The sequence below is a fragment of the Eleutherodactylus coqui genome, chromosome 2 (assembly GCF_035609145.1).
Source record: "Eleutherodactylus coqui strain aEleCoq1 chromosome 2, aEleCoq1.hap1, whole genome shotgun sequence".
Lineage (NCBI taxonomy): Eukaryota > Metazoa > Chordata > Amphibia > Anura > Eleutherodactylidae > Eleutherodactylus > Eleutherodactylus coqui.
In genome coordinates, this window is record NC_089838.1 from 50074851 (window position 1) to 50196301 (window position 121451).

The 121451-nt window shown below is 48.1% G+C and overlaps 2 protein-coding genes across 2 annotated transcripts; both read left to right on the forward strand.

Annotated features, from left to right (window-relative positions):
- The first annotated feature begins 15557 nt into the window (after positions 1–15557).
- On the forward strand, positions 15558–18531 carry LOC136611347 (E3 ubiquitin/ISG15 ligase TRIM25-like). The gene has a single exon (XM_066590872.1). It carries the CDS (start codon positions 15582–15584, stop codon positions 17310–17312), a length of 1731 nt encoding a protein of 576 aa, XP_066446969.1. The 5' UTR covers positions 15558–15581; the 3' UTR covers positions 17313–18531.
- An 11561-nt stretch (positions 18532–30092) lies between these two features.
- On the forward strand, positions 30093–98497 carry OVCH1 (ovochymase 1). The gene is made up of 27 exons (XM_066589253.1): positions 30093–30317; positions 38416–38707; positions 51523–51629; positions 51792–51889; positions 53373–53545; positions 53937–54032; positions 54292–54443; positions 55121–55313; positions 56579–56659; positions 57611–57788; positions 59097–59169; positions 59270–59465; positions 60156–60301; positions 61082–61238; positions 61320–61391; positions 61610–61837; positions 64057–64197; positions 64299–64428; positions 64955–65094; positions 65282–65419; positions 66688–66912; positions 68351–68524; positions 81859–82087; positions 83642–83799; positions 84529–84624; positions 95277–95410; positions 98339–98497. Exons 1-27 carry the CDS (start codon positions 30093–30095, stop codon positions 98495–98497), a joined length of 4191 nt encoding a protein of 1396 aa, XP_066445350.1.
- The last annotated feature ends 22954 nt before the right edge of the window (positions 98498–121451 follow it).

Below are 121451 nucleotides of genomic sequence, written 5' to 3' on the forward strand. Positions count from 1 at the left end.
TTTACCCGTGGATCAGTTATAATGTCGTGATTTATAACACCAGTACGCCCTGGTATATCAGAGAACACATCTGAGTTACGTTGTATCAATTCCCTCGACTCTTGTTGTTGGGATTTGGACAGGGACCCTGATACACACACCTCTGGGACCCCACCACGGGGGGTGCTCACTGCAGTCAGTGCTTCTCTGTCCTTCCATGGCTTGATTAGGTTTACATGGTACAACTGTTCTGGTTTCCGCCTACCTGGCTGGTATACCTTATAATTTACCTCTCCGACCTTCTCAATTATTTCATAGGGCCCTTGCCATTTTGCTAGGAATTTACTTTCTAGGGTGGGCACCAACACTAGTACCCGATCCCCAGGGTTGAAGGTTCTCACCTTGGCGGACCGGTTATATACCCGGCTTTGGGCTTCTTGAGCCTGCTGTAAATGTTCTCTAACAATGGGCATGACCGCCGCAATTCGATCTTGCATGAGGGAGATGTGTTCAATAACACTCCTGTAGGGGGTGGATTCGTGCTCCCAGGTCTCCTTAGCTACATCAAGGAGCCCTCGGGGATGTCTACCATAAACTAATTCAAATGGAGAGAACCCAGTGGAGGATTGTGGGACTTCACGGATTGAGAACATTAAATATGGCAGCAGACAGTCCCAGTCCTTCCCATCCTTATTGACTACCTTTTTTAGCATGCTTTTTAGGGTCTTATTAAATCTCTCAACCAGACCATCCGTCTGTGGATGGTACACAGACGTCCGTAAGTGCTTAATATTCAGCAGCTTACACAATTCCTTCATGACCTTTGACATAAAGGGGGTTCCTTGATCCGTCAGGATCTCTTTTGGTATGCCCGTGCGGGAGAACATGTGAAGTAGTTCCTTTGCAATATCCTTGGATGACGTATTGCGTAAAGGAACGGCTTCGGGGTAACGGGTGGCATAGTCTACAACCACTAATATATGTTGGTGACCCCGGGCAGACTTTACCAAGGGCCCAACTAGGTCCATAGCGATCCGCTCAAACGGCACCTCTATGATGGGCAAGGGCACTAAGGGGCTCCGGTAATGGGGCATAGGAGCTGTTATTTGACACTCTGGGCATGACTCACAGTAACGTTTTACATCACCATGTACCCCAGGCCAGAAAAAACGCTGAAGGATGCGTTCCTTAGTCTTTTCGCTCCCGAGATGACCTCCCAGCACATGCTTGTGCGCCAGGTCTAAGACCATCCTGCGATAAGACTGAGGTACCACCAGCTGTTCCACAACCTCCCCACGAATCTTGTCAACCTGATACAACAATTCTTGGTTGACTGCAAGGTGTGGAAACACAGTATCAGCCCCTGGGAATTGAGGCTCCCCATTTATCACTTTAACATTTTCCCCAGCTTTTACTAAGGTGGGGTCTCGGAGCTGCTCAGTTCGGAAATTGGCACGTGAGACCTCTAAGTCAGGCATAGCAACCACTTCGTCCTGTACCTCCGTCTCACCCGCCAGGACTGTTAAGGGAAAGTTATCCCCATCTTCTTGGGTCACCCCTACTGCCGGAACCGTACCCTCAGGGTCAAACGGTTCTGAACACACATCATACACATTTGCATTATCATGAACCATATTTGCAAACGACCCTCGGTGTCGCCACAAGTCCCAAAATAGGGGAAAGTCTCTCCCGAGGATCACGGTGTGCATTAGGGATTTTACGACGCCCACCTCATGGGTGGCAAGTCCACACGGAGTCTCAAGTCTTACAAGGGCAATAGGATACTCCTTGGTGTCCCCATGCACACACAACCCCCATGCGATGGCCGGTGAAGGTTGTGGGATCGACCAGGCTGGAGTGCACCAGCGTAACCAAGCTCCCTGAGTCCAGTAGAGCTGTCACCGCAAAGTCATTCACCTTTAGGTGACATAATGGTCGATCAGTCTCTGACACAGTCTCTGCAGAACATACTGGCCGTGCGAACATCGACCTCCGCCGGGCAGAGTCACAGTCCATGGGTTCCACGGTAAGTGGACAGTTGGCGGCAATATACCCGGGCTCACGACAGTGCCAACATAGTATGGGGCCCCGGTCCCCTTGGGGTTCTACCCGGGACCGGACTGTCCAGTTGGGACTCCTCTTCTGTCCCACCTGATCCCCCTCTGAGCCGCCTCCCTTTGGGACATTTTTGACACCCCTTACATACGGAACAGTCTTACCCGGTGCTCCGGCCGACTTGCTGTTCCCGGAGATGGAACGTCGAGGAGGCACGGCTTGCAGTAAGTCCTCCGAGGCTTTATACCTCTCAACGAGGCTCACAAGTTGGTCCACGTCCTGGGGACCTCCTTGTCCCACCCAGCGCTGGATTGCGGGGGGCAGCGAGCGTATAAACTTATCCAGAACCACTTTCTGTACGATCTCTGCCGGGGACGACTCCTCCAGTTGCAGCCACTTTCTCACCAGGTTGAACAGGTCGTACATCTGGGAGCGAGCTGGTAGTTTGTCCGTGAAAGTCCAGGCGTGTACTCGTCGGGCCCGCTCACCGAGGTCAAAGTAGGCCTTTTGGGCTTCTCCTGTCAGGAAAGGCGCTACTACCTCCGCCCACTGAGGCGCTGGTAATTTCTCCCTCTCGGCCACTCTCTCAAAGACCGCGAGATAGGCCTCGATGTCATCGGTGGCCGTCATCTTCTGTAGGGCCGCCTGTACCGCGGTACGGGTGGTGGGGAGCGAACCAGACGACCTCTGCACACTTTGCGCCAGGAGAGCATTAGTCTCGGCCTGAGCTCTCATGGCCTCCTCATGGATCTTTTGCTGGGTCGCCAACGCTTGCTGTTGCTGCACGTTCATTTGTACCAGCTGCTTTATCAGTTCCTCCATCTTGGCAGTATCTGATGGCTGTGCCGCTGCCGCTTTCACCTAGGACCTGGGGGTTACAGCACTCTCCCATCAATCTCAGTTGGGCGTTGCCCTTAGCAATGGTTCTCCAGCTGCTGCAGCAAAATGTCCATTAATTGGTGTATGTCTCTTTAAGACCGCTGCCCGCATCCAAACACCATATGTGAGGGATTAGCGTTTAGGATCGGTAGCAACCTGGGCATAAGCAGTCAGAGACAGTGACACTTGCGATAAAGTCTTTAGTCCAGGCTTTGCCTGGGTTTATTTCCAAGCAAACAAAGGAAAATACAGGCCTTAACATCAGGCAAACATAAAGAAAATCCTGCTCGTCCGAGCACTTAGTAAACAGGTAGCGTCCCTGTCTACACTCTGGTAACACAAATGGCTCCTGCACACAGCCAGCCAGGCCTCTCAGACCTGCAGAGGTCTCAGCTCTCTCTCAGGCCCTGTAGGTCCAGGCTTTATATGGCCTGGTACCAGCCCCACCTGGTACGTGGGAGTGACCATCCCACCCTTCGCTTTGGTCACTCCAGGAAAAGCCGGCCCGGATTATGCGGCTTGGAGCCACTTACTTACTACACCGTGTCAGTAACTTAATGTTACTGACACTATACTGCCGGCTTCCTCCACCGAGCCCAGGCTGCTCGGTGGCACGTATCTGCCCAAGCGCTCCCCAAGGCCTCATAGGAGAGCATCCTAGGCGACACATACCTGCCCTCCAGCACCTTGCCGGTCACCGTCTCACAATATATATATACCCCGAGCACACACAGGCATGTATAATCAGCTGTGTGTAGATACGTACATCCAGAGACTCCCATATATAATTTACATGCGACATTATGGCATAATATCTCTGTTAAAGTTTGGGTAAGCTACCCTCCTTTTTTCTGTTCAAACGGGACTAACTATGTTGTCTTTTGTCTTGGAGCAAATAAAATAATTTTCCTGGTAAACCAAGACCTGTCCATGTAAGTAATTTGGAAGACACAGGAGAATGGGAGGCAGGAGGAGCCTTTTCAAGTCTCTTGCTTCCTGTCCCTACAAGGTCAAGGGGCAACCGCCAGGTATGCCGTCATGATGACTCGGAAAAAAGGAATTTTCGGTAAGAAATTCTATCCTTTCTGTGGGGGCCTTTGCGAGACCGCACAGGAATGGGACATGCCGCGATTTGTTTTCCACGTGTTTTCGCGACTGTGTGCATAGGATTGCATTAATGCAATCCTTTGCAGGCGGGCACGGGCAGAAATTCTGTGGGAAATCCCGCTGCAGAATTTCCGCAAGTTTGCAGGGGGCCTATAAGTATATTTTAAAAAATTATAAGAAAAAATGCCATATTTTTTATCATCGCATCCATAAAATTCAAATCTATCAAAATAACACATTATTTATCCCTCAAGATGAATATTATCAGAAAAAAATACACAACCTCAGATTTGCGCTTTTTGGTCACCCCTTCTCCTTGAAAAAATGTAATCAAAGCAATCAAAAATTATATGTAGTTCAAAATTGTACCGATCGCAAAAACACAGGTTATCCTGCAGAAAATGAGCTCTCACACAACTCTATCGACAGATCAGCAGAAAGATTATTAATTATAATATTTTTTCTAGGGATATTTTATTAACCATTTAGTGACCACCCCATTGCTTTTTTTACGTCCTGCTTTAATGGGCTTTAATCCCCAGGGACGTAAAAACATGCTTCCCCTGGGGATTAAAGACCCATGGGCTGTGGACGTGACAGCTCCATGCTCTTGATTCCCAGAGGTAGCCGACAACCTGGAGCTGTCATGGGAGGCCGCGGTAGTGCCATCCCCCCAGTCATGCGATTGGCGCTATCCGGTAGATAGCGCTGATCGCATTAAAGTATAAAAAAGTTAAAGATTTAGCTGTCCTCATGGATCAGATCCATGAGGGCAGCTGAGTGTACTCACCCCCATACTCTGTGATGTCCTGTGACGATCTAGTCCTCCAGGACCTGACGCCAGCCTTCTGCACATGCGCGCCAGGCATCATTACGTCAGCCACATGCGCAGAAGGCCGGGAGCCCTGGCAAATTTGAAATCTCCTGGCTAGCCGGGTAGCAGGAGATGTCACTGGGGACTGCGGTGATCATGGAAAAGTGAAATGAAAGTCAGTTTCAGCTGCCCTTATGGATCAGATCCATGAGGGGAGGTGAAAATACTCACCCCCGTTCTCCGCTATGTACCATGGTGCTCTGCATCTGCTGCGGACTTCTGCGCATGTGCTGATGTGGCACGCATGCGCAGAATGCCGGAGAGCTCGACAAATTTTAAATCTCCTTGCACCCGGCTGTCAAAGATAGCCAGGTGCAGGGAGATGTCACCGAGGACCGCTGTATACGGTTCCTGGACACATGATCACGGTTATCCATAAGGGTAATCATGTAAAGTTAACAAGTGTAAAGTTTCATCTCCCCATACAGATCGTATCCATGAGGGGAGATGAAGTTACATACCTAAGGTCCCCAGATTTGTCCCATGATGGGATCTTTATCCATAAACCTATCCCACCTTCGACGCATGTGCCAGTCAGCATAATGGCGGACACATGCGCAAAAGTCAGGGATTGCCCAGGAAATTTAAAATCTCCCTGCTCCTGGCTAGCAAAGGTAGCCGAGAGCCTGGAGATGTCACAGGGGGCCACTGGTCACATGATTGCCGTTATCCAATGGATAATGGCGATCGCATAAAAGTTTAAAAAAAAAGTTGAAGTTTCATCTCACCTCACTGATGCGATCATTTAGTGTGAACAAGGTTTGAGTAAATTTGGGAGATGAGGCCTTTTGCCTCTGGGTATTTAAGGCAGTAGGATTCAAAGGGGGTAAGGGAGTATGGAGGTTTTGTGTTCTTCAGTAGGGAAGTTGACCAATTTTTAAATTGTAAATAGCGGAATATTTCTGCGGATGGTAAGTCCTTATTCTTCGGTAGGATGGGGAATGCCGTCACTCACTCTTTTGAAAATAAATGGTGTAGTTTGGTAATACCTCTATTTGTCCAATTTTGAAAAGCTGAAGGGGAGTCTTGGCCCAGCGGAAATAAGGGGTTACGTAGGAGTGGCAGGAGAGGTATTTGGGGAAAGATCAGGTTCCCTGAATTTTTAATGGAGTCCCAAACTTTAAGAGAATGTTTTATGATGGGATTAGATATAATGGGTCTATAAGTCGGGGGGATCCACAATAGAGAATCTAGTGTGAGGGGATGGATTTCCGTGGCCTCTATGGAGAGCCAAAGGGGGGCATTTATAGTGGAATGTAGGGAGGCTAACTGGGCCACCTGGGCTACCTGGTAATATTTTGTTATATGCGGAGTTCCCAAACCTCCTTGTTGCCTACGCCTATACAGAGTGGAACGTGATACTCTGGGGATTGAGTTATTCCAGATGAAGCGGAGGGTCATCTGTTGAAGTGTTTTCAAGAGATGCCCAGGAAGCTGTACCGGAAGAGCTCGAAAGAAATAGAGGAGTTTAGGAAGGAATGACATCTTCAAGGAGTTCACCCATCCTATCCATGATATATGGTATCGGTTCCAACTTTCTAGTAGTTGACATAGTTTGCGGAGGAGTGGTATATAGTTTTGTGTATACAAGAAGTCGTAGGAGTTAGTCAGGTGCACTCCCAGGTAGTCCAGTGACCCCCTCATCCATTGGAATGAGAAGTTGGATTGCAGTTGAGAGAGTGTGCATGAGGGCATGGTGAGGTTAAAGGCTTTTGATTTTGTTTTGTTAATTTTCAAGCCAGAGATCGACCCGAACCTGGACAGCTCTGCCAAGAGATTCGGGATCGTAGTGTGGGGGGATGATATTATGGCAAGGATGTCGTCTACGAACATGCTAATTTTGTGGTGAACCCCAGCAAGTTCGATTCCTCTAATATCGGGGTTATTGCGTATTTTTATGGCTAGTGGCTCTAAAGCTAAAATGAAAAGGAGTGGGGAGAGTGGGCAACCCTGCCTCGTACCCATCTGAATCGTGAAGTTAGCAGAGCAAAAGCCTTTATAGCGAACAAAGGCTTTAGGAGAATTATATAGGATTCGTAGCTAAGATAAGAATTCTGTAGGGAACTTCCAGTGTTCTAGAACTGAGAACAGGTATGACCAGCTCAGGGTATCGAAGGCTTTGTAAACATCTAGGGAAAGTAACATTGCAGGGATGCCCCTAGTTTGGCAAATGTGTGTGAGGTGCGTTATCCTACGAATCCTGTCTGGGGCTTGGCGGCCTGGAATAAAGCCTACTTGGTCTCTTCCGATAATGGATGGTAAGATTGTATTTAGTCTTGAGGCTAGGATCTTTGTGAGGAGTTTTATGTCAATATTGATTAAAGAGATAGGCCGGTAGTTTTGTTTGTCTAATGGATCTCTATCGGACTTGGGGATCATGGATATAGCTGCCCATAGTGATGTTTGTCCTACTTGTTGACCATCTCGTATTGCATTAAAATAATTTGCTAGATGGGTATGAAGAAACAGAGAGAATTTTTTGTAATAAGTGGCTGTGAAGCCATCCGGCCCCAGGTGTTTGTTCACTTTCAGTGTTTTTATCTCGTCTTTAACCTCTTCTGGAGTGATTTTTGCAGCCAAATGTTCTAAAAATGTCTCTGGGAGAGTGGAGAATGTGGTTTCTCTTAGGTATGTGTGTACCTGTTCTATTGGCATGTTTTGTGGTTGGCAGTATAGTTTTGATAGGAACTGTCTAAATTCAGTTATTATAGTCAATGGGTTTGCCGTGACTGCACCATGCTTTGTACGGAGCCGTACAAAAGGGCTTACTATAGGGTTTGCGCGTAGTCTCCGAGCTAGGGGAATTGTCGGTTTGTTGTTTAGAATATAGTATCGCTGTCTTTCCGACTGACACTTGCAGACCAACTCATTAACTCAAGCTCTCCTAGACTCTCTTTGACTAACTTTGCACCTGAACACAGACATAGACATGTAACTAGACAAATTGATACATTTCTCAGACACTAACCAGACTATTGCAAATATTAACCCTTGCTTGCCTGCAGACATTCAATACACAGGTATTATTGTATCTTGACACCATCGGAAGCTAGGGGTTTGACAGGGCTTGCATGGAGGAACGCACCTGTCACACCCCTAGCTCCCAATTGGGTCAAGCCTTGAAGGTCCTAGCAGCGTGGGGATTTACTTCATGCTGGGATGGAGGCTTACGCTCAGTATTAACCCCTACACTGAAACGAACCCTCACCCTAACCCTCCATGCCAGCCACACTGTCACCCAGCGCTGTCCCCGGAGCTTGATTGCAGTGTCCCCGCTCCCCTCCAGTCTCCACGTCCCCCTCCCTCCCTGACTCACTGTCACCCAGCGATGTGCTGGCACTGCGGCAGGTCCCCTGCTCCCTCAGTGTCCACCGCGGCTGCCCAGTGGAGGGAGGCCACCGGGGAAGGCGCTCTGCCGTCGCCGCTGCCCAGTGCAGGCAGGCCGCCGGGGAAGCTGCTCTGCCGCCGCCGGTCCCTCACTGTCCAGCGCCGCTGCCCACTGCTGGAGCAGCGAGTAAGCTAGTGACTGCCAGGACCTGAGAGGGGGTCGTGGCAGGCCTATCATGCAGCCTGTATCTTGTGACCACCCACACTTCTGGTGGCGACAAGATACAAGAATACGCAATACACATAACTCTGATGCACTCCACAATACAGATACTGACACAAGATATACATAGAACATTTATAAGTGCTAGAGGGGCCCCTATAACTCTGGGCCACTACACCTGCAGGAGATGTATATAGCAAGTGGGAGGAGCCATCTCGTTTTCCAAAGAATGGTAAAATTGGAAGAGACCTCCAAGGTCATTGGGTCCAATCCCCTGCTCAGTGCACTTAGTGTTCATCTCCAATCAGTAGTTGCTATATACCCATGGTCAAGCTGTGTCCCCCAATGAACGAAACGAGAAAAATACACTATAACAGAATTGCATTTTTTTGTCACTTCATTTCCCCCCAAAATATAATAAAAAGCGATCAAAAAGTCGTAAGTACACCTATATGGCACAGAAGTGAGCGGAGGCTGCGAAGCAAGAGGTGAGTATACTTTTCAACTGTATCCATGTCCTGAATATGAAGATACAGTTGGAAGTAGTGACACTGTCAGGGGCCTGGTTCTGCGATTGTCTCATTGCAGATGCACAGCTCCCATTAAATGTATTATATTACCAACATGGCCTGTTGCAATGTGGAGAGAGTTGCCTGCTTCTGGCTGTGTCCGCAGTGACAGCCAATGCAACAAACACCTGATTGGTGGGGGATCCCGAATGGCAGAACCCCGGTGATCAACTATTGACAAGAGATGAGCGAGCACCAAAATGCTCGGGTGCTCGTTACTCGGGACGAAATTATCGCGATGCTCGAGGGTTCGTTTCGAGTAACGAACCCCATTGAAGTCAATGGGCGACCCGAGCATTTTTGTATTTCGCCGATGCTCGCTAAGGTTTTCATTTGTGAAAATCTGGGCAATTCAAGAAAGTGATGGGACAGACACAGCAACGGATAGGGCAGGCGAGGGGCTACATGTTGGGCTGCATCTCAAGTTCCCAGGTCCCACTATTAAGCCACAATAGCGGCAAGAGTGGGCCCCCCCCCCCAACAATTTTTACTTCTGAAAAGCCCTCATTAGCAATGCATACCTTAGCTAAGCACCACACTACGTCCAACAAAGCACAATCACTGCCTGCATGACACTCCGCTGCCACTTCCCCTGGGTTACATGCTGACCAACCACCCCCCTCCCGCACGACCCAGTGTCCACAGCGCACACCAAACTGTCCCTGCCCAGCCTTCAGCTGCCCTCATGCCACGCCACACTCATGTCTATTTATAAGTGCGTCTGCCATGAGGAGGAACCGCAGGCACACACTGCAGAGGGTTGGCACGGCTAGGCAGCGACCCTCTTTAAAAGTGGCGGGGCGATAGCCCACAATGCTGTACAGAAGCAATGAGAAATCCAATCCTGTGCCACCTCCATCTGGAGCTGCACACGTGGGCATAGCAATGGGGAACCTATATGCCACACACTATTCATTCTGTCAAGGGGTCTGCATGCCCCAGTCAGACCGCGGTTTTTTTTATAAATAGTCACAGGCAGGTACAACTCCGCAATGGGAATTCCGTGTGCACCCACAGCATGGGTGGCTCCCTGGAACCCACCGGCGGTACATAAATATATCCCATTGCATTGCCCATCACAGCTGAGGTAATGTCGTGCTTAATGCAGGTGGGCTTCGGCCCACACTGCATGCCCCAGTCAGACTGGGGTTCTTTAGAAGTGGACACATGCAGTTACAACTCCGTGTGGACCCACAGCATGGGTGGGTGCCAGGAAGCCACCGGCGGTACATAAATATATCCCATTGCATTGCCCATCACAGCTGATGTAACGTCAGCTGTAATGCAGGTGGGCTAAAAATTAATTTGATTACACTGTAGGCGAGGGCCCCCAAAAATTGGTGTACCAACAGTACTAATGTACCTCAGAAAAATTGCCCATGCCCAACCAAGAGGGCAGGTGAAACCCATTAATCGCTTTGGTTAATGTGGCTTAATTGGTAACTAGGCCTGGAGGCAGCCCAGTTAAAATAAAAATTGGTTGAGGTGAAAGTTTCAACGCTTTAATGAGCATTGAAACGTATAAAAATTGTTTACAAAAATTATATGACTGAGCCTTGTGGGCCTAAGAAAAATTGCCCGTTCGGCGTGATTACGTCAGGTTTCAGAAGGAGGAGCAGGAGGAAGAGGATGAACATTATACACAGATTGATGAAGCTAAAAGGTCCACGTTTTTGATGGTGATAGAGAACAATGCTTCCATCCGCGGGTGCAGCCTACGTATTGTTTAGGTATCGCTGCTGTCCGCTGGTGGAGAAGAGAAGTCTGGGGAAATCCAGGCTTTGTTCATCTTGATGAGTGTAAGCCTGTCGGCACTGTCTGTTGACAGGTGGGTACGCTTATCTGTGATGATTCCCCCAGCCGCACTAAACACCCTCTCTGACAAGACGCTAGCCGCAGGACAAGCAAGCACCTCCAGGGCATACAGCGCGAGTTCAGGCCACGTGTCCAGCTTCGACACCCAGTAGTTGTAGGGGGCAGAGGCGTCACGGAGGACGGTCGTGCGATCGGCTACGTACTCCCTCACCATCCTTTTACAGTGCTCCTGCCGACTCAGCCTTGACTGGGGAGCGGTGACACAGTCTTGCTGGGGAGCCAGAAAGCTGTCAAAGGCCTTAGAGAGTGTTCCCCTGCCTACATGCTGCCTGATCTCTGCGCTTCCCCTGCTACCTGGCCCTCAGAACTGCGCCTTCGGCCACTAGCGCTGTCGGATGGGAATTTTACCATCAGTTTGTCCGCCAGGGTCCTGTGGTATAGCATCACTCTCGAACCCCTTTCCTCTTCGGGTATGAGAGTGGAATGGTTCTCCTTATACCGTGGGTCGAGCAGTGTGTACACCCAGTAATCCGTAGTGGCCAGAATGCGTGTAACGCGAGGGTCACGAGAAAGGCATCCTAACATGAAGTCAGCCATGTGTGCCAGGGTACCTGTACGCAACACATGGCTGTCCTCACTAGGAAGATCACTTTCAGGATCCTCCTCCTCCTCCTCCTCCTCAGGTCATACACGCTGAAAGGATGACAGGCAAGCAGCATGTGTACCCTCAGCAGTGGGCCAAGCTGTCTCTTCCCCCACCTCCTCCTCCTCCTCAACGCGCTGAGATATAGACAGGAGGGTGCTCTGACTATCCAGCGACATACTGTCTTCCCCCGGCTCTGTTTCCGAGCGCAAAGCATCTGCCTTTATGCTTTGCAGGGAACTTCTCAAGAGGCATAGCAGAGAAATGGTGACGCTAATGATTGCAGCATCGCCGCTCACCATCTGGGTAGACTCCTCAAAGTTTCCAAGGACCTGGCAGATGTCTGCCAACCAGGCCCACTCTTCTGTAAAGAATTGAGGAGGCTGACTCCCACTGCGCCGCCCATGTTGGAGTTGGTATTCCACTATAGCTCTACGCTGCTCATAGAGCCTGGCCAACATGTGGAGCATAGAGTTCCACCGTGTGGGCACGTCGCACAGCAGTCAGTGCACTGGCAGATGAAACCGATGTTGCAGGGTGCGCAGGGTGGCAGAGTCCGTGTGGGACTTGCGGAAATGTGCGCAGAGCCGGCGCACCTTTCCGAGCAGGTCTGACAAGCGTGGGTAGCTTTTCAGAAAGCGCTGAACCACCAAATTAAAGACGTGGGCCAGGCATGGCACGTGCGTGAGGCTGCCGAGCTGCAGAGCCGCCACCAGGTTACGGCCGTTGTCACACACGACCATGCCCGGTTGGAGGCTCAGCGGCGCAAGCCAGCGGTCGGTCTGCTCTGTCAGACCCTGCAGCAGTTCGTGGGCCGTGCGCCTCTTATCTCCTAAGCTGAGTAGTTTCAGCACGGCCTGCTGACGCTTGCCCACCGCTGTGCTGCCATGCCGCGCGACACCGACTGCTGGCGACTTGCTGCTGCTGACACATCTTGATTGCGAGACAGTGGTTGCGTCGTAGGAGGAGGAGGAGGGTGGTTTAGTGGAGGAAGCATACACCGCCGCAGATACCACCACTGAGCTGGGGCCCGCAATTCTGGGGGTGGGTAGGACGTGAGCGGTCCCAGGCTCTGACTCTGTCCCAGCCTCCACTAAATTTACCCAATGTGCCGTCAGGGAGATATAGTGGCCCTGCCCGCCTGTGCTTGTCCACGTGTCCGTTGTTAAGTGGACCTTGCCAGTAACCGCGTTGGTGAGGGCGCGTACAATGTTGCGGGAGATGTGGTCGTGCAGGGCTGGGACAGCACATCGGGAAAAGTAGTGGTGACTGGGAACTGAGTAGCGCGGGGATGCCGCCGCCATCATACTTTTGAAAGACTCCGTTTCCACAACCCTATACGGCAGCATCTCCAGGGTGATAAATTTGGCTATGTGCACGTTTAACGCTTGAGCGTGCGGGTGCGTGGCGGCGTACTTGCGCTTGCGCTCCAACACTTGCGCTAGCGACGGCTGGACGGTGCGCTGACAGACATTGGTGGATGGAGCCGAGGACAGCGGAGGTGAGGGTGTGGGTGCAGGCCAGGAGACGGTAGTGCCTGTGCCCTGAGAGGGGGGTTGGATCTCAGTGGCAGGTTGGGGCACAGGGGGAGAGGCAGCGGTGCAAACCGGAGGCGGTGAACGGCCTTCGTCCCACCTTTTGGGGCGCATGCTGGTGGTGGTGAGGCTGGTGGTGGTGGCTCCCCGGCTGATCTTGGCGCGACAAAGGTTGCACACCACTGTTCGTCGGTCGTCTGCACTCTCAGTGAAAAACTGCCAGACCTTTGAGCACCTCGGCCTCTGCAGGGTGGCATGGCGCGAGGGGGCGCTTTGGGAAACAGTTGGTGGATTCTTCGGTCTGGCCCTGCCTCTACCCCTGGACACCGCACTGCCTCTTGCAACCTGCCCTGCTGCTGCCCTTGCCTCCCCCTCTGAAGACCTGTCCTCAGTAGGCGTAGAAAACCAGGTGGGGTCAGTCACCTCATCGTCCTGCTGCTCTTCCTCCGAATCCTCTGTGCGCTCCTCCCTCGGACTTACTGCCCTTACTACTACCTCACTGATAGACAACTGTGTCTCATCGTCATCGTCCTCCTCACCCACTGAAAGGTCTTGAGACAGTTGCCGGAAGTCCCCAGCCTCATCCCCCGGACCCTGGGAACTTTCCAAAGGTTGGGCATCAGTCACGATAAACTCCTCTGGTGGGAGAGGAACCATTGCTGCCCAATCTGAGCAGGGGCCCGAGAACAGTTCCTGGGAGTCTGCCCGCTCCTCAGAATGTGTCATTGTAATGGAGTGAGGAGGCTGGGAGGAAGGAGGAGCAGCAGCCAGAGGATTCAGAGTTGCAGCAGTGGACAGCGCAGAACTCTGGGTGGACGATAGATTGCTGGATGCACTTTCTGCCATCCACGACAGGACCTGCTCACACTGCTCATTTTCTAATAAAGGTCTACCGCGTGGCCCCATTAATTGTGAGATGAATGTGGGGATGCCAGAAACGTGCCTCTCTCACCAGTAATGCAGAAACAGAACGCTGTAATTAAATGTACCGCTTATTGGCCTGTGGTTGGAGGCTGACTTCGCTTACGGAACGCCAGGAAATAATTTTGCGCAAGCCTGCTGTAACACTTAGCTGGCTGCATATGAATTAGGAGGACTACTACACCCAGCACAGACCCAGAACACTGAGGACAGTCACAGGCAGCCCAAATAGATTTTTGTCCCCAAATGTTTTTGCAAAGGCCCACTGCCTATATTCAATAAATATATCTCTTCTCTCTCTGCGTCACCGCTACTGGCCCTGGAGTATGTCAAATAACTGCAGACTGTTGCACTGTGGACTGGAATACAGTGGTGATTTAACAGCCAACACAGAGCCAGGAAATAATTTTGCGCAAGCCTGCTGTAACACTTAGCTGGCTGCGTATGAATTAGGAGGACTACTACACCCAGCACAGACCCAGAACACTGAGGACAGTCACAGGCAGCCCAAATAGATTTTTTTTCCCCAAATGTTTTTGCAAAGGCCCACTGCCTATATTCAATAAATATGTCTTCTGTCCCTGCCTCACAATATATGTCTTCTGTCCCTGCCTCACCAGTACTGGCCCTGCACTATGTATAATTACTGCAGGGCGCAATGCTCTGCACGGCCGATATACAAAAAAAAAAAAAGTGCAACACTGCAAAAAGCAGCCTCCACAGTACTGCACACGGTTAGATGTGGCCCTAAGAAGGACCGTTGGGGTTCTTGAAGCCTAAAATACTCCTAACACTCTCCCTATAGCAACTCCACCAAGACAGCACTTTCCCTGATCTCTGTCAGAATGCATCTGTGGCGAGCCGCGGGAGGGGCCGATTTATATACTCGGGTGACACCTGATCTCGCCAGCCACTCACTGCAGGGGGGTGGTATAGGGCTTGAACGTCGCAGGGGGAAGTTGTAATGCCTTCCCTGTCTTTCTATTGGCCAGAAAAGCGCGCTAACGTCTCAGAGATGAAAGTGAAAGTAACTCGAACATCGCGTGGTACTCGTCACGAGTAACGAGCATCTCGAACACGCTAATACTCGAACGAGTATCAAGCTCGGACGAGTACGTTCGCTCATCTCTACTATTGACCTATCCTGAGGAAATAGAGGGGATGTAATCTTTGAGGTGGAGAAGAGGTCGTCAGTCCCAAGATAGCATATAAAAGACACCAGTGTTTATACATGTGAAACGTGTATTTGTCTTGTACCTTTTGGCCTGATAAAGGCCCTGCATAGCTGAAACGTACATTGCATGTTGTACTTTGCAAGGAAAGGATGAATAAAAATAACTTTTAATCTCCTGGATGTCTCTGGTGCCTATTGTGCCTATCATGAGGATAGGTGACCAATAGTCAAGTCGCGATCAACCTCTTTAAATGTATTTTATTATTACTCCGCACTCTACATATTTCTACCCAAAAGGGACCCCACTTTAAATTTCCTCCAATGTAAGGACCTCTTTAATTCCTGTAATTCTATATAGCCTATAAAAACTATGTCGCAAGCTTGGCCTCACCCGTAATTCATTCATGAATAGGAGTCACACCTCTCTGATCTCTGAGCCTTACACACTTTTACTTTCATTTCTTCCTTCTGCTGTCAGCGATGGCGTCTGCTAATCTCAGAACGGAGCTGGAATGTTCCATCTGTCTGCACCTTTATACAGATCCTGTAACCCTGAGATGTGGACACAACTTCTGCCGGGTCTGTATTGATCAGGTCCTGAATACACAGAATGGCTCTGGAGTTTATTCCTGTCCTGAATGTAGGGAAGAGTTCCAGAAGCGGCCTGTGCTGAAGAGGAACATAACGCTGTGTAATATAGTGGAGAACTTCCTAACTACTCAGCCACATCAGAAGGAGATCACCGAGATCTTCTGCACTTACTGCATTCACTCTCTTGTACCTGCTGGTAAATCCTGTCTGATGTGTGAAGCTTCACTGTGTGATAACCACCTGAGAGTTCACAGCAAGTCGTCAGAACACGTCCTAACTGAACCCAGAACTTCAATGGAGAGCAGGAAATGTTCTCTCCATAAGAAGATCCTGGAATATTACTGCACTGAGGACGCTGCTTGTATCTGTGTGTCCTGCTGTCTGATTGGGCAACACCAGGGACATAAGATGGAGTCTCTAGATGAGGCCTCTGAGAAGAAGATGAAGAAACTGAGAAATGTTCTGCAGAAACTTACCACAAAGAGAGAGAAGACTGAGGAAAAAGTCCGTAGTCTAGAGGAACAGAGTAAAAAAACTCAAGAAAAATCATCTGAAGAAGTAGAGCGAGTCACTGCCCTGTTTATAGACATCAGGAGACGGCTGGATGACCTGGAGAAGAGGGTCCTGAGCGAGATCTCCAGGCGGGAAGAGCAGGTGTCTCTGACACTGTCTGATATGATCCAGAAGCTGGAAGTAAAGAAAGACGAGCTGTCCAGGAAGATGAGACACATTGAGGAGCTGTGTAACATGACTGATCCACTGACTGTTTTACAGGAGCCAGACACAGGTGACTTGTGTGATCCTGAGGAGGAGGAGGGAGGTGATGAGGACACAGGAGGACATAATGGAGGTGAGGAGGACACAAAGGGACCTGATGTAGGTCTTGACGCCACATGGAGACATGATGGAGGTGATTGGGGTGTGGAGCTGATCTCACATCTTTCACAGTCATTATCTGACATAATAAGATATATGAGAGATATAAATGTCACCTTCTATGTACAGGGTCCGGCAGACATATTACTGGATGAAAACACAGCTGCTAATGATATTTTTATATCAAATAATCTAAAAACTGCATCAAGGACAATAATAAACCAAAAGCGTCCGAAAACATTAGATAGATTCCAGGATTATCAGGTGATGAGCAGTAGGGGATTTTCCTCCGGACGACATTACTGGGATGTGGAGATAAGAGGCTCATGTATGTGGAGGGTGGGGATGTGTTATCCCAGCATAGACAGGAGGGGGCGTAAGTCATGCATTGGCAATAATAACCAGTCCTGGTGCTTGTGTGGAGGGCGGCAGGTATATAATAATCAGTGTTCAGTGATACATGACAGTGAAGTGATCCAGTTCCCTCATCAGATCTCCAGTGGTACTGTCAGGATCTATCTGGATTATGAGGCCGGGCGGCTGTCCTTTTATGAGCTGCGTGACCCCATCAGACACTTACACACCTTCACCGCCGCCTTCACTGAGCCCCTTCATGCTGCATTATGTGTATATAAAGGTTGTGTAAGCCTATCAGAACAGATTGGAGATACCTTCATGGGAGAGAAATTATATTCCGAACTATCAGCATCATTAGCCTGTGATGCTGTCAGTCTGGCTCATTAGGCCAGCAGCCGGACCAGGACTTGTGGCCATAATACAGACAAAAATCTGGCTGCATTAAAAGTAACCTGAATGAAACTAACCCTATATAGTGTTCCTATGCATAAGTTTTGTCACCTTGTTGCCCACTTTTTCCTAGTAACACATATGAGAAACTGGTATCACAATTCTTACATGTGGTTGCTTGTGCAGAAAACACTCCACTAAGTGTTGGAGTTAAAGTGTTGAAGTTTAAAGGAGTTTTCCAAGAATTTTCCAAACTGTCTAGAGGGCTTATGTGTAAGATAAAGAAAAAAAATTACCCTTTTAAAAATGCTGCCTCTTGGGCCAAGAAGCATCTGCAGTAGTCCTATGGTCATCATTATATGTATTCGCTGCATCCAATCACTAGCCTTAGTGTCATGTGCCAAAGCAGCGGTATATTAAAAAGGTAATTTTTTTTTTCTTTTGCAGTTATCTGCCCTCTGGCCAATTTTTAAAAATCTCAGAAAACCCCTTTACCACTTTAAAGGAGTTTTGTCATTGCTACAATAAACTTTCAAGTCACTGGATTCGGTGTAAAATAAAAATACCATATTTTATATCATACTGGTCCAGTGGAAGCATGTGACCATTGAGGCCCATCGGAGGCTGCAGTGTCATTCTCCCAAACTTCTGGAATCTTTGTGCCAAGGATATGAAGGTGCCCACTCCTGAGGCCAACGGTGATGCTACGGCTGCTGATTGGTCCCCGTGGTCGCGTACTTCTGCCAGACCGTCTATGCAGAGCCGGCGCCGAGGCTGTCTAAGCCGCTTAGTTGCGTGTTCGCGATCCGAGGAGAGGTGAAAATGATCTTTTTTTTTTTTTTTTTTTAGAGTGGCTGGAAAGCTTTTTGTACAAATGACAAAACCCCTTAAAGGGGTTGTCCCACCATGCAATTTGAATCTATATACTTCTGTATGGCCAATACAAAGCACTTTGTAATATAATGTGTGCTTTGTAAATACGTCATACAGAAGATATATACTTACCTGATCCGGTGCCCCTCCCCTATATTTACCTGTCCGTTCCCTTGGCTCTGACCATTCCAGCGGTGTCTCTTCATCCATTAGTCACACATGCGCAGTAGCTTTGGCCGGCTGGTCGGGTCCTGTGAACGCGCCTGGGGCAGGCGCATGCGCTGTCTTCTCACTCCATAGCAACGGCTTCACCTCCTGGCTCCCCGGCGGATCGTCTTCAGCTGCTGGGTATGTTACAAGGGGTGGGAAGGGGAGGGGGCAGGTGTCGACACATGTCACTGGTCGGGGAGGGGAGGGGGGCGCGCTGTCACTGGTCTGGTGGGGGGGGGGGTGGGTGTCGGCACATGTCAATGGTGTGTGGGGAGCGGGGGGTGTGGGTGTCGGCACATGCCAGTGGTGTGGGGGGAGAGGGGGGGGGGTGCAGGTGTCGGTACATGTCAGTGGTGTGGGGGAGGGGGGGTGCGGGTGTCGGCACATGTCGCTGGTCTTGGTGGGTGCTGTCACTGGGTCCTGGGTTGGGAGGCGGGGGCGGGCTGTTGCTGGTACTGCGGGTGGCGGAGAGAGGGGTTCTGTCACATAGACTTGTCGCTGTGGAGTTTGCTGTCACATAGACTTGTCGCTGTTGGGTGCTGTCACATAGACTTCTTGCGGAGGTAGTGGTGCTATCACATAGACTTGTCGCTGTTGGGTGCTGTCACATAGACTTCTTGCGGGGGTGGGGGTGCTGTCACATAGACTTGTTGCTGTTGGGTGCTGTCACATAGACTTCTTGCGGAGGTGGGGGTGCTGTCACATAGACTAGTCACCGGGGAAAGAGTAGGGGGGGTGTTGTAACAATAATTTGTTGCTGTGAGGTGGGAGGGGGGGGCTGTCATAGTAATTTATCCCAGGGTGTAATCCTGTGCAGGGAGGGGAGGAGGTGAGCTGTGTCTATTGTGAATATTGGGTCCTGGGGGGGGGGCACTGTGGGGGGGCATTTGGAGGGGGGTACTGTGGGGGGACACTGTGCAAGAGTGCACTGTGTGGGGGGGGGGGAACTGTGGTGGGGGCACTGTGGGAGGGCATTGTGGGGGGTGACACTGGAGGGGGAACTGTGATGGGGGCATTGTGGGGGGTGCACTGTGGGGGGTGACACTGTGGAGGGGCATGTGTGTGGTGGGGGCACTAAAGGGGTGTACTGTGGAGGGCACTGTGGGGGGTGGGGGTGCACTGTGTGGCGGCACTGTGGGAGGATGCACTGTGTGTGGGCACTTTGGGGGTGCATTGTGTGTGGACACTGAAGGGGGGGGCTGTGGGGGGCACTGGAGGGGGACACTGAAGAGGGGGACACTGTGTGTGGGGCAGTGTGGAGGGGGCATGTATGTGGACACTGGAGGGGGCACTGTGTGTGGGCACTGTGGGGGGGGGGGGGCGTGTGTGTGTGTGTAGGGCATGTTTGGTGCTACTTTCACTTTCAATAGCAGAGGATCGCGATCCTCTGCTATTGAAAGTACTGCTAGAGATAACGATCTCCTGCTACTGCTGTGACAGCTGTAGCAGGAGATTTCTCCATCTCCCCAGCATGTCCCCTCGTCACTGGACACTGGGACACTGTTGTCCAGTGGACAGTGCATCTCCATTATGACGCCGGTCCTCCAGTCATGTGACCGACATCATCGGGAGCGCGCACGCTGGGGAGAGAGAGGCAGCAGTGGATCATGGGAACTACCCAGCGGCGCCATCTTTGAAAAATCCTTCAGGCCAGCTTTATAAGGGGAAGAAAAGGAATAAAAAGGTGGGCGAAATATCATTTTTATGGCTAAAGCTGTAGTGTGTGATGCTTCTACTCTACAGGGCATTAATGGGAAAAAAAAATTAGTTTGGGCGGCGGGACAACCCCTTTAAGGACACGGCCTATTTTGGCCTTTAGGACACGGCCTCATTTTACAAATCTGACATCTGTCACTTTAGTGGTAATAACTTCTGAAGGATTTTACTTATCTATATGCTTCTTTTGTGACATATTGTACTTTATGTTAGTGATAAATTTCCATTTTAATTTCATTATTAATAAATAAATCCAAACTTTCCGCGTAATGCAATGGACTTCATTCTGTCAGATTGTTATTTCTCCAAGCTCTTAAGAAGTTACAAAAGCCAACAAAATAATGGTGACGTGGAGGAAAAGACCACTTGAGGCCACCTTTACAAACGCAATAAAATTGTGTGAAATTCGGCATTGCAAAGAGCACAAATATGAACCCTATTCTTTTGAATGGGGTCATACACATGAGCAATGTTTTCCCGCATGGCACCGCAATGCTATGCGGGAAACAAATTGCGACATGTTCTATCTTGTGCGTGCTCTCACATTGCACCGCCCATTGCAGGCCATGCAATGTCTCCCATTGAAAACAATGGGAGAAACTCCACCAACCTCCACCACCGCTGACAGATGGAGGTTCCCTTCATCCCTGAAGTAATGCAAGACTGTTTTGCCATGAAAATGTCTCGCATCCTTGGGGATTGCACATGGTGGGGAGCGCAATATGTGTTCGAGATTCACGGCTTGCCCATGTGAAGATAGCTTTAGTGAAGACTAAAGTCCAGCTCGGCCACAAACCTTGTCCTGCTTATTAGCACAGCGCTGAGCTCTGCAAAATGCAGGAAAATAGAACAGGACCTATTTTTTTGCATATGCATGAAATACACGCATAAAACATACTTATGAAAACAAATCCATTGAAACTAATGGGTCCTGTTCTCTATGTAAAGATCTTGTGGGTGCAAAAATGTGTACCAACATGCTTGTGTGATGCCGCCCTTAAACACAGGCCTCAGAAATGAAGGAGTGTCTTGTGGATTATAGGGCACCCTTTATTAAGACGCTTTCCAGTTACTTTTTCAAGTTTGTAGAGGTCTAAAAAGTGTAACATTGACTTGCAGGAATGCTGCCTTCCAATAGGTGGAGCGGCAGAAGTATTGTTCCATGTTTCCATTTGCATATCTCCCAGAGGAGCAAATGGATTCTTTGTATCTTGTCACCACCGGAAGCTAGGGGTTTGACAGGGCTTGCATAGAGGAACGCCAGAGTCACACCCCTAGCTCCTGATTGGTAGACATTTTTAAGATCCTGGAAGGTCCTACCAACTTTGGGATACATTTTACCGTAGCTTCGAGGTTTAGGGTTAGGGATTAGTATTGCAGTTAGACTTAGAATATTAGCTGTAAATGCTTCCATATTACCACTGTACAGTTTATAATGTAAGCCTAAGTGAAATACTAATCCCTAACCCTAATCCTGCCCTATGGTGTAGCACAGATAATGCTGTGCGGGAGAGCGGCCGAACGCCTGGGAATATAGTGTTTTACCCAAGTAGCATACACTCCGAAATTGCTGTTGTACCCCTTGCTGTAGTGCTGACATGCGGGTGGTGAGGGATACTCTGCTCCCCAGCTGCCTGTCAGCAGCGGCGCCGCTCACATGTGCAGAAGGGAGAGGAGGCAGGCCGCATCCCATCTAACAGCGAACCAAGGGAGAGTTGGAGTCGGCAGCGCAGCACATTGCAGATGGCCAGGGTGACGGAGGAGCAGTAAGCAGCACTGCACATGGACCGGGGAGACAGAACAGCAGCGAGGTGGGGGGCCCGGCCACACGGATCAGGACAGCAGATCAGCGATAGCAGCAAGGGGTGAGTGTGAGCTGCAGGGTCAAGATCACCACATTGTTAGAAGATTCCAGGACCTGAAAATGTCTACCAGTCGAGAGCAAGGGGCGTGACTGGGGCATTCCTCCATGGAAGTCCTCTCAAACCCCTAGCTTCCGGGTGGTGACAAGATACAATAATACCGCCTCAGTAATAGGTGCATCATAAGTATTGGTATTGTGCATGTGCTTTATAGGTGTATTACTGTTAGTGGTTCCACTTTGTTATCCAATGGAGTAGGAGGTAATGAAGGGGTAAATACAGATAAACCTTCTGTGATCTCCTAAGATTGTTCTCCTTCCGCTATATCCACTGCAGACTCTGAAAATGCTGCTGTAGACATGGGGCTTCAAGCTGATGAAGGGACTCCTTAGATGGCGGTTATTCATTCACCACTTGCGAGCCGCTGTCGGAAGAGGATTTCTCTTGGAGCTTCTGTTTGCTGGCGCCATCTTGGATTCCACCACCAGCAGGGAAAACCTTGTGAGCTTCTGAGGGCTGTTTTTCTTACCTCTGACCATCGCTATTTCAGTGCCAGCAAAGACAAGGAGGCAGGAGGTAAGTATTGCAGTAGTTAGTGCGGGTGTCCGCTGATATGGAGCGGACCTGTATCCTTATCACACAGCTGCCTGCTCCAAATATAAAAAACCTGCCTCCAAGGACCCCCCCACCTGCCACAGGCTGCTACAACAGAAAATACACTTCCACCCATAATCCCATGTCAATACTGTATTCCCTAAAATTTATTTAATAAACTCACTAATTCTTCATACTCTCTGAAGGGAGGGCAGACGGGACTCTTCTCACTTTCTCTTTTCTAAAATGGCGCTCCTGATCAAACATCCTACATTTACAACCTTACTCCCCTTAATTAACATATCTCCCTTTTCACCAATCCCTCTCTACCCCTATTTTTACCCCCACCCCCTTTACACATAACTGCTGCATTAACCCTTCTATCTACTCCCGATCCCTAGCCACCCTGTCATGTAGGGCCTCCCCTTAGGGCCACCTGCACCAACGATCCGGCTGTGTACTTGACATGGGTATGCTAGAGTCACATCCGCTGTAACCCATCCCAACCTAGTATTGTATAACCCCAATAATACACTGAGACCATATTAATTTTTGGATATTTTGGCCATAGTAGCCACTTTATTTAAACAAACTAACAATACATATTAACCACTTTATATAAAGATATGAGGTCCTTTAGGCCACAAAGGTCTGGTGCTTTAACACAAAAAAACGGAAGCTTGCATCCAACCATACACCACTAGCCTCAACTCCCAATAGGAGGATAGAATATCAAAAAATGATCCAGGCCACCTGGGATCCCTTTCCTGACCTTACCCAAAGCATAAGACCCAACCACATTGAAATAAAAGGGTGTGGGTGGAGTCTTAACGGTGAGGCCGCACCCACCAAACTCCCTCCACCCAATTATAAAAAACCCGCCTCCAAGGACACCCCTCCTGCCACAGCAAGCACGACTTACTACCTAAGTCTGCAGAGCACCCCACAAAAGAAGGCCCTCTCTATACCAATGTAGAGCCAATGTTCACATATCCGTCCCCACATCATTTACCGTCCCCACATCATTTAAATGGACCCTATCCTTCAACCAATAACCAACAGCTTCCCCTGCAAGTTTATATGCCTAACACTTACCATCCCATTTCGCGCTACAAGCACTGATATGTGCCTATTTATTTTTACCCTGGCCTTATAAATTTTTTCCACTGACTTTCTAGGGAGCATCTCAGACCGTATCATGACCATACCTGAAAACAACCTACTCAGCCTCAGAAAGTCATGTTGGATGTCCCTGCGCAACTCCCTTGCTGGCTGACTACCCGGATCATTACCCCCAATATGAAGAACTAAGATGTCGGGGGTTCTGTCCATCTGTCCAACTCTGCAAAACATTACCTCCAGAAGAACACTCCCCCACAACATTCCTCTGCATCCCAGCCAGCAGATAATCATATCACTCCTGAAAATGCTCAGGTGACGCCCTTCCATCGTATCTTTGCTCACTCAGCAGCCTAAAAGATAAGTGTCTGTGAATGCTGGACCGCAACCTGTTTAAAGACAAATCATGAACAACAGTCCCCACAAAATAATTTACCCCAAACTCCTATTATCCGAATACCCACCTTTTCCTATTAAATCACATAATTTAACTTGATGCAAACCCCTGAACCACCACTCTGGCCGCACATATAACCTAAATCGGCTACATTTCCACCACCCAATTTTTTGTACCACTACAGGACTTAAACCCCACTCAACAGCCTCTGTTGCCGCCCCAATCCTGAAGGAATGGGAAGAATACCCAAATTTTCCAATCCCAATACTCCCAAAACCTTATTATGCACCGCTGTAAATTGGAATCTAGAAATAAAAGATCCATCCGAATTGTGTAATAATGGACCAGGATTATCTGAAGCCCCAGACCTGTAGCCTCTAAAACACCACACTGGACACATCGCTGACCCTGGCACTTTAGCCGAAATGATTCATGTTCCACTTCCGCACTGGTCCGTTTTTGATCAAATTTCCAAAGGATCATCCACCATCGGCACATCATATCCCAATAATCCCCCCCCTCCAATTTTGTACTAGGGGACACCAACTCATTGATCCAGACAGCACCAAACAATGCCAATGACAAGGCACATTTAACTAAAACTACTTCCAAACCGTTAATACAAATGGTTTCTAATGCACTACCCAACTGTCCCACCAATGCAAAAGAAAACGGTCTACATTTATCTTTCAATCATCTCCCTCTTCTAAAACCCTTCAAGACCTGACATCCCATACCTCCTGCATTTTAAAACCAAAGGCTAAAGCTGCCATTACCCAGTTAACTTTTTCTGTAGACCAACCCCACAATAGAAGCTTTCCCATTAACAACAATACCGCCTGGGTCCTATGTTCATCCGAACTTATGTCCCCTATGTTTTTTACCCTCTGTTCCCACTTATGCCACGCAGCCTCATAAGCAGTCCACATACCCGCCGCCAGTGACGCTTGAATCAGATGACCAGCCGCACGTCAACCAGACTTCAAAGTTGAAGAGGGCACTGCCTCCCTTCCATTTCCGGCACCAGTGATCGAAAATGCTCCCACTGAAACTGAAGCAATAGAATTACCAATACCAGGGACATGTACGGCAACCACCCATACATTTAGCGAGAGACGTAACAACACCAGGGGATGCAATAAGTCTCCTACTGGAGGGGAGTGAGCTGAGACCGAATTGATAGCTTGTAGAACACCCAGATTGTCACAGTGAAATTTAACCTGTTATCCCCCCCCCCCAAAAAAAAAACCCTCCCCCCCACCCCACAAACCGTCACCGCCACCACGATCGGAAACAGCTCCAGCAGCAACAAATTTTTTACTAAACTGACTTACAGCTATTCATTAGGTCAGGGAGCCGCAACCACTGGCCTTGGAAAAATTCTCTAATTCCTGTACTACCAGTTGCATCCGTAAAAAGTTTGCAATAAAACTGTCCACCCCCTCAGATATAAACATGGACCTCCCATTATATTTATCGAGAAACGTAAGCCACACGTCTAAATTGGCCTCCAATCACCCTCGTGAGCCTAATAAAATGATGTGCCGAATTTACCCTGCTGTAGCCCGTGCCAGTTTATGGCAAAAAACATGACCCATGGGCATGATTTGACACACAAAGTTCAAATTTACCTACCGAACAACAACTGCCAATTCTGAAGGGAAATTTTATTGAAACCTAAGCCTTAATAATTCTAATTTATTCCATGACAATTGGCATTCCATGCTCACCGCAGCAATAATGATGCCTAAAAAAAAACAAACAAAAAAAACTGTGATTGATCCCAGCAAGGGAAACCAAGTAATCTTGTAGATATCATATCATTTAATGATTTAATGGCTAACAAAAATACATGATGCTATAGCGAGCTTTCAAACCACTCAGGATTCTTCATCAGGCATAATGAAATAGATCCGAAGAGGCATGAATATATGTAACCCACACACACACACACACACAAGCTGGGGTCACTCGCCTCGGGATCGCTGACCTCTCTTACATAAAAATGGTGCACCACACGTGTAGAAACTCCAGAGATGAAGATTTCTTTAGCTGGCTCCTGCCAGCCTTTACTTGTCATCACCGCAATTACAAATAACACAGTTCATATGCACCCCACCTGGGTGTGAGTCCAGGGTTGTCATCCCTGTTGGACTCTGGCCTTTGCTAGGCCGCCGGCAGCCCCTCAGCTCTGTTGCACTGGTCCTCTCTCCCCACCTGATTCTGGCAGGAACTGGCCCTTTTCTAGTTCCTGCTCCACCCCTTTGTGTTAACCCTCGCACCAGAAGTCCTGTCTGCAGCCCTCTACAGGCCCTTCTGTGTACTGCACTACTACAACACATACTTATGACAAGGCACAGGCCTAAAGAACTCAGACATGTAACCAGGATGAGTGTTTGAATGTTGTCCTTCCCTGACTCCCGAATTGTCCAGGCACGAACATCACCAACCTCATCTGATCACTCTCCAACACCTCCTCTTCTTCCAAACTGCCCCCCCCCTGCATATTGGTGTGCTCAACCGAGCTCACCGTTACACTAAACCGACGTTCATGGTGACAGGTCAGCTCCCTGACAGGATCATCGCTAGGAGAGCTGACCGTGGCCCTGCTGCAGTCCTCTGATTCGCAAGTGGTGCTGCCTCCACTCCTCCTGCGCTGACAGGCCCACTCCCTGCCCAGCACCTCACCAAGGAAGATGGTCATGACGTCATCTGCGTCACCACTCACAGTGGCCACAGGTCCCCGCGCTCCTAGGAGAACGAGGCCTATACCCCATCGTGCGACCTGGCAACCTTACAGGATTCCTCCTGGACGGTCTCTCCCCACAACCCCTAGTGCTGGGGATGGAGCGACCAGCCAGAGAGTTCTCTAAAGGGCTCCTCACTCTACAATGGGTCCTGGGCCCCTCTTCTGCTATCAAGCAAGCAGGAGGTTGGGCCCTGCGCGAGCGCCGCCCTCGCTCCTTCAACCCTAAGGTGACCAGATATCCTTATTTAGGCGGGACAGTCCCGCTTTGGGACCCTGTACCCCGCTTTCCGCTGGGACCCACAACGGGACAGAAATTTGTCCCACTTTTGGGACATTTGTCTCACATTCGGGATGTCAGGTCACCTTTAAAGTGATTATCAACCAGGGTGCCGCAGCTCCCGCCTGGTAATCATTCTGCCGCGCCGCGGCTGGATGCACACACTGCCGGGAGTGTGTGCATCCAAGATCTACCTCCTCTCAGCTCTCCTCTAGGTTCTGCTAGAGGGGAGAGGAGAGGGAAGTTGGCGGGTGTGCACACTTCCGCCGGCAGCGCTGAGAGGAGCAGTGGCACAGTGAAGACGGGGAGAGGATAAGTATATAGGTCTTAGGGGAGCACAATACTATTGGAGCTATTGTGGGGTGTCACTATCATTGCTGAGGCTACTGTGGAGGGTCACTATCATTGCTGGGGTTTCTGTGGAGGGTCACTATCATTGCTGGGGCTACTGTAGAGGGTAACTATCATTTCTGAGGCTACTGTGGAGGGTCACTATCATTGCTGGGGCTACTGTGAGGGTCACTATTATTGCTAGGGGTACTGTGAGGGTCACTATTATTGCTGGGGCTACTGTGAGGGTCACTATTATTGCTGGGGCTACTGTGAGGGTCACTATTATTGCTAGGGGTACTGTGAGGGTCACTATTATTGCTGGGGCTACTGTGAGGGTCACTATTATTGCTAGGGGTACTGGGAGGGTCACTATTATTGCTGGGGCTACTGTGGGGGTCACTATCATTGCTGGGACTACTGTGGAGGAAATCTCCACGGCTGCATGGAGCTGAAGCAGAATTTCCTCCACTAAAGTAAGTTTTCACTTTTTTGTATGCCGCAAAATGAATAATGAGGTGGCGTGGGACTGGGGGCAGGGGACGGAGGGGGGGGGGGGTGTTAACAGCGAGCTTAGGAAGGGAGGGGGTGGAGCTAGTACAGGAAGTGAGGTAGCGGGGAGAGCGGGAAGAGCAGAAGCGGCAAGGCGAGGAAGAAGAAGGACGCAGTGGAGAAGACGGACGGAGAACGACTAACAAACGAGAGCAGGAGTAAGGAAGATAGAACAGCGGGAGATCGGGTGGAAGAAGGAGCCGGTGTAGAGAAGAGAAAGGTGAAAGAATTCGGGTGGAAGACGTGCAGCCAGCGGAAGAGGGGAGAACGAAGATGGAGGACGTACGTCTGCAGATTCAAGCGGCAGTAAAACAGGACGGCACCGGATGGCGAGCTCCTGGCAAGCTGCAGGACGGCAGCGGAAGCGATGAAGCCGGCGGGACAGGAGGAACAACAGCCAGCACCTGGTGAAGACGTCGCCAGCATTATTGAAGCATCGCGGGAACGGCCGCGCCGAAGAAAACAGCCCCCAGAAAGGCTGAGTCAGAGCCAGGCGGCAAAACGTGGAGAGAGGAGAAGCAGCCACATCAGCGCAGGCCAGAAGGGGGCCGGAAGTTCCAGGGACAAGATGGCGCCGGGACCTAGGCGTACGGCGGGAACTCCAGTAGTGCAGATGCCGCGGTCACCACCAGCCGGTGGTCCGGAAGGAAGGGGTCAGCACCCCCGGCAGCCTCGCCAGGCTCCGATTCCCAGCAGCGGTGCGCGGTCAGGCGCAGGACGTCCGCGGCGGCGAGAGGTGAGCAGAGGCACAGCAGCGGAGAGGGGCAGGGGAGCGTGCGGTCAGGCCGCACGTCCTTACAACATGGCGGTGCGGCCCGCAGGAGAGCACAAGCATCTTAAAGGGTGACATTCGGAGGAAACCTGCGTGAGGATAGAGAGGGAGGAAGGGAGAGCGAGAGCACGAGGGGTAGGTTAGCCCACAGGGCCCCCCACAACCCCCTGTCCTATAGCCCAGGGAGCGACACAAGCGGGTCCAGTAGCAGTAGGGGAAGGGGCGGTGGCATGAGATCCACACAGTCAGTGTCCCTAAGCTCAGGGGCACAACAGTGCGTGGTTGGAGACCGACGGGGCAGCAGGCGGGGGAACACAATAGTTAGTACGCAGCAAAGATACGCGGTGCCACGCCCACCCCCACCCCCCCCCGCCAGCCACCCCCCCACAGAACATGGCCATACCATCTTCACACCGGTCCGGCGCGCCCACACACAAGTCACCGCCAGCCGCATCCGGCGCTCTCTGCCGTTTCTACATTAAGCCCCGCTACATAGCCCCCACAGCAGAAAGCACGTATGACTCCCCTCAGCGAGGTCAGTCACATCGCAGCAGCTCTAAACGACAAGGGCAGGGTGCTAGACGCAGGCAGAGAGAGCGAGCTAGGCGAGAGAGGCAAGACCGCGAATGGCACAAACAGTAGGAGCAGCCGGGGATAGTGCGCGGCAGTAGCAGCTATAGGGCGCGCGAATCTAGTGGGGAGGAAAGGAGCAGTGACCAAGAACGAATTTACCAACTGGAACAACAGCCACAGCGGCCGGACCCGCAGTTATCCCTTCATCATAAGGACCGGGAACGCCGCAGGTGGCAGGATCAGGCGCAGGATTGCTCAGGGCTGGAGCAGTCGGGCATATCGCAAACAGAAAGGGCAAGGAGGGCTACGCAGATGGTCGGTCGGCAGCCCGTGCACAAGCGAAACAGGAGCCGCGGGAGCGGTACAGCAAGGACATCACCCTTGGCAACGCCGGAGGTCGGTCCAGCTGGTGAGTCCACGTTTTATGAAGCTTTGAAAAATGTGATAGATCCCGCAAAGGTTGCGGAAAAAGGTGATTTGGTTTCAGCTCTGCGGTTGCTGTTGAGCAAGATTGATCCAAAAGTAGGGCTTTCAGTGTCCTGTGTGGCTCCAGTGGGTGCAGGCCCGCCTGTGGGTAGTATTGGCTCAACAGCAAGTGCAGTAGGTGATCCAACTGATTGTTTGCAATACGCGGATTCGTTGTTTTGTGGTGTAGCCCCTTTGGGGGTTGGCTTGGCCGACGATGTGGTCGAAAAAATTAAGAGTGGTGTTTATATTGATATATGGTCCTTGCTATCGGCGGACCACGTGATGATGGACAAGGAGCGGACGACTGAGCGTGGCACTGATAAGAAACCTAAGATCGTGAAAACCTTCGGGAATTGGTTACAAGCTTATCTGATCCTGGTGCATGTAACGTGTCAGCACCAGCCGTTAAAAGGTCCAGAGATGATGGTGTATTTAAACACCATCTACAGCGCGTACAGGCTGCACGGAGGTTCAGCCTGGTGGCGCTATGATGAAGACTTTAGGCGTCGGGTATCAGGCATGCTTCACATGAGCTGGGCCTCTAAGGCCACTGATGTGTGGATACAGCTGATTTTGGCGCAGCGTCCCACGAGAACTCCTTTTCCTGGGGGAGCCGCGGGGGGCACATCCCAGCCGCCCGCGGCCTCCCCAAAACCAAACGGCTCTTGTTGGCTATACAACGAGGGCCACTGCAGATTTTATGCCACATGTAAGATCAGGCAGGAATGCTCGGTGTGCGGCGGGCAGCACGCGGTGGTGCGCTGTTTCCGTAAACAAAGAACGGTGTCGGCAGTGGGTAGCGCCAGCGGGCTTGCGAACCCCAGTGAGAAGCCGCTACCTGGATCCGTGGTTAGACAAGTACCACAGGAAACAGGAGGCAAAAATCCTTAAGTCTGGTTTCTCGGAGGGCTTTAGAATTCCGTTCGTTTATCAACCAACGACCACGCTATGCCCTAACTTAAAATCGGCAAGAGACAATATTGAGTTAGTGAAAGAGAAAGTTATGAAAGAAGTGGAATTGGGCCACATGGCCGGCCCGTTCGACGATCCACCTTTTGTCCCCGCTAGGCCTGGTGCCCAAGAAGGAAACTGGTAAGTTCCGCCTGATCCTTCATTTGTCGTTCCCAAGCGGGGGATCGGTAAATGATGGCATCTCAAAAGAACAAGCAGCAGTAGCCTATACCTCGTTCGATTGCGCTGTGCGTTTGGTTAGGTCAGCGGGCAGGTTTGCCCAGCTGGCAAAAACAGACATAGAATCGGCTTTTTGCCTGCTGCCGGTTCATCCAGAATGCTTCCACTTGTTAGGATGTAGAATTGAGGATCAATTTTTCGTCGACATGTGCTTACCGATGGGATGCTCCATTTCATGCTATTTTTTCGAGTTATTCAGTTCCTTTCTTGAGTGGATGTTGAAGTATGAGATGGGTATCACATCGGTAATACACTATCTGGATGATTTTTTGTTTGTCGGTTCAGAGACCTCTGGCGTTTGCGAGTTTCTGATGAGCAATTTTCAGAGGCTCATGTGGTTAGCGGGGGTCCCGTTGAGAAGGATACATATATATCCTTGTAGGTAGAAAAGAAAACACTGGAATATATACATTTATATAGATATAGTTATGTGCCTTTCTTTTTATATGTATACTAACTTTATTCTTATATGTACTAACTCTATGAAAAACTTAATACTTCGCCTTATATCAGATATGCCAAGATGCTTTGCAAGGCCGAGAGAGATGTGTCCAGAAATTCAGAGATGATACAGAACCAGACACGAAGGCCGCGTGTACTTGGCTGTTTTCCCAGAAGCGCCATATCAAGATAACGACTGTTCAACTACGTATATAATCATCAGTGTCTCAGCCGGAAATCCGGACTTTCCATATATGGTTATGCGGTGAATTTGAGCCAATGAGCCCATCACCCATTCCTAGTGATGAGACCAAAGGGTATAAGATCCCACGTAATCTGTAATAAAGTGCGCCGTCATGTCCCCGTGTGAGGAGCTATACCAGACTTCCGTGTGTGGTGTTTTCTTCTTTACTGCCGGCAGCGGGGCATTGGGGTGGGCCTGATTGGTGCTGTACGCAAGAAATTTCCCTGACAATTGGCGCAACCAACTGGGGCGACAAAACCGGAGCCTGCAGCGCAGTCCACCCGGATCCACGCCACAGGGAAGCCGTCCTGCTGCAAACCGAGCCTGATCAACTCACAGAACTCCAGGTAAGACCGGCATATATATATGTTGTGTTTTACACTGCGAGTCTTGCAGCGGGAGGGACTATCTGTGTTTTGTGACCGGACGGGTTGGGTTAAGAGTTCTACACGGTAGTTTGTGTGGGCTTCGGGTTTGCCGTCACGGACCACTGACCGTGATATGCGCACCAATCGCTCACCCAGGAACTAGTCTGTAGTGTATTTGTACTTTGAAGTCCGTAGTGTTTTAACGATAGTGAAGGTTGTTTGTTGTATCTGCAGAATTTTTTTTCTCTTTCTTTTCATTTAGTCTCACAAGAGAAGGGACCCTCGGTTGTTTTTCCAGTATATAAGGGGCTAACAATTTGAATTTAAGAGGGATGCATTTTGTGAGACAGGCTTCATAGGAGAAGGGACTCTCGGTTGTTTTGCCTTATATATGGGGCTAACGATTTGATTTCAGAGAGATGCATTCTGTGAGGCTGGTTCCATAGGAGAAGGGACCCTCGGTTGTTTTGCCGGTATATAAGGGCCTGACAATTTGGAATTAAGAGGGATGCATTCTATGGAGCGTGTTATTATTATCATTGTTGTTCTAATATGCGTAAGACCTTATTAAAGAAGACAGAGCCCCTCAAGGGCTGCCGCTGTGCGGATCAATTGGTGGAGGAGAAACAAGAGTTCCACTGTGTAAAATGTAAGAAAACTTATGAAAATGTGTGACATCGACCCGCATGGTAGATTACAGCATGGTGTCTGGGAGGAGGTCTTTAGGACCAAGAAGCGTGCCTTGAAAGACCAAGGTTTGCTAGAAAGTGCTGGAGTGAGGAGGAGAGAGAGACAGTCAGAGAAAGTTAAGTATGTACACATTATTTGTTTAAGACAGTATCCGTAAGTGAAATGTTGGAAAGTACAGTAAGTGATCAAGAGGGTGTCGGGAGAGTGTCTATTGAAGGTTACATTGGCAGTTAGGTAGGGAGAGAAATATGGGAAACAAGCAAAGTCGAGAGGAAGGTTACAATGCATGTGATTTGTTGGCAGAGAGAGAGGAAAAGGTGTATAATACTAGATAGATAATAGATATAGATGTATGTGTATGTGTATATATGTATATATGTGTGCAAATGGTTAACTGAGCTTGCTTTTAGAGAAGGCTTGTTTACTTAAAGCTGCAGCTTGTGTCTAGCTTTCAAGGTCAAGAATTTATTTTGCAAAGGTGGGGGCTTTCAGACTTGACTCAAACTCAGGGTCACAGAAACTAAAATACTTCAGCGTTTAATATAGCATATAATAGCTTCAGTAAATAAGAAAGATAGAATGTCTCAGTCACTCAGCAAACTTTTTCACATAATTTGTCAAAAATAGCGCTCATTCACAATCTCATCTCAATAGAATCATGTACTTTATAACATTATAGCACTCACCTCAATGTTTTTCAACTGATGTATGTTTGTTTGTTACACTTTTTTTCTGTGTATCTGTATGTACTGGTACACCTTCAATAGGGGGTGACGGAGCAAACTTGAGCGCATGGATGGATGAGAGTTAGTGACCCGTGTTCGGGCTGTGGTGAGTGTGGAATGTGTGATGCAGATATTGACTAGGGATGGAGGTCCCCCCCATGCATGGGACTTTGCTTGGTTGTGGTGTGGATGCTTAGACTGTACAGCTGAAATGAAGCTGTGAAAAAAGACGCAAGCAGCCAATATCGAAGAGGTGGAGCTAGATGATGTAAAGGACGTAATGTTTCATCCCTCTTGTCCACAAGGGAGGGGGTGAGGCTCATGAGCAGCTAGTAAAAGTTTTTTTGTTTTTTTTTCCTCTCTCAAATTTGATAAGACATTGCAGGCAGGATCAGACTAATAATGAATTTGCTTAAAGGAATATCACATTTCAAATATTAGTAGATGTTTGTAGATTATTCTTCCCTGATGTAACTCATGTCTCTGTTATTGGTGCTAACATTTTACAGGGCTTATCTGCATCCATCAAATCTTTTTACAATGTTATACTACCTTGAAACCGGGTACTCTTGTTCCAATTGAGTACCCTGGTTCAAAGGGGGGGAGGAGAAGGCATACGTGATCTAGGTATTGCAAATCAGCCATTTTTAAATTTTTTGCAAGCCATTTTTAAATTTTTAAATTTTTTGCAACAAGATTCTGATCTTGTTGAAATAAAATACCAGCCTGATTGTCTAGCAGTGATGCAACAAGAAAATTTAAGTTTTAAAAAAGTTACTGAAAGCCCTTGTTAATAATGCATATTTTGAGTTGTTTTTTATAGATGGTCCCAGGGTGATTGACGACTCCACACTGGATATGTAGTGGTCACACAACAAGATGTCCTAAAAGCAGAATGCCTCCGCATGTCGCAGTACAAGAAGCGGAACTAAAAAGGCCATCACGGAGGCGTGTAGAATGGCCACAGGTAAGACGGCAAACATTTACACTGACTCACGGTATGCATTTGGCATAGCTCATGATTACGGCCCAACATGGAAGGCCAGACAGTTTTTTACCTCAGCAGGACAGCCAATTAAGAATGATGCAGCGGTGCAGAGCCTCACGGAGGCTCTACTTCTACCTGACAAAGTAGAAAGCTCACACCAATTCCTACACCAGAGAAACAAGAGGCAATGCCATCACAGACCACACAGCAAAGGCAGCGGCCCTCAAGCTGTGGAAGAAAAGAAGAAGAATTTGATAAAAACTTTGGACTTTGATAAAAACTTTGGACTTTGATAAAAACTTTGGACTTTGATAAAAACTTTGGACTTTGATATACTAAGGACTTTACAGTTATAAGCCAGCAAGGAAGAAAAGGAAAAATGGACTAAAAAGGGACGGCATATGGTGAACAGTCAACAGAACTTGCCTACCACGGTCCCTGTGCCCCATGATGGCCCAGCTGATGCACGGAAAGACGCACCTCTCAAAGCAGCAATGATGTCGATGCTTGAACAAGGACGAGTTGCTCCTGGGTTTTCTGTAGCTGCTGCATCATTTGTCCAATTTTGCATGATCTTTGCCGTAAGCAACAGGGCAGAAGTAAATTTGCCACATCACACTTGCCTAGACCACTCTACCCATTTCAGGGATTGCAAATTGGCTACACTCAGCTCCTACTTGTTGGGAAGCATGAATATGTGCTTGTTGTTGTTGATGTTTTTCAGGTCGGAGACCTACTCTGTTACCAAAGTAAATAAGCAGATAACCGCACAGAAGCTCATGAATGAGGTAATCTGCAGATACGGGGCACCGGAAGTGATTGAGTCAAACAAAGGTACACACTTCACAGGTGAAATAATGCAACACATCATGTCTGCTTTGGGTATATTCCAGGCTTTTCACACACCCTACCATCCACAGAGTTGTGGGAAAGTAGATACAAAAGACAATGGAGGAAACGGGCAAATCTTGAATTGAGTGTCTCCCATTAGTTCTTTCCCAGGGGGGTACATGCCACAGTAGCTGAGTTTGGGGAATGATTTTCTTGTTAATGTTGTCATAGGTCTCTCCAAGGAATTGTCAATAATGCATTCTGCAGTCTCTGTTTTTCTCCCAGGTCCTACAGATGAGTGTCACAATCTGAAACCAGGTGACAGGGTCTATGTAAAAAAGTTTGAGAGAGAAACCCGGTTTAAAGGTTCTTACCAGATGTTGTTCACCACCCCAAACTGCAGTCAAGCTCGAAAGAAAGTCCACTTGGATCCACACTTCTCACTGAAAAAAAACTCATGATCCTGCATATCCTTTACATGCTATGGGCAGGGTTGGGGACCTGGGCGGAAGTGGCTGTCACAGTGACATTGTGGTACAATTTCTCTAACACACACATAGCCACACACACCTTTGACTACTGTACACTAGCCCCCTGTTTCAAGGATCAGAACAAATTAATACAATCAAATGTGCAATATGAAGACTATACTAAGGGTGAGAATCTAACACCGCATCGTGCTAAGAGAGAAGTTGACGCTCCAGGTGGTAACTTTGATCCACATGTACACATTGATGCAATAGGAGTGCCAAGGGGGGTGCCAGATGAATTTAATTCTAGAGATCAGGTTAAAGCAGGTTTTGAGTCCTTATTTGCTATTGTCACTGTTAATAATAATGTAGATTGGATGAATTATATCTATTACAATCAGCAGAGGTTTGTAAACTACACCAGGGATGCTTTTGCAAGGGTTAGCGGACCAGTTAGGGCCCACTGCATCTATGGCGTTCCAAAATAGAGTGGCCCTGGATATGATTTTAGCAGAAAGAGGTGGGGTATGTAACCTCCTGTACGTGTATTATCCCTTTGATCAAAAAGAGTATGAGTAAGGGACTAGACAATGTGACACCAAAATTTCCCTTGTTTGAAAAAAGATGAAGAGCCAGTTCCGATAATGCCAACCACGTACGTTACCAGAAAAATGGAGAAATGTACTAGTACTGCGCCGCCCCGATCTCCTAAGATGAATTGTCAGTGGAATTCCCATTTGCCTAGGGATAGTGCAGAAGACCTTAGGTTCCGGCGAGGGCACACCCTGTGGGGTGTTAACTTGTACAGATAGAGGGCATGGATGCCCGGAAATGAGCCCAGGGAATCCATGGCCTCCTTCTGAGGTGAGGTAGGGATCCCCCCTCCTAGGAGTAGGGACTTACGGGCAGTGGGGAAACCCTGACGCAAGGGAGAGGCGACCGAGGAAGAGTGCAAGGTCTGGTGCTTGATCTCCGTATTAAGTTTTTAGGGGGGTTCGAGAAGGATACATATATATCCTTGTAGGTAGAAAAGAAAACACTGGAATATATACATTTATATAGATATAGTTATGTGCCTTTCTTTTTATATGTATACTAACTTTATTCTTATATGTACTAACTCTATGAAAAACTTAATACTTCGCCTTATATCAGATATGCCAAGATGCTTTGCAAGGCCGAGAGAGATGTGTCCAGAAATTCAGAGATGATACAGAACCAGACACGAAGGCCGCGTGTACTTTGCTGTTTTCCCAGAAGCGCCATATCAAGATAACGACTGTTCAACTACGTATATAATCATCAGTGTCTCAGCCGGAAATCCGGACTTTCTATATATGGTTATGCGGTGAATTTGAGCCAATGAGCCCATCACCCATTCCTAGTGATGAGACCAAAAGGTATAAGATCCCATGTAATCTGTAATAAAGTGCGCAGTCATGTCCCCGTGTGAGGAGCTATACCAGACTTCCGTGTGTGGTGTTTTCTTCTTTACCGCCGGCAGCAGGGCATTGGGGTGGGCCTGATTGGTGCTGTACGCAAGAAATTTCCCTGACACCGTTGTCCGAAGAGAAAACGACGGGCCCAGTGACATGTTTAACTTTTCTCGGGATTGAGATCGACTCAGCGGAGATGGTTTTCAGGTTGCCGTTGGAAAAAGTGGCACGGCTGCGACAAGTGGTCGGGGATGTGGCACTTTGTAAAAAAGCGATGCTGCGACAGATTCAGGTCCTGTTGGGTTTATTGAATTTTGCTTGCAGAGTGATCCGCATGGGACGGGCATTTACCAGAAGATTATCGCTGGCAACCGTGGGGATTCGTGAACCATATCATTTTGTGCGAGTGACGTCGGGGATAAAAGCAGATTTGCACATATGGAAAGTGTTTCTTCAATCATTCAACGGGCAGGTGGTATGCCCGAAGGAAGATGTGGAAGGCACTGATATCAGCTTGTTCGCGGACGTGGCCGGGTCAGGCGGTTTTGGAGTAATTTTTAACAACCATTGGTGCAGGGAACCCTGGCCAAGGGCATGGAAAGAGAGGAGGTGGACAAAAAACATCACGTTGCTGGAATTTTTCCTGGTAGTGGTGGCGATTGAAGTATGGGGATCGGAGTTACGGGATCGCAGGATCTGTTTTTGGTCGGATAACGCAGTGGTGGTGCAAACCATAAATAAACAGTCTTCGGCGTCCCCGCCGGTATTGGCTTTGTTGAGGCACGTGGTGCTAAGAGGTTTGCAAGGTAATATGTATTTACATGCAAAACATGTCCCAGGTTGTGACAACGGAGCAGCTGACGCACTCTCTCGTTTGCAGATGGAGCTGTTCAGGGAGCGGCACCCACAGGCGGATGCCGAGGGGGTACGCTGCTCGCCTTCCTTATGGAGTCTGGCAGAGGAGAGTTGCTGAAGCTGGTGGAGGCATTGGTGGCGGTTACAACGTGGAAAACTTATAATACAGTCTGGTCCGCGTGGTTAAACTTTGCTGGTGGAAGGGTGGTAGGAGTCGATAGAGCTAGGTCGGCAACGCTTGACATGTTAACGGAGCTGCGTGGGAGACGGCTATCGGTGGGAGCAGCTAAAAAACATTTAGCGGGAGTGGCTTTTCTGTTGAAGTTGCACGGGGTGCAAGACGTTACTAAAGATTTTGTGTTCCAACAGATAGTGCGTGGTTGGAAGAAAGAAAAAGTTCAAACGGATACTCGGCGACCTATTACATTTTCCTTGTTAATCAGGTTATTGGAAGTCTTGGAGGTGACATGTTCGGACGAGTTTGAGACGTTGTTGCTTAGGACGGCCTTTTTGCTGGCGTTTTTCGCTGCTTTGCGTATCGGAGAGATGATTCCGGCAAGTAAAGTGAAGCCCGGGGGTTTACGGTCTAATGATGTAATTGCCACGGAAGTGTCCATCCGGATATGCATAAGGAAATCAAAGACGGATGTTTATGGGAGAGGTGATTGGCTAACCATTAATCGATTGGGGGTAAAATGGTGCCCAGTGGAAGTGGTTGGTCAGTATAAAGCAAGGCGCTATCCTAGTGATCAGTTCTTAGTCCATGCGTCCGGGTCACCGCTTACGCGTTTTCAATTTTCGGCGGTTTTGCAGTCGGCTTTAAAAAAGTTGGGTTTGGACCCGGCCGAGTTTGGAACCCATTCCTTCAGAATTGGGGCTGCTACGACAGCGGAAGCGCACGGCATGATGGAAGAGGGTTTAAAGCGGTTGGGGAGATGGAAATCGCAAGCGTATAAATCATACATTAGGCCAGATCGAGTTGTGAAGGGATTCGCGTTTTCCGTTGGTGCTCGGTTCCTTTATAGATGTTAAGGATTTTGTTTTTCGTTCGGCAATATGGGGGTTTTTGCTATGTTTAATTTTTATTTCAGCCCCTGAGCCATGGCACGTACGGATTGTTGGCCATTTGTTCATTTATTGGGCAGAACGAAGAGCGGCCACTCGACCCATTGGAAGGAATTTGGGCTTGAGCGGTGCACTCGTTAATTGGATCGGTATACGAGGGCTGCAATGGCCCAGGATTTTACAACTCGTACTGAGAATAAGCAGGTGGACCCCCCGGAAAGTTATATTGGTCGTTCACGCCGGGGGGAACTGTGATAGACATGATGATTAGTCAGTGTAAAATGTCTATCGATTTGTACTAAACTAGACGTATTATGTGTGTTTTGTGACTTCAGCCTAATGTGGAACTCTGCTGCATAAGGAAAGAGTTAAATCACAGTGTTATGTTATTGCTTGTATTCAATACTGAGTGTTTCCCCAGTCCTTTCCCATCCCCCACATAGAAACTTCTCCATACTAACTTCTGCAACAAAGAGATACATGCGGTCAAAACTGAAAGTAATAGAACAAAGGACAAATGAGACACACAGTGGACTTCGGAGAGGGGTGGGGGATTCTATATGATCCGACAAATGAGAATCCTATATGTTACTGATGTAATCTGTTGCACGCCCATTAAAGGGCAGGTGTTATGTCTTGCAATAAAAGGGGCTGTCTGGGTGTTTCTCTCCAGAGCCATTTTGGATATGAGACTAATAACTTGTGTCTGATCTGGTCGATGATGTGTGCACACTATACAATTTGGAAGCTACAAAATACCCCCGAAACCTGCTGGAGAAAACCATAATCCAGATCAGAACGACCTCGGAAAAACAAAGATGAGTGAACTACTAGTCCTCATGAAGCAAGATATGCTTCGGTTCCGGGACTGCTTTCATGAGTGCATTTTGGTATGGCCGGACATCGTTGCCAGGAGGTGCTGGAGAGGGGCCAGAGACTCGGACGCAATAGAACGTGTGAGGAGATTGATAAACCTACGGATTTCCAGGTTTGTGCAGTCGTTGGGAGGAGTGGCAATCCGCCACTGGGAGCTGGAGGACAAGGAGAGTGGAGCATTAAGAGACGATGGTGTGCACCTCAATGAGGTGGGACTGGATACCTTTTTGTCTGGACTGCAAGATGGAGTAGAGATGGCGTTAGCTCGGGTTGGCTGGGTGGGGCGGGATGCGCCGTAGGTATACAGCCCATACAGCGTGGCCGGGAGCTTCCCATGCGGGCTACGGCTTAGAGGAAGGTTTTCAGGCCCAAAGAAGATCAGGGGCTTACGAACATCCTGTGGGCCATTGCGGTTTTTAAGGTTCTGCCGTTTACAGCATGGGAAGGTGTTAGTCAGAAGAAAGTGAAATTAAGTTAAATTGAAGGTTAATATATGTTTTAAATATGTTAATAAAGCTGTGGCCAACCCACGTTTTTACAGCAAGAAATGCGTAAGTATATATTTGTATTAGGTAAGTGAGCGTGCATGGTTAGTTTTGATGCCCCCAGTCTTGTATGCCACAAAATGAATAATGAGGCGGTGTGGGACTGGGGGCAGGGGACGGGGGGGGGGGGGGGGGGTTAACAGCTAGCTTAGGAAGGGAGGGTGTGGAGCTAGTACAGGAAGTGAGGTAGCAGGGAGAGCGGGAAGAGCAGAAGCAGCAAGGCGAGGAAGAAGAAGGGCGCAGTGGAGAAGACGCCCGCCCACCCGCCCAGTGGGGGGGGGGGAGGCAGAGAGGACTTGATGTTGGAGGAAAGGACTGTTGTTGGAAGTTGTCACAGCTTGTGAAAGAAGGCCGGGAGCTTCCCATGTGGGCTACGGCTTAGAGGAATGTTTTCAGGCCCAAGGAAGATCAGGGGCTTACGAACGTCCTGTGGGCCGTTGCGGTTTTTAAGGTTCTGCAGTTTACAGCATGGGAAGGTGTTAGTCAGAAGAAAGTGAAATTAAGTTAAATTGAAGGTTAATATATGTTTTTAATATGTTAATAAAGCTGTGGCCAACCCACGTTTTTACAGCAAGAAATGTGTAAGTATATATTTGTATTAGGTAAGTGAGCGTGCATGGTTAGTTTTGATGCCCCGAGTCTTCTTTCCACCTCCAACCTGCCGCGCTGTCACTTCTGCAGAACCTGTCTCTCTGTTCATGCTGACTTTCCTAATCACTCTTGACACTTTTTTCTCCACTTATCTCACTTTGTCTTTTCTAAAATTGTTCACCTGCTCAACCACCCTACATTTATAACCTTACTCCCCTTAATTAACATATCCACACTTTCCACCAATCCTTGTCTACTTCTATTACACACACACACACACACACACACACACACACACACACACACACACACACCATTTAGGGCCCCCTGGGCCCCCGATCCCGCCCTGTACTTTAGCGGTGTGTCTGCAGCTTTCACCCCTAACTTCATATCTGAAGATTTGTGGCAAACTTTATGCTGATACTTAAAAATAGTTTCCGTCTGCCGGGTAAACCATTACCTGAACTGATAGTAATTTAGGTCATTTACAAATCTAAGCTGCTGCTCACAAATGAGGAGGTTGGGTTCACTTTAATTTTGCTTGAGTCTTTTGTTTGGTTGGGGGGGGGGGGGGGGGGGAGTAACGCAGGATTTTTACCCATATAAAATACTGAAGGAAGTGGGGATGCTGCAGCTTCTGCAACACCTATGAGGGAGATGTTGCAGGGAATGACTCTCTACCCAGACATACGGCCGGAGTTAGGAGGGTGTAGTGTGTGGACCTGTCACGGTGGCACTTACCAACTCTTAGTCCCGGAGCGAGTTACCGCAGCAAAGGATAGGGTCAGTAGTCCTCAGGATGAGGGAGTAGTCGTAGATATCACGTTGTGACGCCACCGTTAATCTATGCGGCAGATTAATAAACACAGAGACTTGTGTATCGTACCTCGAAACCTCAGGAACGGGTGAGGCTCGGTAAAACTTTACTTGGATAAACTTGAAATAACAGGTAGTTACAGGTATCTTTCACTTGCATAAACTTACAAGCAAGAAGAAGCTCAGAGGTTGGGAGGAAACACGGGAACAATACGGCCCTATAGTCCACGTTATCTATATGTCACCTGTCCTGGATATTGGGTATACTCCGGAGGAGGTAAAAGGTAGGGGTCTCTCCACATACACTCTGGCAGACAATTATTGAAGACGGCTTAGCCTAGATGCACCCAGCACAACACCTGCGTGGGTGTCACAATTACGTACCTCTGTGTGGTGATCCTAATGGCGGACGGTCACACAGGAAAAATGATGCCTGTAGTAGTGTGAACGGGTACCTGTTACGGTGGGCCGCTCAATATAGAATTATTTGGGGTTTAATCTTACTCGTTCTCTCATGCATTTCACATGTGGTAGGGATGTCTCTCCTTCTCCTCCATACTAGACACAAGGAAATCAGAGATGTCTCCCTGTGCCCCTGCGGTTTCTCCAGCAGATTGGGGAAAGCTTCTCCTCCTTCTCCATTTTTAATGGAGGGAATCTAAAGGTGCTTCTCTGCATCATTGTGGGTCCTCCAACAGCATGGGTGGATGGAAGATCATCAACAACATTTCCCGCTCTCAGACACTCACATTTATAACCTCACTTGTCCCACATGACACAGTAGGATAGATACATTCAGCAACAGAGCTGATAGGCAATGATTTTTGGGGAGTTAACTCTTCAGACGCCGTAGCTGTGCAACACATACAGAAATTTGACATGACAGTTTTGCACAGTGCATCCACGAGACAGAACATGTATGACATTTATGGAGGGGACCAGGATGTTATTCTGGAACACTACATATCTCCGATGGAAGGTTGCAACGTATACCACTGTATAGGCATATTTCACTGACAGGAGCCCATATTAAGACCGTTATGGTGATGCTGAATCATAGGGTTCACAGGTATTAGTGTACTTTGATGCCACCAGGAAGTAGTGCTGGAGAGAGCACTGACAGCCCGGTGATGCCCTCAATACCTCAATGGCTGCACAGATGGCACTCCTGTAGGTCCTGGAAGTCCTGGAGTCTTTTTCTCCCCTCTTCTCCCGGCCAACACTTGTCCTCCCCGCTCTCCTACTGTCGGCGCCACTGCCGCTTCATCCCCGTAGTACCCGCCACTGCTGCTGATCGGCATGGTTCCCCGGCTGGCCTGAGAGTATGTTTCCTGTGCGTGGGCAGCCAGTTACTCTTTCTCCCCCCTGCCGCTGTGGGCTCCGTGCTGTCCTCCTGGAGCGTGTGCCGGCCTCCAGGCAATTACTGTTCCCTGGGACACTGGCCCTCCCTGCTGTCCTCCTCCTCCTATACTCAGCGCCCAGAGGCTGTGAGTCACTGTCCCGCCACCGCTGTGGCCTCCATGCTGTCCTCCTCCTGTAGTGTGTGGTTGGTGGCTGTCAGTCTCATTTCCCCGCCGCTGAGTGCTCCGGACTGTGCAGAGCGCTGAGATAGGAAGATTGGGTGATGCGCTGCCGGGGAAGGCGCTTAACGCTGCTGTGTTTTTCCTGTTGCCCAAAAACCCTTGGTGAAACACAGAGCGGGGGCCGAGCTGTGGGGAACCCGCTTCCACCTGTGGCTATGAGCGGCTGCCGAGGTCCCCGCTGTGTGCATGTTAAGTAATCGGAGGATTACATGCACCAGGGGACGTTTGCTGAGATTGCTGCAAAGCTCGTAGCAGCGTGTGCGTTGCCTGACATACACACGCTGCTAGGACCTTCTATAATTCTGCCTATCGGGAGCTGGAGGTGTGAGAGGGACGTTCCACCTGTCAAACCCCCAGCTTCTGGTGGTGTCAAGACACACTAATACCAGGTTCACAAACATAGGTTAAGATTCAGAAGTTTACTTACACTGGGATTTTACTCACAGGCTCCAGTCCTCCGACAAGTCTTGGCTCTGAGACAGGCATGTCACTTTCTGAGGCTCACACCTCCTAATAAATTTGGTAGCAGTCTGGCAAGTCCATCCGCCAGAATGTGAAAGATGCGCTGGTATTCAGCTGTCGAAGATTATGACTATAATTTATACCAGTAAATTATAATAAATCAGATGGGCGGCTCCTATGTAGCAAAATATCACTAGTTTATTAGAGGAACACAACTACTACTGTGCACCAAATTTACATCACTTAGGGCAAGGGTCCCCAACTCCAGTCCTCAGGGACCACGAACAGGTCATGTTTTCAGGATATCCTATGGTAAGAACACCTGTGGCAATGTCTGAGGCACTGACAATAATTACATCACCTGTGTAACACTGAGGAAATCCTGAAAACATGACCTGTTGGTGGACCCTGAGGAATGGAGTTGGGGGAACACTGACTTAGGGCATGTTCACATAGGCAGATTTGCTGTGGGTTTCCATGTGGACCCTCAGTATTTCTAAAATCTCATCCATACATACGCTGTAAAAAAAAAATCTGCACAAAAGTGGTGCGGAATTTAAATTTGCAGCATGTCAATTTTATTGTTGTTCATGCCGTGGAATCCACCTCCTCTCAATGAGGGGGTGAAAAACTACATCAAAATCTGCATCAAATGGTGTGGGTTTTAATGCTGATTTTCATCTGTGGATCTACAGCAGAATGTCTGCTGTGGACATCAGACAACAAATCCGCTCCGTGTGAACATACCCTTAGCCCTCATGTCCACGGGAAAAATAGGATTTTAAATCCGCAGCGGATCACCCACCCGTGGATACGCACCCCACAGGGATGCATTGACCACCCACGGGTAGATAAATATCCACGGATGGTCAATAAAAGTGAAGCCTATGCAAGCCGTCCGGATCCGCGGGAGACCTAAAATAAGAATAACGTACCCGCAGCAGACCGGGCAGGTCTTCTCTTCTTCACGGCTGGATCTTCTTGCTTCGGCCCAGCGGATGTGCCCGGCGCATGCGCGCGGCACGCAGTCGGCGTGCCGAGTACATCTGCCGGCCGAAGAAAGAAGATCCGGCCGTGAAGAAGAGAAGACCTTCCCGGTCCGCTGCGGGTAAGTTTATTCTTATTTATTCTTCTTTTCAGCGCTCATGTCCACGGGGCAGGAGAGACCCGCTACGGATTCTCCATGGAGAATCTGTAGCGGGCCTGATTTTCCCCGTGGACATGAGGCCTTAGAGCAACGCTCCGGGCCTGGAGAAACAAAGATGGACCCACCAGCTTCTACGCGTGCATGGTGCGCAGTGTACATTAGTTAAAAACGTTATGGGGCTCAGAGGTCAAGGAATGGGGAGTCCGAGAGGGAATGTTTTATAATCACCGGGCATACTATTCTAGCGCTGTGTTCCCCTGAAGTCCACATACCCCAATAGTATCTCTTCTCAGTCCGCTTGTTGTCCGCGCTCTCCCATCCATCTATATATATAAAGCTGAAAGCCCTCACTGACTCACTCACTCACCCACTTACTCACTCACCCACTCACTGACTGACTCACTGATGCTTGATGCTTGATAAAGACGAGTAATGGTTGAAACGTCGCTGCCTGTACCATCTATTTTTATGGAATTGGAATAAAAAGAATACTATTTTTACATCATCTCTTTGCCTGCTGCCGATCTTCTTCATTTTTCAAGTTGGTAATATATAAAGGTTGGTCCACCTTTACTGATCGGCTGTGCAGAGAATTCTTCCCCATGTTTGGGTATTGAGAGCAGTGCTGCGGGATCCTTCTTTTCATGTTACTGACTGACTCACTGACTGACTCGCCAAAAGTTCTCCAACTTCCTGATGTCGTAGAAACATGAAATTTGGCAGAAGCATAGATTATCTCCAAAATAGGAAAAGTAATTGGGTCCCAACTCGATTATTCAATTCTAGCGCAAAAGAATTAGCGTCGAAATCTAACGTACATAATCTAAATCTCTCACTTCTCAATGTCATAGAAACGTGAAATTTGGCACGAGCATTGATTATGTCATAAATAGGAAAAGCTAATGGGTCCCAACTTGATTATTCAATTCTAGCGCAAAAGAATTGGCGTCCAAATTTTACGTGCGGAATGTAATTTTCTCACTTTCCGGTGTCATAGAAACGGGAAATTTGGCACGAGCATTGATTATGTCATAAATAGGAAAAGCTAATGGGTCCCAACTCGATTATTCAATTCTATGCGCAAAAGAATTAGCGTCCAAATTTTATGCACGGAATGTAATTTTCTCACTTTCTGGTGTCATAAAAACGGGAAATTTAGCACGAGCATTGATTATGTCATAAATAGGAAAAGCTAATGGGTCCCAACTCCATTATTCAATTCTATGCGCAAAAGAATTAGCGTCCAAATTTTACGTGCGGAATGTAATTTTTTCACTTTCCGGTGTCATAGAAACGGGAAATTTGGCACCAGCATTGATTATGTCATAAATAGGGAAAGCTAATGGGTCCCAACTCCATTATTCAATTATATGCGCAAAAGAATTAGCATCCAAATTTTACGCACGGAATGTAATTTTCTCACTTTCTGGTGTCATAGAAACGGGAAATTTGGCACGAGCATTGATTATGTCATAAATAGGAAAAGCTAATGGGTCCCAACTCCATTATTCAATTCTATGCGCAAAAAAAATAGCGTCCAAATTTGACGTACAGAATGTATTTTTCTCACTTTCCGGTGTCATAGAAACGTGAAATTTGGCATGAGCATTGATTACGTCATAAATAGGAAAAGCTAATGGGTCCCAACTCGATTATTCAATTCTATGCGCAAAAGAATTGGCGTCGAAATTTTACGTACATAATCTAAATCTCTCACTTCCCAATGTCATAGAAACGTGAAATTTGGCACGAGCATTGATTATGTCATAAATAGGAAAAGTTAATGGGTCCGAACTCCATTATTCAATTCTATGCGCAAAAGAATTAGCATCCAAATTTTACGTGCGGAATGTAATTTTCTCACTTTCCAGTGTAATAGAAACGGGAAATTTGGCACGAGCATTGATTATGTCATAAATAGGGAAAGCTAATGGGTCCCAACTCCATTATTCAATTCTATGCGCAAAAGAATTAGCGTCCAAATTTTACGTACATAATCTAAATCTCTCACTTCCCGATGTCATAGAAACATGAAATTTGGCACAAGCATTGATTGTGTCATAAATATGAAAAGTTATTGGGTCCCAACTCGATTATTCAATTCTAAGTGCAAAAGAATTAGTGTCCAAATTTTATGTATGTAATCTAATTCTCTCACTTCCTGATGTCATTTTATATAAAGGAAACGTCGCATGGTTGCCTCCACGTGGTGTTTCCTGGGTAACGCAGAGAACTATGCAAAATGGTGAACATATGCTTTTCCAGTATCTCTAAAGTAACCACTACTTCATAAGATTTTCCGTGTGAACACCAGATAAACACCAGTACCAAATTAACTCGGGCGAAGCCGGGTATATCAGCTAGTCTACTATAAACACAGGGTTATTTGAAAATTATCCCCCCCCCCACGTGAAACCCACAGAACTCCCATTAGTTACACTCAGATACAGAAATCTGATATCAATGGAAACAAAAACTTAAAAAGTTTGGTTGCACAGCATCAAAAACCCGAGGTTTCAATGTGACCCCCTTTGTCACTGGACACAGGTGGAGCCTGTAGTTCCTGCCATACACATTGTAGCGGATCATGACTAACTGGTGCAATGGCTTCTGGGATGCCGCAGATCACGGTGGGCGGTAAAGGGGCATGTAGAATCTAATCACAAGGTGTAAGGTCCGGGGAACATCGTCGCCCACTTCTGACTTCATTGTGACAATGTGGGGAGGGGGAAGGGGTTGGGTGCCAATCGTGTTGGGATCTCCTGTCCCAGCTACGGCAGAAGCCATATCTGTATGGGATTGTTTCCTCATGGAATAAGGAGGGACACATTCACTGTGGGGGGTGGGGCACAGAACTGCTCCACGCAGGCAGGTGGGTTCTCCTCCCTCACATTCTGACGTTACGTTTTTTGCTTAAAAGGTGGAAGACAGCTTCATCACCAAACGCTAAAGACTCCATGAAACCATCGCTTCTGTTGGAGTTCTTATACTCTCGCAGAAAGAACATCGCCGCGCTTTGTCATCCGGTTTCACAGCTTGTAAACGTTAGACAAAACATCACAAACATTTGCGTAGAATCTCCCACAGTCTGCTTCGGGATGTCCAGTTGTCTGCTCGCTCTGACGGTGGATTTCTAAGGACTTCGTGTGCAACTCGCACGGACGCGCTCCGCTGTTTCCACGCTTATTGGTGGATAGATGAATGATTATTGCTTACAGACACAACTTTTTTCCCTAAAATTGGAGTACCACTTACAAATTGTGTGCCTGCTGGATGGAGCGTCACCAAGCTTTGTTCAAAGATCACATTGCACACTAAGGGCGCCTACCCGCTGGCGTTGCCGATTTTCGTGCGTGAAAAACGCAGCGTTTCTCATGCGTTTTCCGCACGTTTTCTGCGCCTTTTTCGCGCCTTTTTCGTGGCGTTTTTCGTTAATTTCCATTGACAATCATGGGTGCATTAACAGAAAAATAAGGAGACATATGCAACTGACAGTTCCTATGTGAAAAATTGCAACGAAACGAAAAAAACCAAACAAATGGACAAGAACACATTCTTTGCTAATTGCTCTTCAGAAAAAACGCAAACCGCAATTTAGCATCGCAGGAAAAAAAATTGCCAGTGGGTAGGCACCCTAATAACAGACTGGCAGACGTGAAAATCTAGGACACAAAAGCTCTCCTGTCTTCATTGGCAGCCATTTTGTCTTATATTCCCCAGCAGAATAACACATTTTGGGCTTCATTTAGCAAAACTGTCTACCAGTAAGACTTCCTTGTTGTCCACTGCAACCAATCACAGCGCAGCTTTCACCTTATCTCAGTAGCTTGAGAAATGAACACTGCGCTGTGATTGGTCGCTGTGGGCAACAAGGATGTCTTACCGGTAGACAGTTTTGCTAAATGAACCTTTTTTATTTTCTTTTTCCATTGATATCAGATTTCTGTATCTGAGTGTCATTAGACATCAGTTATGGGGGTCTCACATCTACAATCCCCATGTATGTATCGTCCGGCCACACCACCACCTTCTGGTGGTCATTGAGTATAACAATGTGATGCAGTTGGACGTCTCCTGTGGGATCCTTGTTTCCTCCGCTGGTTCCGCTCCTCAGTTTGGTCTCCTGCTGACGGTCTCCCTGGGCTGAGCAGCTGATTACCAGGAGGCTCGGAGGAAATGGCTCTGTGTGTCCTGCTATTACTGCTCCTGCATCTGTCCTATGCTGGGATCCTCAAACCATGTTCCTCTGGGCGGGTTTGTGCAGGTATGACCCCCACATGAAGGCCTTCCCATTTCACCTTCCCCAGTTTGGTGGTCACGAGGGAACAGTACCTGTCAGCTCCTCTGTCCCCAGTAGGAGTAGAATAAGCGGTCTCCCTCCTGGCGGGCGGCTATAGGGTAAGCTTCTATGGTACTTCTATCCAGGTGACGTATATCACTGTGTTATGTGCAGGTATCTCAGACGTTGCCCCCTCTGCACCGCCTCTCGCTAAGAGATGGACTGCAGCACAGAGAACCGGAGGTTAGTTGGTTTATATATATATCTTGTTCTGCATAATTATACTGCCAGGAGGAGGCGCAGCGGGCACATTGCCCGTCTAAGGGGCCGTGATAGATTGTGCCAAGTTGCAGCGTTACAGTCAGGGTGCATTCACACAGGAGAGTGCAATATCGGTCTGAGAAATTTGGATTAATATTGCTCATGTAAAATCGCTATGTTCACTGCGAGTGTACTGCAATTTGCAAGAAAATTGCATCACATTGCTGAACACGTATTTTTCATGCATGTATTTTCAATAGGAATAATTTTAAAAGCGCATTCGCATGAAACTTGCATGGTCATGTGAGGGCAATATAATTTTTTAAATTTTGTCATAGCCATTGAAAACAATGGGCAAGATTTCTGAGGACTTGCATAAAAATCACGTGTTCTACTTTCTATCTCGCAGGATTGCTGCAAGAGAAAAATTGCGCATGTAAATAAACCCACTGCAAGCAAAGGGGTCTATTTCAGTGTGAGTTTTGTACAGCTCACAACACACAAAACTTGCTTGTGTGAATGCACCCAAGGGGTAAGCGTGATATTGGTCCGGGTTTTACACTCTTAAACTTGTGATTCTGGGTGCGAACTTGATGCATTTTTGCTTAAAAATGCATTGCATCTATGTACTTGCGATTTATTTTGTGCGCAAGTGAAAAATTGCAAGTACTTCTAATAATGATAAAAATCGTATCTCACTCGCATGCAAATCACGCAGCATGAAAAGATTGCTCATGTTAATGTACCCCCAGGCTAGTTTTACAAGGGCGATCGCGATTTTGACAAAAAGCTGGATGCTACAGAGTGGAACTGGATTGTCTTCAGTGAAAAATCCAGGCCGTGTTTGTGTCTGGTTATGTAGTGGTGAGTGCCTCAATCCTGCCTTTGCTGTGGAGTGGCACACTGCCCCCTGCTGGTGTGATGGTCTGGGGAGGGGGGGGGGGCATCGTGTATGACAGTTGGTACCCCCTAATAGTGCTATGAAGGACAATAACAGATCAGCGATATGTTAAGGACATCCTGCAGCCACGTATGTTCCTCTCATGGCTTCCAAGAGGCAGCAGGATAATGCTCGGCCGCACAACCAGGGGGTCACAGTAGCCCCCACAACATTGATCGGTCATCAGATTTATCACCAATGAGACCATCTGGAACATCAACTTCGACAGACTACGACTTTGAAAGATCCTGTATCCAAGCTAGAGGCGGTACAACTGGATGCTAGAGCCTCCATACCCGCCCGTATCACATGTTGTATCCAAGCTAGAGGCTGTACAACAGGGTACTAGAGCCTCCATGCCTGCCCATATCACATCTTGCATCCAAGCTAGAGGTGGTACAACAGGGTACTAGAGCCTCAATGCCCCCATATTACATCTTGTATCCAAGCTAGAGACTGTACAACAGGGTACTAAATGCTCACCTGTATAACATCTTATATTCAAGCTAGAGGTAGTACAACAGGGTACTGGAGCCTCCATGCCTGCCCGTTTCACATCTTGTATCCAAGCTAGAGGCGGTACAACAGGGTACTAGAGCCGCCATGCCCGCCCGTACCACATCTTGTATCCAAGCTAGAGGAAATACATTAGGGTACTAGAGTCTCCCTACAAGGGGTCGGTTCTCCACAATAAATGATCCTTTTGTTCTGATATTGTAACCACTTATATCAATGTTACAATCACACACAGTTTTATTTCATCCGACAACTTCTAGGGAAGAAATTGGTTTCACCCATAAATGTAGTTTCACTGGGGCAATTAAAAATATAGTTGCAAAAGTTTACACGTCCTTTAAGAGGATTGTAAATGCTGACATATTTCTGATCCCTATTCTCCGTCTGGTGCTCAGGGATGAAATGCGGCATTCGGCCTCTGAGGAAACCTGAAGACTTTATAAACTCAAACTCTCGTATCATTGGGGGAATGGACACACCGATTGGTGGACAGCCTTGGACTGTAAGTGGGGCGAATTTAGTAGGCACTGTGTAACCATAATGTTGAACAACATTTAGCTTTACTAATCTTGTTTTGAAATTGTACTACACTCCAGTCACAGCCAAAGCTGCATTCAGAATAGTTTTCTGATTTAAGAAAAAAAATAAATGTTTTCTTATTCAGGTATCAATTAAATTATATAAAAGACACATCTGCGGTGGGACTGTAGTGGAGAAAAACCTGGTGGTCACTTCTGCTCACTGTGTGTATCTTACAAATGGGTACGTATCAGCTCGATGCCTAAGATCAATGCTGGGTTGAGGGGGTATAGATCATCATCCCTGATGAAAGGGGAGTTGGGCTTTGTCTCTGTTGCCCATGTGGTAGATTGTGTTAGCTGTTCTTCCTAATGAAATTGGAGAGAGGTCATCTATCATCTCCAGTGCCCATGGGTGGGAGCACCATCGTCCCTGGTGTGCCCATGAGAGGCCATCCTTCAGCCTCTTTCTATTTGGTGCACGTTCTCGCTGTTTATCGCTGTGGCCAAACTGTGAGATTTCCGCTGGAAATACGCTCTGTGAGAACCCAGCCTTAAGAATCACACACAGGTTGCCTGACTCACACACAGAGCCATAAAAAAATAAGGGCTGTAAAGTAACGTACCTGTCTGCAGACAGAAGTTCCTGTACCACTTGTAAGCAGGGATGGTATTGCAGCTTCCGGCCACCAGGGGGAGCTCATCACAGCAGACATGTACAGCAGGAACAGAACGTACAGTATGGACTTTTCCAGCCAGCAAGGGAAGTTCACAACAGCACACTCGTACAGCACAGCAGGGACAGGATAACAGCAGACTGTCTGCAGATCTACCTAATCATCTGGAGGTAGGAGACAACGGGGATGGCAGCAGGGGACAGGCCTCTTGACTTGCCTGCACACTTTACTATGCCTTACTATCGGGGGGTGCCTTATATTTGGGACTTCTGCAAATTTCAGGGGGTGCCTTATTTTCGGGGAAACACGGTAGCTGTCTCTAGTCCAGGCAACCAGAATCTTATTTCTTGGGGTTTTCTCACGATTTTAAGTGAACACATCTTATCAATTTGGGGAATACCACTGTTTGGATGTGCTGTGGCCCCTTCATTTTCTTACTCGGGGACCTTCCTTTTTTTTTTTTTTTTTTTTTGATTAAATGCTTTTTTTATTAAACATTTTTCAACTTTTTCCTTATATACTTTAAGCATATCATCCAACATTTTTGTACAAAACTGTTTCCCACCCTTTTCCCTCCCCCCCGAGGTCTCTCTCCCAACATTCAGTCCGCAGTATAAACAGTCTCTAAATTTTCACATTCTGTCTCATATTTTGACTGCGCCATAACCATTAATGAGGGTTTCCACAATAAGTGTTCATTTTAAGCTCCATGGTAATCTTCTTCTTCTGTTTTCCTTTCTTTCATCATTCTGGTACAGATAAAGTTAATCTTGCTGTATTCATATGGCAGATAGATATCTCTTTTAGTTGTTTGGTCTCTCTCTCTCCGTACTACGCATTCCCTATCTCTACATAATGTTCATTTTGATGTACTTTCATCAAATCATTGTTTTATTTGTCTTTTTCTTGCTTAATAAACCTTATTCATGGCACATACCTTCTTTTTTGGGACCTTCCTTTTTTAGTCGTCTTCTGTTATCGTTGCGGCAGCGCTGTCACCCTGTAGGTCACATTGACATCTGAATCCTCATGTATTTTTTTTTTTTCCAGTGATAAAATCCAACACTTTATGGTGGTCGCCGGAGAATATGACCAGAATAGTGAGGACCCCCAGCAGCAGGAGATCCCCGTGTCTGATGTGAGGCTGCACCCCAAGTACAAGCATAATGGGAGTATGAGTTACGACATTGCATTGGTCTATCTGCAGAGGCCGGTCATCCTGGGTGAGGGTTCTAGATGAGCAGCGACTGTGGACGGTCCATGTCTGACATTCCTTCGCTAATGTATCTCATTTCTAGTGGCTTGATCACTTGATTGCTCTGCCTCTTCCTACTTATAAGACATCCCTTACAGATATCCTCCTTTTTGCTGACCCTCTAGTAGGTGCAAGGATTGTCAGTCTTCAGCTGAGATTTGCACCCGTTGCTATAGAGCCAATAGCTGACAATGCTGTTTCTGCACAGGTTGCTGGGGATGAAAGGGGAGTTGTGTTCCTTTAAAAAAATCAAGCATGGCCGTCATCCAAATCGTATTATGTCTTCTCAATTCTGGAATTTAAATTGACTTTTCTATTAAAGTGCACTGTTCCTTTAAATTTATTCTGTACTCTCTCAGGGTCTCGAGTGCAGTGTGTCTGCTTGCCAAAGGTGGGAGATAAGGTCGAATCTGGAACCCTGTGTGTGACCAGTGGATGGGGCAGAGTTAACGAGAGTGAGTTTTAGTAGCATACATACATGAAAACCGTGCCACACCTGTCCATGGTCATGTCTGGTACTGCAGCCCAGCTCTACCGAAGTGAATGAAACTGGGCTGCAATACCACATATAACCTGTGGCCAGATGTGGCACTTTTTTTTTCGAAGAAGGCAGACGTTTTTCTAATCCTGAATAATGCCATCAATGGCGGCTCGGCTTGGTTATGTAGACAGCTGACAGGCATATTGTTGTTGACTTAGTTGTATTACCTTCAGGTGGAGAGCTCCCCAACATCCTGCAAGAGGTGAATCTTCCCATACTGGATGATGAAACCTGCAGATCTGCACTGGACTCCATGGGACTTCCCACTTTACATAAATCCATGATATGTGCTGGCTTCCCAGACGGAGGCAGAGATGCTTGTCAGGTGAACTGGGAGGGGGGGGGAGAGGCTAGCCTTGGATGGGCCAATGCCAAGACAGAGAATTTTCCACAGTGATTACGCGATCGTGAGATCCAAAGCAAGAGGGTAAATAGAGCAAGTGTGTGGGGAGTGGGGGAGTTAGACTTTTTCTTTTAATTTCGCTGCACAAAAGGGGGCACTTTACTGTGAAGGGGAAGGAGGGCACTATTACTGTGAGTGGAAGCGGGGGGCACTATTACTGTGATAGGAATACAAAGAGCATGGCTATCATAAAAGGCATGTCGCCTGACATAAAAAATTGCCATAGTGCACTACACGTACCGCAAAAATTGTCCCTCTTTTCATTGTTAAAGAGTTGGGAGGCATGTCTAAGAAGCTCTTGACTTCCTGTCTAGGTGACCACTATCTGATATGCACTGGACTACCTCTCTCTACCTCTCGCTACATTTTCCTGTTTAGTCTCCACCTACTCGGTCAGCAGGGAGCAAGAGAAAATTGTACAGGAAGTCACACCGTTTCAGGAGGAAAACAAATAAGACAAGGCGGAAATGTGCAGGGATGGGGAAGATGTTGACACAAGCTCATCATACTGAAGGGAGGGGCCTTATGTAGTAAACAGAGAAATATTGAGACAGGACCACATCATCTATGAAATTGAGTTGTGTTTTAATTTTAAACAGGGAGACTCTGGAGGACCCCTGGTCTGCAGGCGGCCGTCTGGTACATGGGTCTTGGTTGGCATTACGTCCTGGGGATCTGGTTGTGGAAGAGCTTGGGGAGCATCAATGACTAACAGACCCACCCTTGGGTCTCCGGCCATATTCTCCAAAGTGTCTGCCCTTATTGACTTCATTAGGAATTCCTCATCTGACAGTAAGTCAACCCAAAAATAAGCCAGGACTAAGAAAGACTACCAGTAAAAGATGTGGAGCTGTGACAACCTCTTATCTGACATAAATGTAGAAAGCAGAAGCGGCAGCATCCGTGGTGTAATAAAATTCTCAACGATAAAAATGCAACGTTTCAACTCAAACTTGAAAAAGACTCTTTCTGAGTCGAAATGTTGCATTTTTATCATGGAGAGGAATATATATATATTTTTTTTTATTACACCACGGATGCTGCCACTTCTGCTTTCTACATTTATGCTACGTGTTGCAGCTCTATTGGATCAGACCCTCTTTTGTGGCTTTGCAAATACCTGTCCAGCTGAATACGGCTTGAAGTCTGTGCTGTTGGCAATCTTCCGTTTTGACAACCGCTTATCTTACATGACAGTAAGGGAGCGGACAAATAGATTCCATATTCTGTACTAATTAATATATCTTTAACATGGTTTGGAGCTCCGTTTTGTGATAGACAGCTTCATATCCCTGCCACTATTTAATTCTGCCTGCTTGCATTTACCACTTTAGGGAGTTAATGTTTACAGTTCTGTTATTGATTTCCTATAAGGCAGGAAGGCATGTAAAAGGGGCATAGGACTAATAAATAACCTGTATCCCCGTTACACTTGACCCGATTAGAGCTTGGGACCCCTGTGCTGCAAGGCAACGGTGCTAACCACTGAGCCACCATGCCGCGTCCCCAGTGGTTAAGCACAGCACAAATCTGAACAAGAGCAACATCTACATGGTGTTTGTATGTTCTCCCCGTGTTTTGTGTTTCTCCTTCTTCTCAATAAATATACACACTATATAAGGTGATTATTAAGAAGGGGAAACCAACACAGGGAGAACATACAAACTCCATGCAAATGTTGGCCTTGGTTGGATTGAACCTAGGAGCCTAGTGCTGCAAGACAACAGTGCTAACCACTGTCACATTCATGGAGGAGTAGGACTACTTATGGCTCTTAGTTTTATAAACCAGTTTTTTGAGGGTACTGGTGAAGTTCTGATTTCAATTTAAACCATTTTACTGAAAGTTGGTTAACCAACTACATTTTTCAAAAGTTTGCTTATCACTAATCTTTACCTAGTTTTTAGTTAGGGCAACCCTGTCCAGTAGGATGCAATGAAAAGCATCAGTAGGCTTGAGTTGCTTGCTTATGCACTACCTTAGTCCTGAGGTAAATGCATTGTGGGACAAAAGCATAACACTCATGGTGTTTTTAAATTTCTTGACGGACCCGTTAGATTTTGTGGACGGGACAACACATAAGCCCTCCATTATGGATACTCCGGCACCAAGTCAAGGACCAAAGCACATTAATCCAGGTGAGAAATTGACTCCTGTAGCTCCTAGTGTGAAGCTGAAGATGCCACCTGGTTGAGCCAAAATGTTTGTTTCTAGTGTTAGTGCACAAATTAATAATTCCTATACGATATGCTTTTTGGGGTACAAATACTTAGTTAGAGGTAAGCTGAGCTCAGGAGATTTAGACCTTATTCACACGGGCTACAAAATCACACGACTTTGTAGCGCTACAAAAACACATGTATGTGAAGCCCATGGTTTCCAATGGGTTCATTCAGGCTACAAAACATCTCTCATGTGAAAGAACCCATTGGAAACCACTGGCTTCACATACATGCGTTTTTGTAGTGGTACAAAATCACACAATCTTGTAGCCTGTGTGAATAAGGCCTAACTCTCACCACAACAACACTTAGTGTGATCAAAGTAATCTGTTTATTGTTTGACAGGCAACAGTTTTTATAGGGGCACAAGCTTCAATTACAATAATTCAAATCTATTATTCATTTATTACCATTGGTTAAAAGAAACAAACACAAGATGAATATGTAAGATAAGGAATTTAGCATCTAAAATGTCAGACAAACACAGCGCAGGCGCAGAAAGAATCATACATGATTAACGTATTGGAACAGTAAATTTAAAAGTTATTTAGAGAGAATGCTTAGGAACATATGTGAACAGCTAGGAACATGTTAGTTTGACCCATCGGCCAGTCTACATGCCAAATCGCTATCTTCTTTAAGTAAAAGCCTTAGTGATTCACTCAAGGTTTATTAAATAACCATTTACTATCCATAAATCTTTCAGAAAGAGGATAAATGAATACAGTGAACAGAGGCACAGAAGATGGCTACTTGCTTACAAAATGGCTACGCATAGGATAGAACATGGAGTCATATTCATTTCACTAACAATAGTATAAGGCATTGATCTAACATGACCCTCTTATTTCTTTGGCTGATATCTAGGTGTTTGTGGGGTGGCACCCCTATCTCCACAGTGGCTACTGAATCGTATTGTAGCAGGGGAGGAATCTTGTCCTAACTGTTGGCCATGGCAGGTAATGGTCATGTACAGGAACATGTACCAGTGCGGAGGAGTGATTCTATCTCCCCGATGGGTCCTAACGGCTGCTCACTGCCTACAGTAAGCATTTTATTTTTAAATATCCTTTGAACAGGGACTCTAAACGCTGAGAAGTATGCCTTTTGTAAGAAGGTGTCGTTACATTTTTAATGTAGTTTGTATTGTTATAATATATATGCCGGCTATGCCTTTAAGGGAAAGGAAGTGAGAGGACAGGATATCTGCGCAGGACAGAAAGTTAGGCTGCGTAAGGTAGCTACGCTGCATGCTCAGGAACTGGGGATACTCCCTAAAGCAGCTTAGGTGTAGTGGCTGGAGGAAATAAAAGGAAAAATCTTCTTGGAAATAGCACTGTGTATGCTGCCATAGATTTATATTTCATCTTGCAACTTGTGGATCTGACTGGATCTGGATCTCTAAGGTGGCTTGTGCATTTTTTTGTCCATCCCTTGCGGTCTTTGAAAGTGTGCTGCTGACATCCATTTACATATTTTAGTGGCTGGAGCCCTACAGGCATTTGGGCCTTGAATCAGCTGAAACGGGTGTTACACACATTTTGCCTCACTGCCCATCTGCAATGTGTTAAGTACGGACCTTGTTGGTGCGTTGAACTTTCGGCCCGGAAGCGGGCATAAGCAAACGGTGCATGAGTAGACAACTGAAGATTGTCTGATCGTCCAATGGGTGTTACCATAACCTGACAATCGAGTTGGACATTATTGGTAAAACCATCCGTGTGAAGGAACGTTGTTTAATTGTTTGATGAACTGCTTTATTAAAAGAGAATCAACATGGCCCCAGCAGACTTCTTCTCCTCCTATGGTTAACCCCTGTGGGTTCTGGCAATGTCGCATGCATAGTTTGCTGCAAGATTGCAGCCCAAACCAAAATGGCCCAATCCCAGCCACAAAGGCTTGATCTCCTCCTTGGCTAGCTATGTTAACCGGGAAGCACTAGTGACATTAAAAGACCTGTGCCTAACGTTACCAGTCTACACTCCAGCCTCTGCTGCCTCTACATCTCTACACTGTAAAGGGTTATAACAGTTCCAGCAAATATTTTGTATTTTGAAAAGTTCTACAATTTCCCAATACACTATATTCTTATAAAGATCTCTGCTTGCTGTCATTCAATAGAAATAACCCTGTGACTGCCTAATTATGTTATCAATGCCTATGATTTACATAGAAACACGTTCATGTATAAATTCTTCCTTCGGTGCCACTCTTCAAGGGCGGCCTAAAGAACAGGCCTACTCTAATCTTATAGGTCAACTGAAACCTGTTTTTTACTCAACTTTCCTAGACTTGAGAATGACAACAAATATACCCCATATTTGTCACAATATATTGTCTTATGTTGCTACAGATCCTCAGATCTCTCCCGTTACCGCCTTCTTGCTGGGATACATGACCGACTCTTGAATGAATCCAGCAGACAGGTCAGTGTGCCGGGCGGTGGGGCGCTTTATATTGGTGTTTAAAAAAAATAAAAATAAAGCATAGTCTAAATATGGATCGGTTTATTTTTGTGCCCTACAGGACAGGACGGTTCACTCCATTGTAGCTCATGAGATGTATAATCCCATCAACAACGACTATGACATTGCATTGATTCGCTTGGCAGAGGATCTGGCCTTTAATAACTTTGTACATCCAGTCTGCCTGCCCAAAAGGGAGGAGCCCCTTGAGCCAACGTCCCTGTGTGTGGTCACTGGATGGGGTAGCACTGGAGAAGGTGGCTGTTCTTGGTATAAATCATGCAATGGGCCCCAAAATGAGCTCCTATAAGTTACATAGAGGGGTCTAGTCTTAAAGTCTGTTTTCATTTTGGATTGTGATGGAGAGGATTATATGCACTTCTAGCGATTCAAAAGTCATTATGACTCCGTTTACATGCCGACTGGTGTTTGAGACCAAGCTGAAGCGTTCTGCCAGGAGAGGGTAAGAGAGAGCTGCTTTGTGCAGAGTCTGGACACAGAGCCGTTCACATGGCTGCTGCAGAGATCACACGGTGTCAGGTTTCTCCTTCTTTGTGGCAGTGTTTGCTCATTTCATTGGGGATGATGACTATAGATGAGCAAGTACACTCGCTAAAGGCAATTGCTCGAGCGAGCATTGCCTTTAGCGAGTATCTCCCCCACTCGAGACGGAAGGTTCGGGTGCCGGCAGCGGGCATGGAGCTGCGTGGGAGAGCGGGGCGGAACGGAGGGGAGATCTCTCTCTCCCTCTCTCTCCCCCGCTCCCTCCTGCTGACAGTCGCTACTCACCGCTTCCCCGCGCCGGCACCCGAACCTGCAGTCTCGAGCGGGGGAGATACTCACCAAAGGCAATGCTCGCTCGAGCAATTGCCTTTAGCGAGTATACTCGCTCATCTCTAATGATGACGTTTATCAGATACATGGGACTTTTGTTTTCTACACTTCAGATGGACAATACTCCAGACGCTTGCAGCAATTAGAAGTCCCCATTCTGGACAACAATATCTGCAACAGTTCTTATTACCCGGGAGTGATCTCAGAACGTATGTTCTGTGCTGGGTTTCCCGACAGTGGAGGAAAGGATTCCTGCCAGGTCCGTACACTTCACTGTGTCACAATATATTTTTAGAATTGAAAAATTTTTCTTAAATGGATGGGATCCATATAACACACTTCTAGTATATATGAATCCTGTCCTTGTGTATCCTACAAATTATTATTGTGTATTATTTGGCAAATTATTTGGCTTAAATGTATCTCTACCTAGTGGCAGCAAGCAGTAATGCAATTTTTTTTGGTTCTCTCTCTCTAGCTCTTGCTCTCACACTGGCTCACTCTCCCTCGATCTTTTTCTCTTTGTATCTGTTTTTTGTGCGCTCGCTCTCTCGATGTCTTTACAGGGGCGGTTTTGTCCAAGAAACCCAAATCTATATTGCACTTGCATAAAAATTGGCACAATATCACACTTGCATACATGCAAGAAAAACGCATTGCACTCACATCACAGCATGTGCGATCTTCATTCATGTGAAAATGACCTATTATTCCCTATGGGAGCAAAAAGAAACCGCATCGCACTCACATGAAACTCGCACATATTATAAAAATCTATGTAAACTCCCACAGAGAAGAATGGGCAAAGAAAAGGGATTGCTGCAATTTTTCTCTCGCATCGCTGCTTCTCACAACTCAGTGAAAATCGTCCGTGTAAATGTATCCTTTCTCTCTCTTTCGTTAATGTAACGTTTTAGAGAGTTTATTCGTTTCCTGAGAGCAAATGTCATACAAAAATCACGCTAGAAGCAAGAGCACAAAACCCGTGTATGTGTAAGCAGTTCTACAACAGCACATGATTTCATGATATTTTCCACAGGGTGATTCTGGGGGCCCCCTGGTCTGCCCCAGCTCCAATAAATCTTATATTCTCTATGGCATAGTCAGCTGGGGTGTGGGCTGCGCACGATCAAAAAAGCCTGGTGTGTATACAAGAGTCCGTTCATTTCTGAGCTGGATAGAAAGTACGCAACAAGGTAAATGGGTGAAGTGAAAGATGTCCTCTCTCTACTATAGGACTGCCGCTGAAGATTCATGTGGCATCTTTGTTTTTACAGAAGCAAACAAAACTTTATATAGTGTTGTAAGGAAGTCAATGACCCTTAAGGAGGAGGGATCGGCAGCTGAAGGTGAGTAAAAAACTCTACGGCACCTGGGTGTCAATATGGTTCACCAGAGAAGGCCTTAGTCCTACTGCTTGCATAAACACTTAAATGCCAGTCAAAACAGAGTCTCTAAAATGTAGACTCAAAGCTAGAGCACAACTGAACTTGACTCTCTTAGGACTCATGGGTCTAAGACCTATAACACATACATTTATTTACCTTACCACTCTTGTGTTTTGCAGCTTGTCCCAGTGGGCTTCTTTTGGATGATCAGGTTGGCTCTATTGCTTCACCAGGATTTCCATATGGGTATGTTGGGGGCCTGATCTGCTCCTGGGTCATCTCCACCACATCCTCTGATGGCTTAATAAAAATAGTTATGGAGCACTTGTCTATCGAGGATTCCGTAAACTGTATTTTGGAATCTCTGTCCCTCTACTGGGAGGAAAACAATGTCACTAAATTGATAGGTAGGTGGAACTTGGCGGAAGCTTATGGACTCGTACAAAGTTAGACCAGATACAAAGGGAGTCATTGCCTTAAATGAAAAGTCCAGTCATTATCATGTTACCTAAATGACACGTCTACAGTATCATAATGCTAAAACTGAGCTTGGTAGCCCTCCCTCATGCAGGTCGGACGTGGTGCAGTGTCCCAAAGTCCCTCCGTCTCAGACTCTATCAGTATCAGAAATTAACAGTTTGGACAGCACACATTGTAGTTTTTAATGCTCATAAAGTTTATTTGGACAGTTCAGATGTTCACATTAGGCACACAATTTGCACAACGTTTCAGGCACAACACCCTTTATCAAGCTGCATAGAAGAACATACATATACATAAGTCAAAATCAACACATGGTGATAAAAATATATATGTAAAGAGACACTAGCCAGAATACACACTTCAACTTTCTGCATATGATAAATAAAGCACTGTTGATATATAAAGGTTATTGATTTAAAAATGTATTCTTATCTCTATTCACAGGACTTTTTTGACTGTCTGACCCCCTTTTGGATGTTAGCCATATCTAGACTGAATTTTTTAAAGTCAATAACCTTTAATACTTCAACTTTCTGCATGTGGTATATGAAGCACTGTTGATATATGTATTCTGGCTAGTGTCTCTTTACATATGTTTTTTATCACCATGTGTCGATTTTGACTTATGTATATGTATGTTCTTCTATGCAGCTTGATAAAGGGCGTTGAGCCCGAAATGTTGCACAATTTGTGTGCCTAATGTGAACATCTGGACTTCCCAAATAAACTGTTACGTGTGCTTTCTTTGCCCACACGATCGTAACATAAACTTTATAAGCATTTATGTAAAAACTACAGTCTGTGGTGTCCAAACTGTTCATTTCTGATACAGTACCAAAAAGATGAGGATCAGGAATGTACACACCTTTTGACCATTTTTGCACCTATCAACTCAAAACTATGAAGAATAGTGAAATGATATCAGAGGAAGGAGTCTGATACAACTGGGAAAATGTATCTTGGTTATGAAAAGTGGAGATGCCTATTTCAATTATTCAAAATATAATTTGAAGGGTCACCTCATGATCAATCGCTTGACCTTTTCTGCTTGTTGATTTAACCCCTTGAGTGGCACGCCCGGAAATTTTCCGGGACGAGCTCCACTGCCCATAGCGATACTGCCCGGAAGATTTCCGGGCTATGTATCACTATGGGAGCTGCAGAGCACAATGCCACAAGCTGTGACAGTGTGCTCTGCCTGCACAGTCCCACACAGAGCAGTGCAAGGGCTTTGAAAAACCAGCAGAAGATATTGCCGATATGTCGGCAAACTCCTGCACTGGTTTGTTTACAGGTTGCCATAGAGACCATCGGCTTGTCAGAAGCAAGCCGATGGTCTCTGTGGCAGGGAGAGCTTGGTGCTTGTCTGTCAGAGGACAGATAGGTACCAGCTCTTACAGCAGAGATCAGAGAAAACCTCCGATCTCTGCTGTGTTAACCCTTTACATGCTGCAGTCTATGTGACTGCAGCATGTAAAGGGTTGTCACTGCAGCATGTAAAGGGCTGTCACCATCGGACCCCTGGAATGTGATCAGGGGTCCTGATGGGTCCCTGTGGAAGTCCCCTAAAGGGACAAAAAAAAAAATTAAAAAAAAAAAAAAAAAAAGTTAAAAAATTATAAAAAAATAATAAAAACACTTGTCTCCCTTTACTTTGTAAAAAAATCAAAAATACAATCACACATGTGGTATCCATGCGTCGTAATGACCCAGAGAAGGAAGTTAATACATTATTTAACCCCTTAATGACATGGCCCCTTTTTTTCTTTTTTCCCCATTTCTTTTTTTCCTCCCCCCTGTTTAAAAAATCACAACTTGTCCCGCAAAAAACAAGCCCTCATATGGCCATGTCAATGGAAAAATGAAAAAGTTATGGCTCTTGAGACGCAACTGCAAAATTAGTTGAAATTCAATGATTAGACTATTTTAAAAAACCTGCCCTGGTGGGCACGACAGGGTGGTAGGAAACCCGCCACTCAAGGGGTTAAAGGGGTGATCCAAGCCATTTGCTTTTTTAAATTTCTGCATCCCACCAACCTTTCCGGGGTCATTGTTGTAGAAGGCAAAGGACAACAAACCCGCCTTGTACATAGGGTAAAGATGTGCATACGTTTCCAAAACTGGATCTTCATCTTCTCTGCAGATAAGATGTGTGGCTTTCAATTTACCCCTGTGACCTATGAAAGTCGTGGACCCGTGGTCAGGGTGGTCTTTATCTCTGCTAATCAAGGCGCTTATAGCAGAAATGGCTTTAGTCTCCAGTACAAAATATATGGTGGACAAGGTAATGGTATATATCTCCATGAGATCCCACTATATGGACTACATGATCTGCTTGTGGTGATAAGGGCAAAATATTGCGAACTGATTTACAATTGTTTGCAGGGAGAGATTTTATGGAGGCCGGCTGGAAAAAATCTAGAACTTGGAAGAATTGTAATGATGTCATTGAAACTTCAGAGAACGGGGTGATCTCATCTCCTGGATATCCGGCTACATATCCCAATGACCTCAGGTAAAAGTTCTATGTGTTTGCGTACATTTGGGAATAGTAGTCATAATGGTCTTTACTGGATGAGCCCACGGACGTAAGTGGTCATGTTACCTGATTTGATCCTATCAGCACATGTTCCGTTGGTATATTTTGTGGTACAAAGCACTCCTTATTGTTATGCAGTTTTTTGGTTGACAGTAAGGACTAATAGATATGGAGGAACAAGGTATTTCTTAAAAGTTCTTAGTGCTTGTTCCATTAACTACAACTATCTAATAGACAACGTTTAAAACTGGTTATATCAGTTTGAGAATACCTTTGTACGAGGGCAAACTAATGGGTGACACAGTATTGAACCAAAACCCCTTCAAGTCCAATGCTTGACTAGATGAACCATGTGGTGTTTTTTTTGCCATCAATCTTCCATGTTACTTATTTTTACCAAGTCCTACAAAGATCACTGGGGGGAGGGGATGTGGGGTGTCACTTAGGTTTTTTCTTTCTTCATAACATACCAAACCAAGTTAAATTGAGCTCCTAATTATAGATGTAAATGGAGGATTATTGCCCCGTTTGGAAGCATTATTCGATTGGACATTGACTCGCTGACCACAGAAAAAGACAGGACTGGCTGCCAGGATATCCTCCATGTTTACCAAGGCCTTGGTGAAAATAAAGTTCTACTAGGTGAGATACTACGTAGATAAAACTTTCAAAACCTCTATTCCAAGAACAATACCAAACACCAGGGGAGGACTGAGGGCCTAGCCATTAGGTTGTCTCATAGTCTTCTATGAACATGATGGAGGTTATTGGTGACTTGGACTCAAGCATGAAGCTACTTTCATCTCAATAAGAATTTTTTTTCTTTTAGGCTCCTTTTGTGGGAACATGTCTGACTATGCCCTGAAGACCAGTATCACAGAGATGGCTTTAGAGTTTACTTCGGACTCCAAGGTGTCCATGAAAGGGTTTTCTTCTAGATATTCATTTTGGAAGTTGCCGACCGCTGGTAAAGTCTTCCGATAAACTGAGAACCTATCTCTACTACTTTTTTAGTTGCTCATGTGATAACGAGCTAAGAGGTATTAGGTGTTCACTCCAACCATAATTGGAGTAAAACAAAAACATCCATACACACTTGTTACCCTGCTAGATGGTGGTTTGTATGTGGCCATAAATGTCTTCTACACTGCACACATTAAAATCAAACTTCAACTAAAAAGTAGTACAGAGGGATTACAAAGGGGATAATCAGAGAGAACTTCACTTGACTATTCTTCAATAACGAGTAACCCTATTTGTTTTGCCTCTTCAGATTCTACAGACAAAGGAGTGGATTTATCTATTCTCTGTAAGTTTAACCCCTTAAGGTCATGGCCTATTTTGGGTTTAAGGACGCAACTATTTTGAGGGGATTTAAATTTCCACTTTTCATGAGCCATAACTTTTTTTATTTTTCTGTTGACACAGCTGTATAAGTGCTTGTTTTTTGCATGGCGAACTGTAGTTTTTATTGGTACCATTTTTGGATGCATATAATGTATTGTAAAACTTTTTTTTTTTTTTTTGAGGGCAGGGAGGGAAAACATCAATTCTGCCATTGTTTTTTAATTTCTTCTTTCACAGCGTCAATCATGCAGCATAAATGACACAATACTTTTTTTTCTGTGGGTCGGTACGATTACAACGATACCAAAAACATAATTTATTTTTTTTTAGGTTTCTACACTTTGGCACAATAAACCTTTTTTTAAAAAAAATTATAGTTATTCTTACATTCAAAGTAGCATAACTTTTTTATATTACCATAAACGGAGCTCTGCGAGGGCTTATTGTTGTGTCTTGAGCTGTAATTTTTTCTTTGTACCATTTTGGGGTACATATGGATTTTTTGCTTTTATTGCAATTTTTGGTAAGTAAAGCAAATTAAATAGGCATTTTGCCTCCCTTTTTTTTTAACATTTTTTGCAGTGCAGGATAATTAGTTCATACAAATAATCATGGTGGAATCTTAATCCTGGTAGGAGCATACCTTGAATATATTAACATGAACTTTTTGGCATAGTTTAGCCCATGTAATGGTACGTCCAAAATCAGCCCAGATACACCCTATTTTCCAAATTCCCAGAGGATAATACAAGATTTTTAGTACACCTATCTTCCTTAAGGGTCTGAGAACCTGGAATCATCCGATTGACATTGTCACAGTTTGAAGTGTAGGCTGTGGCAATTTGAAGAGAAGTTTTGCTGCTTGTTCAGTAATTTTTATCTTCCCAGGTTGCCTTGTGCCAAAAGTTTTAAAAGCTGGTTCAGCAGATTTAAAATCCCCCGGCTATCCTGGGACTTACCTTAGTGGGCTGGATTGCTGGTGGATCATTTCTTCTGTATCTGGGAACGTGATTGAGTTAAACATTATGGACTTGTCACTGGAGGACTCTCCAAACTGCACATGGGACTTTTTGAATATTTATGATGGAGCCAGTAATGAGACCAAGTTGTTGTGTAAGTTCTGATATCGTACATCTTTCCAGGGCTTTTGCTACTATTTCTTACATTTTCTGTGTACTTACAAGAAACAAGGAAGTTTTTCTCGGTAAATGGCAAGATTAACAAAATCTTCACTAGCACCTTTAACCCTGTAGGGATGCGGCCTATTTTGGTCCTAAAGACACAAGAATTTTGGGGGATTTTCATCTCCACTTTTCAAAAGCCATAGTCTTTATTTTTCCATCAACATGGCTGTGTTAGGGATTGTTTTTTGCATGGCAAATAGAGATGAGCGAGCATACTCGATAAGGCAAACTACTCGATCGAGTAGTGCCTTAGCCGAGTATCTCCCCGCTCGCCTCTAAAGATTCAGGGGCCGGTGGGGGAGAGCGGAGAGGAACGGAGGAGAGATCTCTCTCTCCCTCTCCCCCGCCGGCGGCAGCCGAATCTTTTGGGATGAGCGGGCAAGTACTCGCATTAGGCACTACTCGCTCGAGTAGTTTGCCTTATCGAGTATGCTCGCTCATCTCTAATAGCAAACTGTAGCTTTTATTAGTACTATTTTTTTGGTACATTAAATATTTGATATAACTTTTATTACATTTTTTTGGAGGGTAGGAAGAAAAAAAAATAATTCTGCCATTGCATTGAATTTTTTTGTTTTTTTACAGCATTAATCATGCAGCGCAAATGAAAAATTATTTTCTGTGGGTCAGTAAAATTATGGCAATACCAAAATTATTTTTTCCTTTAAGTTTTATTTTTTCCAACCTAAACCCCCCCCCCCTATTTAAATGAATTTTTTTTTCCATCACTTCATTTAAAGTCCCATAACTTTATTTTTCTATTGATGCAGCTTTGTGATGAGCTGTATTTTTATTGGTAGCATCTTGTTGTACATACTGCTTTTCTTTATCACTTCAACAAATTTTTTTTAAAGAGACAAAATGAATAAAAAAGCATTTTGGTTTCTTTTTTTACGTTTTGTCTGCAGCATGAAAAGTATGCTCAATTTATTGTATGGGTCATTGTGCATATAAAATTTGTCTTTTTTATTATTTTTTAATTTATTTTTACTAATATTTTTATGCTCCTTTAGGGAACTTGAACCTGTGATCCTATGATAATGCTGATAATATATTGCAGTACTTCTGCACTGCAATGCATTATTGCTATTCATAGCGATCACAGCCCATGGCAGACCAGAATCACAAATCCCAGTCATTGTTGCAAAGCTTGTTAAAAGGTCTGACATTGACTTGCAGGAATGCTGCATTCCAGTAGGTGGTGCTGTAGAGGCATTGTTCCATCTTGTCATTTGTATATCTCCCAGAGGAGCATGCATGGCCCTATAAGAATCTTCACACCTTCTAGGTGCTCACCCTAAGGAGAATCAATACCCTTCCCGATTTACGTCTTACAAGATGTCATCTGTTTCACTTTTATCTCCTAGTGACACTTTGCGGAAGCAAGTCCAATCATATCTTCAGCTCCAGCAGCGGCTTCCTGACACTTCACTTCCACACTGATGGCTCTGTGAGCGGCCGCGGGTTCCATATTCACTATAGCGAAAAAAACAGTTCTTCCATAAAGACGTGGAGGTCTGCGGATGTTGCAGTGGATTATGGTAATTCATATAGTGTACAGCCGTATTTCAGAGATCGGTGCAATATTGGGAACTGTGGCAGCCAGTGGGACATATCTATAAGGGCTAATAGGCTATTCTGTGAATTGCTCCATAAGAAGTACACCCTAGTGGCGAGTGATTGGCTCCACATGTGGCTATTTTCTACTGGACTGTTGGGGCTTTTCGCTTACCTCCCAACCACACGAACACGAAACTTGCTCAAGATTCATGCATTGCAAGATTCACAAATCTCATGCATATATAAACTCCACTGTTTTGAATGGAGTCGTACAGAAGACAGTGTTTGTTTTTTTTGTTTTGTTCCCACGCAACAATGCAGCTACGCGAGTGCACGTGAGTGCGACGCAATGTTTCCCATTGAAAACAATGGGAAACACTTGCTGATCCTCTAACACGCCTGGAGGACACACCAGAGGATCGCTACCTCACAGATGTGATGGGAGGCTTTTTTTTCCAAAAAAATGGCTCGCGTTGGTGAGAAAATGCACGTTGGCGAGGCCTGTCTGTAGAATGGCGGGATAGCCTCAAATATTTGGGACTGCCCTGCTTAAATAGGGATGGTTGGGAGGCATGTTTTGCATATAAGGAGTCTGCAATGGTGCCTGAGCCTGGGCTCACCGGAGGATACTCAGGATATTTGGTGGGTCATTCCAAACTTGATTATGTTACCTAACAAGTGTTATTGACCGTCTTCAAACCCAAACTGTGATTGAGGTCGCAGTTCGGCAGTGCTCAATGGCTGAAAACTAAGGATTCCAACCCCCCCCCCCCCCCCCCCTTCTTACAACTGATATAACTTCCAGCAGGAGTCCACTGGGCCTAACTGAGGGGTAGATTGCTGTGTAATATAATGGAGGTTCGAAACATTAGTTGATGTCATTATAAGGGTATATTTACATGGGCGAGCATGATATTGGTCCAAGAAACTCAGAAAGATATTGTACTTCTATAATTGCGATTCTGCATTAAAAGGGTTGTCCCGCAAAATAAAGTAAAGTTAAACACTTCTGTATGGCCATATACATGCACTTTGTAATATACATCGTGCATTAAATATTGGCCATACAGAAGTTATTTACTTACCTACAGGGGTCCCCCCCCCCCCCTCCCTCCCCTGTGCTGGCGTCCCCGTCTCCCTGGCGCCGAACGAATCCTTTTCCTGGCTCGATTAGACGTGCTTGCGCAGTCTGCCTCTTCTGTCCCGTTGAAGGGGCCACTCCAGCGTGCTCGCGCCGCACAGGTCGTCTGCGCCAGGGAGACGGGGACGCCAGCACAGGTGGGGGGACCCCCTGTAGGTAAGTAAATAACTTCTGTATGACCAATATTTAATGCATGATGTATATTACAAAGTGCATGTAGATGGCCATACAGAAGTGTTTAACTTTACTTTATTTTGCGGGACAACCCCTTTAAGCCATAATGCATTATTGCTAGAGATGAGCGAACGTACTCGTCCGAGCTTGATACTCGTTCGAGTATTAGCGTGTTCGAGATGCTCATTACTCGAGACGAGTACCACGTGATGTTCGAGTTACTTTCACTTTCATCTCTGAGACGTTAGCGCGCTTTTCTGGCCAATAGAAAATTACAACTTCCCCCTGCGACGTTCAAGCCCTATACCACCCCCCTGCAGTGAGTGGCTGGCGAGATCAGGTGTCACCCGAGTATGTAAATCGGCCCCTCCCGCGGCTCGCCACAGATGCGTTCTGACAGAGATCAGGGAAAGTGCTGTCTTGCTGGAGTTGCTATAGGGAGAGTGTTGGGAGTATTTTAGGCTTCAAGAACCCCAACGGTCCTTCTTAAGGCCACATCTAACCGTGTGCAGTAGTGTGGAGGCTGCTTTTTGCAGTGTTGCACTTTTTTTTCTTTTGTATATCGGCCGTGCAGAGCATTGCGCCCTGCAGTAATTATACATAGTCCAGGGCCAGTAGTGGTGGTGAGGCAGGGACAGAAGACATATTTATTGAATATAGGCAGTGGGCCTTTCCAAAAACATTTGGGAAAAAAAATCTATTTGGGCTGCCTGTGACTGTCCTCAGTGTACTGGGTCTGTGCTGGGGGTAGTTGTCCTAATTCATACGCAGCCAGCTAAGTGTTACAGCAGGCTTGCGCAAAATTATTTCCTGGCTCTGTGTTGGGTGTTACATCACCGCTGTATTCCAGTCCACAGTGCAACAGTCTGCAGTTATTTTACATACTCCAGGGCCAGTAGTGGTGACGCAGAGAGAGAAGACATATACAGTGTATATAGGCAGTGGGCCTTTCCAAAAACATTTGGGAAAAAAAATCTATTTGGGCTGCCTGTGACTGTCCTCAGTGTACTGGGTCTGTGCTGGTGGTAGTTATCCTAATTCATACGCAGCCAGCTAAGTGTTACAGCAGGCTTGCGTAAAATTATTTCCTGGCTCTGCTGTGCGTTCCGTAAGCGAAGTCAGCCTCCAACCACAGGCCAATAAGTGGCACATTTAATTACAGCGTTCTGTTTCTGCACTACTGGTAATACAGCATGCTGAGGGGTAGGGGTAGGCCTAGAGGACGTGGACGCGGGCGAGGACGCGGAGGCCCAACTCAGGGTGTGGGCACAGGCCGAGCCAGTGCGGTGGCCAGGGGTAGAGGCAGGGCCAGACCGAATAATCCACCAACTGTTTCCCAAAGCGCCCCCTCGCGCCATACCACCCTGCAGAGGTCAAGGTGCTCTACTGTGTGGCAGTTTTTCACAGAGACGCCTGACGACCGACGAACAGTGGTGTGCAACCTTTGTCGCGCCAAGATCAGCTGGGGAGCCACCACCACCAGCATGCGCAGGCATATGATGGCCAAGCACCCCACAAGGTGGGACGAAGGCCGTTCCCCGCCTCCGGTTTGCACCACTGCCTCTCCCCCTGTGCCCCAACCTGCCACTGAGATCCAACCCCCCTCTGAGGACACAGGCACTACCGTCTCCTGGCCTGCACCCACACCCTCACCTCCGCTGTCCTCGGCCCCGTCCAGCAATGTCTCTCAGCGCAGCGTCCAGACGTTGCTAGCGCCACTGTTTGAGCGCAAGTACGCCACTACGCACCCGCACGCTCAAGCGTTAAACGTGCACATTGCCAAATTGATCAGCCTGGAGATGCTGCCGTATAGGCTTGTGGAAACGGAGGCTTTCAAAAGCATGATGGCGGCGGCAGCCCCGCGCTACTCGGTTCCCAGTCGCCACTACTTTTTCCGATGTGCCGTCCCAGCCCTGCACGACCACGTCTCCAGCAACATTGTACGCGCCCTCACCAACGTGGTTACTGCCAAGGTCCACTTAACAACGGACACGTGGACAAGCACAGGCGGGCTGGGCCACTATATCTCCCTGACGGCACATTGGGTGAATTTAGTGGAGGCTGGGACCGAGTCAGAGCCTGGGACCGCTTACGTCCTACCCAGCCCCAGAATTGCGGGCCCCAGCTCGGTGCTGGTATCTGCGGCGGTGTATGCTTCCTCCACTAAACCACCCTCCTCCTCCTCCTCCTCCAACGCAACCTCTGTCTCGCAATCAAGATGTGTCAGCAGCAGCAGCACGTTGCCAGCAGTCGCTGTCGCGCGGCGTGGCAGCACAGCGGTGGGCAAGCGTCAGCAGGCCGTGCTGAAACTACTCAGCTTAGGAGAGAAGAGGCACACGGCCCACGAACTGCTGCAGGGTCTGACAGAGCAGACCGACCGCTGGCTTTCGCCGCTGAGCCTCCAACCGGGCATGGTCGTGTGTGACAACGGCCGTAACCTGGTGGCGGCTCTGCAGCTCGGCAGCCTCACGCACGTGCCATGCCTGGCCCATGTCTTTAATTTGGTGGTTCAGTGCTTTCTGAAAAGCTACCCACACTTGTCATACCTGCTCGGAAAGGTGTGCCGGGTCAGCGCACATTTCCGCAACTCCAAGATGGACGCTGCCACCCTGCGGACCCTGCAACATCGGTTTAATCTGCCAGTGCACCGACTGCTGTGCGACGTGCCCACACAGTGGAACTCTACGCTCCACATGTTGGCCAGGCTCTATGAGCAGCGTAGAGCTATAGTGGAATACCAACTCCAACATGGGCGGCGCAGTGGGAGTCAGCCTTCTCAATTCTTTACAGAAGAGTGGGCCTGGTTGGCAGACATCTGCCAGGTCCTTGGAAACTTTGAGGAGTCTATCCAGATGGTGAGCGGGGATGCTGCAATCATTAGCGTCACCATGACGCCTGGAGGCCAGAATGCCCCTCTTCTTGTACCCTTCCCAATAAGGACAAACACTTTTTTCCTTTTGGATAATTTATTGGCCACAGCAGCCTTTTTAACAGAAAAAACACAATCATTATGAAATAACGAGGGGGGAGTCCTTAGAGTCACACAATCTGGTGCTACCACACTCAAACCAAATACACGCTGCCCCACAGCCGTAGACAGGCTCAGGGACAACGCAAGCCGCCCTTAGGTGGCTACCACACTTGGGGCTTACAGCCGGTGTAGGGTCTACTGCCCCCCACTACCAGCCAAGCCCCTGCACCAGATACTACACCGATTACAGAGGAGGGAGTCTTAACAGGTAGGACCATGCCCACCCAACTCCCCCCCCCCCCCTACACAATTTCCCCCGACTCCAAGGACCCCCCCACCCGACACTGCCATGACAATTAACCCATAAACCATCCCCACCCACCGATAACAAAACGGGCGGGCGGGACTCTCTGCTATCTCCTCTCAAGGTGACCACCCACGAAGCACCCCCTCTTTATATAACCCCCATCCCACTAAACTTTCCACCTATCCTGACCCTCACCTCTACCTTCTAGCACTTTCTATCTCCACCTACTCCCAACATTAACCCCTTCCTGACTACCGGCTATCTGGCCCCCCTCGTCATGCCGGGCTTCCTCTTAAAGGGGCCACGACCCCTCCCGCTCCAGCCCGTGACTTGACGCCTGGAGGCCAGAATGCCCCTCTTCTTGTAACCTTCCCAATAAGGACAAACACTTTTTTCCTTTTGGATAATTTATTGGCCACAGCAGCCTTTTTAACAGAAAAAACACAATCATTATGAAATAACGAGGGGGGAGTCCTTAGAGTCACACAATCTGGTGCTACCACACTCAAACCAAATACACGCTGCCCCACAGCCGTAGACAGACTCAGGGACAACGCAAGCCGCCCTTAGGTGGCTACCACACTTGGAGCTTACAGCCGGCGGAGGGTCTACTGCCCCCCACTACCAGCCAAGCCCCTGCACCAGATACTACACCGATTACAGAGGAGGGAGTCTTAACAGGTAGGACCATGCCCACCCAACTCCCTCCCCCCCCCCCTACACAATTTCCCCCGACTCCAAGGACCCCCCCACCCGCCACAGCAAGCACGGCTTAAACCTTAGCCTGCGCCGCCCCCAAGCAACACCAGCGCCCTTTCAATTCCTTCTTGCACCACCACAGCCCAAATGTCAACACCTACATCATTCAGGTGTATACCATCATCCGCCCAATACTCTCCAACCCCCTTTTCTAACTCCGTGTGCCGCACGCATACCCCCCCGTTCCGTGCTACAAAAGCCGAAATGTGCCTATTGATTTTTACTCTAGCCCTGTTAACGGCTATCAATGACCTGGCAAATCGCCACTGCTTCCGTGGGATGATCTCAGACCAAACGATGATCATGTTTGGGTAAAGTTTTCTCAGTCTCAGGAAATCATATTGGATATCCCGCCTCAATTCCCGAGCAGGGCGACTTCCCAGGTCATTGCCCCCCACGTGTAATACCAGTATGTCCGGGCACCTGTCTACGCGCCCAAACCTCTCAACCTCCTTTAAAACTTGGCACCATTTCATGCCCCTGATCCCCAACCACCGGAGCATCGCTACCTCCCTCCTAAATCCCAACTGCCTGCCATTTGGTCGGACCTTGGCACGCTCCGCTGCCCAGTACACATACGAGTGTCCAAGGATCCAAACCAGCGCCGGTACCTCCTGACCTGTAAATGGATAGAAATAATGTATCATTTCCCATAGTAATCCCCCACCCCCACTTCAGTTATTTAACATTCTACGGAATATAAAAATTTTTTTTTTTTTTTTTTTTTTTATCCTAAATCACTCAACTAACTCTGGTCGAACATAAGTCTGGAACCTTCTCGAATTCCATCTACCAATCTTTTTCACTATGTCAGACCCCAATCCTCTACTTGCCGCCTCCGTTGCAGCTCCAATCCTAAAGGAATGGGAAGAATACCTGCCTTCTAATCCCAACTTCAACATGACTTTTTTTAAAACAGCGTTGAATTGAAATTTAGACAGAAAGGACCCATCTGCATGAATAAACAGCGGGCCCGGCTTATCCGTCCTCAGCTTTCTATACGACTCAAAACATTGTACGGGACATAACTTTGCCCCCGGAACCTGACCCAAAAGGACCCTTTTTCTTCTCCCAAACTGATCCGTCTTCGACTTCCTGAGCACAATTTCTAAAGAGCCCTCAGCCAAAGACACATCCGCAAAATGCAATCCTCCTCTTACCGCCTTGTTGGGTGACACCATTTCCCCCAACCTAAAAGCCCCATAAAAGGCTATTGAAAATGCGCTGCAAAACAACACCTCTTCGAAGCCATCTCTACAAATTTCCCTCAAAACTGCCCCCATACTCTCCAAAATTGCAAATGTGACTGGACGCCTCCTATCCTTTCCCGCCTATCCTGTTCGAAAACCCCGCAGGGCTTGCCTCACCAAAAAACTTTTGGTAATGTCTTTTAACCCCCGCAGCTTCAAACCGAAAACTAAACCCGCGATAAAACGGTTCACCTGTGACACAGACCAACCCATTTCCCTTGCATTCCCCAAAAAGGTCAACAAAACTTCCACATTACCACTCTCAGACTCCATTCCTCCCTGCCCGATTACCCACTGCCGCCATTGTCCCCAGGCCACCTCATACGCCTTCCACGTACCCTGTGCCAACGAACTCTCTTTCAGACGTTGCGCAGCACGTCAGGCACGCTCCATAATTCTGGGGGACAAATCCGGCCCTCCACGTCCGCCTCCGGTGCCAACGCCCGAAACCGCTCCCACTGGAAACGAGAAAGCGCATCAGCTAATCCGTTATCCGTCCCCGGGACATGCACAGCCACAATCCACGCGTTCAGCGACAAGCAAGACAACACCAGATACCGCAGCAAATTCACCACCGGTGGCGATCGAGCCGTAACCCCATTAATCGCTTGTACGACTCCCATGTTGTCGCAATGGAAGCGCACCTTTCTATTCATGAACCTTTCTCCCCATACGGAGATTGCAACCACTATCGGGAACAACTCTAACAAAACTAAATTTTTTACTGCTCCGCACTGTCGCCATTCCTCGGGCCAAGGAGCAGCGCACCATTGTCCCTTAAGATAGGCTCCAAAACCTGTCGTCCCTGCTGCGTCTGTAAACAGTTCCCAATCAAAATTATCCACCTCCTGCTCTATAAACAAAGACCGACCGTTGTACTGGTCCAAAAAGGAAACCCAAACTGCTAAATCTGCCCGGATCTCAGCGGTCACATGTATGAAATGATGACCTGCTTTAACCCCTGCAGTGGCACCCGCCATTTTTCGACAAAAAATCCGCCCCATAGGCATAATTCTGCAGGCAAAATTCAACTTTCCCAATAGCGACTGTAAGTCACGCAGGGTAATTTTTTTTGCCTGACTCGCCTTCCCCAAATCATAACGCAACCCCCGCAGCTTGTCCTCCGGCAAGCGACATTCCATTCTGACCGTATCTATAACAATTCCTAAGAAACTTAAACAGGTCACCGGACCTTCCATTTTCTCCGATGCCAATGGCACACCAAACTTATTTGCTACCCATTGCACCGTGGACAACAGCAACATGCAAACTGTAGACCCCGCCGGACCCACGCACAAAAAATCGTCCAAATAGTGCAAAATCGATTGCACTCCGGACACGTCCGTAATGACCCATTCCAAAAAAGAACTAAACGCTTCAAAATAAGCGCATGAAATCGAACAGCCCATAGGCAAACATTGGTCAACGAAATATTCCCCTTCCCAAATGCATCCCAACAAGTGAATGCTCTCCGGATGAACCGGCAGCAATCGGAACGCCGATTCCACATCCGTCTTGGCTAACAATGCCCCCTGTCCACATCTCTGAACCCACCTAACAGCCGCGTCAAACGACTTGTAAACCACTGAACACAACTCTGGCGCAATTCCATCATTCACTGACTCACCTTTCGGATACGAAAGATGGTGAATCAACCGATATTTGCCCTGTTCCTTTTTCGGGACCACTCCCAACGGGGAAACGACTAAATTAGGAACAGGCGGAGTGGCAAAAGGCCCTGCCATGCGCCCCAGAGCCACCTCTTTAAACAACTTCTCCCTTACAACTGCAGGGAAATCCCTTGCTGAACGTAAATTTTTAACCGTAGGGGGAACCCGATGCTCTGGCTCCGGTATCCGAAAGCCTTCCGAAAACCCCTGCAACAACAAATGCCCCTTTTCTGTGTCAGGATATCTACTTAGAAAGGGGGCCATCTCGCGAACTCTCCCCGGCGTCCTCCCTTTTTCCTTCAGTACCCCCAATCTTTCCCTTTCCTCGGCGAAAACACTTGGACGCCCCATGGGAAGACCCGCTGCAAATGGAGCAATTGTGTTTGAAGCGACAACTTGCCCCAAACTTGCACTGGCCCTCATTATATTGCCAGCAAAACCCAGCTTTCCTCTGCCCCAGCGCCCCTGTGCTTCCTGCCGAACTCCCTCCGGTAGCTGAGCCGGATAATCCGGCGGCCCCGGGAAAGGACTGTCCGAAACGCGTAGCCGCCATAACTTTTAGCCATAACCCAATATCTTTATGATCCCAACGGATACTGGGACGCACTGCTTTCCGCTGACGAAACTGCTCGTCGTACCTCAGCCATGCCTGACCGCCATAAGTCCTGTACGCCTCCCCGATGGAGTCCAAATAACAAAAAAGCGCAGAACAATTCTCCGGCGCCCTCTCCCCAATCACCCCCGCTAATATTGCAAAGGCCTGTAGCCAATTTGCAAATGTCTGCGGAATAAGCCGCCAACGCTTCTTCTCCTCTTCATCCTTCTTTGTCTCCGTCCGCTTCCCCTTCTCCAAATTAAACTTCTCAAGAGGCAATAAGGAAAAAATCTCCACATACTCGTCCTTCCAGATTTTTTCCCTTACCTCTTTCTTGAGATGCGCCCCCAACGGACCTTCAAAACAAACATACACCTCTCCCCTGGCCTTATCGTCGAGCCGAATAGCCTCGCCATCCTTTTCCGTCTGAACTGCAACAGTAACGCCTGTACTCCACACACTACCTGGAACCTCCACGACTCCAGAGCTACCCCCGACCGCTACCTCATTTCTAGCAACCTGCGGTATCCATGACGCAACCGGGGACGGGGCCCCCGCCCCCAAGCCCCCTTCACACCGCTGTAACAATTGCCGAACATTTCCCATAAGCTCCCTTAACTCACCCCCAAATACCCCCCTTAAAAGACTATCCTCCCCCATATTAACACCTGCTCCCCTTAACTGACCCACAAATGCATCATTAGACAAACAAGACAATGAGCCTTGCTCACCTGGCTGCATGGAGGCTGTGTCCCCACCAGCCGGCCCTGCGAGGTCCTGGGCATCCGCGTCGCTGCTGGTCCCATCCGAATCCTCCTGCTCCCGGCGACTTTCCTCCCACTGTGGAACGATCACCACCGACCGAAGCCTGCCCGCGCTCGTCCCTGCGGGTTCCTGATCGATCTGTCGACGACTTTTGCTGGACCCGGTCCGCCCCCTGGCCGGCACTTCACCAACAAGGGCCACCGTGCTGCTTCTCCTCCTCTCTCTGCCGCTGCCTCCGGCTCTCCCAGCCGTCTCTGCCGTCTGCGATCTGCTGCTGGATGCTCCCCCGGCCGGTACATCACCGGGGGAGACATCCGTCCTGGAATTCTCCGCCATGCTGCCCGACGCCGCAGGCCCCGCCCCCCGGCGGGGACGAGTGTTCCTGCTCGCCGTGCTCACCGGTGGCTGTATAGGACTCCTCCGCAGCCGCGCCTCCCGTCCCCGAGGCTCGGAGAGGGAAACGGAACTGCAAGAGTCCCCTGAGGGACTCCTGAGCCGCCGGCAAGCCCTGGGAGCGCTGTCCTCCGCAACAAGTCTCTGGGGCGGTCGTGCCCGACGTGCTCTCCGCTCAGGCTCACGTGGTCCCGATGTCACCGCTGCTTCTGCTGCCGCTGCCGCTCCGCTCCCCAGCGCTCCTGCCACTTGAGCCTGCAGCCAGTCAGGACCGTACCGGCTTGCCGCTGCCCTGAGCTCCTCCAGCATGTTCTCCACGTTTTCCATCTCCAAGGTTAGTTTTTTCCTGCTCTCACGCTCTGTACACTGCACTCTCTGCTATCTCCTCTCAAGGTGACCACCCACGAAGCACCCCCTCTTTATATAACCCCCCTCCCACTAAACTTTCCACCTATCCTGACCCTCACCTCTACCTTCTAGCACTTTCTATCTCCACCTACTCCCAACATTAACCCCTTCCTGACTACCGGCTATCTGGCCCCCCTCGTCATGCCGGGCTTCCTCTTAAAGGGGCCACGACCCCTCCCGCTCCAGCCCGTGACTTTCCTCTGCTATGCCTCTTGAGAAGTTCCCTGCAAAGCATAAAGGCAGACGCTTTGCACTCAGAAACGGAGGCGGGGGAAGACAGTATGTCACTCTCATTCCCGAAGAGGAAAGGGGTTCGAGAATGATGCTATACCACAGGGCCCTGGTGGACAAACTGATGGTAAACTTCCCATCCGACAGCGCTAGTGGCAGAAGGCGCAGTTCCGAGGGCCAGGTAGCAGGGGAGGCGCAGAGATCAGGCAGCATGTACAGCGCAGGCAGGGGAACATTCTCCAAGGCCTTTGCCAGCTTTATGGCTCCCCAGCAAGACTGTGTCACCGCTCCCCAGTCAAGGCTGAGTCGGCGGGAGCACTGTAAAAGGATGGTGAGGGAGTACGTAGCCGATCGCACGACCGTCCTCGGTGACGCCTCTGCCACCTACAACTACTGGGTGTCGAAGCTGGACACGTGGCCTGAACTCGCGCTGTATGCCCTGGAGGTGCTTGCTTGTCCTGCGGCTAGTGTCTTGTCAGAGAGGGTGTTTAGTGCGGCTGGGGGAATCATCACGGATAAGCGTACCCGCCTGCCAACCGACAGTGCCGACAGGCTTACACTCATCAAGATGAACAAAGCCTGGATTTACCCAGACTTCTCTTCTCCACCAGCGGACAGCAGCGATACCTAAGCAATACGTAGGCTGCACCCGCGGATGGAAGCACCGTTCTCTATCACCATCAAAAACGGGGACATTTTTGCTTCATCAATCTGTGTATAATATTCCTCCTCCTCCTCCTGCTCCTCCCCCTGAAACCTCACGTAATCACGCCGAACGGGCAATTTTTCTTAGGCCCACAAGGCTCAGTCATATAATTTTTCTAAACAATTTTTATACATTTCAATGCTCATTAAAGCGTTGAAACTTGCACCTGAACCAATTTTTATTTTAACTGGGCTGCCTCCAGGCCTAGTTACCAATTAAGCCACATTAACCAAAGCGATTAATGGGTTTCACCTGCCCTCTTGGTTGGGCATGGGCAATTTTTCTGAGGTACATTAGTACTGTTGGTACACCAATTTTTGGGGGCCCTCGCCTACAGTGTAATCAAATTAATTTTTAGCCCACCTGCATTACAGCTGACATTACCTCAGCTGTGATGGGCAATGCAATGGGATATATTTATGTACTGCCGGTGGCTTCCTGGCACCCACCCATGCTGTCGGTCCACACGGAGTTGTAACTACATGTGTCCACTTCTAAAGAACCCCAGTCTGACTGGGGCATGCAGTGTGGGCCGAAGCCCACCTGCATTAAACATGACATTACCTCAGCTGTGATGGGCAATGCTATGCGATATATTTATGTGCCGCCGGTGGCTTCCTGGCACCCACCCATGCTGTCGGTCCACAGGGACTTCACAATAGGGAGTTGTACCTGCCTGTGTCTATGAATTAAAAAGCCCAGTCAGGTTGGGGCATGCAGTGTGGGCCGAAGCCCACCTGCATTTAATCTGACGTTAGCTCTGCTGTCCAGGGCACTGCAATGGGATACATTTATGTACAGCCGGTGGGTTCCAGGGAGCCATCCATGCTGTGGGTGCACACTGAATTCCCATTGCGGAGTTGGGGATTCCCAGTTGTACCTGCCTGTGACTATTTATAAAAAAACGCGGTCTGACTGGGGCATGCAGACACCTTGACAGAATGAATAGTGTGTGGCACATAGGTTTCCCATTGCTATGCCCACGTGTGCAGCTCCAGATGGAGGTGGCACAGGATTGGATTTCTCATTGCTTCTGTACAGCATTGTGGGCTATCGCCCCGCCCCTTTTAAAGAGGGTCGCTGCCTAGCCGTGCCAACCCTCTGCAGTGTGTGCCTGCGGTTCCTCCTCATGGCAGACGCACTTATAAATAGACATGAGTGTGGCGTGGCATGAGGGCAGCTGAAGGCTGCGCAGGGACAATTTGGTGTGCGCTGTGGACACTGGGTCGTGCAGGGGGGGGGAGGGTTGGGCAGCATGTAACCCAGGAGAAGTGGCAGCGGAGTGTCATGCAGGCAGTGATTGTGCTTTGTTGGAGGTAGTGTGGTGCTTAGCTAAGGTATGCATTGCTAATGAGGGCTTTTCAGAAGTAAAAATTGTTGGGAGGGGGGGGGGGGGGCCCACTCTTGCCGCTGTTGTGGCTTAATAGTGGGACCTGGGAACTTGAGATGCAGCCCAACATGCAGCCCCTCGCCTGCCCTATCCGTTGCTGTGTCGTTCCCATCACTTTCTTGAATTGCCCAGATGTTCACAAATGGAAACCTTAGCAAGCATCGGCGATATACAAAAATGCTCGGGTCGCCCATTGACTTCAATGAGGTTCGTTATTCAAAACGAACCCTCGAGCATCGTGAAATTTTCGTCCCGAGTAACGAGCACCCAAGCATTTTGGTGCTTGCTCATCTCTAATTATTACTTTTAAAAAAACTGTATATAGGTGTGAAACTGTTTTTTGAAGAGAAAAGCTATGAATTTATAGCCCTTCAACAAAAATCAACTTAAAATGCCAACAACGCCTTCAAGTCTCGGATCATTCTCATGAATGCATTCCGAATTCCTAATAATTCCAATGCTCGTGAGCAGAATATCAAGATGTCACCGACACGCGGAGCTCACGCTGTTCTTTTAAACACGATTATGATTTTATTTGTTTTTTTATTTTTATAGAAAACTGTGGGACCTCTTATGTGGATCCCATGCCAACATTCAAGTCCACCTCCATGGCTGAAGTTGTTATAGACGAGAAAGGGACACCCCGAGTTGCCGGAGGTCAAGTTGCTGCCTCAAAGTCCTGGCCTTGGATTGCCAACCTTCTGGACCAATGGGGAAAGTCTTTCTGTGGGGCATCAATCATCCATAAGAAGTGGCTACTGACTGCGGCACACTGCAACTTTGTGTAAAGGTTTTTTTTATCTTAAATTGAGCCTCCAGGCCAGGAGAATCAAGGATGGCTGAACCATTTTTCTAACTACCTAATGCAAACAGTGCATAGTATACATCAATAGTCTGAGACCCTATATGGTGCTCTGATTGGTCAATGCTGCTCATGTGGGCAGCCCTGACTAATCAAAGCAGCTGTAGTCTTAAACTAACGATACAAACTAATGCACAGTGGGCATCATGCGGTCAGAGAAGCTGGTGCGGCCGTCTGTGTTTCTCCAGGCCCGGAGGGCCGCTTTACTTCATAGTATAGATTATTTGGAAGGTGTTGCATGTAAAATATGCTAATGTTCAGCCCTACATATGTGTCTTCCTTACTGGGTTATTAAAGAGATATGCCGGTTTCAAAACAAATCGTTGAAACTCCCTAAATCGACTGCTGTCAGTACGAAGAGCCGTTCTCCACCATTACACTACCTCCAGCCTGTAATTTACCTACCCTCCTGACTGAAGTCCCACTTCCGCCCGCAGCTTTTCAGTATGGCATTTTCTGCACAGCCTCCATGACAGCCATGGCTAACCATATCTATGTGTGACCTGTGCAATGACCCAGAGCATCGGCCAACATCTTGTAGGAGGGGGTATCACGCAGATGTAGGCTGGGGACAATCGACCTTCTAAAGGTCTACCTGGCGAGCCCCTATGCAGAAACCTCTATTGGAGCTACATTAATCATTCTCATCACAGCTCTGATTCTTTCCCTCTGATGTAAGGAGGCAGCAATGTCAGCCCATCGGCGCACCCGCAACACAATCACTTAGTTCTGCTACTGTATTTATAATTTAAGCTTGGTTCTGTCAATATATTTATATTGGTTCTGGTATTGAATCCATGCACTGAGGTTGGTTTGTGCTTTGTGTGTGTGTATATGTGTAATTAGCTTGGTTCTGGCACTGTAGTCATGTTATGAGCTTGATTCTGGTGTTGTAGTTATGTACTGAGCTTGTTTCTGGTACAGCATTTTCTCCCTGAGTTGTTCTGGTATCTTGCACAAGCAGAATCCTGGCAGACTGCTCCATAGTTATATATGTATAATTTTTTTTCTTCTTATGATGGAGGGGAAGCAAAGAAAATTCCACGCAAGATGCCATCCAACCTAAGGCCAGCACTGTTGACAGCCATGTACTACCCAAAATCCAGTGCTGCCAACCTTTAGCAATGCCTGTTCATGCAAAGCTCTCATTGGTCTACATAAACCTTTACCTTTATGCTACCGGAATACCTCTTTAACTGTGTCAAGAATGTGGCTTTTGAAAATGATCCCTAAAAATTCCCCAGACATCACATTATAGGAAATGCAGTGGATTACAAAGCATTTTGGCGCAATCTCAGTGGAACGGTGTCGGGGGATTTGCATGCTCGGCATCGCTTACAACAACGGCAGCTGCAACTGCTGGGAAACTGCCATCGTGTAGCATTTGGGGCAAGGATTACTAACTATATATCTGAAATCTCCAAGACTTTGTTTTGAAAAGGTCCGGAAGTCCTATAAATGTTCCTTTATTTGCAGTGTGGGCTCAGACAGAGCCATCGTAGGACAGACGGACCTGACCAAGAGGACAGAAGCCATAGTTAGGAGATCATACGTTCACGAACTGTACAGTGAAGACCTGCTTCCTCCAGATTATGACATCTGCCTACTAGAGCTTGAGTCTCCCCTTCTCCTAGGTAAGAATTTCAGCTACAGAACATCCAGGAGATCTATTAACGGGGTTGTATCAATATCTGATAGGTGGGGAGTCTGAGTACCCGACCAAGCGAGCAAATTGGCCCTTATTTTTGAATATTGGCGTATATTGCGCCAAATGGATGAGGTTGTTCGTTTTTGTTTTTGTTTTGGCACAAACTATTTGTAAATTTGTCTAACCCTCCGTGCGCCTTTATTCTGAGGCAGTTTTAGATACAAATCTGTCATTTACGAATGCGTTTATAAGGGCCATTGTCTACCCAGGCACAGTGCCACAAGTCTGGTTGTGTCTGGGTCTGGTACAACAGTTCAGACCCATGTAAGTCTATAGGACTAAACTTTTGTATCAGGCACAGCCATGTTTATTTCAGCTGCTTGTTGAGCATGTTGGGAGTCCGCCCCCCAACAATAAATATTAATGGCTATCATAAGGATGACAGCCAACATGGCCACCAATACTGTTCCAATAGGGTCTGTTACCCAGCTTTCACAGATGGAGCGTGAGCTGTGTCATTGGATTAGTAGGTAGTGTCACCCTACAAGGGGGGATCACAACTGTGTCAGGACATGTCAAGCTCCTCGCCTCTTCCAGTTGCCACCACTTCTAAAATCTGACTCCTTCACATGTGGGCTCCTTCACACAGGAGTGTAATGCACATAATACACATTAAATAGAAGCCATTGATACATGGAATTGTCTTCTCTTCTAGGTGACTCCATTGCAGTTATATGTTTGCCACAAGACATCGAAGAGTTTGAGCCTGATGGCTGTCTGACGGCGGGATGGGGGGCCACCAAAGGAAGAAGTAAGATAGCTAACATTACCAGTGACGGTAAACTGTACTGTAGTAATGCCGAAGGAAGCATACCTGCTTTTACTTAAGCAACAACTAAGGGTTGGGTCTTATAGGGGTCCTGGCCCACCCAATGATCAGCTGAATGCAGGGGCTGCAACACTCTACTGGGCACCTTATCCCCTTTTTTGTTTTCAAGAGCACAGTGCCATACATAAGGTTGTGGTGGTACCTGGTACTGCTGAAGCAGGTGGCGGTATAATGTATGGTGCGGCGGTGACAGATGGAGGCCGCACATTTTATAGAAATTAAACTGCACTAAATAAACTGGAATTTTGTGCCACTCCATGGGAGGGTACGAATACGATTAACGTTACATATAATTAACTGGAATTTCCCACATAACATATGTCTCCATAGAACAGTCTCTGTACTCCGCACATGGGGGATCAAGGCACCATAGGTGCAGGATACATCTCCTCTACTAAGAGGGAGACGGAGGAGCTGTTTGTGATGAGGCGGTCTGACCAGGGGCTAATACTGTCTTGCTCTCCTCTTTATTGCCTCTGCAAGAGATTTGGGGCCTAATTTAGATACCTGAGACAAAGAAAAGAAGCCGTTGCCAATAGCAACCAGTCAGATGCTGCTGCAGGCTAAAAAATGAGATCTGTGCTGTGATTGGCTGCACACAGGACATGTGACCTGCTCAGCAGAGGCGCCTCTCTCCTCACTGGCTGCTCCCTGAGGTACATTGCAGGCAGCCATTTTAGGTGGTGATGTGTGTCCAGGAGAGAGAAGCTTGTGTATTGTCAGTGACCCCATGTTATGTGATGGAGATTCTGCTATTACACCGCCGGTATTATTAATAGTGTCCCCTATATCAGCCCCAGTAGTAATGGCACCCCCCTGAAACCGGTACTGGTGTATCTTGAAGCCACTGGAAGCAAGGGGTTTGACAGGAGGAACGCCCCTGTCACACCCCTAGCTCCCGATTGGCAGCAAGATGTTGTCTGAGTAGCTGCAGCGCTCCCAGCAATGAAGAATTGCTGGGAGCGCTGTCCCTGTTGCCATGTTTCCCCTGGTGCCCTGCTACACTCTTCGGCCCCTTCATCGGATCACAAGCGCTGTCTGTGGGGCCATGTCCCCTGTGCAGTACAGGAACTCTAGGGACCCCTTCACAGTGTTGTCCGGCGGAGTAAGATGCAGTGCTGATGAGCCCCTGCTGCAGGACACATAATTGCCGAGCGGGGGTCCTCCTGTCTCCGCTGTTGCCTCCTGCGCGCTCCCTGCTGTGCTGGCGAGGGAGCCCAGTGGCTGCTCAGCGCTGTGCTGGCGAGGCATCCAGCTGCCACAACAGAGCAGCAGCCGACGGAGCGCCCGTCATGCGGAGGCACCCTCCCAACGGTACTACACAGCAGCTGCAGCAGCCCAAGGAGCGCCACAACCAGCCGAAGCACCAGGCACTGCAGCAGCAGAGCCCACTGAGCCGCACACATGGGCAAAGCAGCAGCCGACTGAGTTGCTGCTTGGTGAGTTAGACAGCTGGGGGGATGGAACACCACACTCGCAGCCAATCAGGAGCTAGGGGTGTGACAGGGCCATCCCTTTCTTAAAGCCCTGTCACACCCCAAGCTTCCGGTGGCGTCAAAATACACCAGTACCCTCGAAGCATATATTGTATTTCAGCCGCACTTCAGTAGCGGTGAGCGATTCCAGCAACCTCATTGGTTGTTGGGTACACACACCCCTTTTGAGATGTGCACGAGTGGTAGTTCACGAGCCCTGCAGGCCGTGCACGAGTGCATGCTCACAAGCCCTGCGGGTACTTGCATAACCGCCAGCGGCCCCGGTAGGAGTGTCGACGGTACCCTGCAGCGGCTTCCAGCGTTAGAGTTGTGCTCTGTTGTCCGGTGTTATCACCCCCCTGCAGGCTGCTGTTCCCTGTTGTGAATTCAGCACAGCAGTCGTGCTCACTTCATGTACTCTGGCCGGGTCTGAGCCCCGACTGTCCGCACTGATCCACCTTTCTATTATAAGGCAGACGGGATGTAGCGGATCTGGCGATCTATATAGACTGGGGGGACTTACCCACTAAACCCACTCCCCATTAAACAAAGACCAATACAAGTATATGCTGGCGTATTGTGGGTAGGCCACAGCCTTTATTTAACCGTATAAAATTTTAACCGTTAATCCTTTTCTTTTTCTCCTTCCATGCCAAATATTAAAATGTCCAATTCTAACCAAAACGTTCGCTGTATAACTGAGGCGTAAGAAGGCCCCCTAACGGCCTGAAAAGCCCTTCCATTCCTTGCTGGCATGGAAGTCCTAAAATTCCGCCACGAAGGATGCAGCATATTCCTATGCTGCACTCCGCCCCCCACATGCCAGCAAAAGAGCCGACTCTACCCCATCCTGCAACCTGGACAGAAATGTATCTAGCCCTATATCACTAAGATGCACCCCGTCACCTCGCATCATCCCGCGCTCTCTCCTTTCCAACTCCCAATGACGTATGGCTACTCCTCCTAACGCTTGCACGTGCTTGGACAATCTGAAATTAACGGTCCTCCGAACTCGCTCAATCGCTTCGTTGTCTCTCACCTCTCTCCAAATTCTTCTTGCCACAATGTCCGACTACACAATTACGACTCTCTTAAAAAACTGTTTGAACCGATATATGTCCTCCTTCATCAACGCAATGAGCTCAGCTACTTCAATCCTTCTGATATCTTTTCCTCCTAAAATCACTCTATCCTTATTCCAGCTGCTGATTTTTAAGACCTCCTGAAGCAGCCTGGGCCATTGTAAGCCTCTGATACCGTGCCAACGTACTTGAACATTGAGCCCTAAATTCGCTCCGATAGGCCTATTTCAGGCTCTCCTTTCCGCCCAGTATATATAAGAGTGGCCTACCACCCATACTGTCCAATCTGACACTGTAAATAAAATAAAAGCAAAACACCGAAAACACAAATCGCAACACAGTGGCAATTTCTAGAAAACTCTCAAATCCGGTCGAACATATGACCGGTACGCATCTGATCTCCAATGACCCACCTTTTTGACACCCTCAATGCACGTAAAAGCGGACGTCGCAGCTCCAATCCTGAATGAGTGCGATCCGAATTCTGTAGGATTAAGGCCTAGTTTTCTTATGCTACCACGCATGACCGCTGTGAATTGATATCTCGTTAGAAGAAGGCCCGACGCATGTCTCAAAACGGGCCCGTCCCGCAATGTCGCCCCGACAATTCTGTTATAAGTGACACCGGGCACCACTTTGTCCCCAATTTGTCTATCCTGATCCATTCACCCATCCCGTGTATATCGGTTTTTGATCTTCTAACACATATCTTGATACAGTCTCCGTCAGCTACCACGTCTGCGAAAAGCAGTCCACCGGGTCTCGCTTTGCACGCCGACACTAACTCCCTTATTCGCAACGCTGCGAAAAAAGGCAAGTGAAAAGGCCACTCGGAAGAGCTCCGCTTCGGAGCCCTCCGTGCAGACTGGCTCTAACACGTCGAGTATAGCATTCAATAATTCAAACGTAATCGGGCGCCTGCTGTCCTTGGTCGCCTTGTCCTTCCTCCACCCTTTTACCTTTGCCCGAAAACGAAGTCCTTCGTCACGTCCCTTGATCCGTGTAAACGTAACAAAAAGGCTATAGCCGATAGCTGTTTTTTCGCCGCGTCCGCTGATGCCCCGTTTGTCCGCATTGTCCCGCTGTCGCTAACATTCTTTCCATACGTTGTTATATTGTCTCCATGTGGTACTTGTTACTGACGCTTTAACGAGAGCTAAGCGCTCTCTTCTATCATTTCCCACAAGAAAGCAGGGCAACATACCCCCTCGACATCCGCTGTCGGGTGCAGCTCCCTGAAATTCGACATCCGAAAACGAGAAAGAGCATCAGCCATTGCATTCAAGTAAGCAGGGACATATCTCACTTTAAACTTAACGTTGTGCTGTAAACACCGTAAAATCAAATGGCGTAATGCTGCCAGCACCAACGTTGACTATGTCGATTGCTTGTTGACCGCCTGTACCACCAATTGATTATCCGACCAAAACAGATATTACTGTTGGCCAACTTTTGACCCCATATTTCCATAGCCACCATTAACGGGAAAATCTCCAATAATTCCGTGTTCTTTATCCACTCTCTTTCTCTCCATGCTCCGGGCCATGCAGCACAACACCACCGGTCACCAAATATCACTCCAAATCCATCTGAGCCAGCTGCATCCGACACCAAACCGATCTCCTCGTTTTCCCTTTCCTCATCCGGACATATAACTTGCCCATTAAACGAACTCAGAAAACTTCCATATGTGCAGGTCCAACCTCATCCCTTTTGTCACCCTGAGAAACTGATGGGGTTCCCTTGCCCCTTTCGTCGCCATTGACAAACATTGGGAAAAAAGCTCGCCCCATATGAATGACTCTGAACGCGAAATTAAGTAAACCTAATAAAACATGTAGTTGATGCAGTGTGACCTTTCGTGAACTGCCGACCAACTCCACCACTTGCCGCAAACGCGCCACTTTGTCATCTGGCAAGCGGAAAATCATTTCCACTGTGTCAATTTCTATACCTAGGAAGCCTAACTCGACACGGAGCCCACCGTTTTTTCCCTCTGATAGTGGAACCCCAGCTTTCTGCATTAATGCGTGAAAAGACGAAAGCAGAAACTCACAGACCGTCGAATTTGCCTGTCCAACAAACAGAAAAATCAACTAGATAGTGCGACACCGATGAGATGCCCGTCTCCATTCTTAACATCCACTCCAAAGAGGAGCTGAAAACCTCGAAATAATACAACCCATTGGCAGGCACATATCAACAAAAAACTGGCCCTCGATGCCAAAGCAACCGCGCAATGGAATGACGCATATGACAACGCGCTTGTTCCTTTGATATTCCGTCGTTGACTGATTCACCCGACGAATAGGATAAGTGATGAATAAGGGCGCCCACCCACTGGCGATTTTTTTTTTTTTTTCTTTGCGTTTTGCGTTTTTCCTGCAGAGCAATTAGAATTGAATGTACTCCTGTCCACTGGCGTTTTGCGTTGCGTTGCGTTTTTTAACATAGGAACTGTCAGTTGCATATGTGTCCTTATTTTTCTCCTAATGCACCCATGAAAGTCAATGGAAATTAATGGAAAAGCCGCGAAAACGCGGCAAAAAACGCCGCGAAAAATGCGGGGAAAACGCCGCGAAAACGCGGCGTTTTTCACGCACGAAAATCGCAAACGCCAGTGGGTGGGCGCCCTAAGTGTGAAATTGCCCGTTTCCTTCTTCGGTACTAATCCCAAAGGGGAAACCCGCAAGTTCCCGAAAGGCGGCTCCTGAAATGGGCCCGACATTCGTCCCATTTCTACCTCCTTCAGCAACTCTTCCATCACTAACTCTTTATTATTGCGAGCGGATTTTAAATTATGGCAGCAACGACGCAGCGGAAACCGGGGAATGTGGAATGAAGAAACCTTCGGCAAAGCCCGCTCTAAGCAGGTTTGCTTCCAGTCTCCGGGGGTACCGGTCGAGCCACGGCTCCAGGTACCGGACGCTCACTGGCGTTCGTTCCTGTGCCGGGAACTCCCGTCGCTCGTTGGCGTCGGAAACAACGCAGCGCTGCGTGCGAACCTGCGCAGCTTGAACATTCGTGCCGAAATTTGCATGATGCATGCAAACGGCAGTGGCCTTCATTGAAGGTCCAGCATGAACCGGATGGCTTTGGGGCCACAGGAGCCTGCTGTCCGCTGGCGCCTGTGGCCGTTCCTTGAAAATAGGTTTCACCGGTTTCTGCGCCAGGATCAGGTGGATCCACACCTCCGTCGCCTTTGCCGCCCAGCTGATACGCTTTGAACCCGAGATCCTACGACGAAAATCCTCGTCGTAGCGCCACCAAGCCGATCCCCCGTGCAACTGATATGCACTGTGTATCGTGTTGATGTACACGAGCAGCTCAGGCCCCTTCTGCGGATGCTGTTTGCACACTACGTGTGCCAAAATCAAAAAGGCCTGTAACCAATTCCCAAAGGTTTTAGCCGCCTCGGGTTTCTTATCACTCCCACGCTCCGCGAACCGTTCCCTGTCGACTGACACGTGTTCGACGGATAACAGCGACCATATGTCCACATAGCATCCGCTTGCTATTTTCAACACCACCTCGTCCTCCAGTCCCGTATCCAACGGGGCTACGCCACAAAAAAGCGAGTCTGCTAATTTCAGACCCTCGCTCACTCCTGCCCCCGAAGGCAGGCACCTTTGTCCTTGTAGTGGACCACCAACCTCGGCCGAGGCCAACCTCCCCGGTTGATTATAGGACACTAGAAGCCCTTTATCCATATCGTAATTTTACCACCAACCTCGGGCGAGGCCAACTTCCCTGGTTGATTATAGGACACTAGAAGCCCTTTATCAATATCGTAATTTTACCACCAACCTCGGGCGAGGCCGACCTCCCCGGTTGTTCATAGGACACTAGATATCCATATAGTAATTTTCCACCAAAGCTCTCAGAGCCACCATAAAATCATCCTACCGGCTCGCGCCGGGCACATTATCCCAAACTGTATAAAATATATATATTTCTTTTGTTTGTGACTCACTCGCCTCGTTGACCTCCGGCATAGCCAAGGGAAAGTTGGGGGCAGGCAGTGATGATTGCTGGTAAACTCCTCGTGCCGCGTGTTATGCCGTGCGATTATCGTGGGGGATGCCCCGGCGCCTCGGGCTCCCTGGCCTTGTAGCCCCGCAGGCTGACATCCTGGTATTAGGTCTGCTACTACTCTCTCCTTGTCTGAAATCTGCAGAAGAAGCCGGTGAACGTGAAAAAAAAGTGCCTTGCGACCTGCGTGTCCAAATCTCGGTTGCTCCGCCTATCCCTCCGTGTTACCGCTTCTGACTGACCACTCCGTGCGAACTCTCGCGGGAACCTGCTTCTCCTATTCTCCACTCATGCTGCTGAGGAAGACGAGCTGCTACGCTCCTCCCGCGCGCTGTCTGTCCACCTTCCGCAACCGCTAGCCGCCTGCGCCTATCCTGCCCTAAATCCCTACAGCTGGTATGATGGGCGCGCCATGTGCTAGCATGCGCTGCGCAATCCTCCGGGGAGTTCCTCTCTGCACTGCTGCTAGCTGCAGCCCTGTAGTCCCTGCGCTTCGCTCTAGCTCCCCTGGGATGCCCAGGGCCCCCCCGCGCTGTGGCGCGAAAATTCGACGCCTTTTCCTCCCTGGCTGCCGCCCCCCCCCCCCCCCCCCACGCGCTGTGGCGCAAAAAATCGCCGCCTCTTCGCCCCTGGCTGCCGGGCCCCCCCGCGCTGTGGCGCGAAAATTGCCGCTTCCTCGACCCAGGCTGTCAGCCCCACCCGCTTTCCCCCCCCCCCCGCTGCTATCGGTGCGCGATGAGGGAGATGCACTTTCTGGCATCTCTCTCCTAACGGTTGCTGCAGATCCGCGGCCGGATCTACTTCCTGTGCGCATATCCCTACACGCGCCTGCCGCTCCACGTGGGGAGCGCTCCGGGACCTCGCTCCTCGCTCTGCCATCAGCCACGGGGATACCTCCCCCCGCGCTGGACTTACCCGACCTGGACCCCGCCGGACATCCACAGGTTGATGCCGTCCTCCCAGCTACCTCTGTCTCCTCCTGCTGGCTCCGCTTCCTCCCTACCACGCTGCAACCGCGCGGCGCTGCTCCTTACAGGTCGTTCTGTCTTTGGGCTGCCGGTACGTCCACCTCTCATCGCCACCGGGCTGGGGCTCAGTCGCGCTGGCGGGTTTCTTCTCCGGGTCGGTCTTCCGCATGGCTCTTCACTGCTGGGCAAAACTGGCTGGCTGCTACCTGCCCCGGCTTCCACTGCTGTCGTCCCAGAAAGGTCTTCAGCCATCTTCACGAGCCAGCTAGCGCCCTGGCTGGCCACCACGTCCCTGATCTTTTGCCTGAGCTCCTCCATTCTTCAGCTCTTCTGGGTCCGTCTTCACTCTTCTTCTCCACGGTCCAGACTGATCCTCCTCTTCCTTCTTCTTCCTCTCACTCTGTTAGCCCCTCTCCTACCCCTGGTCGCTTCCTCTCTTCTTGACTCCTTCCCCCAGTCCTCAGCATCTTCACTAGCACGTTTTGCTGCTATCTATACTTCTTCATTGCCGTGATCTCCTACAGCTCTTTAACACTGCTGTGGGGATGTAATTTTCGGATCCCTCACAGCGCTGTGATGGGAGGCCTGAACGGTGATGGGAAGCGTGACATCCACTTTGCAGGGCGTAAGGCTGTGTTCAAATCAGCACGTGCTTCCACAGCTCTGCTGAACTGTATTCTCGGCCACAAAGTCACGTGCTTCTCGTGCACGGCTCCGTGGAACTGCATCCTCGGGCACAAACCGTATCCTCGTGTACATCTCAAAACGGGGGGTGTGTACCCAATAACCAATGAGGTTGCTGGAATTGCTCATTGCTACTGAAGTGCGTCTGAAATACAATATATGCACCCCCGAAACCCACATACTTACCTCCTCCTTGTTGTCGAAGTGCCGCTCCTCCTTTTTTCGGCGCTGCTGCGGGCAGAAGTGTGTGCGTCCGGATGCATCCTTCTTTCTCCTCTCCTCCTGCAGAACCAAGGAGGAGAAGTCAGGGGAGGATGATCCCAAATGCACACACTGCTGTCAAAGTGTGCACCTGGAATGAGCGCTGCTAATAGCGCCGCTGAATGCTTGCTGGCCGGGGAGCCACGGCACCCTAGCCATCATTACCATGGTGAGAAGCCACCAATGTGCGTACCAACAGAGGGCTGTGTTCCCCCTCTGGCACGCGTGCCATAGGTTCACCACCACGATTATAGGTGGTCCTGAGCTCTGGAGGTCATCCGTGTGTTAATCCTCACTAGACATATATTCAAGACATATATTCAATAATAACAAAGGCTTGTCCGGCCGTATATCACTCTTATACTGAGCAAGTCTTACAAATATATTGTAACTGCATATGTTATGATCACACATGTTGAGCACCAAGATTTGACCACAGACTTAGTAGTAATCCGTATGAAGAATAATCAACACCAACAAGACCGTTTCTGGACGCAGTTTGTGTAGTCTGTGAAGTCCGTTACTTTAACGTGCTTTCAAAAACTCTAAGAATTTGGGCACAGAAACAGAGTCCATGTACTCGCAGGCCGGAGGACTATCTTGGTATATTGTTTGGGTACCCAATGTGACCTACAGCAGTACTGGGAACTCTGAAAGTATGCTCGCTCCAACCAGAAGCGTAGACGAGCGATGCCTCTTGTTCTGCCCATAGGGCTTTTGGTATTGGTCCGCTGTAGGGTCCAGACCACGATATACAGGAAGGGGGGTACCCTGTTTTGCTTCTCGCCATGCCAGAAGCCTGCTATACTCTGACTTCTGCCTGGAAACCAGACAGAGATCTACTAGGAGGTATGGAGCAGTCATACCCAGTGTAACGATCTAGTGTGGGTTTGGGGCCTCTTGTAGTAACCTGAGCGGACAGATAGCGTGGTCAGTAAAGCCAGAGGTTGGTAACTGGTTGGTAGCTATTGCAGTACAGAGGAGAGGGCAGGTAGCAAAGTCGGGGGTAGCAGTGCAGAGGAGCAGGCAGGTGGTGGAGCTTGACTATAAGCTGGGAGCTCAATAATCACACAATGAGGGAGGTACAAGGCCTGGCTTACATAGTGTGCCTAATCAAGGGAATGAGGCAGAGTCAGACAGGGAAACAGGAACTGGATTGCTGGGGCAAGAAACATGAAGTCAGGTTTATGCAGTGGAGCTATCCAAAGGACTGGATAGCTCAATAGGAAGAGCTACCGTCTGGAATACAGGAGCTCCTAGGTTCAAGCCTTGACACCCTGAGACCCCCAGCATATACCATCATGTTACCTGCTTTACCCCGATATTCTGCCACGGGGAGGAAGGGGGAGCGCTGACGGGACTCTGCGGTGAGCCTATCTAACAAATAGGCTCACCGCAGAGAATAGCGGCGTGCTGTGATTTAGATCCCGCGAGGTCCTGCAACGCTATGGAAAGCTTCACACAGCGTGATCCGCCTTGTGGATTATCGCCCTTGGACATGCAGCCTGACACAGGGCCCACATAATGCCAAACACCAGACCTTTTATAATGCTAGCTCTCATTAATAGTGAATATGACGACAATGCAGAGTAACATATGTGGGAAAGATTTATCAAAAGTGATGCAAAGGAAATGTGACGTAATTGTTCACAGCAACCAGTCGAAGTCCATCTTTAATTTTTCAGCAGCACTTTGGAAAATAAAAACCTGTTTGGGCAGCTTCTCCAATTTTCCTTTGCCCTGCTTTTGATAAATGTCTCCAACGGGGTCTTTACTGATGTGCTTAAGGGGTTTTGCCAGTCTAGGATATTGATGACCAATCCTCAGGATAGATCACCAATAGCAGATCAGTGGCGGTTCGCTGCTCAGGACCCCACCGATCAGCTGTTTGAAGAAGAAGCCTCAGTTCTCTGGTGAGTGCCACAGCCTCTTAAGTCCATAGCAGGCACAGTGCCATACAGTTGGTAGTAGCTGTGTTTTGTATAGCAGCTTAATCCCATTCACTTGTATGGGACGGAGCTGCACATAGGCCAGCACCACATAGAGATAAGAGAAACTGTTTTCCCTTTTAGGCATCTTTTCTTCTAAATTCCTTCAGCAAGCAAAAGTCCAGCTCCTGTCTAGAGAAGCCTGCAAGCGCTACTGGGGGCCCGATATAACGGAAAGGAACCTGTGTGCAGGAGCTTCAGGGGCTTCTTCTTGTCTGGTATGGAAGCTTATTTCTTTTCTTAAAGGGGTTGTCCCGCGGCGAAATGCAATTTTTTTTTTTTCAACCTACCCCCGCATTCTGCCCCATTAAAATCAATACCGTTTGTAATTTAAAAAAAAAAAAATGCTTACCTCCTTCCCAGTTCACGCAGCATCTTTTTTTCTTCTTTTAAAGATGACCGCCGGTCCTTTCCCAATGATGTACCGCGGTTTTCTCCCATGGTGCACCGCGGGTCTTCTCCCATGGTGCACCATGGGCTCTGTGCTGTCCATTGCCGATTCCAGCCTCCTGATTGTTTGGAATCGGCACACGTGATGGGGCGGAGCCAGAACGCCGCTCGTGCCCGGACCGACCAAAAGGGAGAAGACCCTTCTGCGCAAGTGCGTCTAATCAGGCGATTAGACGCTGAAATTAGACGGAGCCATGGAGACGGGGACGCCAGCATTGGAGTGGGTAAGTGAATAACTTCTGTATGGCTCATATTTAATGCAAGATGTATATTACAAGGTGCATTAATATGGCCATACAGAAGTGTATACCCCCACTTGCTTTCGCAGGACAACCCCTTTAAGCCCCATTTACACACAAAGATGATCACTCAAAATACAGTTTGAGTGACAGTTTTGAGCAATCATTTTCATAGCTACTAATGGGTATTAATGCCTATTAGTATCTATTTAGTTTCATTTGCATTTAAATGAAGCTCCCTTCGCTGTATACAGATAACAGCGGGTGGTCTGTTATCTGCATACAGCCCCTTTGTTCTCCTGCAGGACAGCAGCTGAAAACAATGTTATCAGCACTTCTGTGAAGAATCACAGGGTGCGGTCCCTGCTATCAGCTGTCAAGCCGAACAATGTTTTTTATGCTGAACTAAAAATCATCGTTCGGCTGAAAAGCTAATGATGGTAACATATACATGCATCGATGTGACATCGTGTGAACAAATTTTGAGCAATAATCATTGTGTGTAAATGGGCCTTAACTCTTAGATTTCATAGAACAGCAGTTTAGAGGGGTTTTCTGATAAAAAAAAAAAAAAGAAAACCTTGATGGTAGTGGGGGCAGATAAAAATATAAAATCAGCATTCATTATTCTGCACACACTACTCCCATCCATCCTCCAGCCGCTCCCGGTTTACATTGGCTGCAGCGATGACTTAAAGGATTGGCTACAGTGGTCCAATGAGTAACGTAAGGTCCTCAAAATGGATTGCCATCCGTGGCTTCCAGGAAAAGGGCCATATGGATTTGACTAGTATACGGGATGTCACTGAGCCCAGTTATACCTAGTGGCGTTGCAAGTCACATGACTCCGGCATCATGGTCGGTGAATTAATAAATTGTTTAAAACTGGAGAGTTAACTGTAAAAAAAAAAAAATTTGAAAACCCCTTTACTTACCTGCTTAAAGGGGTTGAATCAAAATACTTTGTTCACCTGTCCATCGGAGAGGTGGTAAGTCTGATCAGTGAGGGTCTTGGTGCTGAGCCCCTGCCACTTCTGAGAATGGGCGTTCCATGTCCCCCTCTCCTCCTCATTGCAGGTTCACTGCAGCCCCTGCAGGGTGGAAGAGATCAAATGGAGCAGTAGTCGGTGACCCCACTGATCAAACTTTTATCATGTGTCCTATGGATAGGTAGTAAATCTATTGTGGTACCAGTCTTTTAAGGCCCTCTCTCACAGGCTGATTGTCTGCCGGTTTACTGAGTGCCAATCATCAAATGTCATGCTGATTGGCGCTCATTACTTCTGTTCACATGTGACAACATTCAGTGCTATGGGTATGAAAGATCCTTAAAGGGGTTGTCCCGCGCCGAAACGGTTTTTTTTTTTTTTCAAACCCCGATGCAGGGACTTAAAAAAAAAACCGCACAGCGCTTACCTGAATCCCCGCGCTCCGGTGACTTCTTACTTACCGGTTGAAGATGGCCGCCGGGATCTTCACCCTCGGTGGACCGCAGGGCTTCTGTGCGGTCCATTGGCGATTCCAGCCTCCTGATTGGCTGGAATCGGCATGTGACGGGGCGGAGCTACACGGAGCCGGCATCCTGCACGAGCGGCCCCATTGAGAACAGAAGAAGACCCGGACTGCGCAAGAGCGGCTAATTTGGCCATTAGACGGCGAAAATTAGTCGGCTCCATGGAAACGAGGACGCTAGCAACGGAGCAGGTAAGTGAAAACCTTCTTATAACTTCTGTATGGCTCATAATTAATGCACAATGTACATTACAAAGTGCATTAATATGGCCATACAGAAGTGTATACCCCCACTTGCTGCCACGGGACAACCCCTTTAATACCATCGTCATCCCCATACAAATGTCATTTATGGACCGCATCTTTTCCTGTTTCACTGAAGAATAAGCTTTTTTTATGCCCACATAAAAGACCCAATCATACGAGGAGCGGGTGTCTGATGGCATACATATTCTGACAGACTGATTGTCGGCCCACATAAAAGGGTCTTTACTCTTAACCTTTCCAATCCACTGTCTGACGTCTAAAAACATTATGATTTAAGGCTGTACAGCTTCGATGTTGAAAGACGTCCGGCGGGGTTCTCTTACTGTATATTGCCAGCCTCTCTGCTGTTGGAGCCTATCCAATGTGTCACCTTATGCAGTCCTGGCTTTAGCCAGCATATAGCACCGTTGTATAACAGCAGAAAAAGAGTAAGCCCCCTAGGAAAACCAGGATACAAGTTGGATTGGAAAGGGTTAAATATACTGGTAATGGATGAATATTCTCCTTCCTGGCACGGAGGGGTTGCACTTTTATCACCATCCCAGCTAGACTTTGCTAGGAATTGATGTTCTTGCCCCTTCGCCATTAACACCCTTCGCTATAAGCGGAGCAGAAAGCACTTTGAGGGTCTCAGCGCTGCTATTTATTACAAGGTCACATTCATTTTACTTTTTGCAGGGAGATTCAGGAGGTCCGCTGATCTGCCGGTCACTAAACAAGTACAAGTTGGTTGGAGTGGTCAGCTGGGGAAGTGACGCTTGTGACCCCAATGCTCCCGCTGTATATTCATCAGTATCTAAGTACAGAAACTGGATAGAGCAACACACAGGGTTCTAATAAAAAAAATTAAAATTCACTTGGTCACACAATTTTTTTTAATACAACGAAATGAAGCTGCTTAGAGAGTATTAGTACCGCTATCATACAGATGAGGGGACGCTGCAGTGTGAGGAGTCCCTGCAGCTATCTATAGTGTCATCGGGGCTTTGTGGTAAAACTATGTTCTCCTCCTGACCATCTAAGCCTCTCTTAATACATCTTGTGATCTTGTTTTGCTTATAGGCAGGGTCTTCCTTTGCCCTCATGCTAGGCACCTTCCCTAGTTCTCACCCCTGGACTTGGTTACAGCCTTCGGGTATCTCGTCTCCGCACGCTAGATGTCAGCCTTGCTGGATCGGGTCATCACATATCCAGTAGGTTGACACAGTGGATCCATGTCTGCATTCATTAAAGGCACACTGCGGAAGGAATATTTGAAGAGAGGCTAACCAACCAGGAACTCCTCTCCTACCGATGCTAAGCTGACCAGTCTAGTCAAATGACCAACCCAACTAGATCAGCTGTGGGACAGTAACATAGCAAGTACTTCCACAACAAACTAGAAGATTGGAGATGGCGATACAAGAGGAGCATTCCTAACTAACACTACGTGTGACTGTAGAATGATGAAGTGTCTTATGTGAAGTCGGCTCTACATGTTCATGTAATGCTGTGAAAGGAACCTGCTCCACTGCCAACCCATCTACCATCGGCTTAACTTCAGGCCACGACAGAAGTCATTTTTCACTAGATTCTAGGGCAAGCAGTTTTTCCTATAGAAAGGACTAACCTATCCTGGTCATCGGGGCACTTGTCACGCTCCTCATATATCCCCAAGGAAGAGGTTAATGCTGTTTCCTAAAATGACATGTTATTCAGTCACAAAAAGAGCTGCAGAGCATTCAGTTCCTGGTTAGACAAGTGGTCCGAATTTGGAACCCCGCTGGGTCAGCGGAACATTCAGATGCTCCCTTCTGGGCCAGTTTCCTCCGGTCGCTGCGGCACCAGAGTTACTCTGCTCCATCCTTACTTCATGCCGTCTTATACTGCCCTGCAGGACGTCCTAGAAGGTGACAACTAGGATTGCAGACAACCTGCTCACTGCTCCAGGGTTTATTTCATAAAGGACATTCCAGTGAGGTCCTCTTTACATCCTGAGACGGGAGGAACCATTGAGTTGCACTTCTCCATGTCACACCCTTTGCTCCCTCAGTAATAAGTGACATTAGCGGTGTGCCCGCAGCTTTCACCCCGCACTTCCTATATAAAGATTTGCTGCAAACTTTATGCTGATACTTAAAAATAGTTCCCTTCGGCCGGGTAAAGCATCAGCTGAACGGAGAGTAATTCAGGTCATTGACAAATCTAAGCTGCTGCTGTTTACAAATGAGGAGGTTGGGCTCATCTTACATATTTACCTTGACTAAAGGCCCATTTAGACACAACGATTATCGCTCAAAAGCCGTCTTTTGAGCGATAATCGTTGTGTGTAACTGCACTGACTGTGCAGTTTTCGTTAAGCGGTCGCTCATTGGTGTCTTTCAGCATGCTGAAAAACAACAATGAGCCTTATCAGGGATTCACAGCGGGATACAGCTGATACTATTGTTTCAGCTGTATGCCGCTCCCTTATGACACTCTGGGTATGAAGAACAGAGCGGTCCAGCTGTGTTCTTCATACTCCGCTCAGCTGTGTGACAGCCAGGCCCTCTATGCAGAAAACATCTTGATGCAGGAGACAAGCAGGGACACCCCGCTTGTCTTCTGTATCCTCCGCTCGGAGCGCTCAGCTGTATATCTGCCGAGCACTCTGAGCGGGGAACAGCTGGATGCAGAAGACAAGTGGAGACACTCCAAAACTGTCACTCCGGGTGTGCTGCGGGAACGCAGGTGATTTCAACAACAAAAAAAATCTCCACTGCGCATGTGTGTGGGACGTGCCCACATGCACAGAGGAGACACTGGAATGTCCTAATGCCGCGGGCAGGGAGGGGGGGACCGCGCGGATCGCGCAGATCGCGCGGATCCCAGAATTCACACCCGCCCGTGGACATGAGCCCTTAAAGGACTATATAGTCTCTGTTTGACAAATAAACTGAGTCCTATGCGATTTACACAAGTGCTGTGCGGTGCGTCAATGATTCTTCCAGCCGCTCGCATGAACCCGTAATATGGAGCAGCAAGAATCATATATATATATATATATATATATATATATATATATATATATATATACTGTGTTTCCCCGAAAATAAGACAGTGTTTTATATTAATTTTTGTTCAAAAAGGTTTAACTTTTTTACATGTATAGCTGCCTGGACACTATTTAAATTGACTTTTTTAATTAACTGTTAGTAGGGCTTCATTTTGGAGTAGGGCTTAAATTTTCAAGCATCCTCAAAAAGCCTGAAAAATGATTTTGCATCCTCAAAAATTCTGGAAAATGATGCTATCTCTTATTTTCAGGGTATGTCTCTCCTCTCCTTTATAAAACGGGCTGTAAATGTCGGCGGAGTGAAGAGACCAATGGCTTCAGTTTTGGGAGCGGACAGCTGCCCCGTCCCCTCCCCCTTTCAAGCTCAGCGAGAAGTAATGTGCCTGGATTTAGAACTACAGGCCTCTAGGTTGTGATATGTGAGGGTGCCAGCAGGGCGGCCTCATCGAGTCTGCCAGCTGAAAGATGTTTAGTTTGTGCTCTATGCAGTATTTCCATGCCAGTAAGGGGGTGATCCAATACATGGCATCCAATCCACTAGGGCTGGGCTATCCACCAGCACGGCGGCAGGAGGGCCATGCCTGGTCTAGTCCGGCGGAGTAGTACACAACAGGTCATCTTCTGCCTCCATGTTTCTGAGCATGGCCCCGCAGCGCATCAGGAAACAGTAAGGACAAAGCAACATCGGGTGACCCAAGCACTGGGGATCAGACAATAGAGCTCTTTAGGTCCCTGAGAGACAAACAGTCCTAGAGGGGCTCCAATAGGGTCTCCTCGGTCTACAACACCCATCCCAAGCAAGCGCCAAATTCTCTGGGATTTCTCAGAAGCGGGACGCCTGTATTACGCATACATTCAGTGTCACACTGTTCTCCTTCCTGAAATATCTGTTCCATTTTTTTTTTTTTTTACATTTCCATTAGAGATGAGCGAACGTACTCGTCCGAGCTTGATATTCGTGCGAATATTAGGGTGTTCGGGATGCTCGTTACTCGTAACGAGTACCACGCGGGGTGTTCCGGTTACTTTCAGTTTCCTCTCTGAGACGTTAGCGCGCTTTTCTGGCCAATTGAAAGACAGGGAAGGCATTACAACTTCCCCCTGTGACGTTCAAGCCTTATACCACCCCCCTGCTGTGAGTGGCTGGGGCGATCAGATGTCACCCGAGTATAAAAGTCGGCCCCTCCCGCGGCTCGCCACACATGCCTTGTGAGTTAGCTGAGGGAAAGTGCTATCGTGCTGGTGCTGCTGTAGGGAGAGCGTTAGGAGTCAGTGTAGGCTTCAAGAACCCCAACGGTCCTTCTCAGGGCCACATCTACCTGTGTGCAGGCTGCTGCTAGCAGTGTTTTGTTTTTGTTTTTTTCTCAAAATCGGCAGTGCAGAGCATTGCACCTGGCATTAGGGACAGAAGTGGTGTATAGGCAGGGAGAGTGTTAGAAGTGAGTGTAGCCTTCAAGAACCTCAACGGTCCTTTCTAGGGCCAAATTTAAGCGTGTGCAGTACTGTGCTGGCTGCTGTTAGCAGTGTTGCATATTTTTTTTTTTCTAAAAATCGTCTGTGCAGAGCATTGCACCCTCCATTGATACTACAGGGACAGAATTGTGTAGGCAGGGCCACAACACAGTTATTGTTCATTGAATATACGCAGTGGGTCCTTCCCTTTGCTAAAAAGGACAAAAAATTATATTTGGCCAGCCTGTTTCAGTCCTAAGGTCTCCGTGTACGTGTGTGCTGCGTGGACAACGTACAAAAATCAGACGCAACCAGCTACGGTTTACTGCAGGCTTGCGCCATTGTCTTTCCTGACTGGCAAATACCTGCTCTGCTAGAGTTAATAACTCTGCTACACTAAAGTTGTGTGTCACCTTTTCAGGGCCACACTACAGTTCTAAAAGTTATTGTTCATTGAATATACGCAGTGGGTCCTTCCCTTTGCTAAAAAGGACAAAAAATTATATTTGGCCAGCCTGTTTCAGTCCTAAGGTCTCCGTGTACGTGTGTGCTGCGTGGACAACGTACAAAAATCAGACGCAACCAGCTACGGTTTACTGCAGGCTTGCGCCATTGTCTTTCCTGACTGGCAAATACCTGCTCTGCTAGAGTTAATAACTCTGCTACACTAAAGTTGTGTGTCACTTTTTCAGGGCCACACTACAGTTCTAAAAGTTATTGTTCATTGAATATACGAAGTGGGTCCTTCCCTTTGCTAAAAAGGACAAAAAATTATATTTGGCCAGCCTGTTTCAGTCCTAAGGTCTCCGTGTACGTGTGTGCTGCGTGGACAACGTACAAAAATCAGACGCAACCAGCTACGGTTTACTGCAGGCTTGCGCCATTGTCTTTCCTGACTGGCAAATACCTGCTCTGCTAGAGTTAATAACTCTGCTACACTATAGTTGTGTGACACTTTTTGAGGGCCACACCACAGATATTAAACTTCTTGTTCATTGAATATACGCAGTGGGTGCTTCCCTTTGCAAAAAAGGAAAAGAAATTATATTTGGCCTGCCTGTGTCAGTCCTAAGGTCTCCGTGTACGTGTGTGCTGCGTGGACAACGTACAAAAATCAGACGCAACCAGCTACGGTTGAGTTTAGCCTTGCGCCAATTTCTTTCCTGCCTGGGAAATCAAATCACTGGTAATACAGCATGCTGAGGGGTAGGGGTAGGCCTAGAGGATGTGGACACGGCCGAGGACGCGGAGGGCCAAGTGAGGGTGTGGGCACAGGCCGAGCCAGTGCGGTGGCCAGGGGTAGAGGCAGGGCCAGACCGAATAATCCACCAACTGTTTCCCCAAAGCGCCCCCTCGCGCCATGCCACCCTGCACAGGTCAAGGTGCTCTACGGTGTGGCAGTTTTTCACAGAGACGCCTGACGACCGACGAACAGTGGTGTGCAACCTTTGTCGCGCCAAGATCAGCTGGGGAGGCACCACCAACAGCATGCGCAGGCATATGATGGCCAAGCACCCCACAAGGTGGGACGATGCCCGTTCACCGCCTCCGGTTTGCACCACTGCCTCTCCCCCTGTGCCCCAACCTGCCACTGAGATCCAACCCCCCTCTGAGGACACAGGCACTACCGTCTCCTGGCCTGCACCCACACCCTCACCTCCGCTGTCCTCGGCCCCATCCAGCAATGTCTCTCAGCGCAGCGTCCAGACGTCGCTATTGCCACAGTTTGAGCGCAAGCGCAACTACGACGCCACGCACCCGCACGCTCAAGCGTTAAACGTGCACATTGCAAAATTGATCAGCCTAGAGATGCTGCCGTATAGGCTTGTGGAAACGGAGGCTTTCAAAAGCATGATGGCGGCGGCTGCCCCGCGCTACTCGGTTCCCAGTCGCCACTACTTTTCCCGATGTGCCGTCCCAGCCCTGCACGACCACGTCTCCCGCAACATTGTACGCGCCCTCACCAACGCGGTTACTGCCAAGGTCCACTTAACAACGGACACGTGGACAAGCACAGGCGGGCAGGGCCACTATATCTCCCTGACGGCACATTGGGTGAATTTAGTGGAGGCTGGGACCGAGTCAGAGCCTGGGACCGCTCACGTCCTACCCACCCCCAGAATTGCGGGCCACAGCTCGGTGGTGGTATCTGCGGCGGTGTATGCTTCCTCCACTAAAGCACCTTCCTCCTCCTCCTCCTCCAACGCAACCTCTGTCTCGCAATCAAGATGTGTCAGCAGCACGTCGCCAGCAGTCGGTGTCACGCGGCGTGGCAGCACAGCGGTGGGCAAGCGTCAGCAGGCCGTGCTGAAACTACACAGCTTAGGAGAGAAGAGGCACACGGCCCACGAACTGCTGCAGGGTCTGACAGAGCAGACCGACCACTGGCTTGCGCCGCTGAGCCTCCAACCGGGCATGGTCGTGTGTGACAACGGCCGTAAGCTGGTGGCGGCTCTGCAGCTCGGCAGCCTCACGCACGTGCCATGCCTGGCCCATGTCTTTAATTTGGTGGTTCAGCGCTTTCTGAAAAGCTACCCCCACTTGTCATACCTGCTCGGAAAGGTGTGCCGGGTCAGCGCACATTTCCGCAAATCCCACACGCACGCTGCCACCCTGCGGACACTGCAACATAGGTTTAATCTGCCAGTGCACCGACTGCTGTGCGACGTGCCCACACAGTGGAACTCTACGCTCCACATGTTGGCCAGACTCTATGAGCAGCGTAGAGCTATAGTGGAATACCAACTCCAACTTGCGCGGCGCAGTGGGAGTCAGCCTCCTCAATTATTTACAAAAGAGTGGCCCTGGTTGGCAGCCATCTGCCAGGTCCTTGGAAAATTTGAGGAGTCTACCCAGGTGGTGAGCGGCGATGCTGCAATCATTAGCGTCACCATTCCTCTGCTATGCATCTTGAGAAGTTCCCTGCAAAGCATAAAGGCAGACGCTTTGCGCTCGGAAACAGAGCTGGGGGAAGACAGTATGTCGCTGGATAGTCAGAGCACCCGCCTGTCTATATCTCAGCGCGTTGAGGAGGAGGAGGAGGAGCATGAGGAGGATGAGGAGGAGGGGGAAGAGACAGCTTGGCCCACTGGTGAGGGTACACATGCTGCTGGGCTGTCATCCTTTCAGCGTGTATGGCCTGAGGAGGAGGAAGAGGAGGAGGAGGAGGATCCTGAAAGTGATCTTCCTAGTGAAGACAGCCATGTGTTGCGTACAGGTACCCTGGCACACATGGCTGACTTCATGTTAGGATGCCTTTCTCGTGACCCTCGCGTTACACGCATTCTGGCCACTACGGATTACTGGGTGTACACACTGCTCGACCCACGCTATAAGGAGAACCTTCCCGCTCTCATTCCCGAAGAGGAAAGGGGTTCGAGAGTGTTGCTATACCACAGGGCGCTGGTGGACAAACTGATGGTAAACTTCCCATCCGACAGCGCTAGTGGCAGAAGGCGCAGTTCCGAGGGCCAGGTAGCAGGGGAGGCGCAGAGATCAGGCAGCATGTACAGCGCAGGCAGGGGAACATTCTCCAAGGCCTTTGCCAGTTTTATGGCTCCCCAGCAAGACTGTGTCACCGCTCCCCAGTCAAGGCTGAGTCGGCGGGAGCACTGTAAAAGGATGGTGAGGGAGTACGTAGCCGATCGCATGACCGTCCTCCGTGACGCCTCTGCCCCCTACAACTACTGGGTGTCGAAGCTGGACACGTGGCCTGAACTCGCGCTGTATGCCCTGGAGGTGCTTGCTTGTCCTGCGGCTAGCGTCTTGTCAGAGGGGGTGTTTAGTGTGGCTGGGGGAATCATCACGGATAAGCGTACCCACCTGTCAAACGACAGTGCTGACAGGCTTACACTCATCAAGATGAACAAAGCCTGGATTTCCCCAGACTTCTCTTCTCCACCAGCGGACAGCAGCGATACCTAAGCAATACGTAGGCTGCACCCGCAGATGGAAGCTACGTTCTCTCTCACCATCCAAAACGGGGACATTTCTGCTTCATCAATCTGTGTCTAATATTCCTCCTCCTCCTCCTGCTCCTCCTCCTGAAACCTCACGTAATCACGCTGAACGGGCAATTTTTCTTAGGGCCACAAGGCTCACTCATAATTTTTCTAAACAATTTTTATATGTTTCAATGCTCTTAAAAGCGTTGAAACTTTAACTTGAACCAATTTTTCGTTAAACTGGGCTGCCTCCAGGCCTAGTTACCACTTAAGCCACATTAACCAAAGCGATTAATGGGTTTCACCTCCCATCTTGGTTGGGCATGGCCAATTTTTTGGATGTACATTAGTACTGTTGATACAGCAATTTTTGTGGGCCCTCGCCTACAGTGTAATCAAATGAATTTTTAGCCCACCTGCATTACAGCAGACGTTACATCCGCTGTGTTGGGCAATGCAATGGGATATTTTTGTGTATCGCCGGTGGGTTCCAGGGAGCCACCCATGCTGTAGGTGCACACGGAGTTTAACCTACATCTGTCCACTTGTAAAGAACCCCAGTCTGACTGGGGCATGCAGTGTGGGCCGAAGCCCACCTGCATTAAGCACGACATTACTACCTCAGCTGTGTTGGGCAATGCAATGGGATATTTCTATGTACCGCCGGTGGCTTCCTGGCACCCACCCATGCTGTGGGTCCACAGGGAATTATAAAAGCATCTGTGTCCACTTGTAAAGAACCCCAGTCTGACTGGGGCATGCAGTGTGGGCCGAAGCCCACCTGCATTAAGCACGACATTACTACCTCAGCTGTGTTGGGCAATGCAATGGGATATTTCTATGTACCGCCGGTGGCTTCCTGGCACCCACCCATGCTGTGGGTCCACAGGGAATTATAAAAGCATCTGTGTCCACTTCTAAAGAACCCCAGTCTGACTGGGGCATGCAGTGTGGGCCGAAGCCCACCTGCATTAAGCACGACATTACTACCTCAGCTGTGTTGGGCAATGCAATGGGATATTTTTATGTACCGCCGGTGGGTTCCAGGGAGCCACCCATGCTGTAGGTGCACACGGAGTTTAACCTACATGTGTCCACTTGTAAAGAACCCCAGTCTGACTGGGGCATGCAGTGTGGGCCGAAGCCCACCTGCATTAAGCACGACATTACTACCTCAGCTGTGTTGGGCAATGCAATGGGATATTTCTATGTACCGCCGGTGGCTTCCTGGCACCCACCCATGCTGTGGGTCCACAGGGAATTATAAAAGCATCTGTGTCCACTTGTAAAGAACCCCAGTCTGACTGGGGCATGCAGTGTGGGCCGAAGCCCACCTGCATTAAGCACGACATTACTACCTCAGCTGTGTTGGGCAATGCAATGGGATATTTTTATGTACCGCCGGTGGGTTCCAGGGAGCCACCCATGCTGTAGGTGCACACGGAGTTTAACCTACATGTGTCCACTTGTAAAGAACCCCAGTCTAACTGGGGCATGCAGTGTGGGCCGAAGCCCACCTGTATTAAGCACGACATTACTACCTCAGCTGTGTTGGGCAATGCAATGGGATATTTTTATGTACCGCCGGTGGGTTCCAGGGAGCCACCCATGCTGTGGGTCCACAGGGACTTCACAATAGGGAGTTGTACCTGCCTGTGTCTATGAATTAAAAACCGCGGTCTGACTGGGGCATGTAACCCAGGAGAAGTGGCAGTGGAGTGTCATGCAGGCAGTGATTGTGCTTTGTTGGAGGTAGTGTGGTGCTTAGCTAAGGTATGCCACGCTAATGAGGGCTTTTCAGAAGTAAAAGTTTTTGGGAGGGGGGGGGGGGGGCCCCACTCTTGCCGCTATTGTGGCTTAATAGTGGGACCTGTGAACTTGAGATGCAGCCCAACATGTAGCCCCTCGCCTGCCCTATCCGTTGCTGTGTCGTTCCCATCACTTTCTTGAATTGCCCAGATTTTCACACAAGGAAACCTTAGCGAGCATCGGCGAAATTCAAAAATGCTCGGGTCGCCCATTGACTTCAATGGGGTTCGTTACTCGAAACGAACCCTCGAGCATCGCGAAAAGTTCGTCCCGAATAACGAGCACCCGAGCATTTTGGTGCTCGCTCATCTCTAATTTCCATCCATTTTTCACATTTATATATATAAAATCTGCGTACGGTCCAGGCGCGTGCCGCGCATTTTTTTCCCTCACTGACCTCAACGGGCGATTTTTGTAAGAAAAATGACAAAAATAATACGTGCTGAATATTTTAGACTTAGGATTGTTCGTCTGATAACACATCGCCACATGGGTCCATGACTTCTATATCTGTGAGTAAACGATCACGCCAGACCTCACCATCACCCCAATAACTACAGGATGGGCGCAGCGGGCACACGCTAGTGGCGGGGCGGTGAAAGGATCATCTGTAGATATGATGTACCATATATATATCTATATATATAAAATTGAATGTATGTCTGTCTGCGTGTCTGCGTGTCTGCGTGTCTGTTTGTCCTTTATGCGCTACTACACCATTCATCCGATCGCCATGAAACTTTGGGAAGTTGTTAAGTACACTCCTGGGAAGATTATAGGCATAGTACAAATATCCTACGATAAATGGCGCGCGAGCGTCGTCGAAAGTTACGCCCCCCCCCACGTAGATCGAATAAGTAAGCCACCTGCTATTGTGATGTCATCACTGATGTCATCAACATCGGACGCCCTTGAACATGCCCCAACATGTTCTATAAAGCTGCATTGTGAGACCTCCTGCTCATCTATATATATAAAATTGAATGTATGTCTGTCTGCGTGCGTGCGTGTCTGCGTGCGTGTCTGTTTGTCCTTTATGCGCTACTACACCATTCATCCGATCGCCATGAAACTTTGGGAAGTTGTTAAGTACACTCCTGGGAAGATTATAGGCATAGTACAAATATCCTACGATAAATGGCGCGCGAGCGTCGTCGAAAGTTACGCCCCCCCCCCCACGTAGATCGAATAAGTAAGCCACCTGCTATTGTGATGTCATCACTGATGTCATCAACATCGGACGCCCTTGAACATGCCCCAACATGTTCTATAAAGCTGCATTGTGATGTCATTAAGGCTCTATTATGACACGTACAGCTTGGAACCACTAGAGCACGCCAGCCAATTACCATTGGAGTTGGAAGTGGGTAAACAAGTACTAGGATATCTTCCTAAGAAGCCACAGCAGCCGGATAAATTGTATGTTCCACCCAACGGCTATTTTATTCAGCCCGCAAGGGGGAAGCAGCGGCCTACAAAATCTAATTCTCTCATTTCCTGATGTCATAGATAGATAGATAGATAGATAGACTGTATGCAATAACCCTGATAGATAGATAGATAGATAGATAGATAGATAGATAGACTGTAAGCAATAACCCAGATAGATAGATAGATAGACTGTATGCAATGACACGTACAGCTTGGAACCATATATATTATAGCACGCCAGCCATTTACAGTCAGTCTCCATTGGAGTTGGAAGTGGGCAAACATGTACTCGGCCAGTGATGGCGAACCTTTTAGGGACCGAGTGCCCAAACTACAACCCAAAACCCACTTATGTATCGCAAAGTGCCAACACGTCAGGGGGCGGGGCTTATCACAACGTATGATTTTACCCCCGTCGTTCTAAAAAGGACAAGGCTGTTTCAGAATAGACCGGGTGCAGATTCTGACTGCTTTTTGGACGCGGAAATACTGCAGAATGTCCTCAGCGGAGATTTCTGTGGAAAATTCTGCAGCATTTCCGCATCTAAAAAGCAGTCAAAATCTGCACCCGGTCTATTCTGAAAGAGCCCTGCCCATTTCTGCCACATGTACACATACCCCAGCGGTAATAGTGACACCTTCACCCCAGCGATAATAGTGACATCCCACAGCAGTAATAATAGTGACACTCCCCCCATTAGTAACCCCATCTATATATATAAAATTGAATGTATGTCTGTCTGCGTGCGTGCGTGTCTGCGTGCGTGTCTGTTTGTCCTTTATGCGCTACTACACCATTCATCCGATCGCCATGAAACTTTGGGAAGTTAAGTACACTCCTGGGAAGATTATAGGCATAGTACAAATATCCTACGATAAATGGCGCGCGAGCGTCGTCGAAAGTTACGCCCCCCCCCCCACGTAGATCGAATAAGTAAGCCACCTGCTATTGTGATGTCATCACTGATGTCATCAACATCGGACGCCCTTGAACATGCCCCAACATGTTCTATAAAGCTGCATTGTGATGTCATTAAGGCTCTATTATGACACGTACAGCTTGGAACCACTAGAGCACGCCAGCCAATTACCATTGGAGTTGGAAGTGGGTAAACAAGTACTAGGATATCTTCCTAAGAAGCCACAGCAGCCGGATAAATTGTATGTTCCACCCAACGGCTATTTTATTCAGCCCGCAAGGGGGAAGCAGCGGCCTACAAAATCTAATTCTCTCATTTCCTGATGTCATAGATAGATAGATAGATAGATAGACTGTATGCAATAACCCTGATAGATAGATAGATAGATAGATAGATAGACTGTAAGCAATAACCCAGATAGATAGATAGATAGATAGATAGATAGATAGATAGATAGACTGTATGCAATGACACGTACAGCTTGGAACCATATATATTATAGCACGCCAGCCATTTACAGTCAGTCTCCATTGGAGTTGGAAGTGGGCAAACATGTACTCGGCCAGTGATGGCGAACCTTTTAGGGACCGAGTGCCCAAACTACAACCCAAAACCCACTTATGTATCGCAAAGTGCCAACACGTCAGGGGGCGGGGCTTATCACAACGTATGATTTTACCCCCGTCGTTCTAAAAAGGACAAGGCTGTTTCAGAATAGACCGGGTGCAGATTCTGACTGCTTTTTGGATGCGGAAATACTGCAGAATGTCCTCAGCGGAGATTTCTGTGGAAAATTCTGCAGCATTTCCGCATCTAAAAAGCAGTCAAAATCTGCACCCGGTCTATTCTGAAAGAGCCCTGCCCATTTCTGCCACATGTACACATACCCCAGCGGTAATAGTGACACCTTCACCCCAGCGATAATAGTGACATCCCACAGCAGTAATAATAGTGACACTCCCCCCATTAGTAATAAGAGTGACATACCCCAGCGGTCCCCCAGCAGTAATAATGCCCGCTCCCCCCCCCCCAGCGGTTCCCCCAGCAGTCATAATACCCCCCCCCCCCAGTGGTCCACCAGCAGTCACAATGCCACCCCCAGCTGTCCGCCAGCAATAATAATGCCCCCCTCCCCCCAAGTGGTTCCCCCAGCAGTCATAATGGCTCCCCCCCAGCGGTTCTCCTGGCAGTCATCATGCCCCCCTTCCCCCACAGAGATTTTCTTGGCAGTCACCATGCCCCCCTCCCCCCAACGATTCTCCCAGCAGTCATGCCTCCACTCCCCCGCCAGCGATTCTCCCAGCAGTCAGAATGTCGCCCATCCCCCCCCAGCGATTCTCCCAGCAGTCAGAATGTCGCCCATCCCCCCCCAGCGATTCTCCCAGCAGTCAGAATGTCTCCCATCCCCCCCCAGCAATTCTCCCAGCAGTAAGAATGTCTCCCCCCCCCCCCATCAATTCTCCCAGCAGTAAGAATGTCTCCCCCCCCCCCCAGCAATTCTCCCAGCAGTAAGAATGTCTCCCCCCCCCAGCGATTCTCACACAACGGCTATTTTATTCAGCCCGCAAGGGGGAAGCAGCGGCCTACAAAACCTCAGAGGTCGCTGCTGCCGTCATCTAGATATATAAAAACGAAGTATGTATGTATGTCTGTCTTCGCAGCAACGCGCGACGGGTACGCTAGTCTATATATATAAAATTGAATGTATGTCTGTCTGCGTGCGTGCGTGTCTGCGTGCGTGTCTGTTTGTCCTTTATGCGCTACTACACCATTCATCCGATCGCCATGAAACTTTGGGAAGTTGTTAAGTACACTCCTGGGAAGATTATAGGCATAGTACAAATATCCTACGATAAATGGCGCGCGAGCGTCGTCGAAAGTTACGCCCCCCCCCCCCCCACGTAGATCGAATAAGTAAGCCACCTGCTATTGTGATGTCATCACTGATGTCATCAACATCGGACGCCCTTGAACATGCCCCAACATGTTCTATAAAGCTGCATTGTGATGTCATTAAGGCTCTATTATGACACGTACAGCTTGGAACCACTAGAGCACGCCAGCCAATTACCATTGGAGTTGGAAGTGGGTAAACAAGTACTAGGATATCTTCCTAAGAAGCCACAGCAGCCGGATAAATTGTATGTTCCACCCAACGGCTATTTTATTCAGCCCGCAAGGGGGAAGCAGCGGCCTACAAAATCTAATTCTCTCATTTCCTGATGTCATAGATAGATAGATAGATAGATAGACTGTATGCAATAACCCTGATAGATAGATAGATAGATAGATAGATAGATAGATAGATAGACTGTAAGCAATAACCCAGATAGATAGATAGATAGATAGCTAGATAGATAGACTGTATGCAATGACACGTACAGCTTGGAACCATATATATTATAGCACGCCAGCCATTTACAGTCAGTCTCCATTGGAGTTGGAAGTGGGCAAACATGTACTCGGCCAGTGATGGCGAACCTTTTAGGGACCGAGTGCCCAAACTACAACCCAAAACCCACTTATGTATCGCAAAGTGCCAACACGTCAGGGGGCGGGGCTTATCACAACGTATGATTTTACCCCCGTCGTTCTAAAAAGGACAAGGCTGTTTCAGAATAGACCGGGTGCAGATTCTGACTGCTTTTTGGACGCGGAAATACTGCAGAATGTCCTCAGCGGAGATTTCTGTGGAAAATTCTGCAGCATTTCCGCATCTAAAAAGCAGTCAAAATCTGCACCCGGTCTATTCTGAAAGAGCCCTGCCCATTTCTGCCACATGTACACATACCCCAGCGGTAATAGTGACACCTTCACCCCAGCGATAATAGTGACATCCCACAGCAGTAATAATAGTGACACTCCCCCCATTAGTAACCCCATCTATATATATAAAATTGAATGTATGTCTGTCTGCGTGCGTGCGTGTCTGCGTGCGTGTCTTATGCGCTACTACACCATTCATCCGATCGCCATGAAACTTTGGGAAGTTGTTAAGTACACTCCTGGGAAGATTATAGGCATAGTACAAATATCCTACGATAAATGGCGCGCGAGCGTCGTCGAAAGTTACGCCCCCCCCCCACGTAGATCGAATAAGTAAGCCACCTGCTATTGTGATGTCATCACTGATGTCATCAACATCGGACGCCCTTGAACATGCCCCAACATGTTCTATAAAGCTGCATTGTGATGTCATTAAGGCTCTATTATGACACGTACAGCTTGGAACCACTAGAGCACGCCAGCCAATTACCATTGGAGTTGGAAGTGGGTAAACAAGTACTAGGATATCTTCCTAAGAAGCCACAGCAGCCGGATAAATTGTATGTTCCACCCAACGGCTATTTTATTCAGCCCGCAAGGGGGAAGCAGCGGCCTACAAAATCTAATTCTCTCATTTCCTGATGTCATAGATAGATAGATAGATAGATAGACTGTATGCAATAACCCTGATAGATAGATAGATAGATAGATAGATAGATAGATAGACTGTATGCAATAACCCTGATAGATAGATAGATAGATAGATAGATAGATAGATAGACTGTAAGCAATAACCCAGATAGATAGATAGATAGATAGATAGATAGATAGATAGATAGACTGTATGCAATGACACGTACAGCTTGGAACCATATATATTATAGCACGCCAGCCATTTACAGTCAGTCTCCATTGGAGTTGGAAGTGGGCAAACATGTACTCGGCCAGTGATGGCGAACCTTTTAGGGACCGAGTGCCCAAACTACAACCCAAAACCCACTTATGTATCGCAAAGTGCCAACACGTCAGGGGGCGGGGCTTATCACAACGTATGATTTTACCCCCGTCGTTCTAAAAAGGACAAGGCTGTTTCAGAATAGACCGGGTGCAGATTCTGACTGCTTTTTGGACGCGGAAATACTGCAGAATGTCCTCAGCGGAGATTTCTGTGGAAAATTCTGCAGCATTTCCGCATCTAAAAAGCAGTCAAAATCTGCACCCGGTCTATTCTGAAAGAGCCCTGCCCATTTCTGCCACATGTACACATACCCCAGCGGTAATAGTGACACCTTCACCCCAGCGATAATAGTGACATCCCACAGCAGTAATAATAGTGACACTCCCCCCATTAGTAACCCCATCTATATATATAAAATTGAATGTATGTCTGTCTGCGTGCGTGCGTGTCTGCGTGCGTGTCTGTTTGTCCTTTATGCGCTACTACACCATTCATCCGATCGCCATGAAACTTTGGGAAGTTGTTAAGTACACTCCTGGGAAGATTATAGGCATAGTACAAATATCCTACGATAAATGGCGCGCGAGCGTCGTCGAAAGTTACGCCCCCCCCCCCCACGTAGATCGAATAAGTAAGCCACCTGCTATTGTGATGTCATCACTGATGTCATCAACATCGGACGCCCTTGAACATGCCCCAACATGTTCTATAAAGCTGCATTGTGATGTCATTAAGGCTCTATTATGACACGTACAGCTTGGAACCACTAGAGCACGCCAGCCAATTACCATTGGAGTTGGAAGTGGGTAAACAAGTACTAGGATATCTTCCTAAGAAGCCACAGCAGCCGGATAAATTGTATGTTCCACCCAACGGCTATTTTATTCAGCCCGCAAGGGGGAAGCAGCGGCCTACAAAATCTAATTCTCTCATTTCCTGATGTCATAGATAGATAGATAGATAGATAGACTGTATGCAATAACCCTGATAGATAGATAGACTGTAAGCAATAACCCAGATAGATAGATAGATAGATAGATAGATAGATAGATAGATAGACTGTATGCAATGACACGTACAGCTTGGAACCATATATATTATAGCACGCCAGCCATTTACAGTCAGTCTCCATTGGAGTTGGAAGTGGGCAAACATGTACTCGGCCAGTGATGGCGAACCTTTTAGGGACCGAGTGCCCAAACTACAACCCAAAACCCACTTATGTATCGCAAAGTGCCAACACGTCAGGGGGCGGGGCTTATCACAACGTATGATTTTACCCCCGTCGTTCTAAAAAGGACAAGGCTGTTTCAGAATAGACCGGGTGCAGATTCTGACTGCTTTTTGGACGCGGAAATACTGCAGAATGTCCTCAGCGGAGATTTCTGTGGAAAATTCTGCAGCATTTCCGCATCTAAAAAGCAGTCAAAATCTGCACCCGGTCTATTCTGAAAGAGCCCTGCCCATTTCTGCCACATGTACACATACCCCAGCGGTAATAGTGACACCTTCACCCCAGCGATAATAGTGACATCCCACAGCAGTAATAATAGTGACACTCCCCCCATTAGTAATAAGAGTGACATACCCCAGCGGTCCCCCAGCAGTAATAATGCCCGCTCCCCCCCCCCAGCGGTTCCCCCAGCAGTCATAATACCCCCCCCCCCCAGTGGTCCACCAGCAGTCACAATGCCACCCCCAGCTGTCCGCCAGCAATAATAATGCCCCCCTCCCCCCAAGTGGTTCCCCCAGCAGTCATAATGGCTCCCCCCCAGCGGTTCTCCTGGCAGTCATCATGCCCCCCTTCCCCCACAGAGATTTTCTTGGCAGTCACCATGCCCCCCTCCCCCCAACGATTCTCCCAGCAGTCATGCCTCCACTCCCCCGCCAGCGATTCTCCCAGCAGTCAGAATGTCGCCCATCCCCCCCCAGCGATTCTCCCAGCAGTCAGAATGTCGCCCATCCCCCCCCAGCGATTCTCCCAGCAGTCAGAATGTCTCCCATCCCCCCCCCAGCAATTCTCCCAGCAGTAAGAATGTCTCCCCCCCCCCCCATCAATTCTCCCAGCAGTAAGAATGTCTCCCCCCCCCCCCAGCAATTCTCCCAGCAGTAAGAATGTCTCCCCCCCCCCCCCCAGCGATTCTCACACAACGGCTATTTTATTCAGCCCGCAAGGGGGAAGCAGCGGCCTACAAAACCTCAGAGGTCGCTGCTGCCGTCATCTAGATATATAAAAACGAAGTATGTATGTATGTCTGTCTTCGCAGCAACGCGCGACGGGTACGCTAGTATACTAATATATTAAACAGACGACCTCCTCCTCATATACTAATATATTACACAGACGACCGCCTCCTCATATACTAATTCTATGCGCAAAAGAATTAGCGTCCAAATTTTACGTACGGAATCGAATTCTCTTGCTTCGCGATGTAATAGAAACTTCAAATTTGGCACGAGCATTGAATATGTCATAAATAGGAAAAGCTAATCGGTCCCAACTCGATTATTCAATTCTAGGCGCCAAAGAATTGGCGTCCAAATTTTACGTACGGAATGTAATTTTCTCACATAGAAACTTGAAATTTGGCACAGGCATTGAATATGTCATAAATAGGAAACGCTAATGGGTCCCAACTCGATTATTCAATTCTATGCGCAAAAGAATTAGCGTCCAACATCTATATATATAAAATTGAATGTATGTCTGTCTGCGTGCGTGCGTGTCTGCGTGCGTGTCTGTTTGTCCTTTATGCGCTACTACACCATTCATCCGATCGCCATGAAACTTTGGGAAGTTGTTAAGTACACTCCTGGGAAGATTATAGGCATAGTACAAATATCCTACGATAAATGGCGCGCGAGCGTCGTCGAAAGTTACGCCCCCCCCCCACGTAGATCGAATAAGTAAGCCACCTGCTATTGTGATGTCATCACTGATGTCATCAACATCGGACGCCCTTGAACATGCCCCAACATGTTCTATAAAGCTGCATTGTGATGTCATTAAGGCTCTATTATGACACGTACAGCTTGGAACCACTAGAGCACGCCAGCCAATTACCATTGGAGTTGGAAGTGGGTAAACAAGTACTAGGATATCTTCCTAAGAAGCCACAGCAGCCGGATAAATTGTATGTTCCACCCAACGGCTATTTTATTCAGCCCGCAAGGGGGAAGCAGCGGCCTACAAAATCTAATTCTCTCATTTCCTGATGTCATAGATAGATAGATAGATAGATAGATAGACTGTATGCAATAACCCTGATAGATAGATAGATAGATAGATAGATAGATAGATAGATAGATAGATAGATAGATAGATAGATAGATAGATAGATAGACTGTAAGCAATAACCCAGATAGATAGATAGATAGACTGTATGCAATGACACGTACAGCTTGGAACCATATATATTATAGCACGCCAGCCATTTACAGTCAGTCTCCATTGGAGTTGGAAGTGGGCAAACATGTACTCGGCCAGTGATGGCGAACCTTTTAGGGACCGAGTGCCCAAACTACAACCCAAAACCCACTTATGTATCGCAAAGTGCCAACACGTCAGGGGGCGGGGCTTATCACAACGTATGATTTTACCCCCGTCGTTCTAAAAAGGACAAGGCTGTTTCAGAATAGACCGGGTGCAGATTCTGACTGCTTTTTGGACGCGGAAATACTGCAGAATGTCCTCAGCGGAGATTTCTGTGGAAAATTCTGCAGCATTTCCGCATCTAAAAAGCAGTCAAAATCTGCACCCGGTCTATTCTGAAAGAGCCCTGCCCATTTCTGCCACATGTACACATACCCCAGCGGTAATAGTGACACCTTCACCCCAGCGATAATAGTGACATCCCACAGCAGTAATAATAGTGACACTCCCCCCATTAGTAACCCCATCTATATATATAAAATTGAATGTATGTCTGTCTGCGTGCGTGCGTGTCTGCGTGCGTGTCTTATGCGCTACTACACCATTCATCCGATCGCCATGAAACTTTGGGAAGTTGTTAAGTACACTCCTGGGAAGATTATAGGCATAGTACAAATATCCTACGATAAATGGCGCGCGAGCGTCGTCGAAAGTTACGCCCCCCCCCCCCCACGTAGATCGAATAAGTAAGCCACCTGCTATTGTGATGTCATCACTGATGTCATCAACATCGGACGCCCTTGAACATGCCCCAACATGTTCTATAAAGCTGCATTGTGATGTCATTAAGGCTCTATTATGACACGTACAGCTTGGAACCACTAGAGCACGCCAGCCAATTACCATTGGAGTTGGAAGTGGGTAAACAAGTACTAGGATATCTTCCTAAGAAGCCACAGCAGCCGGATAAATTGTATGTTCCACCCAACGGCTATTTTATTCAGCCCGCAAGGGGGAAGCAGCGGCCTACAAAATCTAATTCTCTCATTTCCTGATGTCATAGATAGATAGATAGATAGATAGACTGTATGCAATAACCCTGATAGATAGATAGATAGATAGACTGTAAGCAATAACCCAGATAGATAGATAGATAGATAGATAGATAGATAGATAGATAGATAGATAGATAGATAGATAGATAGATAGATAGATAGATAGATAGATAGATAGATAGATAGATAGACTGTATGCAATGACACGTACAGCTTGGAACCATATATATTATAGCACGCCAGCCATTTACAGTCAGTCTCCATTGGAGTTGGAAGTGGGCAAACATGTACTCGGCCAGTGATGGCGAACCTTTTAGGGACCGAGTGCCCAAACTACAACCCAAAACCCACTTATGTATCGCAAAGTGCCAACACGTCAGGGGGCGGGGCTTATCACAACGTATGATTTTACCCCCGTCGTTCTAAAAAGGACAAGGCTGTTTCAGAATAGACCGGGTGCAGATTCTGACTGCTTTTTGGACGCGGAAATACTGCAGAATGTCCTCAGCGGAGATTTCTGTGGAAAATTCTGCAGCATTTCCGCATCTAAAAAGCAGTCAAAATCTGCACCCGGTCTATTCTGAAAGAGCCCTGCCCATTTCTGCCACATGTACACATACCCCAGCGGTAATAGTGACACCTTCACCCCAGCGATAATAGTGACATCCCACAGCAGTAATAATAGTGACACTCCCCCCATTAGTAACCCCATCTATATATATAAAATTGAATGTATGTCTGTCTGCGTGCGTGCGTGTCTGCGTGCGTGTCTGTTTGTCCTTTATGCGCTACTACACCATTCATCCGATCGCCATGAAACTTTGGGAAGTTGTTAAGTACACTCCTGGGAAGATTATAGGCATAGTACAAATATCCTACGATAAATGGCGCGCGAGCGTCGTCGAAAGTTACGCCCCCCCCCCCCACGTAGATCGAATAAGTAAGCCACCTGCTATTGTGATGTCATCACTGATGTCATCAACATCGGACGCCCTTGAACATGCCCCAACATGTTCTATAAAGCTGCATTGTGATGTCATTAAGGCTCTATTATGACACGTACAGCTTGGAACCACTAGAGCACGCCAGCCAATTACCATTGGAGTTGGAAGTGGGTAAACAAGTACTAGGATATCTTCCTAAGAAGCCACAGCAGCCGGATAAATTGTATGTTCCACCCAACGGCTATTTTATTCAGCCCGCAAGGGGGAAGCAGCGGCCTACAAAATCTAATTCTCTCATTTCCTGATGTCATAGATAGATAGATAGATAGATAGACTGTATGCAATAACCCTGATAGATAGATAGATAGATAGATAGATAGATAGATAGATAGACTGTAAGCAATAACCCAGATAGATAGATAGATAGATAGATAGATAGATAGACTGTATGCAATGACACGTACAGCTTGGAACCATATATATTATAGCACGCCAGCCATTTACAGTCAGTCTCCATTGGAGTTGGAAGTGGGCAAACATGTACTCGGCCAGTGATGGCGAACCTTTTAGGGACCGAGTGCCCAAACTACAACCCAAAACCCACTTATGTATCGCAAAGTGCCAACACGTCAGGGGGCGGGGCTTATCACAACGTATGATTTTACCCCCGTCGTTCTAAAAAGGACAAGGCTGTTTCAGAATAGACCGGGTGCAGATTCTGACTGCTTTTTGGACGCGGAAATACTGCAGAATGTCCTCAGCGGAGATTTCTGTGGAAAATTCTGCAGCATTTCCGCATCTAAAAAGCAGTCAAAATCTGCACCCGGTCTATTCTGAAAGAGCCCTGCCCATTTCTGCCACATGTACACATACCCCAGCGGTAATAGTGACACCTTCACCCCAGCGATAATAGTGACATCCCACAGCAGTAATAATAGTGACACTCCCCCCATTAGTAATAAGAGTGACATACCCCAGCGGTCCCCCAGCAGTAATAATGCCCGCTCCCCCCCCCCAGCGGTTCCCCCAGCAGTCATAATACCCCCCCCCCCCCCCAGTGGTCCACCAGCAGTCACAATGCCACCCCCAGCTGTCCGCCAGCAATAATAATGCCCCCCTCCCCCCAAGTGGTTCCCCCAGCAGTCATAATGGCTCCCCCCCAGCGGTTCTCCTGGCAGTCATCATGCCCCCCTTCCCCCACAGAGATTTTCTTGGCAGTCACCATGCCCCCCTCCCCCCAACGATTCTCCCAGCAGTCATGCCTCCACTCCCCCGCCAGCGATTCTCCCAGCAGTCAGAATGTCGCCCATCCCCCCCCAGCGATTCTCCCAGCAGTCAGAATGTCGCCCATCCCCCCCCAGCGATTCTCCCAGCAGTCAGAATGTCTCCCATCCCCCCCCCAGCAATTCTCCCAGCAGTAAGAATGTCTCCCCCCCCCCCCATCAATTCTCCCAGCAGTAAGAATGTCTCCCCCCCCCCCAGCAATTCTCCCAGCAGTAAGAATGTCTCCCCCCCCCAGCGATTCTCACACAACGGCTATTTTATTCAGCCCGCAAGGGGGAAGCAGCGGCCTACAAAACCTCAGAGGTCGCTGCTGCCGTCATCTAGATATATAAAAACGAAGTATGTATGTATGTCTGTCTTCGCAGCAACGCGCGACGGGTACGCTAGTGTTCTATAAAGCTGCATTGTGATGTCATTAAGGCTCTATTATGACACGTACAGCTTGGAACCACTAGAGCACGCCAGCCAATTACCATTGGAGTTGGAAGTGGGTAAACAAGTACTAGGCTATCTTCCCAAGAAGCCACAGCAGCCGGATAAATTGGATGTTCCACACATCGCTGCAAGTGTGTGGGCTAGATTTGGAGAGTCTTTGCAGCAACGCGCGACGGGTACGCTATTATGACACGTACAGCTTGGAACCACTAGAGCACGCCAGCCAATTACCATTGGAGTTGGAAGTGGGTAAACAAGTACTAGGATATCTTCCTAAGAAGCCACAGCAGCCGAATAAATTGTATGTTCCACCCAACGGCTATTTTATTCAGCCCGCAAGGGGGAAGCAGCGGCCTACAAAATCTCATTCAGGTAGGTAGGTTCAG

Bases quoted from the DNA above. Each gene is read 5' to 3' on its own strand.
- LOC136611347 (XM_066590872.1), top strand. From the start codon at position 15,582: ATGGCGTCTGCTAATCTCAGAACGGAGCTGGAATGTTCCATCTGTCTG.
- OVCH1 (XM_066589253.1), top strand. From the start codon at position 30,093: ATGGACAAGGAGCGGACGACTGAGCGTGGCACTGATAAGAAACCTAAG. The intron at 59,170-59,269 runs GTCAGTGTGCCG...TGTGCCCTACAG, and splicing joins TGAATGAATCCAGCAGACAG to GACAGGACGGTTCACTCCAT. The intron at 64,198-64,298 runs GTAATGGTATAT...AATTGTTTGCAG, and splicing joins CAAAATATATGGTGGACAAG to GGAGAGATTTTATGGAGGCC.